At 48.1% G+C, this 108,329-nt stretch overlaps 1 protein-coding gene across 1 annotated transcript; it reads right to left on the reverse strand.

The window, feature by feature from the left end:
* Positions 1-13,548: 13,548 nt before the first annotated feature.
* Positions 13,549-89,931, reverse strand: LOC119440794 (uncharacterized). The gene is made up of 5 exons (XM_049662587.1): positions 89,565-89,931; positions 29,582-29,713; positions 28,000-28,120; positions 15,832-17,852; positions 13,549-14,242 (listed from the first exon to the last, which is right to left on the reverse strand). Exons 1-5 carry the CDS (start codon positions 89,654-89,656, stop codon positions 14,065-14,067), a joined length of 2,544 nt encoding a protein of 847 aa, XP_049518544.1. The 5' UTR covers positions 89,657-89,931; the 3' UTR covers positions 13,549-14,064.
* Between the last annotated feature and the right edge of the window lie 18,398 nt (positions 89,932-108,329).

Below are 108,329 nucleotides of genomic sequence, written 5' to 3' on the forward strand. Positions count from 1 at the left end.
ACGACGGCCGCCCTCGGCCTGAGCATTCAGAGCGTCGCGCGCAGAAGCAGACGGCGCTGAGGTCGTGGGCTTTCCACTCGTGTACGTCGACTGACCCTGAAGCTGCACATGGATCTCTCTCGTGGATTGTAGCTTACTGGGAGAGGCCCGCGTCTATAAATAATAGGTTCTGCTTCAGACACCTTCCCGCTGTTGGCCCGCAATTGTGTCAGGGCTACAGTGATCTGTATTTTCTGTATACGGGAGCGGCAGGCCGCGGTTTACTTCGCAGAGCTATGGCCAGCGGCTCCGAGTCTGCTTCGTCTGGCTTGATCTCTTTGTTCGTCTTCAATATACGCGTAACTCAGTGAGGTCGACTCCTAGGTGTCGATTTCTACGAAGTACATTGTGAAGATGTCAAAATTATCAATTTTGAACAATGCGATATGGCAACGTTTATGCGAATTTAGGCTGCGTTCACGGGGATACACGCAGGCTAATGACACAATTTCGGAACATCCCCGACGGTCGAAGCACCGGCCGTTGCACTTAGAATTTAAGTATAACCCTCCTCATAGTGAGAAGAGACGAGGACGTGCGACATTGCATCGTCGATTTTGTCTAATTATACATGACATATTGTTGCATTGTTTTTCCGGCTGATAATTTTCTCTTTGTGTCTAGAGAATATAAAAAAAAAATCGCGCAGCTCCTCGGTGCTATCGAGCCGCTTGCCGCAGCATTCAGATGCACATTCCAGACGTCCTTTCCGACACCCAGGTGGCAAAATATGGCCATTTGCAACGCATTACTAGCCCGTTCGCAGCCTACGGCACGTTATTTCTGCTGAATATTAAGAGCTAGAGCTTTTAAACAAGGATTGGGAATAGTGCCGAATTGGGTCCCGCTGGCGAACCATGCAGTGCGACCAATAGAGATCGCATACAGGCATCGTCACTCAGGCTAGCGCTTCACCTTTTAGCACTTTCCTGCTTATTCGCATCACACTTGCACATTTGTGACTAAGAAACGTACGCCGGCACGCTTCTCGGAATAAAGTCAGTCTCTGTGGCACCACACGCACAAAATCTGCGCAACTGGCACGTTGTAAACCTTCCATCGTCGCCGGCGCCCTCGCCTGGAGACGTCGAGCGCGGCAAATGTGCGGCTGCTGCTAGAGCATCTTGTCGCGCTCAGCGTCTCTTGCGTCGTCTGCCGATGCATGGCTGTTCCCGCTGAAAACTATAATCGCTTGTTGATAAGTAAAACAAGTATTACGTAGCCTCGGAACTTAATGAACCCTCGGCCTGGAAACTCTCGTAGATAACTTTTGCGCGTGAAGAATATCTAGAATATCGCGAAATGCTAGAATAGCATTGCCATGCTAGAATATCGCTAAAAATTCGCGACGACATATGTCGACATCATTTGTGCCGTAATTTGTGCGCGAAATTTAAGAGGTCGCCATTCTCTGGTAAGTTAGACAAAAAGAACGCGCATCGCATCATGAAACGTACGGTGGTCTTTCAGTATACCGTGTGGCCCAGATAACGCTAGCCAAGCTGTTAAACGAAAAAAAAAAGGTTTAAAAAACACGGTGCAAGATAGAATTATAAAGCCTACGGTGTTCGGTTGTCACAGGTCTGATGACCGAACACCGTAGGTCTGAAAAGGACACTAAAGCAAAACACTAAATCAGTTTAGTGTTTAGACGAATAAAGGGCTCATTGAAAACTCTGTTGTCGTTAATTTAGGAATAATAGGTTGATTATTAGAAGTTTCAGTTTTTGAACTCCGGGACGCCACTGTGTCATCACGGATTTCAAAGTATGTTTACGCCGCTTTCCAAGCCACTTTCTGGTGTAATTATGTTTATCTAATGGAACATAAGTACCCCAGAAAGTGGGTGGGAAACGGCGCCGTGGTAGCTTAGTTGGTAAGAGTATCGCACGCGTAATGCGAACACGTGGGTTCGTATCCCACCTGCGGTCAGTAGTTTTTTCATCCACTTTTATTTCCATTTATTTCTCATTTCCTTAATTCAATTAAGAGATGCAGATAATTAATTTCCCCTATCTTGTCCTTGGTGCCATTGTCTGTTGGCTTCTTCTTATGATATAATAAAATCGGTCCAAATCGGAGCAGAAAGGAAACCGAGGGGACCGATTTTATTATATCATAAGAAGAAGCCAACAGACAATGGCACCAAGGACAAGATAGGGGAAATTATCTGCATCTCTTAATTGAATATATATATATATATATATATATATATATATATATATATATATATATATATATATATATGCAGTGCAACTGACATAGGGCGCTCCTCGAAGTAGAGGCATGTCTGGCTGAGCATGTCACTCCAAAAGAAGGCGAGCTGCGCCAGACAAGCTTGAAATGCAGTGCTTCGAGAATGAATCTTTCGCAACTACGATATCGAAAGCGAATGCCAACGAGGAACCTCTCAAGTCGGCTGAATGCGTCATTATCAAGCGCCTTAGTTTACGCAAAGCGGAAGGACGCGGGCTTAGTCACCATGCTTGTTGCGCTTCGCCTGCATGCGCCTCGGAGTTGAGATGCATAGATGGTCGCCGACTCTGCAATATCACTTTACGTCACTGTGGCGAAACGATCGTCTCTTCTCTTTCTCGCGACATCCTTAATTCTCGTTCTTGGCCAGCCGTAAGCGTTTAATTTGCGCGTCTCCTTTCGCAAGTGCAAGTAATGAAAAGGTCTGCATCATACAGACGACGTGCTGCGTAGTATAGTTGTTGTTGGAAGGAAGTGGTCGAATTGCCCTACTATATACATTATCTAAACGTCGCGAAGTTGCTGTTTTGCCGTTACACTATCGAGTTGACTCCTCATAAGCAGTGTGATCCGACTTATGTATGATGTCTATACGATGCCCGTGTTTCACAGCTAAAATAATAAGCACACTCGTGCATTGCAGGAGGGTGCTAAACTGGACTTTGGGTGTGCATATTTAAGAGATTATAGAACAGCCCGAAAATATCCCTTGCGCTGATGCATGGCACTTGCGTGGTGGGCGCCCCGAATTAAAAATTAAACTCTGTGTCTTACGCGCCAAAAGCACGATACGATTATGAGGCACGCCATAGTGGGGGGCTCCGGATTAATGTTTACCACTGGGGGTTCTTTCCCCCAATGCACGGTACACGGGCGTTCTTGCATTTCAACCCGATTGAAACGCCGGCCGCATTTCGACCGGGTTTGATTGGATTCCGCGATCTCGGGCTTAGCAGTGCTACGCCAAAACCACGACGCCACCACGGCGAGTGAGCCCCGAATTCTATGAGCGCGCAACAGTGCAAAAGGCGCAGCGTCCCGCTCCGTGTGTCGCTCGCGCTGTCACAGACCCGGCGCGCGCCAGGTGTCGGCCCCGTGGCCCGAATTACCGCAGCCGACTGCGAAAGGCAGCAGCAGCAAGAGCCGCGCCTTGCGCGTGATCCGTCGTTAGATACACGAGGCATACAGTGGCGCGTCGGCGCCGGCGCTGACAGCGCTATAGGGCGGAGGCCGACACCATCGTGCCGTTGTTTCAGGGACGATGGATCGCTCTCAGCGCGCCGCATACGAGAGCACTCGTGGACGAGGGCTCCCTGATGGAGCGGTGGCAGCCCCGAAAGCGTCGTCCGGCAACGCGACTCCGCGCGGGGAGTGGGATCGCGTATGCAGGAATGTCGCGGGTCCTGTCTCGACCGCCCCGCCCACTTCGCGACGTTCCGTTTCGTCGAGACACATCCGCCCGGCGTCCACTCTCTCTTCTGGACGGGCGGTGCAGAGATTGTTGCGCTGTGCTCACGCTTACTGATGCTTACGGATGCCTCACTGCACCATATACTGAAAGCTCCACGTGCACCTCTAACGCCTGCGCGAAGACGAGCGCGTCCGTCGTTGCGCACCCAGAATCTCTGCCAGGGGGGGGGGGGGGGGGGGGGGGGGGTTGACAGTTTGTCAATACCATCTAAACAGCACTAATAACAATTTATTCAAGGAAAATTGTCAAAAAATTAGATTTTTGCGCAAGTTTGCGAGTGTGCAGACGATTGCGCGTCTTACATCTTAGTTGCAGTACTCAAAGACGCAAGGAAAGAAAAGGGTTAAACAAAAAGGGGGGGGGGGGGGTTAACTCGACCTCAGGGGGGTGGGGGCGGGTTACAACCCCCGAATAATTCTGGGGGTTACAACTCTGTTATTCTGGCGGTTACAACCCCCAGAATAAAATTATATAGGTGTAGCGAAGTAGACGTTTCATTTTGAATGGCATGCACAAAAGCCATCTGTGGTCAAGCTGCTAGAATTGGAAGGATGTAGAACGTGGACCCAACTAACTCAATGGGTGTAACACCGGCTGGTAAAGAGGAGCGGTGACTTCGCTGTTTTTACCCACAAATATTCTGATGTAAAATTATGCAGATCCCGCGCACTGTGAGAAATAACGGCATGCCAAGAATTTCGTAGGCAGCTAGCTATACAGCACCGTTTAGAGGTGTTGCACAAAGCGTTACCAGATGGACCAACGTTTTTGTCAAAGAATTGCTTTGCATTAACACTGGTAGAACGAGGAATATCGCCGAAGCCAACGTTTCGAAGAGTGGACCCACTCGTCTCCTCACCTGAAGAAGACAGGTCCCCTTTCCGAAACGTTTGCTTCAACGACATTCCTTGTTCTACCAGGGTTAATGACTTCGATCCACCATCTTCCTGTAAACCGTTCTCTTGGTTTGGAGCAATGGTGGGAATATGTGACGGGAACGTGTGCTTCACGACGTGAAGCATAAAAGACGGCGACGACGTCAATACGACGGCGATGGAATGACAACGGATTTTGCGCACTCCGGCGAAGAAATGTTAAGACCAGCCCTGTTTACTTTCATCTGTCCTGTTTACTCCTCTTATTTGCCTCACACCGGACTCCTCACACGAGGCCTTGCTTGCCTTTCTCTAAACCCCCGCGAATCCCCCCCCCCCCCCCCCCCCCCCCCCGAGCCGGACGCGAAACGCCGGGATGCGTAGTGCTTCTTCTTGCGCAACGCTGGCGAATTGACGGGATCGCGACACGCAAAAGCACACTGCCGCCTCGGCTGACTTGCGCAAGCACGCGCTACAAGAGAACACCGACATCGGCGCGTCGAAGCGGAGACAAATTTCGACGCCTCCGCCTGTCGTGGTGGTTGGGGCGGAAGAGAACGTGTTCTCTAATCGCTGCGGTGGTTCCTCTCCACTGGCCGGTCTGTTTAAAGACCGCAAATTGGCGAACTAGGTGGTATGAGGAGAGAGAAAATACGAAGGTTAAGCGGAAGAGCGTCGGTTGGTTACTCGACGTAGTGCAAGGGGGAGGAGGAAAGATGAGGGCAGAGAGAGAGAGAGAGAGATGGTTCCCTGAACGCATGCGCGTATTACGAATGAAGTCACGTGGTCAAATGCAATCGCACATGCTAGCCGATCTTAAAAAGAGAAAAGTTATACAGGCTGCAGGGTCTTGCCCCACAAATCACGATCGATTAGAGGAACTTCGTAACAGAGGGCTTCATAACACGTTAGTTTAGAGTGATCGTTCGCTGTTGATCATGAAACTGATTCCTAACGTTCCTTTTTTTTTTTTCTAGCTACCTGTTTGCTGCGATTGCATACATGATGATGATGATGATGCCTCAATCAATGGCACAACCCACTGTGGGGGATAGGCCACGAACCGGGTGGTATTATGATAGAAATTTAAAATAAATTAGTTTAGAAATAAATAAGTAATAAAAATTAAAGGAAAATAAATAAATAATTGAAGATGTGAAATGAACCGATAATAAAAGAATTAAGTAGTCTATACCAAGTTACTCAGCCTTACCTAGATAGGAATATTAATATGAATTTAATAATTAAATACAGTAAAGGATAGACGTAAATTTTGGATAATAATATTAACACTAATATAATTGTGATTTTGTGACATTACTTTTTTAATTTGCTAAATCTATAATTTATTGAAGAATAAATAAACCAATCATGGAAAGATAGGAAAATATTAATAAGGCAATCTTTTTGTGTCACAAAGAAAATTATAAATTGCTCGGCAAACATTCCCGTGGCCATACCCTAACACCGTGGCTCCAAGTGAGAGTATAACTGGACTGCTTAAAGGCAGTCCTAGATTGCGAAGTGGGATTTCCAAACATCGTTGTCGATGATTAGAAAAACGCCGACACGATAATAAAAATACATACAGTCTAATTGCATACATAATTACATACAGATTGCATACAGTCTAACCATGCCAAGTCATATTAGTAACGTCGTCGTCGTCGTCATCATCATCATCATCATCATCAACAACAACAACAACAACAACAACAACCTATTTATGTCCACTGCAGGACGAAGGCCTCTCCCTGTGATCTCCAATTTCCCTGTTCGAGAACAAGTTAAGGATCGCACAAAGAACGATGGAACGAAAAATGTTAGGTGTAACGTTAACAGACAGGAACCGAGCGGTGTGGATCAAAGAACAAACGGAAATAGCCGATATTCTAGTTGACATATGAGTGTAGTGACAGCTAAACATAGGAACGAGAAAGCTGAGTGGTGCTTCCTTCACCGCTTTGTTCCCGTCATGCTACATCGCTATCGGAAATTTCAGCTTTTATTTAAGGCCCGAGGGCACCGAGTCAGTCAGTTTCAAATAGCGGAGTGCAATAAAAAAATCGACAGAACTCATTTCACCATGAATGTCGTACGTTAATGCAATTATATAATCCAGTTCGGGTTTATTAAAAAATGTTCTGAGGAATCTGCATTACTTCTTCAAAACGAAATCATAGTGCCTGGAAAATAAACTTGATGTACTTGGAATATTTATTAACCATTCAAAAGGCCTTGATAGAATTAACCATACAACTAAGATAACTTGACTAAAGATACGTGAACACTGTATTTCATGAACCATTATTGAAACTTTTGCAAGGTTACCACAGTTACCATAGTCCGCAGCAAGTTGAAGTTCACCAATCAATGTTTAGACCTTCTCACGGTGGCGTGCCGCTCTGTAGCACTCTGGGGCCTCTGAATGTTAACGTATCACATAATAATAATAGATCAAAAGACAAAGTTTAATGTGTACCCTGATGACAAAAGATTATTTTCTTGCATGGTTCGAATTACTAGAACTTCAAAGTACGGCTATTAAGGTAAACTTTCTGCTAAACTATTGTAGTTTAAATAATTTGATATCTATAAATACTTTTAAGCAAAATCAGTTTTATTTCGTGCCAAAAACAATGACATCAATACTAACCTGTTCCTCTCTTTCCCTCAGCAATTCCAACATATAACTTGTGCCTGCTGTAAAATGTCTCGTAGTGCAGTTCCACAAAAACCTGTTGCATTGCCACATTGACTCAGTCTGTACAAGCCTTTCTCGTACTGTTGAAATGCGATCACGTGTACGTTTTCTTTTTGTTTTCTTCCCCCGAAAGTTAAATTACTACTCTGTAACTGACTTTTCCTTTCGGCAATGAGTTATTGCCATCTGGTGTGGTGGACAACTGGCAAATCCAACATTATAAAGATTATAATTTTACAAAAAGAGGCTATATTCGTTTAGTTATAAATGCTCGCTGCGATGAACACACAAGGCATATCTTTGAATAGCTCAATCAAACTTGTAGCAGACTCATGCAAATCGACATTAATTACCGGACACCATAAGAAATATAAAAGAAAATAATTTATTTTTGAAAGAACTTGCGGGTCTAACAGAACGGCCGATTTTTCATGATATACGTAATAATAATAATTGATCCGTATCACGCACAAACTATGCGTTGCAAATGATCAGATATACATTGCCAACTAATTTAAACGTATCGACTGCTTATTAGCGTTTGTTTATTAGCAACCATGTTTGTTTATTCATCTATTTAATTACGGAAACTGCACAGGAAAAGCATCCTGTAATGTCAGAACTTTTCTTTTTCTTATTTACAGCTAGATGCATCGTACACCATTATTATCAAGTGCTATGTGTTCTTTTGTTCTTTCTTTCAGTTTTTTATTGTTATTGCGTATAGGTGTTACGTGTATATTCACAGCACTTACTCGTTTACTTCATTAAAGTGTGACATGTCATTTTCATTTTACTTGATCTTGCGTATCAAGAAAGCTTCAAAGTCGCGCAACCAGGTTACACACCCCGTCAAGCCTTCGTGGCTTTTTGTCCGTGCTCCTAGCATATCTATGCGTTTTTGCATTTACGCAGAAAATAAATTTGAATTTGATTTGGCTAGCATTCAAACGATGTAGCGAGCCACCGTACTGCCACCGCGTCACGTGGGAGGCGCCAACTGCAGACGGGCTCCTCTCTGGGCGCGCTGCGCCATCCAGTGACGCCACCGCGAAATCTGTGCGAGTCTGAATGCACATATTCAGACGAGATTGTCGGAATATATATGACGCGGGATTCGATACCGCCCGGCACCGAAAAAATTTCAAAGGATTTTTTTAAAATCTCATTGTAGAGGCGACACATACCCACTATATAGCACAAACTTAGTGACCGAAGTTGGCGTGCAAGAGGCCAAATACAGAGCAGACAAACATAGCGCAAACTGGGTGAAGTTCCCAAAGAATGCCAAGGAATTCCCAAAGAATTGTTGGGCAGAATGGGAAACCAACTGCAAAGATGTGATTCTCACGTGATGAGCGGCGTTCAGAACGGTGGCGGTGAATGACAAAAGGTACGCTGAATTACACTTTTTTTTCTTCTCTTTTTTTTTTTTTCGTTTTTGTTTTCATTTCTCGCTGCATGCATCGGCGGCAGTTTGGCGTAGAAGCATAGTAGAAGAGACATAGTAAACGTTTCTCAACCAGTTGAACTATAGAGATCGCACGTTCAACAGCAGGTCATATCGAGCCGCTGAGTGACTGATCCAGGCCCTGCTGGCGCCTGTTCTGCAAAACATTGTAATGTTGTCCTACAACACGGCGTCTGGTGTCGGGGCTACTTACGAAAGCGGGCAAATTACAGGACACGAGGAGGCGACAAGCTGTGCTTAAGATCGCTATCGGAAAGGATACTTGAAGTTATTCTTCAGCGAACTCGGGTAAAAAAGAATAAGCATTTAGGAGACAAAGATTGTTGGAATCGACATAAACTTGTTTTTTAACATAGCATCATAACACAGTCAACGTTAGAAATTGTGGATGGATGATATAGATGAATTATGTGAGCATCCTGCCAGGGTATCCTTGAAAAAAAAATAAAACGTAGGCAGAAATCCCAATTTGGGGAATCGAAGTTATGCGAAGCATTTTGCTGATAGCAGGCTATGGCATCGACCATGCAGCGGCAAGACTCGAACGATTCTCTGACTCTCTCGATGACTCCGGGCAGGCGCTCATTGTGGAATTCGAACAAGCTGAGGGTTAGAAAGAGTGTGGAGTTGCCTTGGTTTTCAATCAATACGAACACGCCCCTCTTCTTCTGCGCCCAGTAGTATATATGCCCAAGTAGTACGCCATCCTCGAGCTTCTCATATAAATCTCTGACGAACACAATGTCCGAGTTGACGCACTTCTCGGCGAAACTGCGGTCTTCCAAGACCTTTGTGAGTTTCAGGCGCTGATTTGCCGTTCACGGGGTGGGAAACTTGCTTTTGAATCGCTGTTCGTACGGAGGCAACCACCACCCTGTGTTCCGCAGCCGAAATGCCCGGATCTTCTTTCGCGCGATACCTGGCTCGAGCGCAAGTAGCACGAAAGAATCAGAGGCGAGATTCGGATGCCGGAGCTCGAATGACGACGATGCTGCAAGCATGCCGGAAACGAGAACACGAGCATATACCCAGCGGCTCAAGTTGGTAGGCACCGCCAGCTCCGCGGCATAGATAGATAGATAGATAGATAGATAGATAGATAGATAGATAGATAGATAGATAGATAGATAGATAGATAGATAGATAGATAGATAGATAGATAGATAGATAGATAGATAGATAGATTTATTGTCCCCGAAGTTGGCAAAGACTGCTTCGCTTTAAAAAAATAAGTTACCAAAGTCATTTGATTTTTCTTCCAGGCCTGTCAATAGGACATCACGAGGATAAGCCTCTTGCACAGCTTGAAGATAATGTCAATGAATGACGTGCACACTTGTTTTACTTCAAGTGTCTAGGTGAGTAGAAACGTACGCTTGCTGAACTGCATGTGCTGTCCGCTTGCAATTGTCAGTTGAGGGTTCTGAAGAAGAAAAGTAAAAATAAATGGAAGTAAACAGCGTAAGGGGGACAAGCACTTTTATTGCGCTGCTGCATAGTGGTGCGATTAGCTTTTGCGAGCGAAGTTCCGCGGAACGTGGCACTTTATTTTGCAGCGGCTACAGAGTGCGTTGCTTAGATTGGGAACAGCGTTTTGGATTCACATGTGACGTCCTTCATGATTTCCGCCACTTGACGGCACGCCGCTCTGCTCGTCGACATGGCAGTCACAGCTTGCACGCAATCAGTATATGTCCCTTACGCGAGCTGATTTAATTCAAGAACTACGCAAGTAAGAAAGGGTACTTGTCGAACACGACCGCGTGAAACGTATCGAAAGGAAACGCGCCCACAATTTCAACAGCGCTTCGTTCACGTGCATCCGAACCTAAGTGTACACTAGCATTCTCCCATTCAGCCCCCACCGGAATGCTTTCGTCGGGGCTGAGTATCAGAACGCGCGACATCGTGCTCGGCAGCGTAATGCCATAGCCACTGGGGCTGGGGCCACCTCACTTGATACCCGTTAGATGACGCTCAAAAGAATTCATTCATTCATTGTTTATTTAGACAAAGCAGAGAAATTAAGAAAAAAAATCAAATGTTCACCTTGTCTAGGAGGATGTTTTTGTTTTTGTAACGTCGCAGATAGATCATAACGCAGTTATTTGCAGTGTTGCGACCTTTTCCATTCCTTGCGAAAACACTCACTGCATTTGGTATACTAGTGCACAGTATTATATAATTATTAAAGACGCAAAGAACAGCCGGCTTCATCGCAAGGCCGTCTACATGTATTCCTATTCCCATACGAAAGAAATTAAGGAAAATGGTACTACGTGTATAGTGCGAAAAAAAAAAGAAAATGTGTATTTAACAGAAAATTCCAATCTGTATTATTACAACTTTTTTCTTTCAAATAAAACTTGAATTTTGACACAAACACACACACACACACACACACACACACACACACACACACACACACACACACACACACACACACACACACACACACACACACACACACACACACACACACACACACACACACACACACACACACACACACACACACACACACACACACACACACACACACACACACACACACACACACACACACACACACACACACACACACACACACACACACGCTGAGACTATGACTGAGCATTGCAGATACACAGAAGAAATACGATGTCATGGTCTGATTCCACGCCTCGAATATAGATCCAATCGTTGTGACTTATTTGGAAACCATAAGGCGGCCGTTTTTTCTTTGTTTTTTTTTTAAACACAAGCTACAAATCTATTTATAGCTAGCCTGCAAATCCAGTCTGTCGCTTTACGGAGGAGGTGCGAAGCCAGCGTTTTCTTTACTCCAGGAAAAGCGGCGCGAAAGAGCGTCGGTGAATACTTTGTGAAAATTATTAGCATACCGCAAAAAGAAGAGAAATAGCCCGGACGCGACGCTACGTTTCAACTTTCGAGCTCTCCGCATATATGCAGTTAAGCTTGTTACGCATTTATGCGTAACCTTCCTACCTTTCCTCTCTTCTATTTCTCTGCCTCGCTTTCTATGCGTTTTACGGACCGGCACATTTGTATATGTACTCCTTGTAACACACCATAGCCCAACGTATCACTTTTAATACACCCAATTTGGCATCTTCACATGCAAATTTAAGGGCTGGAAAGCAATCGCAAAGCTCATAATGCAGCTGTATATATATATATATATATATATATATATATATGCATACATCCTGAAAGCTTTCAGGATGTAGGTAGTTCAGGAAACCAATTACTGAATAACTAATTTCTCAACAAACTTATTTTAGCTCAGAAATATTTCATACTTTCTATTTGAATGAATATATTTTCCATGACCAGAGTTCAAGGGAAACAGGTTGTTCTCTACAGTGGTCAAGCATCAGCTCATGCTGGAGCGTGCAGCTGTTGAAGTGTCTAAGTGACCAAGTGATCAAATCTATCAAACCGGCTCACACAAGTTCACTGGTGCTTTCTTTTCGCCCTCTGCTTCCTCGGCTTCTGACTGCCCGACCTGCGGAAATCAGAGTGGCTGAGGGGTCGAGGAAAATCCCGGCAGCATGATTGGCCGGGGTGGGCTTCAAGTAGTACATTGGCTGCCACGGATGCCTGTCCGGAGACCTATCTTATCTCTTTTCTTTACTTCACCTGTATACCGTAACTCGCAATCGCGCGTTGTGCGCGGCCTAGTTTCCTCAGTCATCTTTCATATAGCGCCTGCTGAGCTCAACTGAAAGGCATTGGAGTGTGTAGACGTCTGTGTATCTGCCGGCACTGGCGGCACCGATACGGCTGTCATGTTGGACCCCCAGACGTTTGAAGAAATTTGACGCCGGTGTTCGGAGATTCATGCTCACTCTTGTCCAAACCACCTCGCTTACAGGGGATCAATTTGGGACTTTAGTCTCGCTTCTTCATTCAAAATACGAAATGAACGCTGTGCAACATTTTAGCTTCCTTTTATCATTTCTTCTTCTTCTTGTTCTTGTTGTTCTTCTTCTTTTTATCATTATTATTATTATTATTATTATTATTATTATTATTATTATTATTAGTAGTAGTAGTAGTAGTAGTAGTAGTAGTAGTAGTAGTAGTAGTAGTAGTAGTAGTAGTAGTAGTAGTAGTATGTACACGGCTCTGAACTCGTTGACTACTGGTAGCGCACTTTATACTTTGGAAAGTGGAGTAATACTAACTGTTGACACTGACTGCCAGGTCTAACACCGCTACAAGTAACAATACTGTACTTCACGTTTATGCCAAGTGGTGCTAAAAGTTGAGTAGCGTGCAACTCCACCCCCCCCCCCCCCTTTTTTTTTTTTTCTACCATCCCCGTCTCCCAGAGTTCAAAGATCTTCGTGCTATCACTTCACCACCATAAGACGCATAAAAATAAAGATAAACCACGTCCAACGATTCTGCAGAATAAACACTTCTACACACGAGCTTATCTGTCAAATCCCAACTGTTGCGACAATGACAGGAAACAGGAACTGTATAGCCATATCTTTCGCGTGACGCCCCACAGGAGTGCATTGGGGGGAGTGGATTTCAGGAAATTAAATTGCGTGACGGGACTGGTAGAAATTACGCGATACTAGCAGACAAACAAAGCGTGCTCTCCTTATTTTTGTACGAGTACATATGCTAGAGTGTCGTTGTGAGTTAAAAACGTTGCCGCACAAACACAAGTATGGTGTGACACCCTATCAGCTAACTGGCACTTACCATTTTCGTAAACCACAGGCGTCCACTGGCGCGCGAGCGCTCCTACTGACAGAGGACATAGCGGACATTCCTCGCCGACTTTTCAGGAGCGATCGCTGCTGGAGTCTCTCAGTGGTGGTACCAAAATAGCATAGAAACACAGACACACGAAAGGATAAAGGGGCGTTAGTGACAAGTGCTAAATTGTTAATAGGCATCTTTAATTACAGGACTAATGTACATCATCATCGGGCTCACAGCCACGACCGAGTTCTCTCGCGAAAAAAAAAAAAAAAAAAAAAAAAAAACAAGAAAACGCCCGGCAAGCGGCGTGTGCACCTGGGCCCCGTCAAACCAGCGATACAGTCAAAACGCGCGCTCGGAGTCCCGTTTCGGATGGCCGCGTTGTTTTTCTCAGTTGGAGGTTGCCCACTTGGCAGAATGCCGCCGATGTGGGGAGGAGGAAAAAGTGAGTGTTGTTTAGAGGAAGAGAGCAAGGACCGGCTTCGGATGGATGACGTCATCAGAGACTCCACTGTCGGTGACGTCACTTGGCCGCCTGGGCATGGGCGCACTTGGTGCACCTACTGTGTCGCTGCTGCTGCCTGGCGGTGAGTTTGAGCAGCTGCGGCTGAGCGTTGGCTCCGTCCGCAGATGGAGGGGGCGGCGGCGGCGACGAGGCGGGCTTTTTGTCCTTGCCGTTCAGCACCGCGCTCGACTTGCACCTGCGAGAATAATATGCCGTACATGCGGTGAAATGCAGCTCGTCGACACAGCCTCCTCATTAAGTATCATCAGTCGTGACAACTGTCGAGTAAGATCGAGCGAGAGATTTGATAGGAAAGTGTCATTTCCTATCAAATTTTTAACTAGTGGGGGTTCTCGGGAAGCTTCTTCTGCGATAAAACTTACGATGTTCAGTGACGACAGTCTTACATAAGAGAGAGAGTTGGAGGAGAATGAAAGAAAGTTCAGAGATAAAACAGCTATAGCAAGGAAACACAAAAAAGGATTAATAACTGTGTAATAGTTATTTAATACGAATCGATACAAACGGCAAATGCACTCCACGGCAACACCTGCGTGTATGATACGCGTGCATATGTGTGGGTGCCATTTTCATTGACAATCAAGTTCTAAACATGTAGGTTCTGATCATGCGCTTTTTCGTAGCATCATTGTCTTGCTGACGTCCAAGATTCTGTATTTCCGAAGCAGAAGTTACTACATTTTGTTTCGAGAAAGGCTGCACCGAAAGCAAGAAAGAAAGAAAGCCAGAGTTTCTTCACACAGTGCGACTGCACGGATCGCATTGCACAGCTATCGCCGACAACCTTTAGAAACTTCCCAAAATTAATTTGTAGCGCCTAACTACAGGCATCACCAACGTCAGTTAAGATCGAGAACATCTAGGTCAATTATGATTGAATGAATTTAATTAATTAACTTATTTGCGCGTTTCTTACTTTTAATCTTTATTGCAGCTGGCCTGTGTTTTCAGTGCGCTCTGTGAGCCAATAAATAATCAAGCCATATGAAAGAAAAACAAAATGTCTCTAATAAATACATTTTTAAATATCATTTATTTATACAAGCGTTTGTGGTTGCAATGGTAACGGCCTTTATTTTCGCACTCAGATAAATGTTTCTAATCATATGGCTATCGTATAACATGAAGCCAAGAAAATGACAGAATCACCCTTCACCGCATATACACGTTATTTGCGGAGAAGCCAGCTTTAAAGACGCCAGTTACACACGAGTCCAAGCATTTGAGTGCGTCGTCGTTAGTACATACAGGCTATTGCTAAGGAGCTAGTTCATATAGGCCACTAAGGAGCTGCCTATCCCACAAAACTAAATAGTAAACTTAAGCTACTAATTAATATTAACAAAGAAGCAACAATACAGGCAATAAAAAAAGAAGAAACAGTTCACGCGTAGCCCACCAATCTGAGGTTAAAGGACCACACCCCATTATAGGAGGCGATCAGGCCAGGAACTTACATTCACAATGATATTTCGGCAAAATGCCACATTCACAGCGCACGAGCTATCGATACCGCAAATGAGCGCTTTTGGGAATTTGTATAAACGAATGGGAAGATACCTAAACTTTGCCTACCTAGATAATTACTTACCGGCTTGTTCTTTCAATACAACAAAATTTCAGGCAAGTCAGTTGAGCGGCTGCCGAACAAAACCACCTGCTCCATGTATTTAGGTAGGAAAGCCGCAGGCATAGCTTCGTGTTAAAAAAACATCGAAAGGGTCCCGTAAGGGCCGGCACACCCATGGGCGTCTGCACACGTACCTAGAGATGATCTTGCCGATGAGCTTCTCCGCCTCCCTGGTCGGAGACATGTTCCTCAGCTTGGTCAACTGGCCTTCTCTCCGGGGAGCCGCCGTGGTTCCGTTGGCGCACTGAACGCTCTCCAGGGGCACTCGGGCGGCGCTGCGGCCAAGCGCGTTCGGCTTGGTCACGGTGGACGAGATCTTCCCGGTGCGGACGTTGTATACGTTATAGCAGTCCGTAGAGACATCGCTGGCCGCCGGAGGCGGTTCGAACGTCTTCTTGACCACGGGGTTCGCCTTGGCATCTTTCGTTCCCTGCGGCGTCCTCGCAGTGTCCCTCGGTCCCGTTTTGGTGCCATTCACCTTCGCGACGGCTGGCGCTGCCTTCGTGCACCCGTTCAGCCTGCGTTGACACTGGGGCGACGGCTCCCTGACCTTCCCGACGACGGGCGAGTGAGTGCCGTTTGTTGCTCGATGGCACATGGGCGACGCCGCTCGGCCTTTTCCCACTATGGGTGACGGAGTCTTTGGGGGCGGACGTGTGAAGAAGCCGTCCTCTGGACAATCTCCAGTCGAAGGAGGCGGCTTCTCCGCGGAGGAAGGCCTGTCCTTGTGTTCCGAGTTCTCGTGGGTCGTGGGAAGGATGTGGAAGGTGACCCTCTTGAGCGTGGGCGAGGCGTTCTCCTCTGCCTGCCGCCTGGCCTCCTCCTTAGCCTTGCGCGGCGGAAGCGGCGGAGGCGAGAAGTCCTCCATCGTCCTGGACGCAGCAACGCCATCCGACAGCTCGGGCTTCCGATGACTTCGGAGACTGCGACTGCGACACAAACCTGAGCTCGATACCGCTGCGGTGTGGCCGTTCTCGATGACGGGGTCACCGTTGCTCGACGACGCGGCGCTTTGTGTCCGCCCGTTCCAGGGAAGGCCGTCGCGAACGTTGAAGTCCACGTGTATGGAGTTGCGAGATTCGGATTTGCGCCGGAAGCTCCCCGTTTCTGGCAGAGTTCGGAACGTTACTGTTAGCCTGGTGTTGTCCCTGTCGTGAATGGTTTCGTTCGGCGAGTAGCGACCGTTGACCACACCGACGACTTTGCTGTCTTCCGACTCCAAGCGACCATTGTGTGCACAGGCCACAGGCTTAAAGCTACCTGGCTTATTTTGGCTACTGATTTCGCTTTCAGCAATATCATTGGGGTGCTTCGTGTGCTGACTTGGGGAACTCACCTTTAAAGCTGTTCCCGTTGGGTTCTTCACTTCGTCACCTACATCCTGCGCACTTGCATCTTGCCTCTGCAAAACGCACGGCTTAGTAGCAGAGTAGAAGAAAGCTCTGGAGCATATGGGAGACGACACTTGCCGCCGAAGGCTGTCGTTATTCGTGACAATACCGTCCTGAGGCCTATTATCGGCGCTGGGGCTTACCGAATTGTCAACAGCATGGCTGCCCGTCCTCACTAGCGCTCTCGACACTTCCATCGGGCTGGAAAGATCGGCAAACTCTTTCAGCAGGCGCGTTTGCACTGGTGGCGACCGGAAATCGACTGCAGAGGTCGCATGCCTACGCAGATTGTCGTCCCTGCCGAAGCTGTCGACGCGATCCAGATGACTCGGTGAGTCGCCATCGCAATCTACGTACGTCGGCTGGCTCCCCGTCCTAAGCAGCGTTCTGGAGGATATCGTGTCGCTTTGGCACGTGAGAGCAGTCACGCGCGGTTGTTCGGCCGGGGGTATCGGCGTCGTCGCCTGAAGGATGGGGTCGAGGGGAACTGTGATAGGACGCCGGAAGGGCCGGTCCAGACGGTTGTCCGGCGAGTCCGGGATGCTCGCCGAGGTAGTGCCGCCATTAGCGGCGTTTCCGTTCATCATCAGTGCCCGTCGTCGTCGCTCGGGGCTCAGGTACCGCCTCCTCGGCGGGGGACTGACGGGATACTCGCGCGATGACGTCACGGAGCCCGTGGACGAGGAACGGGGTAGGCTTGGCGGGGGCCGTTTGGGCACCGGTGGTGGCGTAGTGTCGTCCGCTGCCCGTTCGCCTGGGTCCTCCTATAAAAAGCGCGAGGACACAGCGAGAATTTCAAAATTAGTGCCGACTCTCGGCGGCGCAGGCAAAGTTTGTTAGATTAAATCAGGGCTCTAACAATAATCTAAGGTAGTGAAGCGTTTGACGATAGCTCGTGTGGGTTGGATTAGTGACAACAAAATATAAAAGCGGACGCTGAGTTCAAACACGAATAATATAAAACACAAGGCGCACCAGCTTCTTACCAACGCCTTGCTCAGCGAATTGCTGATGATGCACTTGCCAATAGACGGCGAACCAGAGCTTATCAACGGAACTTTGCTGTTACTACTATTAAGAAGAAGTTACATCTCGGGGACAACTCCAATTTCCCTATTCAATTACATGTAAAACGCGGCAATGTTTCTTTTTTATGTAACAACCGCTGGACCGCCTTGAATAAAATTTGCTGCACTTGAGAAAGAAAGTCGTATTCTAGCAACGCTGTCGGAAGCAGAATTTTTATTCAGAACAAAAGATTTCGGGACAAAAGTTTAAGCATCACAAGCGGACAAGTTTGCCATATGAATTTACAGCTTGCGTGAAATTGTTTCTATTAAGAAGAAGCTTTAGCTCGGAAGCTCTTATCTCAAAACATGAAAATTATTTTTCTCGGCAACCACTGCACTTATTTCAAAAAGCAAATTTATGATCTAGTAACTATAAAAACTGGAATTTGAGTTTATGCCAGAAATTAAAAGAAAATTTTGAAAATTGGAAAACTTTATAAAATGCAAGTATCAAGTTTACGACTCTGTAACTAAGCAATGAAAAAAAAATGTGTTTGGCTCAAAGTCCTCAGCAGATGGTCGAGAGAGAAGCGAAACGGCACGTTGCGCGAAACTCGCACGAAACGGTTGCAGCGCGCAACCGTCGGACGATTTGTGGCCACTCCGTGCAGTTGCAGTATGTAGCTGAAATGCAGTTCCAATCCAACTCAAATCCAGCGCTTAATGTAGCTCCAATTCTGCTCAAATCCTGCGCTTGTGTAGTTCAAATCCAGCGCTAATGCAGCTACACTAACGTGAAACCCGGGGAAGTGCGAAGCAGTGATGCGCCGATGTGGAGTAACGTTGGAGGGTGGAGCAATCGAGCGGATGGATGGATGGATGAGGCTGAACCCTTTGAATCGGGCGGTGGCATACGCCACCTAGCCATGACTATGAACATATTTTGTACTTTGTGGTGGGTGAAATTTCACCCCTGCCTTGATTTTATCCACCAATCAGATAACCTCTGTTTGGTTATTTCTACCCGCCTAACGTCTATTTTGCCTTCACTGTCCCTAAACCCCAATGCTTTGAAAAAATCAGCCCTGTTGCTTTGCACTGTAGGGTTAAGTCCTTTACAGAAAAGTTTGAGGTGTTCAGCCGTTTCCTCTTCTTCTCCACACGCACAGCACAACGTGTCTATACCTTGGTACTTGACTCGGTACATCTTAGACCGCAATACTCCCGTCCTGGCTTCAAACAACAGATAGCTTCCCCTAGAATTGTCAGATATTTTCTTTGGTAATTTCTTGCTTGAAAGTGCTGTATGTTTCCAGTGCTGATTTTGTCTGCATCCCTGTTTTTCATAGACCCCTCTCTGTTTCTTTAACCTTTTTCTTAACCGCTGTTTCTTGGTTTGCACCCCTCCTGCAGTCCAAATATTTGATTGACAGTTTTCTGGTCAGCTTCCTCCATTTTGTGTCAACATTCCTCATGTACAAATAACTCTCCTTGCCCACCGCTTTTCTGCCATTTCTCTCAATCGCTCCTCAAATTCTATCGCTTGTGGGGTGGTGGCGTCCCCTCTTGCGCTGCGCTGGTACCAGTCTGGCGTTTCGGAACCGATGTTGATGAGTTTCTGCTAATTAATGCGCCTAATGCTTGATTATTCCGGTCTTTTAAATTATTCTGAATCATGTTAGTTTATTTTGAGCCGGTGTTGATCAATTTTGCACTTGTTTTGACCCTGTCTTTAGCGCTTGTTTTTGAGCGTGATCACGACAGATCACACGCGACGGACGCCGACGCCGATAGCCCGGGCCTCTAAAGTGCCTCGCACTCAGAACGATTTCACAATTCTGTAAACTGCACCTAATAATAAACCTAAAGTGTGACAATATTAACGCAGTAGCACTCTGAAATATGCCACTAATATGTAAGTAAGATTTTGGCGAGACCCTTGTAAACAATGTAACAAATTCACGTAAGCTGTAAATTTATATATCAAATTTGTCCGCTTTAGATGATTTAACGGATACAGTTTACAAAGCTGCGATATCTGTTCTTGACACGGAGTCAGGGATTTGTAAACTTCGTGCTTCTATATTTTAAGCTTACCGATTTTCGGCAATCTCATTTTTTTTTCGAAAATTTTGAGGTATGAAAACAAAGTTCTTGCTTGCTAGAGTTGCTAGAATTTCACATTCTTTCTCAAGTGCACCAAATTGCATTCAAGACGGACTAACGGTTGTTTCATTAAAAAAAAAAAAAAGGTTGTAGTTTCGCCCGAAATGCGGAGCATGGATTGCGATAGCAAAGTAGTGGGCAGCTATACGAATTAAGCATGGTATATTTATCGAACGTGTGAACTTGTAAGCATTCGCTTTACTAACTAAATTGACAAGCATGGTGCCCCGCGCGCACAAGCAAACATGAACGCATCTCACTCGATGAGATGCGATGAAATAACATGAACGCTGGGCTTAAGAAGAGCGCGGCAGCAGCAGCCAGCGAATTGACCTTCGTGCTGCCTCTCGCTTCAGCGCGAACTGAGTCGCGAGAGCACACGAGGCTATCAGCACTCTGCCCCCATCGCAGATCGCTTTCGAGATAGGGCCCTATCTTGAAAGAACACCTACAAATTTCGTAAAGAGCACTATAAAGAGAACAGAAAAAAAAAGAATGTAAAAGGTGATAGCATTTGTCCTAAGGTACATGGAATGACGAATATGGCGACATACTGGACATTGCTCTACGCACGCATACACACACAAGAGAAAACAGTTCGAAGGCAAGAAAAAGAAGAAAAAAAAAGCAAGAAATAACGCTGGCCGCGGCGGCGGCTGCTGCTACTGCTGCTGTTTGTTGTTGTTGTTGTTCTGGCGGCTGACTCTGTCCCTTACGGAATTATGCAGTGAATACAGACGGTACACCTAAATATCTTCACTGCAACAAACATACGCATTCAAGCGCATAATTCCATTATTAAGGTACGCTTTCTATGCTGCGCCGCGTGCAAGCTGTATATGTGCCCCCCTCCCCCGGTGTTTGGCGCATCTGTTGGCTCGGTTTCTCGCCGAATAAACGGGTCGATCCTGGAGATAGTGCAATACAGTGAAGTAGGCCGCCCCTGTAGGCAGTGCCATATAGCCAAGTGGGCCGATCCCGGAAAGAGGGTAGCGTGGCGGGGGTCTCCGCATCTTTCCGTATTGGCGAGCAGGCACGTAATCCCTATGCTGCAAAACGCTGTGCACAAGTGTAGCGTTTACTTAAGCGCTTCGCTTCAAACAAATTCCAATATGTGCGTTGGATGTGCAGGTATATATCTTTTTAAATAGACCCCACTTCTGTCTATGGATCTGGGACCTTCTTCTGTATTTAAGAAGCGGTAATGAAAACATGGCTGAATAAGATTTGGTTCTGGTTTTGAAATGTGAGTGTATGAGTTGCGTGTTTGCGTGATCATTATGCATGCCATGATTCCCAACCAGAACCTGGAGTCTATAGCACGCCGGCCAGGCCAACATCTCACTGACTTCAGTCAGCATTCCCGTGAGCAAGTTGGTACTGATTCATAATAGCAGCACGAAAAGACTGAGACAGTATTTGTTTAGCAACACTTTACATAGGAGTGTGCGAATAGTGATTTTTGAGACTGAATCGAACACGAATCGAACATTGCCAGAAGCGAATCTAACCGAATCGAATATCGAGTAATTTTCGAATAGTTTTCGAATCATGAATACCCATTATGACAACTAAATAAGACGGTGTTCGCGTCCTATTATTTCTAAAGTTAGCAAGTTTCTGACATTGCACAGTACGTTATGAAGCGTTGTTTATTAAAAGCACAAATGGAGCATTAGGAGCAAACAAGTCGTTTCTTCGCATGCGCGGGGCTCTTCAGAGAGTGCGTACGATCGCTGTACAGCTTGTAAAATACGACTACCTAAGCGACGTTGCCTGCTCTACTGTGCAAGTTCTCATGTTTTATGTGAAAATTAACAGTGCTTTTGCTCGAATATTATGTTTATTTGGGCTCAGTTGAGGTTTTGAGATATTCAAAATGTATTCGAAAAATATTCGCACTTACGAATATTGACTATTCGATTCGAAGATTGAATCGAACAGGACACTATTGGATTCGTTATTCGACAGTTTCGAATATTCGCTCGCGCCTAGCTTTAAGCAAATAACAGAGGAAGAAGGATGTAACACTACGCACGCCTAGCGCACCACGCTGCGTGCTGTCAATCTCGAAGGCCGTCTTTTTCGGCTATGAGAGTCCTATCAGTTTGCATAGATGGCAGCACCATAAGAAGACGTTTCGTTATTGCGTCGTCGAAGTAGAGCCACCGTAGCAGAAAACTCGCTCCGAGGACTCGCGGTACAGCACGCATGGAACAACAACCCCGTGACGACGCGGTACGGTTACAGTATGTTGCACTGCACTGTGGTACGAGAGTGGGCGTTGCCACCACGGTTGCCGCTCCCGCGGCGACGTAAATGATTACTACGATGATGATCTGCATCCATTTGAATCGGGGTTGCGACAAATATAATGTGAGCCGCTTACGCTTTACCATTCGGTAATCTAGCCCTCTGCCTGTGTCAGCTTTATCTCGTAAAGTTACGTATGCTTGTGACGCTCCCGCGCCCATCAATTCCCTGCTTTTTTCCACCAATACTCTAAAAGTATTTCATTACAAGCTGAATCGTACCCCGATTTCTTCTGTAGCAGACACGTGCCCAGCATGCTTGCTTCTGTAAATTTGCTCCGGTATGCTTTTGTTCTCGGGCAGCCAGCTTGGGCCTCAAAAAGGAAGGCACTGCCCTTTGTGACATCGCACAAACTTTCTCTCTTGGCTTCTCTACTGTCGTACTTGTAAATATCCACGGCATTTTCTTTTTTTCCATCTTTGGCACACAATTTACCATCTGCCTTTCTCTCACTTTCTTTTTGATGACTCCTAGTCACCCACTTGTACATCCAATTACTCTGTACTATATGGTTGCTTTCTTTGCCCACTGTTGCACCAGCCGCCCGTTATGTATCAGTAAATCAGGTAAAACAAGACCTAATTTAGTATTCTACAGTCGTCTGTCTATTCCCTTAACGCAAAGCGCAAACAAAAATGGAGACAGGAGGCATTCTAGCTTCAGTCCTCGGTGAACTTCCACATGTTCTGCGCATACCCAGCCTTATGATACGATTTGTATATATACTCGGAGCAGGTCCACAAAATCGGCTCTCGTGCTGGTGAATGTTCCATAGCAACGTCCTGTCAAGGTTATCGTAAGCTTCCATAATATTTATAAATGCTATCCCAAATGTGCTGCTCTGAAATCCCTGCTGAGTTAGCACAAAGATGTTGGCCTCTAAGCGTCAGCCTGCGCGTCAGCCTGCCTGAACCCATTGTGTAGATCTCTCAATATTCAAATTTTCCGCAGCCAACTTGACAGCTATAATTTTATGGCTTGTATTGTCATTCTATAGTATATCACCGACGTTACTGCAACTGTTACTGGCCTGTACGAGCTCGTCTTATACTTATCCCATTTGCCTTTACGGATAATGACTGGCTTGTCTGCGTGGTGCTATCCGAGCACCTGAACTCTTTCTCCCTCCTTTCTAATATCTCGTTCCTCTTCCCCAGCGCAATGTAGACCAGACGCTTTTCCGATTAACATCCCTGTCTTTCTTTTCTCTCTACCTCCAGAGCACTGGCAAACATTGGCTATCCCAACTAAGTGTCCCGGCGATGAATGAGTGCTGACGGCGTTCATCATTTCGATTTCTTTTTATTTTGCAAGAAATTGCTCCCCGGTGTACGGTGTAGACACTAAAGCGACATAGTTTCCTCCAGTAACTTTTGTCGGAAACTGTACGCTCCAGTCTGGCAGTGATCTATAGTACAACGACGCGCCATGGCTGTGCACATTGCGCACGTTGAAAGCCAGGACTTCGCCTTTGACAAGGACTAAACCGACGGCAGCACCGACGGCCCGAACGCGCCTCGAGTGTTCGTATAATTGCTATCGCAAGTAACACTCACGACTATATCATGCCGAACACTCATCAACGTACAGCAGTGACGGCCGTTCCCGTAAAGCCCCTCGCTGTCTTTCATTCTTGGCAACGCTTACTTCGGACAGCCGGTACATTACCGACGCTACTGGTCTGTACAAGCTAGTTTGAACCTTATCTCATTTGCCTATATAGATTAGATTCACTCCGCTTTCAGGCCACCCAATTAAAATTTTCACTGTTTGACTTAACCCGCCGTGGTGGCTTTGGCGTTGCGCTATTAAGCCCGAGACATCAAATCCCGGCCACGGCGGCTGCGTTTCGAAGGGGACGAAACGCAAAAACGCCCGTGCATTGGGTGCACGTTAAAGAATTCCCGGTAGTCAAAAATAATAGGCGTGCCTCATATTCATATCGTGATTTTGACGCATGAAACCCCAGAATTTAATTTTTGTTTTGTTTTCTGTTAATCACTTGTTCGATGCCGCTTGTCAGCTGCGTCTTGCTCTTTGGGCCCACGTCTTGATATGCTCTATTGAGACTTCACTGCTTCTATGCTGCCGTGTTATTCTGGACAATTTCTTCTGATTTTTACGAGTTGAAGTTTTCTACTGTATCTTTTGTACTCTGCGGCTTCTCTGGCTGTTGGATCTGTCTGAGCTGGGACTACTATTTCTGTTTTGCCGAATTCATCGTTAATAAAACCCCTAACGTGCAACAAACGTAAGCCTTTATACCGTATCAAGGTTTGCGCATTTTTTAGCTGGTGCTCCTGGTACCCGCACTTGGTTCCTGGAATCTTTCCGGCGCGCCTTTATCTCTTTTGCGAATGTCGTGCGCTCAACGTTCACTTGTACGTTTAATTTTTTCTTGCACTATAGTTTACTCGCCGCCCTTTTCTTTTCTCGGCGCTCGTTCCATCCGAGCAGCACTACTTCATGGTGCAATCTCAGCTTCGTGGCTTTTATGTGGTCCCTATATGCCCGTTTATCCCTATTATGCCTGTTTACGTACTTCTATAGCTTGTTTAATTTCCTTGTTCCAACACCTTCGTGGTTTCTTCTTTCTGCTTCAACGGTTTGTAAGCCGTGATTGTATAATTTCCTGTAGCGTGCTATCTGCCAGCTTCTTGGAATCCTGGCTTGGCTGGTCACACACTTGGCGGATGGTTGTGTGAGCTGTGGCTGCTTGCCATCGTTTAACAACGCAGCTACCCTGTTTCGGCGCAGTAGTAAGGTTACGCGAGAAGTTACGGAAGCATGCCATTTCTTCGAAATCTCGGATGATTGTGCTCGTCGTTCTTCGGTTCTAGATCTATCTTACACGCGCCAAAAGATTTATCTCAAAAGATCTCTTGGAAAGCACGCGAGAAGCGTTTCTGTCTGCACTTCATCCTTTCTGGTGTTTTATGTGCCTGTGTGACTACATTGTGTCAGCGGCTTTTGAAACTATTTATTTGTGTGGTTTCAATAAGTATTTCAGTTACGAGTACCGCCGTTGCCCATCCTCATTTCTTGTTAACTGCTTGGCGGCTAAGACACGACGACGAGTGGATATCAGCTAGCCCAAATTTCAGTTCTTAATCTTTATCCTCACTAAGACTCATCAGAAGTCAGTCCCTGCCAGTTTCTCTTGGACTCAGACTCATGCAGGTCCGCTTGTACTCGCAGCATAATGGGCTCAGATGACTACTTCAGACTGATGGAATCACGGACTCGCTATGGGAATCGGATATAGTCAAACTCACTCGATTTAGCTTCGCCGGGACTCGGAATAACCAGCTCACGGTAAGGATATTCACCGAAGTCAGGGCCCGTATTCACAAGAAGCCCATACGCTAGAATTGTTCGTAAGATAAAATTCCAGCCAATCCTCACGCTGGAAATATTAGCGAAGGAGACCGGCCAGTGGCAAAGAGCCCTTAACAACTAAAAAAGCTTTGCGAATTCGGCCCCAGATATATAGTGTAATGGCGTCACAATCGGCAAGTTGCATTCGCTGTCTGCAGGTGAAATGAATGTGCGCGCGCGTGCAGTGACCTGTGACGGTGCACGCTATTAAGCACCGTAATGGTCATATATTGCTTCAAAATGCTTTCCATGTGGCGTACTCGGCGACCTTCGCGCACCAAATCCATTACTTGTTTTACCGAATAACTTGGAATCTTGCATACGTAAAATTTGATTTATGGCCCTTTATTTACACGTCCTCACTCAGGCATATACTTGTGCCAATGGACCACTTTTTTTTTTCTTTCTTTCGTGCTTTTTCCATTTTTTTTTCATTCCACGCGGAATATGGTCGCTGTAGCAAGGACTCAAACCCGTGTAAAGAACACAAACCGCTGGACACAACCTTGTTGCAATATTGATTGGCCCGACAACCCGGCTTCTGGCGGCGTCATTCTAGAAAGGGACAATATTTCCTGACGTCCCTTCTGTTCAAGGCTTAACAATGGCATCGGTAAATTTAGCAAATGATTCTCACCAGACGTACTCACCTTCTTGCAAGATTCGTTATTCAGTGCGGAGTTTCTCATTGTATACAACAGTCATAACGTGTACAGAGCAAGAAGTATTAAACTTCAGTATACACTGCGTCGCTCGGCCTGTTGGTAAGCGATGTTAACTCAAGAATCTATGGATCTTCCATAAGAACTGAAATTTGGGAGAGTTTGTGAGACTGCATACTTGATTTGAAGCGCAAAAAAAAAAAAGAACGAAAACAAGGAGACAGAAGAAAGGAAGACCAGACAGAACGAGCGCGTTCGTGTTTCTTTCTTTCTTTTTTCCCCCTTTTTTTTTTCCGCTTCAAGTCAAGTATACGGATATTCTAGGCCGTAATAACGGCTGGCTTGAGAACTTTATTGGGTTAGCGCACGATTTAAGCGCCAGTTAATGTCCCGCTACGCAAATCTGTCATTTGCTATACTGTATGGATGTTTCAGAAGAGTTGACTTTTAATCTAGTATAATCTGTTCAAGTGTCTCGCAGGAACCACGCCTGCGTTCCTTGCGCAGCGCACGTCGCTACCTATACATAAGTCTATACTTGCGCTGCAGTGTGCGATCCTCGACCATTGCCTGTCCTATAATAACTGCGCTTCTCGACGCGACCAGGCTCATCGCACCCGGTTTACTTTCCTACAAAAAACTGGCTGGGATTCCCGTTTGTGAGAGACTTTGCGAGGGACGATAATTTTATTGCTAATTTTGTTTTTGTATGTTTTTAATTCTTTTGCAATTAGTGCGACTTGCGATTTGCTTTTTCTTTTATTATTAGTATTTTTTTCTTTGTTCCTAAATGCTATTCCTTATCGTTGCTTTATACTTTCGTCTTTGTAGCGTGTCATCTTGGCTGTTTCCCTTTCTCCTTGACTTCCCTTCTCCTTCAACTTCCTTTTCTGTCCCGCCTCCTTTCCACAAAGGGTATAGGCAGGCTTTGTGCCCCTCTCGGTGGCAGCTGCCCGCCTGCTCGTTCCCTATTTCCATCTCTGTGCATCGTATGTGTGTTTTCATATCAAATGATAATAATAATAATTTTAACCTGCGGCTATAAAGGTTCTGCCAGCTTTTTGTCCTTTCATGATTTCCCTTCATTCTTGGGTCGGGCTGTCTGGCAGAGCACCCCGCCAAGTAAAATTTAAAAAAGTAAAAAAAAAAAGACGAACAAGAGAAAGAGGAGAAACATTGATCGCACGAGCAGCACACATAATTCCCGTTGTTCGCGCAGCGATTGGATTACCGCGATAGACGGCATAATCCAAGCGTGTCTCGCGGAGTGAAGCAACCGCGCGTATACGGTCAATTTGCCTCGATCGTTCTGAAATGCCGTTTCTTCGGCGCATGCCAACGTATACGCAACGGTTCGCGGTCGCCATCGCCGGGTCACTAACCTTAACGACGTCGTTCACGATGACCAGGTTGATGGAGAAGCGTTCGTGCGCCGGCGGCGGTGGCGGCACGTCGGGCCTCTCGTCCGAGCCAGCAGCAGGAGGAGGGAGGTCGCCCGGTCGGCTGAAGCAGGCAGACGCACGACAATGACACACCAGCTCGGGACAAGGCACAGCCGAAAGTGAAATTGAGCATGAACGCGCGCAGTTTGCCGAGAAGCATGTACTTCCCGCGCACTTCGTGATCGTTTGCTTTCGCTCTCGTCCCCGCCGGACATTCTACGCGTATTACAGCGGTTAGGTTGTGGTTGACCCTGTCTGCTGCCTATGGAAAGGAAGATGGAGCGCAGAGAGTTCTTGTTGTTGATGATGATGGTGATGCCTTATTTACTGGCACAAACCTACTGTGGGGGATAGCTCTTAGTGCGAGACCACTGGCGCGTGCCATCATCAACTTCGTCATGATCAGTCTATCCCGTGCCCACTGCAGCACGAGGGCCTCTCCCAGATATCACCCACGTCTGGCGTAAGCCGGCACTTTAGTTGGTGCGATTATGTTGTAAATTTCGCAATATCATCGTACCAAGTAATCAACTAAATCTCAACCGCCCTCAACCACGTTTTTTTTTCTTTCTTCTTTTTTTTCTTTTTTTTTTTGCATTACGCGCCCAATTTCGCATCTTCTACTCGATCTCAAGAAGAATATATCAGCTACACCCACTTACTGTTTGGTACATGTCTCTTCCTGTCTCTTAATGTTACACCTATCATTTTCCGCTCTACCACTTGTTGCGTGAATTTTCGACGTAATCTTCCAAATCTAATTACCCTAAGTGAGTACACTGAACAGGCGCTGATTGCATATATTTCTTTCCAAGGACAGCAGTGAGGCACCGTTTTCAAGCACAACTCGAGAACGCTTCTTGCATGCGCTTGTTGTATATATATATAGCGTCCGGTGCCGCGCCTGATTCGATCGGCGGGCATTATGTCCGCTGCATGTCTCAGCCAATCATCGTTCACAGAAAGTGGTACACCCCCGAAAGAGAATTTCAGCCAGAGTGTACGGCGTCCCGATACGAACCCATGCAGCAAGGAAGTTCCGTTTTTTTCGTAGCTCTATCATTCAAGTTTATCGTGGGCAGCTGTTTTCTGAAGGAACTCGTTTACTGGCGAAGTTGTTTTAAGCTTCGGGAATAAATCGCAATCTGTTAAAGAGGGAACTCTCCACTGCGGTATTGATGTCTTGGTAATGATTACTTTCATCATCATCATCATTATTATTATTATTATTATTATTATTATTATTATTATTATTATTATTATTATTATTATTATTATTATTATTATTATTATTATTATTATTATCTTCATCGTTTTATGTAGAGCATATAAGCACGTGGAGTAGCCGAGGTGCTGTCTACCTCAGTCTCTCTAATTTATAAGAGAAAAGAACGGAAGGCATCAACCAGACGAACACAGCGTACAATATACGGGGCAGTTACACACCAAATGCCGTCTCGTCATCTGCACTGATGCGCGCTCATCTCATTTGCACTTTCCCCGGTCCTTCCTCCACACTCACCCCTTGGGCGGCTTGGCGACAACGGCGTCATTCTCGGGAGGAGTCGGCGTCACACCGTTCTCCGCGGCATTGCCGTTGTACTCGGCGATCACTTGGTCCAAGAAATCCAGGGACGCCCGGACATCGTCGGAGCTGCACCAACAGGAGGAAGGCAACACTCGTGAGAAAAAAATTGTAAAACAAAAGGAAATACACGTATACTTTATATTATTTTGGCATTCGCTTGTTTTCACTTACTGTGATAAGTTATGCACTCGTACATTCATACACCTCGGTATATAGTAGTTATCTGTTTAAATGTTGTCACGGCGCAGTGAATGTGAAAAAGCAGAAGCAGGGACAGAATGGTTAAATAAACCAACTTTTGTAGGGCCCGAACTTTGGCTCAAGAACCAACGAAAATCAAGACAAAAGAAAACAATTATCGTCTTTTCCCAACATTAACCCAGCGATCGAATACGGAGGAAGAAAGGCACAAGATAGGGACAAAAACCACTATCGGCCGTCTTTTTCTTTTTTTTTTTCGCAGAACTATGTTATTGTTTTTTATAAATAAACATATACAAAGCAAGGCCTCGCTTCTGGATATGCCAGTGCCTACCCCTCCCATTTCACAAAACCCCGCGAAACGTGTTTGCTGCTCACAGATCCCTTAATTGATTTTAAGATTGGGTGCGCAGCCATTAGCTTCAGGAGACGCCTTGTGGGAAAGCGGCGTTATCTCGGGCTCTACGATCTAAATACTTAATTGGGAGTGGATGAATGTATTGCTCCACATATTCGTATTGACCCGGTATTCATGAAGTTCCTTGCACGTAATGGATAATATTAAAATCTGCCGATGTTCGGAACCTAATTAAGTTCTTTCAAATTTACAAATATTGCCGGAAATCAGAAAGTTTCAAAAGAAAGAAGCAACTAGGTAGGGCTCTGCGGCTACGCAAATAAAAACCGATATCACAGTACTACGAATTGCGTCAATTAGAATGTCAGATGCAGACAAAAGCGAACTGTTATGTCCCAGTTGTATAAACACAATTTCCCGTTCAGAAGTGCTTTGCCCGTGCGTCTGCAGTGGATAACCGCCATCTACTTAGGACGCTTCATGCGACAAAGACCGTCCGAGAAAGTGTGCTTAGGGATGTGAATTTAAGAACTGACCAACCTAAACGCTATAAACGAGGGCCCATGGAAAATATATTTTATAAGTTGAGTTGCCGTATATGCATGAAACAGGCTTCCACGTTTACATGTAATTTCATTCCCACGTTATATGGCACGTGGCAACCCACGCGAGAGAAAAAAAAGATAAATTAATAATAGGACTTTTGTAAGACCTATGTAAGAATGCGAAAAATTTCACGTAAGTTGTAAACCAATATAGCATATTGGTCCACTTTAGACGGTTTAAGAGATACAGTTTACAGGTTAATGATATCTGTTCTTGCTGCACAGTTACGGAGCTGTTAACTACGTGCCTAAATTTTTCCTTTGAAATTTTCCGAGCTTTTGAAAATTTCCTACGAGGTATTGAGACCCATTCGGTAGAAAGTATTCGGTAGTATCTTTATCTGTTATTACGGCAATTTTCATTGAAATCGGTTCAGCAGTTATCTAATGCCATGCAATCCCTCAAGCATGAGGATCATCTAAGTACAAGAGGCAATATGCCACATGAATTGTAACTGCGCATGAATTTCGCCTGTTTCTTGTTCTGCATGCGAATGGCTTTTCTGCACACGGAAAACACGCAATAGTGGCATGATTGTGTTGTTTCTTTTTACTTTCTAATTATGTTTGCTGTTTTGGTCACATGTCTGAAAAATGTAGACCAACACAACGGTTAGTGAAATAAAATTCCGTTCAAGTCAGCGCTTGGTGTCCTGCTTTCCGGTCTTAACAAGGCGTGCTTTGTTGGGAAGTTGGTTATTATGCAAACTAAGTCAAAAGAGCCCAAGAAAAAAAAAAACAAGAAAGAACACAAGACAGCACAAGCTTGTGATCGTTCCTGCCTTGTCCGTGTTCCTTAATTTTTTTTTCGCGCTCTTTTTTAATTCCGTCCTTTCTGGTTCTGTGAGATTTTCGTTCTTTGCTCTGTCAGCTTCTGATAGCACTTTCTTCAGAACAGAACACCACGTGGTCTTCACGACACAGAGTGTCTATACACGGAGGAGTACGCGTATAGTTTTTGTACGTGACCTATAGTACGGACTTTTTTTGAAATCCTTTGACCTCAAGTTAAGTGACTTCAAAGGCCATAAGCTGGCCCTTGCGCCATTAAACACTACACATCATCAAGTGACTTTGAAATGTACTTGCGAAACGTCGAACCCCATAGTACAGGCATTCTGGTAAAACAGAAAGATGGAATCCGTCAAACTATAGCGTGATAAGCCAGAATTAAAACCCCCACGGGGTTCGTCCACATAGCGGTTTCCCGCGGTATTTATTCCGTCAAGAATTTCGACATTCACAATCAGCCTCTGTAACGTGAGCGAATGCCAAGAAATTCGCCACACCAGCCCGCGTCGGCGGTGCACTACGAGGCTTCCTCGATATCGTGTCTACTGGGCGCCGGTGTGACAGCGTGAGTGGCTGCAGGCATCGGATGCGGACCTCCGCCATCGTTACAATCCACGATAACGCGCTGGCAGTAAAGTCAATCCAGTATGCACGGCGGCAATGTTGGCGGCAATCGCCGGGTCCTCCAGACGGCTTGCATGTTGTACGAGACGGACGGGCGTCACCGCGCCCCGACTGACGCCGATCAGGGAGGGGTCGCGGTCCTCAGCCGGTGGGCGCGGTTGCGCGTGACACCGGTGCCTTTCTGGTGGGCGGTGCACCTTTGACGAGGGAACCCTTTCGCTCCGCTATCGCACTTCGCAGGGACGATATCGCGCGTCCTCACATACGAAAAGCGTTGGCCTTCGGAACGCTTGCAGAAAGACACACAGTTTGATTTGTTGTTCTAATTATGAGATTTAGCGTCGCAAACAACACAAGGGCTAGGAGATTAGTTTTCACCGTGCGATATTCTTTAACGAGAGCCCTAAACACTCGGGAATCGAACCCGAGACCTGCCGCGGTGGGTTGGTTAATTGGCGGTGGGTTGTCTCTTTTGCGTTCATCTAGTAATGTAATATCTGTTGAAGACGATGGCCGACAGACGGCGACGGAAAAAGAAATGAAAGAAGAACGGCACGAGCTGTAGAATTATTTTATACCTTGACCAATCCACTTTCGTGGGTACGTGCCATATGTTAGAGGCGACAACAACTACCACATAGACAGGAGCCATATATTAGGTCATAACAACAACAACAACGACGACAACCTCCTAAATCTACATGTAGGAGTTTCTTGCCTTTTTTTTTTTTTTGCACCATAGAGCATTTTAAAAAATCGCCTGCCGAGGATAGCCTAATTGTAGTCCTTGAAGCGGCGGAGCTTACTCGCACGAGAAATCGAAATGCATAATTAAGGAAAATTCACAGATTACCTATTTAATTATTTACTTTACGGCACGTGTTGTAATTTACGAATTGTCGCCGTTGAGTTTATAAGGCATATCTATACTTGGAACGAATTCTGAGGACGGCAAGGGTTTCCAGATATGGGCCGTGGAGGCTTTTGGTAAAATATACACGACTGTTCCAATTACTTCTTTCCACAAGCCGCCGTTTTAGGCAATAAAACACAAAAGTAACTAGAGCGTCCATTATATCCCAGCCCACTTTGTGAATGAATATCTCGAAACTGGTATCATCCTGATAATTCGTTCCAAGTGGATGCGCCTTGCGAACTTAATGGATACAATTCGTGAATTACAATATGCACCATAAAGTAATTAACTAAAACGTTAATTAGTAAGTTTTGTTAATTTAGATTTCTCTTGCAAAGTAATGTCCGTCTCTTTGAGTAGTCCAGAGCAATAACCACAATTATGCCATCTGTTACAGGCGATTTCGAAAAAATTTGTACGATCTAAAGGAGACACCCGGTAAATAAAAAGTTGGAGAGCTTGATCTCGGGCTAGGATCTTCATTACGCGACATTTCGTCTGGTGCCGAAATCCCCCGGTCCCGGCCCTTCCAAGTTTTCCAGCTTCGATGGCATCCGTCGAGCGTCTACGCAAAAACCGTGGCGCCGTCAGGGCGAGCGTCTCCAAAAATATTACGCTCCAGACTGACGAGCTGCAGGCGACCGTTCCCGATGGCTCCCAGTTCGACACACACGTTACCTACTTTATCCAGAAGAAGTTAGAGCCCGTCAAGCTCGACAAGCCAATGCCTCCTTTAGAGTAGATGCCTGCCGCGTCGCTCGTTTTCCCATTGGAGCGGAGGTTCCCGTAGTTCAGGGTAGTCGCGGAGAGACGGCGCTCGTTGCCGACCCTACTTCCTGTTGCGAAGGAAGTGACGATGACGAGGCTGGCACGCGCTCGACCAATGGCTTGACGAGAGACAGCTGGTCCTGCCTCCGGGATTGCAACAAACGCCGTTGTAATCACGGAGGCAGGGTCACGTGGTTCAGGTTTGGAGCGGCCGCCGCAGCTAGCGCTCGCAGCCGACACCGGTGTCATTAATAGTCATGGCTATAGGTGGCGTATGCCACCGCCCGATTTAAAGGGTTCATCCTCATCCATCCATCCATCCATCGGTGGAGGAGAGGAAAGAGGAGAGGGGCAGGAACCAGCTTCTCGGCTCACGCGGCAGGCATCTTCTAAAGGAGGCATTGGACAAGCACATCTTTGACGCTATTGACGACGATGTTCACGAGGAAGAACCGAGGCAACGCGGTGGAATATGACCGAAAGGTGTGCCGAGCGCGGTTCTTCGAGAGCTTGAGAAGCGAGCGACGGCGACGAGTAACTCAAGTCCGACCGCTATACCTCACCGAATGCCGACGCCGGCCATGACAAGTCCCCAGCGGAACCAGAGACAATAACTCCCAGTCGGGGGACCACGCTGCGTCATCGCACAGTGGCCCTGCCGAAAGTACAAATTCTTAAGTTTTCCGGCGCCCTTTGCGATTGGAAGAGAGAGAGATAGAGAGAGATAGAGAGAGAGAGAGAGTAAACTTTAATGGGAAAAGGCAAAAAAAAAAAGAAAAAAAAAAAAGAAGGAAGTCCTTCTGGAATCACTTTAGCGCACGATCCATCTGAACCCGGAGGTTTTGCCCATCGAAAAATTTAAATACCTGTTATCTTATTTGACTGGCAACGCGAAGAGCGCGCTTTAATCGAGGGCGTTCGACTGAGTGAAGAAAATTATAGCATCGCCATCAAAATTTTGGCCGAGCGATTTGGTCGACGCGACCTGCTCATCGACGAGCACGTTGACCACCTCCTCGCCTTGTCACCAGTCAAGTCTTCAGCAGAGGTCGAAACACTTGGGCAAGGTACAGGTTCGGGTCTCCGCATTGACAGGCTTGGGCGTCTCACCTGATCAATACACATCAGTCCTCAACTGCGTGCTGATGGAGTGCCTGCCTGATCTCCTATCGCCGGAAGTCTAAGGAATCGTCGCAGGTCACCACGGGTGACGCGACTCCTGAAGAGAGAGCGCGACAGGCTACACAGATGCCACGTTTTCTGCGCGGCCAGATTGAAATAAGAGAGGAGGGGCGCGCGTCCGCATGCTCACGTCCCCTACCCGAAGACGACGTTCTACTTCTCCCAACAACAATGGGACGGCGCCTGGCGTTGGCCTGCGCGCTTGCTACGGAGTCTGTTGCGGTTATGGAAGTGACTTGCCTATGCAACACTATCATTGCTGAATGCAGCATAAAACTTTCTGCAGGTAAATGGGTTCGGTATCAATACGCTATGTATAGATACAACTCGCTCTAAGAAATCAATGTCTTTTCGGATATTTTTGGTAGATTTAAGTTTCTGAAAGACACGTTTGCAGGCTATCTACAGAAAACCGTTGGCAAAAAAGAAAAAAAAAAAGTCAAAAGTGACAAGTCCGCATAGGTTCTCTACAGTTAGGTGGTAGACCTCATAAAAAGCCTCCTATAGACGAGCAAATTTCTGCAACGAAAAGTTTTCCAGGCTCGTGTACCGTGCTTTGGGTGCATGTTAAAGAACTCCAGGTGGTCAAAATTAATCAGGTGCCCTCCTCTACGGGGTGCACTTTAACCAACCGTGCCGCTTCGAGACGTTAAACTGGACAATTTAATTTTTTAATGAACGTAATGCCTGTGAGCGTTTTCTATGCCGTGCTGAGACCATATATATCGGCCATCGGTGCGCCACCAAATGGAGACGCTGTGATTGGCCAGAGGAACGGAGGCCGCTTGTACGCTGATAAGTTTTCCTCCTACCAATTAGGGTACATGACGCCTGCCGTTAATGTGCTTATATAAGCTTTTATGTCGCGGAAAAAATGTAAAGAGTGCGAATGTCTATATCGCGTTTAAGATCAATTCCGATTCCAATCGTCTCGCTTCCACGTTTCTCGGCCAATCAGTTCTTCGTGGTCCGCCGCTTCACTGGTCGATGTTCCCGGGTCAGCCTTGTGCTATAGAATACAGTGGTGATACCCCACCCCTATCGAACTTTTCATTTCCTCATTCCATTTTCTAATTTTGTGGTTTCGCGAACAAGGATAAAAAAAGTACGCTATAAGACAGACATAACCCCTATTTCGTTCTTTGGTTTAAATTTGTACGCGAAACCACGGAAACTTGATGGATCACCATACCAACTCGCCCAACAGGCAGACAAAGAACTTTATTCACAAGGTCCTGAGAAGCCCTGCCCTAGGGCAGAACTCACCCAAACATTTATTTTATTTGCTTAGACGCAATAACCACATAAAATCGAACAAGGTTATGGCTGACCTGAAGGTGTGACCTACAATGGCGTTCAGTAGAACCCGGGGCCGTAATATTGAAAGATCGCCAGAGGGGATACTTTATCAAATATAGCTGCAACAGGGAGACCAGAGAACTAGCTGGACGGAACAACACGAGTTCCAACACTCTTTCCTGTCTGTTGGCGCTATTTTATCCTTGACAATGCTACGACAAAACTGGTCTACGCTCTACACTTCTGAAGGCATACTTTGGCGCGTGACACAGCTCAGCGCCTCTCTGCACCTATGGACATCTTGTGTAAAGCTCATAAGAATATATATATATATATATATATATATATATATATATATATATATATATATATATGCCAGGAAATAATGGGTATGGGACGTGTGCCATATTATGTGCCTCGTTACACTTCCGATGGATTTAGTCAATCGGCACACACTGAAAGTGACACCGCCGAGAGTGATGGGATGAGAATGCGGCCTCTGACATTAGCAGCATTTTTTAAAAATCCTTTTGCACGCTGCACTGCACCTACCAATGTTCGTATAGACAGTGAGTGACGAATAAAGTATCTGAAGCGTTATCATGATAACGCAAAGGTGGCGCGATTTGTATTGTTACGTATTTTATTTCACAGGGCTGTTTTCATACGCGTCCTTCTGTGTCAAACAACAACAGCACCAGCAGCATGTTAGAGACGCGTACTTGCTCAAGAGCGGGTCCCAAAATGAGCTATGGGCGAACCAGGAAATGCGTGACGACCGAGTGTTTTTCAGAACCACTGCCTTCAGGGCACACCTATGCGAGGACTCGCCGAGGACTCTCCGCAGCGTCGTATAGGAACGCGTCTCGTGCACGTTCGAGGAAGAGACAGAAGAACAGGACGGGCGGCGTCATCGAACGTGCGCGCGCGCACATAATAATAACGGCTGTCGGAGAGAAGGGCTCACCCAGCCATATACGATCGTCTCGGGGAGTTCATGACCGACCACCGCGTGTGCAGCGCAGCTTTCAAGGCTGCACCTGAGAGGCGCGGGCGCCCATCGCCGCGAAGGAGGGCATCGCGCACTTGCCCACGTGACGCGTCCAGTGGGCGCGTGAAGCGGTGAAAGCAGTGATCGGTGCGCCCCGTAATCACCGGCCGCCGCAGCTTCGCCCGAAACGTGGCCCGTCGCTGCTGCGGATGGGAGCCGATCACGACTGCCCTGCACGGCGCAGCGCACGAGCATCGGAGATGCACGAACTTCTTTGCCCGGCGGTGATCGGGAAAAGGGGCACGGCATCGAGCAGTGGCACTTGTTGCGTGGTCGCTACGAACCGTCTTTCAATTGATGGCATCCTTCTGTGCGTGCTGCTTCTGCTGCTGCCTTATACCTGGTGCTTTAAGTCCAGGACAATTTGCTTTCTTTTTTATTTTATTTCGCGGTAGACGTGTACGGTGTAACAGGTACTCCTGCACCCTTACTCTCACGAACGTCTAATCAGCCTTGGTTGACAGTGGCCTTTGACTGAAGATTGTGCGCTACATGTGTTCTAAGTTCACTCACTTCATTCATGACGCATGCGTATAGTAGCAAGCACGCGCGGAAATCGTCGGCATGGGGTCTTCGGCATTAGCAAGAGCAGCTGCGTTTCGCATATAACTGGAAAAAAGGTACCCTGAACTATTAACCAATGAGAATTAAATAGGTAATTGACGTCATCAGACGTATATAAACGAGACTGCAGATCACTCTTTCTCTTAGTTGTGAACAGCGCCCTCTCGGAAGATTCAGACAGCTGCGGAACAAGAAGAAATGACCCGAAATAATGGACGCGTCGTAATCTGCAAAATAAAGGGACCAACCCATTATAGATACCATGTGCACCGTTCTGCAAAACTAAGAAAGTTTCGCTTACATAGACAGAAATACAAGGGATGTGTTTGCTGCTTAATTCTTTTCTGCTTCGGGCAGTATGCAAGCTATAGGCCTCCGTTATGACGAAAATGGTTCCTGAATGGGCTATCCGGACAAAAAAAAAAAAAAAAATACAATTAACAGTTACGGGGCACTGAATGAGTTCTGAAAGCGAGTATGCAGTAATGTTCCGCAGCTATAAATGTTTGCTTTTCTCAGGAACAAATAAAAATTACATGATATTTAGGCGTTATCAATTGCAGCCAATATATACGAGCATTTAATATACACAAAGCTTTAAAATACGGGCGTCCTTGCAATTTAGTTTTGTGGAAATACGAGCAGCGAGAAAAGGATAAAAGCAGTGGGACGCACAATCTCGCTGAAACGCAGGTTTTAATATACGCTGGCACTGCCGTACGTGCTTCGCCTAGCTCAATTAAGTACGCCAACTTTCTGCAACGTGCGTGCGCAGCTATCATTTCGCGCTTCTCTGGAATCTCGCGCGGGCACTGATGTTTAATCACAACGCAGGTATTTCCACGACCGTTCAATTAATGGTCTAAACGCTACTGAGTGATCTAATTTAATTGCACGAAGACCCGCATAAAAATAAACCTGATCACTCAAAGCAAACAGTAAGAAAGATAATACGTAATATGAACCTCTTTCAAATTGTTCTACATTCATCTGCAGGAGATGCAAGCTGGAGGGCGCGAGCACGAAAGGTTTATTTCATGGCGTTGCTCGGCTGGCTAGGTGTAGAACGTAATTAAGTAACCAAACTAAAAGAAGACAGCTTCCAGTGAACATAAAGCGTGGCTCGTGGCGCTCTCCTCACTTCAGAAAAGCGAGGACAGGAAGCGCAGAGTTCTCTAAAGGCATGTTTTCACCGTGCCTTCTTATGCGCGCTATCGTTATTTGGAGCGTTTTCTGACACACGATTTGCTCCCAGCGTCCCCGTGCGGTCCCCCGTAGCGGCGTTACCGCGTGAGGGATGGTCTGGCGGATCAGGAAGTGATCGCAGCCGACGAAGAAAAACGAGGAAGAGGTGCCACCGCCAAAGAAGCCGACGGAGCGGCGCATGCGTCAAACTTTCTTCTTGTTGTTTTCTTTCCTTTGCATTCACCGACGCGGTTTTCTTTTCTTTTCCCACGCAGCTGACACGAGTTTCTCGGCGGGCCCTCCCGGCGAGACGAGAGCTCGGCACCCCGTCGACCCCGTCAGCGGGCGTTCCTCGGGCGAAATTAAATATCCTGTCGGCCGGCGGCGTGCAGGTCGCGCACGCGATGCGCAGCGGCCAGAGAGGTCCTCCGACACCTCTTCTTGCAGCCCTTGTGCAGCGAATAATCTCTCGCCATCTCCTATCTATACAGCCGCGCATTTGCCTATACCGAGAAGAGGGTTCCCATTATTACGTGCAGTGCAGCGGAGTTCGGACCAGGTCTCTCTCTTACAGTGATGTAGCCTGTGACTTCGATTTGCATTGTATTAACGATATGAAGACTGATAATGGTGAAAAGGAAACGAGGTCAGCCCACGAGGACGTAGACGAGGTAAATAGAGGAATGGATTGGTAACTGGCCAGAAGTCGACAAACAGCTCGTTGATATATAGCAACGACCCTTATAGGTATATGTCGTCAGAAGGAGAAGAACTACAGAAGCCCATCGGTGTTCGCGTAATCTTACTGAGTAAGTGCAGGGTAGAAAATAAGTCAGGAGGAGGGATGAATGTGAGAAGTAGCGGTGCCAGAGTTTTGAAATTCCCGTGCGTAAACCATTTCGTGCTCTTTCCTCTGCAGCAGACTTTCAAAACAGCTTTGATGGAGCGCTCAAGGCTGGCATTGAAAGAAATCGGAATCCGCCTAAGCCCATGCATGGCGCAGCTGCACACGCAGCGTTCTATTGGAAAATGTTACAGATTGTCATCGTGTTTCTGAGTTTCCGCCAACAGGACTGCGAGCTCTTTATATTAGGTCGCTGCAGCTTAAGGCAGGGGAGGTGTTTGGTTCAGACAATGACTATGCGCAAGCCCCAGATACCATGCTCAAGCGATGACTGCAAGATGCTTCAGACATGCGTCCTCAGCTAACACGCAAAGTGGTCTCTGCGAAGATGTTCAAAAGCGAATGGGACGATTCCTTTCCACGCATTTTTTCGTAATGAGACAAAAGAAAACTGACTCTAGTTTGCATCACATCACCAATTTCATAAGACACATGTTAATACCGTTTGAGCTTGACGTGCACAGCACACGAAGAGCCTGAACGCATACATACTGACGGACGCTGCCCGGTTCCTAAAGCAACAGTAGCCATGAGTCATGCATGCGAAACGGCCACGTACTGTTATCTGGATTTCCCTGCCTATCCTAGATAAACTCCCGCTGGGTCAGAACCTTTTATTACACGCACATAAATGTTTCGCCTTACAAAATAGTGAAGCTACCGCAGAGCTTGACGGGAGAAACGTCAAGTGCATGCTGTGCTTCGGAATCAAGTTTGAGGTTTACCACGGGTCTGCCGGCAAGCGTTGCTTCGGGGCGTCGCTTGTTCCCTACGGAAAACAAGCGCTATAGAGAACGCTGCGTTCTCGTATCTTTTGGAGAGTTCAGTGGGTGGTGAGTGTCGTAGTATAGAAACACGCCGTTGATGCGCGAGCGGCACCAGCATAGGTCAATGTCTTGACACCCTTTCCACACTGCCCGTCTGAAGTATAGCTGCTCTTACGTATAGTTCCAGCGCCTAACGCAAACGCTGACACAGGAGTACAGCCGTTCTCGCTCCGCACGACACTGAACAGGCAGGTGCAGACCTCAAAGAAGAAGCCGCTGCCGTTCTCAGAGTGAAGCCAGTGAGAGGGCCGAGACAGGGAGGGATTTGCGGGAGGCAGCGAAAACACGCCAAGACGGTGGTGAGAACTTTGAAGTCGGCTTGTGGCTGGAGCGCCTCCGAAGCCAGCCGTTGTCGCCGCGGCACATGTCACGCTTGCTTAGGGAAGGCCACGGTCACGACGGCTCGATCAAATCGGATCGCAGGGGAACAGCGTCGAGCGCTTGAAGCGCTGCTGCATGGTATACACGAATTGATTGGCTTGTCGTGAGGTCCGCCGCCTGGTCGTGCGGACCTTGTCGCGATAGGACCGCTGTGGAACAGCAGCAACAACAGTAAGAAGGGTTCGGGTGATAGCCTTGTTTTAGATGGGTAGAAGACAGAACTTTGATGCCGAGTCAGCATTCACTGAAGGCTTACATAACTTCGGTCTGTTCCACATAGCATGATTGACCCGAAATGCTGCGGGCGCAAAACAAGGTTGGTGCGGCGTCAGTGGCAAAATTTCCATGTGGCAGCCTGATGTACGCACGTGTAGGCGAGCACAGATCAGCAGGAACAAGCGTCAGGCGTAACGGCTTTCAGTCGTAGTTTGTCGTAGCAAGTGATCGAGACTAAGAAGCACAGTATCAGAGTGTCCTCAATGCGTCGTTGCACTCACGTGAGCCCAGCTTAAGCAAATGATTTAGAGGCGCCACCGGAGAAATTTAGTAAAGGCGTCACAGGACAAAACATTCGCCATCGCTCTATCGGTGAGCGAGATGCTTAGGAGCGCAGGGAACTATCGCTCAGGCTGCGGCTCACGAAGTTCGTAACGAGAAAAAGAAAATAAATCTGTTGAGTAATCAACTCTGTGGTCACAATAAACCTATTTGATTATCTACACAGGGTATTGAGATCCTGTAGCAGGATATACGCACATGTATACTTGTCTACACTGCAGGCACGGCTGTCAAGCAGACAAGCAGCCGGCGAGTGTTCGCCAGCGACCGTTTACAACCGAGCGCCCTCTTATCACCGGCCTATAGAGACCAGGTTGCCGTGTCCGTATTTGCAAGCCACGAGCCGGCCAGCATCTCTGTGACGGCGAGAGGTCGGGAGCGGGAGACTCACGTAGAGCGGGAGTGTGATTTACGGCCGGGACGCGCAAAATACGCGGGCGCGCTGCGCTGGCCACACCGAAAGTAGCACGTCGCGAAGTCGCCGCAAGTTGCGCCGCATGGCAGACCTCCAACTGCGGGACGGCTTAGCAGAGAGTGGCGGTAAATGGCAGGTGGCATTCGGATCAGTTGTACCCTGGCGTAAAAAAAAAAAAAAAAAAAATATCCAGACGCTAGACGTCTAGCAGACGGTAAACTAACAATGGCTGCCCTCCTGAGGCTCGAAAGGTATTTTCTTATTTTGTGCACCGCCTTTCTGTATTCATTGCACTCTCCCGAGCGATTGCTTGTCGTAAGTTGATGGGCAGGCGCCTTTTGTGCCTTTTCAACCCTCCCCACTTGTCTTCGCATTTTTACAACGCCAGAAATGTCGTGGAAGACGAAATTGAACTACACCGACGCTGGCAGCACAAGGTCAGCCAGGCGAAAGAAACGGTAGGAGTCATCCCCGGCTATAAGGACCCACTCCGTACAAGCTTCTACCAAGCAGCTTCCAACACTGCATCGTTCGCTGAGCGCCACGATAACCGAGTGTGCAGGAGAAAACCACATTTCTCGATCTAGCTCCTCTATATACATGATGGCGGCTTATTTCATTATACCACGTCGTCTTTCTTTTCGTTTTTTATTTTACTTATTATTTTTTGTTCATACCCGCAGCGGTGGCTTAGCGGATATATGGTGTTGCGCTGCCAAGCACGAGGTCGCGGGATCAAATCCCGGCCGCGGCGACCGAATTTCGATGCAGAACAAAAAATGCAAGAACGCCCGTGTTTCGTGCATTGGGGGCACGTTAAATATCCGCTGATGGTCAAAATTAATCCGGAGTCCACCACTGCGGCGTGACTCATAATCAAATCGTTGTTTTGGCAAGTAAAACCCCAGAATTCAGTAACCACGTGGTTCATACGTTACTGAGGGGGCGACTTGTACACCTATACATGTTTGTCCGAAACTTCATCGCATCGGGAGCGCGTTCAGCGGTTAACGAAACTAGTGACTAGGAACGGTTATGAGTGTTGAAGAGAAAGACGCTATTCTCACGCCGCCATTCAAATACTACGTGTACGACGCAGAAACGCCCTTATTGGGTGACTGTCTAAACCAATTGAATGAATGTGTGATTTCGTGACAAGTCGTGTTTTGTTTGACAGTAGTGCTTTTCTTTCTAGGCACGTTTGGTAAGTTGCATTCATTATTATTCATTTCTCTGAGGATACTTTGGAAGAACTTTGAGTTTTAGGAACGTTCTGTTAGGCAGAGGGCAGTTTTGGTCTCTTCTGATGGTGGTAGAGGCAGATAAATTTTCGAGTTAATTTGATGTTTGCTTTCAGGAAAACGTGACAGCTGAACGCTCGGGAAAGGATAGCGTCAGTGGTTTTTCTTCCCAGAGATATGCAGATAGTTCGCGTGAGTTTTCGTTAAACTAAGACTTTCTTTTCAGATTTCGCGAGTTCTGAAAATAACGCTGTATCAGGTTAGATACTGGTTATTCTACAGTCTACTTCAGCTGATTTTAGAAATCACCGGATGGTTGTTCCCGCACGCACGTAGAGAGTACCGCGCCTTAGAAACGGGCTGCGCGGATCGCTTTTAGTAATGATATACTCTACAGATTTCTGTTCTCTTCGACGTATTATACGTAAGGGTATGTCTAAGGCTGTGCGTGTCTCGCACGAGTATTTAGAAGACGGCAGCATTTGAGTTTCATTTAGTGCGTGGAAGTACTTTTAAATAAGCGCGCGCATCTTCTTGTAGACTTGAACGCGTAACTTGCGCGTTTTTTAATGCTTGAGTCGCACGCAAGAGTTTTGACCGCAAGGTGAGAGTGAGTCTGATATTACATCCGTGCAGTCAACGAGGCTCTCAGTGTCACTATTACGTGCATTAATAACGGATGTAAAGTACGAGCAGACAGTTCATGGCGTTTGTGCCACATATTATAGTTCAATGACCATTTAATTAAGGTAATGTTCTGTTCAATTTTTTATAGTATAGTAATCTGAAGGTCATAAGTCCGAATTCTCCTCCAGTCCACTAAATCTTCAGGCATGGAGTGGCGCCTGACATCGTCAAAAGAAAAAAATATCGCTGAGAGCTTGTGGGGCTATATACTAGTCAAGGTGCAACCAAATTAGCAAGGCCCACTAAGCTTCAACAAAGTCACTCCCTCCCCAGAACAGGAATTGGCCTCCCTGGTGCAGTATTCGGCCGCTACCTCCAAAATGACTCCTCCAATTTACCCATGGCCCCCAGTCCCCAACAGCTGCGGAGCACCTGACCAAGGCGGCGGTCAGACCTGCTACGCGGGCAGAGGTTGCTAAGAATCTCTGAGTGCGGACAGGCCGCCAATGGAAACTGAACCTGGCAACGTTCAACACGCACACCCTATCCAGTGAGGCTAGCTTAGCAACGCTATTTGAAGAATTATCAGCTATTTCCTGGGATATTATTGGTCTTAGTGAGGTGAGAAGAACTGGTGAGGCTTATACAGTGCTGACTAACGGCCACGTCCTCTGCTACAGAGGTCTTCCAGATAGGAGAGAATTCGGAGTAGGATTTCTAGTCCATAAGGATATAGCGGGCAACATTGATGAATTCTACGGCATTAATGAGAGTGTAGCAGTCGTCGTAATAAAACTGAATAGGAGGTATAGAATGAAGGTTGTACAAGCCTACGCCCCAACCTCCAGTCACGATGGTGGGAAATAGAACAGTTTTATGAAGATGTTGAATTATCAATGAGAAAGGTACAAACTCAGTATACTGCAGTCATGGGCGACTTCAATGCAAAAAGTGGAGAAAGAGCAGGTTGGTGAGCAAGCAATTGGCAACTACGGTATCGATTCTAGGAACACTAGAGAGATAGATGTTGGTAGAATTCGTGGAAAGGAATAGGCTCCGAATAATGAATACCTTCTTCAGGAAGCACAGCAACAAGAAGTGGACCTGGAAAAGCCCTAATGGAAAAATAAGGATTGAAGTAGATTTCATACTCTCTGCCGATCCCAGCATAGTGCAGGATGTAGAAGTGTTAGGTAAGGTTAAGTGCAGTGACCATAGGTCAGTGAGGTCTAGGATTTCTCTCAATTTGAAGAGAGAAAGAATAAAGTAAGTCATGAAGAAACAGGCCAACCTAGACGCAGTAAGGGTAAAAACAGACCAATTCAGGCTGGTGCTCGCAAACAAACATACAGTTTTAGAACAGGAAGATAAAGACAACATGGAGGTAATGAATCAAACCGTAACTAGGTTGATCTCAGAAGCAGCAATTGAAGTGGGAGGTAAGGCACCAAGGCAACCAATAGATACGCTCTCCCAAGTAACAAAGGAGCTAATAAAGAAACGGCAAAACATGAAAGTGTCAAACTCGAGAGATCAGATAGAATTCGCTGAACTGTCGAAACTGATCAACAAGAAAGTAAGGGATATCCGAAATTATAACGTGGAAAAGATTCAGGAAGCAGTAAAATATGGACGCAGCGTGAAATCAGTAAGAAGAAAACTTGGCATAGGACAAGACAAAATATGTGCACTGAAAGATAAGCAGGTTAATATCATCAGCAATTTCGATGACATAGTAAAAGCAGCAGAAGAATTCTATACTGAGCTGTACAGTCCCCAGAGCAGCCAAGCTACTTCCATTCGAAGTAGTGATGAACAGGATACAGAGGCCCCTTCTATAACTAGCGATGAAGTTAGAAGGGCCTTGAAAGACATGACCAGGGGAAAAGCTGCTGCAGAAGATGGAATAACAGTCGATTTAATCAAGGATGGAGGAGATATCATACTTGAAAAGCTTGCGGCCCTTTATACGCAATGCCTCACGACTTCAAGTGTACCAGAAAGCTGGAAGAACGCCAACATTATACTCATCCATAAGAAGGGAGACGTTAAAGCATTGAAGAATTATAGACCCATTAGCTTGCTTTCAGTATTGTATAAAATATTCGCCAAGGTAATTTTAAATAGAATCAGGGCAACACTTGACTCCAGCCAACCAAGAGAACAGGCTGGCTTCAGGAAGGGATATTCTAGTATGGATCATATCCGTGTCATCAATCAGGTAATCGAGAAATTTGGGGAGTACAATCAACCTCCCCATATAGCTTTCATAGATTATGAAAAAGCATTTGATTCAGTAGAGATACCAACAGTCATAGAGGCATTACGCAACCAAGCAGTACAGGATGCATACGTGAATATATTGGCAAATATCTACAAGGACTGCACAGCAACATTGGTTCTCCACAAGAAAAGTAGAAAGTTACCTATTAAGAAAGGGTCAGGCAAGGAGACACAATCTCTCCAATGCTATTCACTGCATGCTTAAAAGAAATATTCAAGCTCTTAGACTGGGAAGGCTTAGGAGCGAGAATCAACGGGAGAATACCTCAACAACCTTCGGTTTGCAGATGACATTGTCCTATTCAGAAACAATGGAGACGAATTACAACAAATGATTGAGGACCTTAATCGAGAAAGTATAAGAGTGGGGTTGAAGATTAATATGCAGAAGACAAAAATAATGTTCAATAGCCTTGCAAGGGAACAAGAATTCAGGATCGCCAGCCAGCCTCTAGAGTCTGTAAAGGAGTACGCTTATCTAGGTCAATTACTCACAGGGGACCCTAATCATGAGAAAGAAATTTATAGAAGAATAAAATTGGGCTGGAGTGCATACGGCAGGCATTACCAAATCTTGACTGGGAGATTACCACTGTCGTTGAAATAAAAAGTGTACAATCATTGCGTTCTACCGGTGCTAACATATGGGGTAAAAACTTGGAGGTTAACAAAGAAGCTCGAGAACAAGTTAAGGACCGCACAAAGAGCGATGGAACGAAAAATCTTAGGCCTAACGTTAAGAGACCAAGAGGGCGGTGTGGATCAGGGAACAAACGGAGATGGCCGATATTCTAGTTGACATTGAGCGGAAAAAGCGGAGCTGGGCAGGCCATGTAATGCGTAGGATGGATAACCGGTGGACCATTAGGTTTACAGAATGGATACCAAGAGAAGGGAAGCACAGTCGATGACGGCAGAAAAGTAGGTGGAGTGATGAAGTTAGGAAATTCGCAGGCGCAAGTTGGAATCAGTTAGCGCAAGAGAGGGGTAATTGGATATCGCAGGGAGAGGCCTTCATCCTGCAGTGGACATAAATATAGGCTGATGATGATGAAGTAGGAAAACTTACAATTGAAGCATTAACTTTGCTACTTCGTAACGAAAGTAGATATTGCAATTATGTCAGGTATCTTCATTTCAAGCGGACAAAAGTGACAGAATAGTTTTGCTTCTATAATATGCAAACAGCCTGTGAACAGTACCTTAGCAAAAGTTATGAAAACAAAGAGATGATTTCATGTGCACTAGCTGCACAACTACATAATACAACTGACTTTCCCGCTTTAGACGCTATGTAGATGCAGTTTGCAGACTTGCATGGCTGTTTCTGGTATGCCGTTACTAGAGTGTACTAGAATGGGGGAGTGGGTCCAGCGGACGCCTTAGCAAGCGGCGAGGGTGAAGCAAAAAACACGGAAAATGTGGCGGCGCTGCCGTCGCCTTCTTCTGAATCTTCGGCCAATAAACGTTGGCTGCGGTTGTTCCGGCAGCGCTCATTGGCTGAGGCGAGCTCGCGTGTTGAGTAGTTGTCGTCTGCTCGACGCACCGTGGTTGTTGCGTCGTTTGCGTTCTTTCCGCCGCTCTTTTTCCATTTTATTTACAATAGATCAGTGGGGAATAATCTCAGTGTTACCGCCTCCGAGTATTCGCCTGTCAAAGCTCCATGCAGCTGCGGTAGGGTCTCCGACACGACAAGCGTCCGGCCGGCGAGCGGGGGCCGCTCATTCGGAAGAAAGTGACGGTGGCGCCACCTGGATTTTCCATAAAAAATGCCTCAGCGCCGAGCCCTCGTTGGACCCACTCCCCCTATCTAGTACACTCTACCGTTACGAAATCGCGGATTTAAAATTCCTCATCCTTTTTTTTTATCTGGCGACACTTTGCAAACCTTTGAGAATATAGAAGCCTTCAGTATTTAGTCCAGAAAATATTAGCCTTTATTTTAAACACAACATGATTTATTCAAATCTGCTGAAAGGTAACTTATAATGAGGGCGTTGCTGCCTCTTTAATTATTCGAACATATTATAAAAAGTTTGTCGCAGTTTCACCCGAAAGGCGAAGCACCAATTGCGATAGCAAATTAGTAGAGAGCTATACGGAGTACTTTCATCAGCTGTATAAACTTGGAGATGCAGCAGCACCAGCAACGCGCAGAACTGTTGTCGACGCCGTCGGCGTTTTGCCCGCGTTCGCACCGAACGCGCGCGGCGTTTTTATATAAATACGTGTTTGGTGCCGCAGCTAACCGTCGCCTCCTCTCCCTCCCTCCCGTCCCCCCACAGCCTTTCGCGCGACGGAAAAAGTTGCGTTTGCTCTTTATACATGGAAAGCAGGAAAGAGACGCTTAATTCTGCAGCCCTTCAGGGAGCACGGCGCAGAACGCGCGTTTGCTCTTCGACGTGCGTTCGCTCCCCGTGAAAGCGCGCGTCCCTCGCGTCATTTCACTCGCACATACAGCGTCCGGAGCGCGGCGACAATTTCATCGCCGTTGACGTCATACGGAACCTCACGGCGACGGCGACGGCGACGCCGACGGCAGAAATCTGCTTTGGAGTGTACATATAATTGCTATCGCAATAATACGTGGATATCGGAGTTGTAGTGCGCTCACAACGCGGCAGAGCTTGACGCACTTCGTGTCGCCGCCGACAGGTGGCGCGGTTCCCAGCGTCACCTGAAACTTTATTACGCGTCGCGGTAGAACAACTATCGGGTGTTGCTGTTTTCACCGTATAAAAGTAAAATGCACGACGTGCAGCGCACGAAAGTTCTTTTGGTGCACCTTCGCAGTTTGCAGTGAAATGAATTACTATTGTTGCGGCTGGTCTACAGAGGGTTGGCGTTGTTTTGAGCCGGAGGCACGGATGAACTAGCCTTGCTATTCATGCTGTTCTGTTAAAGGCTTGATACGGCCGCTGCAGTCACGGTAGCAAGGGGCACTCGAGTTTTTTCTGCAGCTGATCGATAAAATGGTCAGTGTGGTTTCGCCACAACGACCGCACATCGGCGTTTCCAGCACCACCGCGCCGAATTTAACCACCACTTCGTTTTTTTTCCCCCGCAGGTAAGGCGTGCAGCGCCTTAGACATTTTCACGTTGCCCCATCTATTCACGAAATATTTAGGTATCACTGCTGCACAAGTTAAGCTGGTTAGCTGGTTATTTATGTTTTACATCTTTCGTAACGTTAATGCGACATGAAATAGAAAGGATGAAAATACCAGGTACACCCGTGAGCAAAAGTATACGGACCACAAGGTCGCTGAAACAACTCAATTTCTTCGTAATTAACATGCATAAATTGAAACTGACGAGTACACTGGAAAGCTCGCAATGCCAAGATTGGACTGCAGTCCTAAATTTCAAGTTGCATTCGCAGGTAGTTGAAACAAACGGCTTTATCGCGCAATCTCTGGTCCGTATACTTTTGCTCACGGGTGTACATTTATGCAATACCAAAATTTATTTACAACGAAATAAAGAATGATCCCGGAAATGCCGAGAGCAGCCGGTGAAAACTCCGAATAGCTACTGTCTAGTGCGCTTCGGCTTTTCTTCGCGGGTGCTTCGTCCCTTTCACACCTTTTCCTTTTGTTCCTGGGCTTAGGTGTCGTCTTCATCAGGTACTGTGGTAAATTCGGAAGAATCGTGGGAACAGCGTTTTCTGATAGCAGTGGCAATTGTCACGAGGAATGCACACCTCTTTGCATTCTATAAGGTGCACAAGTTCCTAATTAATTATCGCGGTTTGAAGTGTAACTCACAGACCGCGCAAGATTCCTCCAGTGTCTTATCTGCACGATTGAGGTTCCTCTCCCATTCCTTTCGCCATTCTTCATCACGTGGAACGCTGAGCAAAGACGCCTTTGGTGCATCTTTCACGCGACTGTAGCCAGGTCTGCACTCGGGTGCAAAACAGTAATTTCGACGGCGGCTAGCCATTCTCACTCACTCAGAGTGCACATTGAGTAAAGCGTCAAGCACAGAGCAAGCACAGAGGATACTGCTGAAAACGCCGGCGGGACTTGCAGTCGAGAGCCGAAAACGTCGATATTAAGTGGTTCGTTTTCAGTAAAGAAAGGTTGACGCTATCTTCTGCAGCCCTTGAGGGAGAACGGTCGAAGTCGCGATCCAACAGAACGCACTCCATACCAAGCGAGGCAAGTTTTCAGGAGAAACTGGCGGCAGCGCCTCTGGCGGTCGCCGGAGCAGTCGACGCTGAGTGAGCCGCGGCATACTTTTTTTTCTCTCGAATAGGACGCATTTCTCTGGGAACATGTACGCATGAACCCTTATATTACTTTTATGGGTGACTATAGATATCATTCCAACTACGCATAGGCTGTTCCAATTACGAAAGAGGAAACATGCCGGCAGTGACCCGCGCTTGTAACAAACACGCACGTGAACAAACGTATTATCAGTGACCTCGCGTCTCCCGTTGTAACTGCAACGACCAAACTGCAACGCCGCACGTACATGCCATAAAAAGCAAGCGTGGTTCGCCATGGAAGCCGCACGTGTGGCTGCAATAGTTTCAAACAAGGCAAACTCGTGCTCAGTATACCATATTATTCGACATCATCGCTTGCTACGGCAATGGCAGCATTTCTTGTGCCTTTCTGGCCTTCGCAATGCCAGCCGAAAGGTGGACGACTGCACAACAGAGAACTAAGAGGCATCTCGAATGGCCTCCTTGAGCATAGGTTGACCCGCGCGTCCTTCTCGTAAAAATCCTTCTTCCTCGGTGATGGACATCGAGCGTGAGCGTTGTAAGGGACTGCAATAAAGGCGAGCAAACAGTACACGAGCGCCCCCCGTCGAATTGGCGGCACTTGATCTTGGCACGCGCACACAACCTTATATTACTTTTATGGGGGCGCAAGAGACCTAATAAAGGCAACTTCGCGGCGATCGGTATACGGCCACCGCCGCCTGAAAGCCGAAACTGTCTTTGATGGTACCGTCGCTCTTCCGCGATGATGGCTGGCAAGGAGAAAAGAAAACGCGATACGCTCGTGCCTATAAATTGCCGAAGTTCAATTTGTCACGCGCTACTGAGCGTGACAAGTAGACGCACTGCGACAGACAGCTATCCTGTACAGGGAAACATTCTCAGCGCCCCGGCAAAATACGCCCCAGGGCATTATGTCGTCGCCGAGATCCGTAGCACGGCTCACGTAACCCGAACGATTATCGTTGCTTGGACGCCCGGAGAGAAGCGTTATATACGTGGATGCCACACGACAGCCGTCCCCCCCGGAACTGTCTGGCGGAAAAGCGGCGCGATCGTATCGTCGTCGTCGTCGTCGCGGTGCAAGACTGCTTCAATGGCCCGTCGTCCGCATCGCACTCCAATCTCGAGCGGCCTCAATGCGGCCGGTTGCAGTGCCTTTCCGCGTATACAGAGAGGGGAGGAGTGCTATCGCGCTTGCCGGCCGGTACGACGCGGCGGAGATGGTTGTGGGGAGGGCTTCAGGCAGAACCGATGTCGAGATGGCCTCGCCTGACCTTGATTGCAGCTCGCGTCGTCGGAGACGAACGCGTGAGCGCGCGCGAGGAGACGGCACGCTGCATGCTGCTAAAGAGAAGATTGTAGCAGTTATTCTCTGATGCATTACACGCACACGGGACAACGAAATGGGACACACGGGTCTAAACTTAGTCCACGCATGGCGTGTAACATGTGTAATTCTGGAGGCTCCTGCATGCAGCCGGCGCCTCAGAACGAATATTTATTGTTGTCATCCTTCCTTTGTTTACTCTAGTTTTCGTTGTTTTGTCGATGGCAACGTTTTTTCGAGGCGCACGCACGTCTCGGTATGAATACTGACTGTCTATAGTGAAGCGATATCACTTCGAGTGGCGGGACGCTTCGCCGTTCCAAGACAAGATAGCAAAATTCCGGTGATTTACTTGCCAAGAACACAATCTCTTTATGAGGCGCGCCGTAGTGGCAGGCTCCGTATTCATTTTGACCATCTGAATTGAATCGAATTGAATTCCGGTGTTTTACGCGCCAAAACCCCGATTTGATTATGAGGCACGCCGAAGTGGAGGACTCCGGGTTATTTTTGAACACCAGCGGATATTTAACGTGCCCCCAATGCAAGGGACAAGGGGGCACGTTAAATATCCGCTGGTGTTCAAAAATGGGGGCCCGATGTCGCCCCCATCGAAATGCGGCTGCCGCAGCCGGCATTTGACCTCGTGCTTAGCAGCGCAACAATCCGCTAAGCCCCCGCGGCGGGTATTGACCACCTGGGGTTCTTTAACGAACACCCAATGAAGACGAGATAGACTAAATCTCATGAAAGAGAAGCAAATCAGACCTCCAAGGTTCGTTGCCATTCGAACTTCTACGTGTCATTATCGCTTCTACTATATTGTCACCTGGTAGTAACGGTCAAAAACACAGTAGAAACTGTGAATGACGAAGCTAACTCTTTATTGGGCGAACCTGTGCCCACAAAAGCAAGTTACAATCAAAACCCAATGATAGCGGCGAAGAGAGTCGGCGATATCGTCGAAAAATCAGATCAGCGGGTCATGCGTCGGCTTTTATACATGAGTGATCGAAAGTTTTTTTTTATATGGTATAAGGAGATATTGACGCACAAATAATTGGCACCGGCTATATTTTAGCTCTTGAATTCGTATAACCTACAGCAAACAGGGTTCAAGATTACATGTCAAACAACCTTCTCAAACAAGCACTAGAACATATATATATATATATATATATATATATATATATATATATATATATATATATTGTCAAGCAACGTTTTCACAGTAACACTACAACGTAAAAATACGTTGTACATACAATAAAGAAGTTAAATAACTCCACGGCACTGCAGAAGAAAGTCTCAAGAATACAAATAATACTGTCACCTAACAATTAATACAGTCTCTAGTCAGCGCGCGTGATGCATACATTGTGTAAATGCATTATCACATATAGTCAGAGCAGAATAGTCAACATAACATAATCCACAAACACATACACATATACGGCGACGTTGAAGTAAAAGGAACATTATAAGCGTTAATAACGGCCAACAATGCCGCTGTCTTCGCGAAAAGTTTTTAACGCTTTTAAAGCGCGCTCTTCTGCAAGGCCGTTGTTGACCAAGGACCCTTAAGTTCCCTTAAACTGAGAGGTCTGCGGTCTAATCTGATTAGAGTTGATTTAAGTCGGCGTCTTGGCGTGTCGTGATGTGGGCAATCTAGAAGGAGGCGATGTATATCTTCATCTACAAATCCACAATCACATTCGGGGGTTCCGAAACGGCCAATTCTATGTAAGAAATGTTTTGTGTAGAAAGTGCCTAGTCTTAATCGATGAATAAGGGTTTCCATATTTCTATCTAATGACAATAGAAAGTTGAATTCAATAAGCGGATCGACATGGTACAAATCATAGCTCTTAGAATTCTGGTCAGACTACGTATTTCTACACATATTGAAAGACATTGCCCTTATAATGCAGCGTAATTCATTTTTTGACATTGGGAGCGAAACTACATCTTTGAGGTGTGCTTGTCGTGCTGCTTCATCGGCTGCTGTGTTGCCAGGAATGTTGCAATGTCCAGGTATCCACTGGAATGGTATTTCATGCTTCGCTTGGCTTGCCTTTGTGAGGTGTTTAAGTGTTTCATATATTATACTATCCCTGATTGTTTTTTGCTTTTGTGCTGCAGAGTGATATTAGTGCCGCCTGTGAATTGCTGAAAATTACCCATTTTTGCGCATCTCTTACTGAAGTTATCAATTTTACCGCACATAGGATTGCGAATAGTTCAGCCGCTATGGACGAAGTCGCACGAGATACCCTAAATGATTCTTGTTTATTGAGGTGTGGTATTTAGAATGCTGAATTTGACGAGGTTGCTGCACTGGAGCCATCTGTATAGACGTGTATGTATCCTGAATACCGCATATATATCTGGTAAAATGCTAGTTGTTGAGCAGCTTGAATGCACATGTCTCTTTTTGCTGAATATGCCATCTACTGACAATTCGATTTTTGGAAGAGTAAGCAGGCATGAAGGATATTCGACATCTGAGTTACGAAATTCATTTCTTGGCAATGTATGACGATTTTCTTAAATTTATTTATGAACATAACTTCTACCTCGTTTCATTATGTCTAGAGCCTATGGGTGGCTTTTATGCTGTGTTGGAAGACGAAAATAATGTCCGCATGTTTCTGTAGTTCTCATAACTGGAAACGGTGCTTGGCGAGCCTCAGGTATTACAAGACAGCTAGAAGTCGCTCGTGGAACTCCTAGACATATGCAGAGTCCTCTATAGCTAAAAGTCTTTGAAGTCGCTCTTCTGACGCGTGGGAAAGTCTGTGTAATATGGGCGCAGAATACGCAATCCTTTGTCCTATTAATGCATTGTAAGCAGTCAGCATGGTCGATACTGAACCATCCCATAATGTGCCAGCAAGTCTGCGAAGTACAGTCACTATCGCATTGACCTCATTTTCAAGTTTTTTTTTTTATGTGGGGTGCCCAGGATAACTGCCGATCAAGTATTATTCCAAGAAATCGATGCTGTGTGGCTATCATTAGAGGTTCGCCTTCTAGATTAAGAGTGACATTTTTTTAACTGCCTCCGAGTGAAGGGCAATACAGCTGTCTTTGCATGTTATAGAACCATTCCTCTCTTTCTCTCAAAAAGCGGTTAATAATATTTATGCCATCTGAAGTAATTGAACATTAGTCCCAGATGTCCAAATTCACACATCATCTGCATACAGTGAGAATCTTAACTGTGACGGGAGTCTTCTTGGTAAATCAGCCATGACGCAGTTAAAAAGAAAAGGGCTGAGTACGCTTCCCTGTGGTACTCCCTGCTTTACAGCATGTTCAGCGCTCTTTCCTTCGCTCGTCTGAACAAATATTTTGCGACCTGATAAAAATTATGAAATCCATCGCAAGGACCTGCCGGACATTCCGAGTTCTAACATACTTAGGAGAACACAAACATGAACATGAGCTTTCTGGAAAACACGCCGGCAACAGCGATTAGTCATCGAAGGTTCCAGAGTAATCGCTGGTGCCGGCGTGTTTTCCAGAAAGTACTACACAATTCGCGTCGCGCATATACATACAATCCGATTACACAAGTTTCGGTGACAACAGACAGCGGATAGAACCATCGATAACATTAGAGAAACGTCCGATACATGCAGGCGCGTCCTGTTCTGAGCGATAACACTGATTAGACGGTGAAACGCGGTCATCCGAGAAAGATAAACAAGTACACGTGTCAATATAAATGTTACACAGCTTTTATATCGTGTTTCCTAGTAATAAAACTGCATTTAGTGAAGAGAGACGAATACGATCGCAGTATATTTGATTTTATCTGAAGAGCAATAGCTCGCGTTGTACGAAGAGGACACGGATGCAATACTGCCTGGCTGAGACTCCTACGAAACCGGTCACTTGCGCATCCTAAGTTCCTAAAATCTATGTGGTACTATCGACCTTCTTTTACGCGAGGCGTAAACGTGTGTCTCCCGGCCCGTACATCCTTTCGGTCATTCGGGAAAGCTAGACACGTGCAGTCGTTGGAGCTGCCGTGTTCGATTCGATTCGTTTGCCTGCAGCAGCGCCTGGAGAGGACTAAGCACCGACAGCGTGGTAGCAGGACTCGCAGTTCCCAGTCTCGCGACTACCGGCAGGTCTGTGGAGCCTATCTCTGGTCTAAACCCAAGTGGAGGCCGTGTTCTCAATCGGTTTGCATGGAACTATAGATACGTTTCGTGCATAACAAATTTAAGGACATATCATGCTGCAATAAAAGTGGAGAAGGAGGCCGAAGCGAGGCTTAGCAGCAGTCAGAGACTGATGTCTAAGGTTTATAGAATAGTAGCCTGAGTGTTCTTGTAACCGTTTTTTATGTCCTTATTATCAGTGTGTAGGTCGATAATCCCGTTATGTTATTTTAGTGTTATGCGTGCAGGAGAGACAAGACCATATAAGGGTCTCTTCGATTTGTCTTTCCGGATTGTCCAAGACGCTGCGTATGCCTGCGCTCATTAGATGAAATATAGCGCCTCAATCGGGCAATCCGGGACGGCAAATAGAAGAGACTTCGGGTCGGAAATTGGCGCCGTAAATTACAACTATATCCGCTTCATTTTAAATCCATCTTGCTCATGCATCGTCAATAGCGCACACGAAGCTGCGTCCACGCTGTGGCCAGAATCGGCCAGTGTGCCCAGCGCGTGATAATAAATGAGCAGAATCGAAGGAAAAGAATCCTTACAGAGAGTGTCTCCTAGGGAATTACATGGCCAGCTGAGATAGCTCGCCATACAATAGCCGACGTACAGATCAATCGCGAATGGGTATCACGTATACTAACCGCTTTTATTAATCCTACCAGAGGCCCTCGTGGCAGCTCCATACATATCTTCCACAGCAGTGCACAGATGTAGCGAGGAGCGACCAAACGGCAGCGCGCCGCATATAGTATACAGCGTTTAGTGAACAGACGCGCGGGAACGTATAAGAGCGCGGGGCACACGTGGAACCACCGCCTGTCATTCATCAGTGCATGCTTGAACGCCGAGCGACCAGGAAGATCGTAGACGCGGCGCACTCCCCGACGAACACTCGGCGTGCGCTTAATGAAAGGCGTGGGTTCCGCTTCCTTGAACGGCGGCCCCCCCTTCACCCGCTAGATGCAGCCGGTCAACAAAGGGCGCTCTTCGTCTTCTTCGCCAGGAGAGTCGTTTTGTTTCGGCCCCCTCTGATTTGGGCGCCGCATCGCGGAGCATGCTCGCTGCCCCCTAATTCGCGCGCGCGCGAGGGCTCCGTGGGCCATTGATAGGGTCGTTAACCCGCCTGTCCGCCACAACTCTCCAAACCCACTTTCATAGCGGACATTCATTCGCGCCCATTGGCCGCAGTTATGGCTCACCTCGGGTCCACATAAGGCGCACACTGACTTCTTAAAAGCAGTATCCCCTATACGGCTTTTAATGCTAAGTATCCAGCATACGTCTGTCGGCTCGTTGCAACCTGAGAGTCAACTGAACGTGCTTGAACAGAAAAAAAAAAAAAACTTCAATTTTTTAATTTTTATGTGGTAACTCACAAAAACTGGTACTCCACCTCCCAATTGTCTTTTCAAATGCTTTATCCTAAAATTCATCCTCGCTTTCTAGTCCAGTAGTTTTGATGAGTTGGCGCAGGGATGTCCAGCTGAAAGGTTCCCCTCTCCCGTGCCACGCTAACCGTTCTTCTCTTCCGTCGGACATTCTTTTTTCCCCTCCTGGGACGTGCAAAGTGCTTGACACATTGAGCGGAGGTGGCTAGAGGCAACGGCCATTTTCCCGCAGCCGCACAATCCCGGCGTAGTGTCTCCAAAGCCAGTCATTCCGAAGGGGCCTATACTTATTAGCTCCTTCCTACTCCATAAGGAAACGTCTCTTCTAGATGCGCTCCTACATTACCTCCATCCTGCTTTTCATGCCGAGGTCTCATTGAGGTGTGTTCCTAAAAAGCGGAGAAAGAAGTATTTCGTGCGCGTAATGAGATACATTCAAACATCCCCAGCAGCTATCATACTGTTCGTTTCCCTTCGCAGTGAGCCTCATTCTCCGACAAACACGGCGAAGGTACAACTCCTGAAACTCCAGTTCCCCCCTCCCCCCTTTCCAACCGGAGCAGCAGCAAAGAGCGTAGTACAGAACGTGCATGCAAAATGAAAGCAAACGGAGGAGAAAGGAGCTCCACGGAAGGCGGCAGCAGCCGGCTATCTCACAGCGGCTGTGGCAGCGAGTGACCGGCAATGCTGGGCCGATGTTGGTGCTTACAGAATGGAGCAGCGCAGCAGATAGAAAAAGATGCCGGGGCTGCACGTGAGCGTCGGCGGACTCCCGCCGCGGAGCTCGCGACCGGGGAGGCCGAGCGAACCCGGTCACACCGGTTCCTGCGAGGCAGCGCCTGGCCCAGCGCCGTGCCTGCTGCTGCTGCTGCTGCTGCTGCTGCTGCTGCGCTGATGCGAGCGGTGGCCAGCGGACGGTCCTGTTCTGCGCACTGCACGACGTGTGGTCGAGCACACTGCACGCTTTCCTGCCCGTGGTCAAAAGTGGCTGCAGTTGATGCAAGTGCCACTTGGCTTTCGCATATCGCTCAATCACGTGGCAACACCACTTCTCACATGGCTCGGCTGAGTAGCGAAGGCACGCGGCGTGTCCGGTTGTTATTAGTGCCAGCCACAATGAAACTCTCCGTGGCCCCGGGAGCAAACGCGAAGCCTGATAATACATTGGTGCGAGATGACAGCCTTCATGCACAGCAGCTCTGATAAGGAAGCCGTGGTATCACGACACTTTGACCCCTAGTATTTTAGATTTTGGTATGTTATATTATGCAGGGTACGCTAAGATCCAGGTTATATGGTTTTGATACCTGGAGATCTCTGGTAAGACGGTCTTTATGCACATAAACCCGCTGGGATGTCGGTTGCTCTAGCGAGCTACTCTGCCCTGGGCGAGTAGGGAGAGAAATGTAGCGATGCTACATTTTAGGAAACGCCTAAACGATAGACGACGTCGAGTCAATGACCTTACTACAAAGAAATGTAGAGCAAGCTGGAAGTAACGCAAGGCCACCGTTATATGCGTCGAGCTCGCCAGCGACAAACGCGTTCAGAAAATTCAATACATTGAGCACGTTAGGCGGCGGCCAGTACATTGCAACAGCTGTCGCAGTGCTGACAAGGATGCTGCCAGTGGTTCCACTTTCGTTGTCAGAAGTCGTCAGTGAATGGGCCGCATATAAATACGATGTATGCTCCAAACGATTGTGTTCCTCGAAAGAAACTATATGTGCACCTCTGGCACGAATACTTTATGACCTGCACAGTATCATCGCATACGCGATAATATAAGTGTTATTCAAACGTCATATAAATGTCGGGGTGTTATAGTGATAAGTCGGCAAATTTGTATCATACACCATCTTGTCGAAGTAACTATGTAGGCAATCGATCTGTATCTATAGCGCTTAAACAGCATGAAATAATGCTCGGTGCAGTTAAATATATAACCGCATAAATTATGTAAAGTTCGCTTCATCCGGAAATCATAGTCGAGCTTAATCTGCCTTACCAAGGAAAGGCACAGCATTATTTTCTTTGCGACGTGCACTCTGCGGGACAAATATTACGACTAGGGCGTAGAGAATCCGCCATGCGAGTGAAGAGGGTGAGGCGCAGCTGCACAGGGGAACGGGGAAAAAGGTGCCGTAACTTTCTGGGCTCTCTTCCGCGTTACTAATGTAATAAGAAAGTAAATAAAGAAAACAACAACACAGGAAAAGCAAACTAGCAGCGAGAGAAGGAGGAAGCACCGAATGCGAGGAAACCATCGAGGGGAAAAAAATAATCTATAGCGAGTACGCGTGCTCGCGCTTTTGCGCGTAAGACGGATGATTGCATAACACCGCACCGACAAAAGAACCCCGAACACTGCACTTAACGGAGCGATTCGACGGAGAACGGGCCGGTAAAAGTGACCGCTGCGGCCACCGATCGACACGGGCGGCGAGAATGACCGTTCTTCGACGCGCATCCCACGACTTCCCCGAGGCGGCGGGGAGACCGACCGCGCAGTCGTCGAGCCGGTCTGCGGACTTTTGCCGCCACAACTCGCATTTGCTAATTTCCGAAAGCGCGTGACACAGGAAAGCGACCGAACACCTTCAGTTTATCGCACTGAATCTGGGCAGCGTGGTGGTGGCGATTGGTTAGCGTGACATATAATCAGAGAAAGAATTTTCAAGCTGCTGGCGAGCAGGGTCCGTGGCTGTACGGAGCCCTGACTGCTGTGTCATGGCTGTTAAACGTGCCCCTAAAGAGAAAAATGATTTCTTCTGTATCAATTGGTTGCCCTTCTACAATATCAAAAACACCACTCTTACCACGGTAAGATAGATAGATAGATAGATAGATAGATAGATAGATAGATAGATAGATAGATAGATAGATAGATAGATAGATAGATAGATAGATAGATAGATAGATAGATAGATAGATAGTCTGGTTAAACGTATCTTTCCAGTATGAACGTTAAAAGTGTTTTGGTAGTTTAGACACCGCGCGCTATTGAGAATTGCCGCAGTACGGGCGCCAGCCAGTAACGAACCGTGATTAGGTTACGTTACTTCATACATTATAGCACAGCGGCGCATGGGAACGGCAAGGAGACGACGGCGCAGAGCACCGAAGAGTCAGTTCTAACTTTAAAGGCGAGACAACGAAGCCTTTCTAGAACATGGCGAACAGCACAGACGCGAGAGGACAAGAGATACACGAAGAGGACAGATGCGCTGGCCACCGAGAGTGCGAACTCTCGTGCAGTTAACGACTGTTCTTTCGCACTGCGTCAATGCTGTGTTTCTGAAACATTGCAATACTATAATGTATATCGCAAACAAGACGAGGACGCGAGAAGAGCCGTGTCCGTGTGTCGATCCTTATCTCGTTCGCATTAACCTCCAAGACGACATATACAAACTTGCAAGCGCTCCTGGGCCCCGCAGGTTGTGTAATAGCTACCGCGACGCTGCACATTATACAAGAGAGACCGGGTGCGTCTCGATCGAGACAGCCGGGATGCGTCGACCGCGCCGAGTTCGTCCCGGGGTGGTCGCGATCGGTGCGCGCCGATTCTGGTGGCCGGCATGCGTGACAGCGCCACAGTGCGCACCGAGGGAACAAACATACGCACGTGCACGCTTCGTGCGCATCGGATAGGAACGCGAACGTAGCGCACTCCGTTTATGCATGCGTCTGGATCGGCGGACATGGGAAGTTTCGCACGGATCTCTGCGGGGAACGCAGCGATGGGAAACCAATGTGGGCGAGCTGCACAGCACGGGATGGAAGAGCGCAGCAGTCCACGTTTAGAATCATATAGCAGACGATAGGCAACCACCGTGACCGCGTTCTCGCACGTCTTCGGACAAAATGTCAAGCCGAAGCTATAACTGGGTCCCCTTTGTATATACGCAGCCCGGATGGCGGGGTCAGCGTGAGAACAGCAACGTGTATAGTCTAAGCTTTATCTTGTGCTTAATGTTCCTTGAGTATTCCCTCACATAGTAGTCGTCGTTTCGGCTTGTTATATGATGATATATGGGAAAACTGGCTACTTCATAGCTAGCTGTGCCAGACTCATCACCGCTGGTATAAAACAGCATTATGCTAACAAACAAACGAACAAATAGAGAGATGAATCCTCACAGTAAACTAAATAAGGATGGAAAAATAAATGTAAAAATGACATTGTGCATGCAAATCTACGCCACGCTATAGGCGCTTCAGTATGCTATCTAGTATACACGGGAGACAACAGAAATGTGCTAAGGAGTCCTTGAGCAAGCCAAGCCCTGTCAGGAAAGAAACTGTCAGACATCGCATTCAGCATCGTGCAGAAACTGAACAAAAGCACAATGCTACAGCGGCATGGTGTCAGACTCGAAATGCAGTCGAACGCCTTTATATCTATGAGCTCGGGACCTCCTTGATTTTTCGTTATACATGTCACTTCGTTGTAAAGGTCGCGAACCGTACCGCTCACACTAGAGCAGGCAAGTACGTTCAACAAAACAAAGCGTTTATTTAACATGAATTCAAGAGAGATTGCAGTACAGCAGTACTACTAGTGACTCAAGTGCGTCGCTAGCGCTGCCATCAGCGTTATAGCGCAGAGCGCATTTTAGTCACGTGTGCAGGGGGCAGTGTCGGCACCGCTACGTAGTACGTGTTCGTTGCAAAGCAACAAATCAGCCGTCGGGGTCGTCTAAATTTTCTCGTTGTACAGGGAAATTCGTTGAAGAGGTCTTTGTTGTAAAGGCGTTAAGAACACACATGAAAGAAAGAAATCCGGCCGGGACACGACGAATCATTCGTTATACAGGTTCGACTGTAGTTGAAAGCGATATAGGACTGGCACGGCCAAGCTTGTGCAGCCTTATTTGTGTACAATCCGCCGTCGGCTCTTCCATATGTCATTTCGTTTTCAGAAACGTTTTCGAACGAGGTCTCAGTGATTACAGGCCCCTAAGTAAAAAATAGTGACGCCTCACCTTTTTTCCAGAGGAAGCATAACATAAACATCACTGTGCTTAGGGACTAAAGCCCGCACGACTGGTGCTTTAACGGGACAGAACATGTGCATCGCGTTATGATGAGAATATCTTCGAAAGAGGCGTTTTGCGCACCGGCGTAGAGTATAACGTACAGTAGCTGTAGAACCAGCTAGAGGGAAGACATTTCTCTTCTTCTTCCTGCTTTGTCCTTTTTATTTCATTAATACGAGCGACTGCACCTAAGGCATTTTCATCCTGAACAAAGCCGCCTGAGAACAAGCGTTCTCGGAGCGCCAGAGAGCCGTTAAGTTTTCGGGAAGCGCTCGTTCGACGGCCGCCTACTTTTTTTGTTTTTGTTTCAGAGACGCGTTTCCTCAGAGCCATGCCTGTTGCCTCCTAAGAAGACAACTGCCCTGGGGCGCCCATGAAACGCCGCTGTGTGTTTTCTGAGAGATCGTAACAGCAAGACGTATAGCAAAGGAAGAACTAAAAAAATGAACGCGGTGTTTCGCGGCCACCTTGCATTCGGTTTGCGGCCGTTTCTGCGCTGCCGCTCACGGGCGTGTCTTCGCATCCTTTGGACGGTGGGAAAAGCGGCGCGCCCGTTGGTTTAAACATTTGTCGGCGCTTGCGTACACGAGAATGAAGAGAAACGCAAGAACCAAGGAAAGCCATTCTTCGGGCCGCCACGTGTGCGAACCTATATTACATGCCCGGTCCTTTTAAGTAGCGTACGACTTTCCTTGAACACATCGCCGGTACTGAAAGTGCAGAGCTTTTGTTCTAGATTTGTTCGTAGTTGGCGTTCCCATTCTGCAGCGTAGTTCAAAGTGAAGATCTGTGAGCCGCTTTACATTTCTACATGGGGTCGCAGTTTCCGATTAACTTATTATACCACTTGCTACGCCCTTTAGAGCGCTAGGTCGTCTGACATTTCCTGCGCACCACATCTTAAGTCGACCTCGCTTCTTCGTGCCACCAGATTCATTGACGTCTGCAGTTGAAAGGGTACGTGTTCCACGAACTTCCATCGTTTTGGCCTTGAGTGGCCCTGGCTAACACTCCCAAGACTTAATATATAGCACGCATACAAAAAAAAAAAAAAGAGGAAGTGAGAAGGGAGACGGTGTAGCTACAACGTCCGATTCTTCCGCATTACACCGATTAATACACCTGTAGCTACACCGCCCTCCAGTAGACGCCGTTACTGCACAGTTGAGATGATGTGAACCACGTGGGTTCGGCTTGCACCGGTGGCAAGTTGTCTTTTCTCCCGCTTTCATTTTTCTTGTTGTTTCAACATTTAAATTTAAAGAGCAGTTTATTTCCCCTATGATTTCATTGGATTTAATTCATTGTCCATTAGCTTCGTGTGGTTGTAACTGCATATATAACAAATAATCGAGCACCTCCTTCCCCACATTCTTCTAGAGTCGATGAGTTACAAGTTTATGTAAAACAGAGGTTGAAGCGATCAACACAGATTAAGCGGTCAACAGGCCTCGTCTTCGTCAGGGCAACGACAAAGTCTCTTTGTACAAACATGGCGCCAGCGACGCCACGAGTTATGGCAGGCCGCGCACGCCTGCCTTGATAATGTTACCTTTGTGCGTACGTTATGAGCTCACGTCGCTATACTTTCGAATGAATACAGCGTGTTCAACCAGGGAGTACATTATTTGGCAGCAGTATATATGTTACGAGGCACGAGATATGCGCAACAGTTTTGCATCAGCCATGACACGGAAACACCGAACACACGTCCACGAACACCGAAAGCGTCCCGTATATCTTTGCTGCTACTGCAGTTTCCTTTTTTAACATGCTTTCTTAGCTCCAGTTGCAACTAAGAAAAGGTACGGTTAACGGAGTGTTGTCGTTACCGATGGCTGGCGCAGAGAGTGCATCGGGGCCAGCAAGAACACCGTGAAGTTCAACCATGCGGAGATGCTATCATCTGATGGCTCTGCCCCAAGGCGCAAACAAACAGCAGCTACAATATCAGAACAAGGAGGATGCACAATCAATGAAAGCGAGAGGACAGCCGTGTTTGAATAACACGAGTGAGTTTAGTTGAAGGCATATATTTTAACTTATACCTTTGGGAAGGCGTCAGGCGTACTTTGTCCCACATATTATTTAGTCGTTGAACCGGCCGATGCGCTGCTGCCGATAAGCCCGGATGTTCTCTCGCGTGCCACCTGGCTTGAGCGCTGGGAACATTCGGCGGCGCAACTTCGTCGTCATCAACTTGGCGGTGACGACTCGCCATAGGGCCCCACCTCGACCGAGGAAGCATCGGGGTGCAATAAAGCGTTGGTGTGGGATAGTTGGTTCATTATATTTCTGTGTAGGCAAAGGCGTGGTGCTGAAGTCACCTGTATGAATCTGATCACCCTGACGACGTCTCATTCTCAAATTTTGTCCTCTTTGTGAAGAAGAAACTGGTACCCCTGCAAGTTCAAGTCAGTACCCGTCCTGTTTTACGTATCCCTTCTCTGTCCGTGTTTTTTGCGCACTGCCCTGCCACAAGGTGAACGAGCGATCCGCAGGAGCAGCTAGGAAGGCGGCCGCTGCGGCCAAACTGATGCTCCGGGTGGTCGAACGAGCGGCAGTTCTGTACGCCAAACCAAGCCCGTTAAGGCACAACAGCTGACTACTCTGAGCGAAATGGCTAGAGTACTTTTTGAACCGGGCAGGCTTCGTACAGTATATAGAAGACTGTCGGCCATATAGGCTCAATATTTTAGGTAGTTTTAGCAAGTAGCGCGGTCACTTGTGCCATTGTTCTCGTTATAATAACCCGCTGGGAAAACGAATACAGACATTTTTATCAAGCAGATTATATTCACTCTACAACTTGGTCTACCATATAAGACATCTCCCAGCCCTCTTAAATTCTCTGTGTCAAGCACGCTCGTCCTATAGAAATGGTAATTCCCTAATCCCTTCTCATTCCTTCTTTTTACAGCATTTGCGCAAAATGGTTGGACTCGTAATGAGAGGCTATAGTTGAGTATCAATCACGATGATGCATTCCAGGTAATAAAGGATAAGAATAAAGAAAAAGTTAAAGAACGTGTTGACACAGATACGCATATGTTTCAACTAAGCAAATACATTAACTTAATCAGGGGATATAAAAAAAATCACAATGTGAGTTATTGTTGCTCCGGACACATGTATTTGTTTCCGCTTGTAAGTGCATCGCGATTTGTATGTAATGTAGCCCGTACGAAAAAAGCCGGTTTGCTCGACTGTGAACATAAGAAAGGCAGATAGTGGTGGGGACATGGCGCGACACCCGTTGCGCACCGAGCACGAGAATGCGTGGATATAGAAAAAGCGCATAGAACCCACAATGATTGAGAAAAGATAATGCGCTCATGCTTACACTAGGACGCACTACAATATCACAAATGTCCCCGAAGACCGCCCGAAACAAAGGGTACCGCAGAAGCGCGCCTGTCACCTTGAGCGCCGATTAAAGGCGAGGCCAAGGTTCCAAGCTCTTTGTTTAAGAGAATGGATAGCCACCGCGGACGGAGTGGTCGTCAAAGCGGGGACAGCGATGATGCTCAATACGTCTCCCCCGCGTCTACAGACAGCCGTGGCGCGTAGCTCAGTATGCAGGACGTCCCAATGAGAGGCCACGCGAAAGTCACGCCGACGAACTATAAGGGGGCTCCCACCGCGCGGGCCGTGCAGAAGTATACAGGGTGGCATAACACGAGAAGACTGCGTAATGTGTGTACACTAGCTTTCGTTTTCGACGCACTCCATCGGACGACGACATCGGGGCGGCCGATGTAAGCGCGTAACAATGGGCCATCGCGGTCGACCTCGGCCGGCCTTCCTGCTTGTATCATGCGCGTGGGCAGAAGCCGCAGACAATGCTCGGGCGTCGCTGCCCACTCCTCCCGCAGTTCTCAGCGTTCGCTTCCGAGAAAGGAGTCCCGTTGCCGCCACGTCGCGCGGGCGGAGAAACGCGGCTGGAAAATGCCTCGGAATGAGCCGCTGTGGACCAAGCTCTCGTCCTCCTCCGCCCTCTCCTCACACGAGGGCAGTCGCTGAGAATAGAACTAGAGCAAGTGTTTGCGGTAGATATACCGAAGAATCGGCTATATCTGCTTCGAAAGCCACCGGGTCCTCTAATGACCGACGTTCCGGGGGACAATCACGGCTCACGATTGCGAGACAGCCTCGCGCTTGCACGGACATTACGTAAGGATTCTTTTCCACCGAGCAGGTATAGTCTTTTCTTATCACCCATCGTAACGAGTGGCCGATACCGGCGATAACGCAGGCGTGGCGTCCTGAGCCAACGACGAAGGCCAAAAAGAAGGAAAAATGAAAATAACCGTTACATATTACGGCCCAGTTCTTTCTAGGCTTCTTGCCGTTATATTTAACGAGGAACACCGTCTTCTTCTTCTTCTTTCTGGGGTTTTACGTGCCAAAACCAGTTCTGATTATGAGGCACGCCGTAGGGGAGGGCTCCAGATTAATTTTGACCACCTGGGGTTCTTTAACGTGCACTACAACGCAAGCACGCGGGCGTTTTTGCATTTAGCCTCCATCGAAATGCGGCCGCAACGGCCGGGTTTCGATCCCGCGATCACGCGTGCTCAGCAGCGCAACGCCTTAGCTGACTAAGCCACCGCGGCAGGTTAACGAGGAACACCGTGAACAGAGACTGTCCCAATTATTTTTGTCAAATGAGTCTGTGCGAACGCTACGTATTGCAGATACATATGTCGTCTATGCAACATTTTCCAGGCTGCTATGCGTGTAGCCCCATCCGGTTCAAGGACGCGATGTATGTAACATTTACACAGCTCGCCGGATATAAAGAAATTCTTTCACCTCTATGCAACATTTTCCAGGCTGCTATGCGTGTAGCCCCATCCGGTTCAAGGACGCGATGTATGTAACATTTACACAGCTCGCCGGATATAAAGAAATTCTTTCACCACACACCTGTGGAGCTTCGGGAGCGCCGCCAGAGCGCCACCGCAAGACACCACGTGTTGCTGAGACCCTGAGCTGTGCTTGAGCTTTAGATACAAACGGTCAGTTGGTGTCCACTTTTCCGGTCTGGAAGGACCACGTTTACGGTGTTGAATTGTGTTTCTGGCTGTTGTTAAGGACTGAATTCTCAAATATAATAAGAATAATTGCTATTTAACGAAACCACCAGCAACGTTATCATTCGCCGCGTGAAATAATTTTTAAAGAGTGATTCGCTGAACGAATTGCGCACCAAGGCGTCTCGCGAAGCGAATAAGGATAGGGAGAGGATGGGGGCAGGGCAAATTAGTGAGCTCGAACGAGCAGTCTGCTCAAACAAAAGCAGTGACACAGAACGAGAACGGTGTAGTAACGAAACCAACAGAAAATAATGACCCGACCGCGGAAAGGTCGCCATTTCGGCGGTGAACTCGGCGACGGTGCCAAGGCCCTTCAGCTGACCCATTCGCTTAACAGGTAACGGCGACCCAGTTACAGGAGAGGAATTAGCATTTCCGCCTTTTTGCTCCTCATATCACCCCCGGCCTGCCGACAGATAGCACTCGCCGTTCGGTCGCACTCTCTCCAAGAGCAGCACCACTCGTCTCCGAAAGCAAAAGCACCCAGCGCTGTGTTGGCTGCGCTGCTGCGGAAACGCCCACAAGAGCGCCTGACTGTTGTAGCAGAACATTTCTAAGCGCGAGCTATGCGTGCTCCATGTGTCCCTTGCCTTCGATTACCATCTGCTTTGGTCAGTGCGCAGTGGATCTATCGAAACTTCCGAGAGCTGATCCTGTGCTTCCGCTTCAGCAGCCTCCATCAGTCACGGTTTCGCGCTGTTTACAGAAGCAAGCCAGGTAGCCGAGCTAACGTCCTTAGCTATCTAGCTCTCTCTCCCTTCCAAAAATCTGCATGTGCAAGTCTCGCTTCGCGATATGGGGACAGGACTTGACAGGTGCGAATAAGGATGGCGTTGCGTAGTGCGTGTATATATATGAATACATTCCGTAGCACTATAGCCAGATTATCCCATTACATATCTATCATTATGCGCTATTGACTACGTGGGATAGCATCCCAGATAGCCTTTTTGATATTTCTGTCTAAGCTTACCTTAGCTGTATGCTCGAGCACAGAATTATGCGTTTGAACCTAAATGTAGCATGCCAGATTCGCGGATAAATAAAATTTTCCACTTTCCATATATCCCCGTCAATAGTTGGCTGCCTGCATGCAGCAGCAATTGGTTGGAAATATATGCAGTTTGCCGCTGAAGTGCTGTATTTCATGACGGTGAAGTTAGCGACGGAAAGCCTTCTGACAAGATGTCACAGCGGGTCGGTTCAACCAGATGTTCAAAGAAAGAAAGAAAGAAAGAAAGAAAGAAAGAAAGAAAGAAAGAAAGAAAGAAAGAAAGAAAGAAAGAAAGAAAGAAAGCGAGAAAGAAAAACACTTTAAACACTGGACAAGGCGAACATAAAGCGCTTGAATAGACGAGAACTAAGGAGAGAGAGAGAGTTTATTAAAATAAAGGAGAACAGCAGGGTCCTTCGACGGGCCCTGGGCGTGGGTGGAGACCTCAGTCCAGAACCCCATGAGCCAATGGCCGCCCGGCGTGCATGCTCTCCCGACCAGAGGACACAACATTAGCGTTATGCGTATACGTGCATGCCATGTTTGAAGGAACAACGACAACAACAACGTACAACTATCGCTTGTGTTGTGACCTCCTTTCTTCGCCCTCGTCCTTTCAAGCGCTCTTCATGAAACTATAGTGAGGGGGCCCTCCACTACAGCCCTAACACTATGATGACGGAGTAACAGCCGCCGATGTAGGACTTGTGTCATACGGACCCTTCCGGTTGGTTTTATGGCATCGCGGAAAAGCGTTGGGTTCATGGTTGTATATCGTCCTGGATTCGAATTGCGCTGACAATTTTTTTTGACGTTTATGCATTATTATTAGTTTTCTAGTTTCACATCTACCGTACTTGTTCTTTTGTCTTATGCTTAACCATACACGGAGGGCTCCTGCCAAGGGGCGCGAAGAAGCGGCCCGTTGTGTAGCCCAGAGGGCTCTCCTTAGGTAGATGCCGCTTCAGCGGCCACAGACCAATGAATTGCTGCGTTGTTACTGTGCGCCCCGATGAGACGGGCCAACCAGTAGCAAAACTTTGGGCACATAACATGCGACGTAGTAAAAAGGGGCCCCCTCACATTATCAACTATACGGTAAGGGGGCCCGTTATAATAGTGTACAGACTATTATGACGAGCCCCCTCACTGTACTAATGAGTACCGTGCTTTATACCTGTTACTATGCTACATCAACAAGGCCGAACAACAGCCCTTGCAGAAGAGGACAAACTTATTAAATGTGAAGCTCCACTGCCAATACAAGCGCACAGAGGAAAACCAACCACCAATCAACATGCGCACCGAAAGATGAAGCACGTCGCCAGTACACCTGAAAGTGCGACCGACCTTAGAACAGCGACATGGCACCCCAACAGTGCTTTCGCATTCCGGAGGGCAAATGCCTCGGAAAAGACGCAACATGTGCACGGCTATCTCTTCAGCCTTTATTACGGTATACGGCAATCTGGGCGCGCAATCAGACGTGCCTCAACGTCAGACCCAAGGCCGGCGCGCTTTAGCCGTAGCGAAAACGGGCTAGATTGCAGAGGGAAAGCACCACGGAGTTGAGCACAAGTGGTTTCGAGAAACGGCGGCGCCGGGGCTGACCCCAAAGTCGGGGACGTACCAGGCACGTTTCCTAACGTATACATGGCGATGCGCGCCCTCTCGTTTCATACAGTCGAGGCAGGTCGTAATTTGGTCGTGGGCAGCGGTGGAGAGCGCGGCTGGGCGAAATGCGCGATCGCGCTAAAGTGTTTCCACGCATACGTGACGGCAGCCGCGAACGTGCACGCCCACGCAGCATTGGCCATGCACGTGTAGCCTGCAGATGGTGGAACTAATGAATGGTCGCTCAAACAAGATAAAGCGGTCTATACGCAAGGGAGCCCGCGAGCCAAGGCCTGTCATCGAGGGCGGCCCCGTGTTGTCGTGTTGTACGACAGCTGAAGCAACTCCTGCGTAAACTCGCATGTTGCTAGGAGCTGTGGTTGACAAACTGAGCAGACAACATGAACAGGCCTCGTGATGAATGACTGATTGCGTTTGTTGTCGTCAACCGGACATTGACAACAGTCGCAGACGAGCAGAGCTACGGTGGCTAGCAGAGCTGCCACAAGAGACGTCGAATTAAGGATGATGACAACAAAGCGAATGATTGTGTGTTTCTATATGCATAATTTCCACGTCCGCTCACACCTCGACGGTATCTGTACATAAAAGGCGAGTGTGGAAGGTTGAGATAACTTGTGGTTTACTTGTGTGGGACCACATGCGTACGGCGCTATTATTTAAGGCGGACACGCAACATGAAGCTAAGACACGAGTAAACGCCAGTTCTCTATTAGTACTCCACGTTGCGTGACCGTCATTAGCATTGCAAATATGACACCCAAGACCACCTCGACTTATGCTCTTCGGCAAAAAAGATTACGGACCACCGAGAAGAAAAAACAAAGAAGCATATCCCGGCTGCTGATGCTCGGAGAGCGCGCAGGAGCATCGTGTTCGCCGTACTGACAAGCACTGAGGCCACGTTTGATACCAGGCTGGAAATCATGGATTGAAAGACAATCTTTCTTTTGCGGTGACTGTGGTTTCAACAGGTTTGCCCACAACAAATATGTACACAGCGTGTGGAAACGAAACGAAACCAGACAATGAGATTTCAGTGCCGTCCCTCGCACGCCTCCTCCGCGACGTCCTACGCATTTTGGCGGTTGTTCTCTCCTTACGTAACAAACGCTCTTTCCAGTCGGCTAAGTTGCTCGAAGGGCCTTTCGCCGTCGCCGATGTATCGTGGTCGGATGGCGCGCGCCTCTGCAATTTTTCTTTCAAGCTAGTAGGTTCTCGCGGGAAGCGCTTCACCTTCATGAACATCTGGCGTCCAAGCGTCACGCGCGGCCGTGCAGCCGCCTTGACGGCAGCCCACACCTCCTGGCAGCGCACGCGGCGATCGAGACGAGTGATGGCGACGACAACAATGGGCCGCCAAATAGCCGTGCGCATAGCGAGCACGGAGGCGTCCGCTCACGGACCCTGTTCCGCCTAATCAGCGCCGACGAGCACGCGAAGCCGCCTATGCATACGCTGCCGGTCCTCTCCGCGCCGAGGCCAGGAATCGAAGGCGCGCATGTCCCGTGGCCTAACTAGTACAATGAGAGAATGTCCTGGGACGTCCCACTTCTTCTATCGGATGCCGCTTGACGAAGGCGCGAAAGAAACGTCCACCTCGTAAACATCGAGTTAAGTATGCCGCGCCGGCGACATCTGAAGAAGAGCTTCCCGCTCAGATAGGTCGCTTTGCAGCACGAGCCTTGGCGACACACTCAGCTATCCCACCACCAGGATAGTTTTCTCTTGAAGTGTAATCTCATATTGGTCATCAGTGCACAAATTCGTTGGCTCTGCTTATTTAGGCCAAAGGCAGACTTGTATAGCGTTCGCCGTGCCGGAGAAGTCAGCTCGGCTCGCGGTCTTCTGATTTTGGGGGTATTTCTACACTACAGAAGCAAGACTTGCCAGCACACCGGTCCGTACGCCAAGTCGTCAGAGCGTAACCCGACGGGTCAACTCCTCCCAGAGGCATCGGCGTCCGAATGGCGTGAACCGGAATCACGGACTCCACGTCCTTTCATTACCCATTTTAGTTGCGTAGCGGGTGGTGTACGTACACCCGGCCGGCCTTTAAACATATCCTATACTTCCATTGCTTCCACCCGATAATGAACATGAACAATACAGAGACATAGAAGTGCGCATTCGAATTGACAAACTTTCTTATCCTCAACCTCACAATTTTCTTGCTAGCTCTAGGTGCACAAAGCCGGCTTGCATTTAGAAACCTGCTGCTTCTCAAGCCGACAGTACACCTCGTCAACCAGTTTCGTAGCGTCAAAACTGTAAGAGCCGTGATGAGGAGAGAAGGAAATATCTATCCGCCTGTTCACCCAGTTGTACCGCGAACTGCTGAAGCCCGTCGCTTCGCGCTCCCCTTCTCCGTGAGCAGCGCTGCAACTCGGGAGGGAAGAGGTCGGTGCTCGATCTGCCCCGCAGCAGCAGCAGCAGCATGACAGGACCAGTCCGGACGCAGTGCGGTCCATCGAGGTCGTGGGAAAGGACGCTCTCTCATCGGCAAACAATCGGTCCGCTCCGAGTGATCCTGTAGTGAGAGGGGTTCATTACGGAGGGACTCGTGGCCCGGCGGCAGATCCCGTTACGGGCACATACAGCGTCCACCGAGGCCAACCAGATGATTTCGCGAGCTCGCCTTCCCCCAGAGGAGCACACTGGTGTCAAGGTTCCTGTTTTGGGAACCCGCGTTTCCGGTCGCCTCATATCATACTCTTAAATTACATTCCTTGGCCTCTCGAGCGGTTCCGAGCTTCTCGATGTCGCAGCGAAAGCGTTTGTCTCCTTGTGCTGTTTCAAAACCCTTTTGTTTCAAGTGCGCAATAGCCACTGTTGATGCGCGCCAGCCATCGCGCATTCCTACAGCCTACATTCTTTGCCCTTCTGCACTCCGCACAGAGTCCCTTCTCTGGCCTTCCGCACAATGCTGACAGATGTAGCCGCGCGCTATAGACCATGTGGTCTAGCATGTGGCCGCTTACCATGCGGTCAGCAAGCGTTCCTCTTCTCTGTCAATCAATATACCTTTGTCTACAGCCTCCGTTCAAACAGCATGTACTATGGAGCAAATGCGGTCCGCATATTGTAAACACTTTGCTCACGATGGACATGTTGGGTGTAGAAAAATAAAGAAAAGAAGCGGAGACCGTCTTCGCCAAAAGGCGCGAGAAGTCCTGGAACGAAGAAGGGTCCGAAGAAAGAGAACCTCAAGCGAGGAAAAAACTCTCTCCACCTCGAACGGAGAGACGGCGGCTCGGACCGACGGCCAGATAGGATCGACCAAGGGACTGAACTGAGTAAAGAAGGCGTTTTTATATTGATATCCGCCGTGGTTGCTTAGTGGCTATGGTGTTGGGCTGCTAAGCACGAGGTTGCGGGACCGAATCCCGGCCACGGCGGCCGCATTTCGTTGAAGGCGAATTGCGAAAACACCCGTGTACTTAGATTTAGGTGCACGGTAAAGAACCCCAGATGGTCGAAATTATTCCGGAGTCCCCCACTACGGCATGCCTCATAATCAGAGCGTGGTTCTGGCGCGTAAAATCCCATAAGTTTTTGTTTTTGTATTGATGCTTTGAATATAGTTAATTGCTTCTTTTGTTACCAAAGAGAGGGAGGAAAGACGCCGTGAGCTCGCGCAATCACCACTATACTGGAGGTGATTTCGTTTTCAGCAAAAGAAACCCACCGCACTTATCTGCGCGCTATATCGCATTTACGTGTTCAGATATCATTGCGCGGTGTCGGTTAAAGCTATAGGGTTTGTGGGCTCTAAATACGAGCTGAGCTACATGCTTATGAAGGCTGGTAATCTTCTTCCTGTGTACTCTCTTTCAATATGTGTGTCGCTGAAGCTGCAGACATCGTCAGCCAATAAATATAGCGGTCGTGCGAATGCGAAATACCCTTTGACGCATGTTCGATCCTGCGAGTCAAAGCTCCGTCCGTGCATTCTCGCGCGTCACAACACACCTCGCAGCTTTCATTTCGGCGCCACATTAGTTCTTGTCTGCGTCTGTTGCTAGCAGCACCTCCTCGTGCTTAAAACAGCGCAACGAGTTCTACCGACATTAGAAGCCAGGCCACCACGAAAGTAAAGCAGCGGACACCAATACGACGCGCCGTCCTGTGAGTAGCACGATTATGTATCCGGATATACCGGCACAACATCCAGCAAGCGTTCAATAAATTTCCGACAGGTCGCAACGTTCGCAGTGTCCGAGGCGTCGTCTGACGGAACGGATGGTTTCGACAAAGCTGGCTGTCTGCTTGGAAGATGCCGCGCGTGATAGTCGCGAGAAAATAGAGACTATAGTCTAGGTACTGGCGGCCGGAAATCTGCAGCGGGTTGCGAAAAGACCGACAGAGTTCGAGAACACGATGAGTTGCAACTCTGTTCGTACTGACTAAATCTGCCTTGGTCGTGCTGAGCATGGTGTTTTAACTCAATGACAACACCGTTATAAGCGCTTCTAGCTTCTCGTGTATTATCGACATTACTCATATGACGCAACGGCGCCTAAAGGTGACTCCGCTCTTTACTGGCGTGCGATCAACGCCGCACGAAGTAACCCGCTCCTTCCTCGCCAACTGGCCTACAGGTGCCGCGGGCCTTCTCCACCCGCGAACAAGTCGCAGATAAAGGGCAGTGTCGTTCGTATTGTGTCATTTACTACCTCTGAATCTACGTGCTTTGAAAACGATCATTTGTACAAATGTTATAACGTGTCGTGAATGAAGACGCCGCCGACGGGTTTGCGTAATTCTGGGCACTGTCAACCAATGCTATCAGCAGTCGCGACGCTACGCACGACCTCCAAACGCGGGGTTTTCAGAACACGAAGCTGTCGTCACCAGGGCGCGGAGACAGACGCATCGTTTCTAAGCGAGCGGCGTTGTCAAGAAGCGAACGGGACGCAAATGAATAACGGGCTAAAACCGGAGCACGGTTCGCGAAACCCAGAATGGCCTGCACTTGCGTCGGAATGGCCCTCACTTCCGGCCGACTCTGACACGCTCGGTTTTCTCGCGGTTTCTCGAAGAAGCTCAGTGCCCGGTTCAGGATCGGGTCGGGTTTCGGCAGCGGCGAGACTTTGGTTCTCACGATGGTGGACGGAGGCTTAAAACTCCTAACGGCTCCAAGACCGAGACAGAAACGATAAACAAATGCACACGGTACGATGTGAAAAAAGAGGCAATAGAGAGAGAACGCGCTCATTTGCGAGCAATCTAAATAAGTTGCGGGTTACATGACGGCGTTGATGAAATACTGTTGTCTACAGTGATCTCGGAGGCTATACAAGTGGTACAATGCAGTTTCAGGAGCGATTATGAGGCTAACTTGAGACATGACGATAATGACTAAAAATAGGAGGAAATGCGTGCGCCAGACGAAAGAAAGACAAAAAAAAAAAAAAGCACACTGAGTGATATATATACCGGGTGTTTCATTTTAGCTGCACCACATTTTTAAAAATTGCCTGTGGCAGATAGCACAACCATAACCCTTGATCTAAACTACGCGATGAGGCGGCCATTACTTCCACGAGAAATCCCAATGCCTATTTGAATACTTAACATAATTACGCTAATTAACTTTTTAATTAATTAATTTACGGCACATCTTTCAATCTACGAATTATAGCCGCTGAGTTCACAAGGCGTATCCACTTGGAACGAATTCTCAGGACTGAACCAGTTTCGAGATATTAATTTTCAAAGTCCGACGAAATGCATGGGCGTTCCAGTTAACTTTTTGAGGAAAACGCTGTTTTATGCATTGAAGCACACTTCACCGTGCCGGTGCCCGATAATCTCCAGTACAATCACTCCCTGCACAGCAAGGAGCCATCCTGGCGACCTGGAGAAAAGACAGCATCGGCGGGTCGTAGCATGGTTTCAGTCGTGCGACATGCACTATTTTGCGCCCTCGGCAGCGGTGATCAGAAGATAGTTAACGGGTGATGTTTGCTGCAATATGCGGTAGGGGGCCATAGTAGTTTGATAGAATCAGTGGATTGGCCGGGAGGAGTGGCCGGGACGGGAAGCGAAACAAGCATTCCGGGGGAATAGCGCGTACTAGGAGCGGATGCGTCATGACGAGATTTTTGGCGCCACTGATCTTGGGTGGTGAACGAGCGAGCGAGTTGGCGACATTATTCAGCATATAAGCAGCAGCTTCTGAAACGGGTGTCACTGCCAAAGACCTCAAAGATCACTCATTGGCCTGGTTCCATGCGCACCTTGGAAAAATTGAAGGTGCCTCGCTCAACCCCAACGAGGAGGCACACTCGGCTGCACGAGGTTTGACTGACCGTGCGCCGGGTAATGCGTCCTCTCTAGGGCGACCCGAGAGTCTCTGCTCATACAACGAGATATGCAAACACAATTACCTATCAAGAAGACTTCTGCCTCTGCCGCACTCCTCACTGTGCAGGGCCCAGGCAGTGACTCTCAGACTTCTACAAACCAGCACTTACCCAAGCCCTGCAGCACTGCACACAATGTACCCCGAACGGTTCCCAAGCCCGGACTGCCCCCTGTGTGGTGGTTATGCGGACTTCGAGCATGTCCTGTGGGGCTGCGCATCTGCCGGTCCCCCTTTCACCCAAGAGGAAATGATGATGCTTATTAAGGCGCCGGATCAGACCTCTCAAATCCTGGCAGTCCAGAGGGCCTGCGAGAGGGCCATCAGGTTTGACCTGATGGTCCCCGAGTGGGCCTAGCCAGGTGACGTCGAGTTTACTCGCGTCTATTGTGGACCCAATAAAGTTCACTCACTCACTCACTCACTCACTCACTCACTCACTCACTCACTCACTCACTCACTCACTCACTCACTCACTCACTCACTCACTCACTCACTCACTCACTCACTCACTCACTCACTCACTCACTCACTCACTCACTCACTCACTCACTCACTCACTCACTCACTCACTCACTCACTCACTCACTCACTCACTCACTCACTCACTCACTCACTCACTCACTCACTCACTCACTCACTCACTCACTCACTCACTTCAGAAGCGTCGGGGCGGTAGGTGTCCATGAAGCAGGAAGGTTCTCGCCCACAGAGAAGAAAGAAAGGAGAGGAGCAGGTGGTAGTTTGCGGGGCAGAGTTATAAGCGTAGGAGGAGGAGGAAAGAGAAAGGCAGAAGGCAGGGAGGTTAACCAGAATAACGTCCGGTTTGCTACCCTACACCGGGGGAATGGGAAGAGGGAACACAAAGATGACAGGGAGAGAGAGAGAGGAGGGAAAGAAAGAAGGGTTATAAGCGTAAGTGACAAAAGGAAGAACCCGGTCCCAATTGGAGTGATCGCTGGACACGTACATGACAAGCATGTCGCCGAGTGTACTATTGAAACGTTCCGTCTATGCCTTTGATTATACGCCTAATCTTATCCGCTTCGGTGATGGACGCATTCACGCGCTTACAGAGGTCGATGACGTCCTCAATGTAGCTCGTGAAGGTCTCACCGTTTTGTTGAGCTCGACCACGCAAACGGTGTTCAGCGCGGAGTCGGCGCACAGCGGGACGGCCGAAGAACGAAGTGAGCGTCTCTGTGAAAGCTTACCAGGTTGCAAAATCGGCTTCGTGGTTTCTGAACCACAGATTAGCCACATCGGTCAGGTGAAAGATGACGTTGGACAGCTTGGTGCGGTCATCCAGCTTGTTATACGCGCTAGCGCATTCATACTCTGCAAGCCAGTCCTCCACGTCGTGATCATCGGTGCCACTGAAGATCACAGGGTCGCGCTGATGTACCGCACCAGAACACACGACAGCCGTGGGGACGGTAGCAGCTTGCGAGGGGCCGGCGTCTTCCGTCATTGTGGAGGCAGGTGGTAACGTACGGATTCGGAGCTCCAGGGTAGGGAAGACAGGTACCCCGCACCTCCACCAAATGCCACGGGATGTTCTTCTAAGTCAAGACAACAGGGCGCCTGACAGAAGACCAGTAAAACGGGGCAGTCTGAGCTGGACACCGATCGAGCGCGCACTACTAGTTCGTCGTCTTTCTCTTCCACACGTCACCATGCCGGTGCCGATAATCTCCAGTACAATATATATATATAGCCGGTGATCATGAAGATATCGATAGCGAGAGAAAGGTGGCAGTGATGGTGATGGGCACGTAATAGACTACAAGGGAGCAGGATGTGACGGCAATGCGCCGCGCTGCCCTCTGCAAATGTTCGCCCCTGCAAGATCAACATGGAGCTTGTCACGCTGGCTGGCGGAGAGATCAGTCAAAGACGGAAATACGGGCCAAGGTGGATTTAGCTTTCTGTTGTAAATACAACCAATCTCATCCAAATAGACTCAGCGATTTTTTTAGCAGAGTATGCCTGCGTGTCGCATTTATTTGAGTAGAGAAATCGGAGTTTGCCCCGAACTAAAGCTTCCTTTTCGTATATATACGACAGAGGAAGTGCATATAATGTTGTATAGGGTATTCGCATCTGCCTAACAAAACACTGCATTGATCACGGCAATACGAAACGTGCCGCTCCGGAGGGATAAACAAGGTCATGTACGTTGTGCAGATTCCGCTTATACGGCGCCGGATGCGGGAGGTGTCGCGGTCATGTGTTGTTTGCTGTGTGACGCATTGCGTGGCGCGGTGCGACTACACTGCGAGCTGGCACCGCAATCGATAAACTGTGTCGGAAAGGAAGCTTTCGTTGATACTAAAAGGCGCTGTTCAAAGCAAAACTGTGTACGCTGCGGCCAACCACACATGGAACGCATTTCCGGCGTATATTCGCAGCATCTCGCCGTTCGGTGACCTCGCTACGTAATGATGATGAGATGTGTTACGAGTACTATAGAAATATCATCACGCAATCACATGGGACACATTGCAGACGCGTGACTGTATGTATAGCTTCGGCAGCATCGCGCAGCAGGAAATCGATGTGGCAGCTTCGCGGTGAAAGTACACCGGAAATGCACCTCATTAATTAACATGTGATGAAACATCCGACGACACTAATTTTCGACAGAAATTGTCCCAGAGCTAACATCCCCGTAGCGTGCGACTTCACAGCAGACGGCATTTCGATAACGGCACAATTGGTTCTTCTTTGAGGATGTACTTGTATACGTTGCTCGTTTATATCCTTTTTGAAGAGAATATCTTCTTTAATGAGTTACCCCCACTGTTCCGTATATCGGGTATCTGGATTTCTAGCCTTTTTCGTGGGCCGATCACGCTCATAGTGCAGTCCAAAAATTTAAGTAGTCACACGCTTCTTCTCACTCTCCTCACACGAAGGATGAGTATCGGCTCCGCCCCATTCTCACAACCCACTCGCTCACAAAAATGTTTTCGATCTATTTCAGCTAGAGGTTGAATCGCCTTCCAACTTTTTGAAATTATGGTGGCTTGATGGCTTGATAACCCCTAGATGGCTTATAAGCTTTCCTGTCCGTCCACTTAATCACTTCTGCTTTGTTTATATAGTGTTGGTGTCCTTGCTGCAGGCGCAGTTAGCCTGGAGTAAAACTATGTAAAGGCAAATGCCACCTAACCACGGTGCCGGAAATATTAGCGAACGCGGCCCTTACGAACTAAATGTTAGCGAATTCGGCCCTAGGCGTCCATCGAATGGCGAGACAGCTACAGTACGCGCGCTGTCTGTCCCTTTCCCAATGAAAACAGCTCAAAACTACATTCCATCGACACTGCTTCGACCTGCACCGCGCAGAAACATGGGTTACGCGCTCCTGTGTCTCGCGTTTACTGGGACAATGAACCTAAGCGCTGTGCATTTTTTCTATGGTCACCCGAACTCGTCCTCCGTAGCCAACCAGCGGACACTTGTTATTTGAAGTGAAACCGCTGCGATGGACGTTACCGTTCTATTCGCGCGAATTGGCTGCCACCTCCAGAGCTTGTGAAGCGTTTATCATCCTATATAACTCACTATCCACGCGGCTGCCGGACGTGAAATTTCCATGAAGGCTTGTTCGTCGTGTTTGCCTCCTAATGCCACCGTATTTTTCTTAATTTCCGCCTCGTTCCCCTAAGGCTGATAAGCTGGATAGAACGCACCGATTCAGGCCAACCTCAGCTTTTTCCTTATCAAAAATATATCTCTCACCTTACCGTTTATTGCTGCATTTATCGCATACCAGCTTTATTGTTCGCTTGCTGCTTTCTTAAGACGGTATATGCCGCAGAAGTTGGTTCACAGTGGTTCTATTCATTCAGGACTCGATGACCGTCCACAGCATGCTCGCAGAGAAAACGCACGGGCTGCGGTTGATGACGACACGCGACGCCTCGGCGCACGGGAGCCAAGCTGTGCCCCCAGGAGGATCCTCGGACGCAGGAATTCGTCGCCCGAAGCTAAAGCGGCGCTGCCGTGTTGCGAGGGCCCTCGCACTTTGACCCTTGCCCATTACGCCGCTCTGGCATCCGAGTCATCCGCCTACGGAAGAAGCCGGGCCACGTGGATAAAGCCGAGCGCCGTGCGAAGCCAAAGGACCTCTCGCGTGTTGCGTCGTGTATAACGGCGCCGAAAAGGCGGGCGATTACGCGCGCCATCGATTTCATTGACTTGGAGATTCGCTCGCGTGGGTGCCGCGCGGTTTCGCGATTGCCGGGTCGTTATCGAGCTGAACGGCGCTCCCTCGCTCTTGCGGTGTCGTTTGCTGAGCGATGCCGTCCAGTGCGAAGACATCATCACAGCGGAAGCCGACGACAGGACGGCTGTCTTTTTTGTTCAGAAAAGCGCCAGGACGATCCGAAATTCGCGCGAGTTAGGAGCGGCATAAGAATCAAGGAAAGGAAAGTGTTCAGTACACCGAAAAATGTTATTCTAAACTACCAATGGCGAAGAAATCTGTCGGGGGAACGACGACCGAAATTATACTGCCTGTCACTCTGTACTGTTTTTCACGCTGATCTCTACCCTGAACACGTTCACACTCCAACGGCATAGAATCTACGCTCGTGTCTTTTCAATTTGAGATAAATGAAACAATAATAAGCTGATCTTTGCCAGACTTTATGCACGAAACAAACTTGTTAGTATACGTGTTACGCCCTTTTGTATTTCTGTCGTAAACAGCATTATGCCTAAGGGGAAAAAAAGAAAAAGAAGAAAAGGACGGAAATCAGATACCGCGGCCAGCAGCATCTCAGTGCGAAGAGACACGTGCGCACATTTTTGGAAGCCACGAGGCGTGCTCTGGCATTCGAGACTGTGCTCGAGGTAAAGAGAAAGACGTTACGACGCGAAGATACACACGGCGCAGGGACATTCGCATGGTCGCGGCCTCGACTGACCGGTGCCGACTGCAGTGCCTACACTCCGGTAGCTGACACTACGGCGCCGCATTATAGTTCGACAGTACTGCCATTCGAAAGGATTTGCGGGCGCACGCCCGAATGTAGTAGTGCTCGCTAAGATTTAATTTTCTTTTTTTCGGAAAGCAGAAGCGAGTGAGAAGGCAAGGTAGGCGGATCAGTCTGACGCATGGGCAATCGTAAGCACAAGTGCAACACATTAAAAACATGAGAGAGGCGTTGTGAAAGCCCGGACTATTCAAGCTGGGGCGCTAAAGTGACTAAGATTAATCTATAACTGTATTTATACTTTTAAAGAATACTATAGGCACGCGCAAAGTGACGGCCATGTAACGTGAAAGAATAAGGCAGAACTAAATTGTCATCGTGCGAGGATCGTCGTTCCAGCATTTTTTTTTCTTTTCCGAGAACGCTGTATGATGCAGGAAAAATTAGTTGTCGAAAAAGAGGTACCGTGAAGGATGATAAAACGAGATGGTCTTGCGCTTGATTCGAAAGCCGACCGCGCAGCGAAGCTTTATCTTATTACACGAACAAACGCTCTTTCAGCGAAGTTACATTATTTTTTTTTCCTTTTGGTAGTTATCCCCAGACCTCAATCACTGCCACTTATCCTCAGGCCTCGATCGTGCCGCTTTTGCGCAAGGAAGGCATCGACAAATGCGTCCACGACATCGGACAGCGATACCGGTAAACCCGGATGTTCGCGCGGTGTAAAAGCAAACTACCAGGCCAGCGCTGCCAAAGGCACCGGCGGCAGGTTCCAGCACGCGCACACACACACATACAGGCGGCCTGAATACGTGCTTCGCGCGGGTGATTACCGATGGCGATCTGTTGGCTCCTCTCGGGAGGCGCGCAAGCGGGAGCTGGGGTGGTTGGGGTGTGTTTGAGGGCTCGGGGGAGGGCGGACGCGTCAGCAGGATCCGTACCTTACGCGCAGTGTGCCGGCGGTGCGAGAGGAGAGAAGCGCCGGCTCCTCCTTCTTCTCTCGGAGAATGCGAGACGAAGACGTGCAGCGGACGAGCGGCGGGCAACGTGCCGTCCGGAGGCGCCAGACCACCGAGCGGCTGACCGTCCTCGATCCGGACTGGGACGCGCCAACTTGCTGCCGGGACTCGCACCTTCCTTTCGAACGACTGAAATCGGCGCGAAGCCCTCTCCAAGGAGACCCGCCGCGGTGGGTCAGTGGCTCATGCGTTCCGCCTCAGAGCGCGAAGTCGCGGGCGCGATTCCCGGCCGTGGTGTAGCTAGGCGCGCTCTGGTGGGGACAGAATGCGAAACACAGTGGTGCGTGAACGTCAAAGAACCGCGGGTGGTACAAATTCTTCCAGAGCCCCACAAGAGGCTCGCCCGTGTGTATCTTTGGAAAGTTAAAACCCAGAATCTATACTATCTATACAGCTAGGCTGAACCTCACTCCTGTACCGTCCTCGCCAAAGAAATACACTAACAGAATAGGTCACACGAGGAGAGTGAGTGAGTGAAATAACTTATTGGAGGTCCGGCGAGGACGCGAACTCGTCGCGCACCCGGCTAGTCCCACGTCGGGACCGGCAGGTCTATAGAGTCAAACAAGGTTATTGTGACAAAGGTAAGCCAAATAACAGTGCCATTGATTTAATTTCTGGCTTGTGCTGAACACTGTGCATAAATCAAAGCGTAAGCCAGCCGGTATGCGGTCGTCATGCGAAGGGGGGCCCGCAGCTGTTGCACACACATCCAGCCATACCACGTGCAAACCTCACACCTGCCTCGTGGAGTTGCTCGAAGGCACTCACCCGGATGGCTCAGAGAAATGAAAACCTCCTGCCGAACTTTTATTTGCAGCTCTTCAGAAGCCGAGGGTATTATTTTCCTTCCTTTTGTTGTGTGCGTGCTTTCCTTGCGCGTATTTGGTTTCTCCGAAGTGCAGATCGTGTTAAGACGAGACCACGGCGAACGTACGTGCTCGTCCACCGGCGCCACGTTGTCGGACGCATGGCTCTCTCTCGGCCTCGACGTCGAGAAGTGAGAGCTCAAATTTCGACGTGTAAACATAGCTTTTCGGCAAGCGCGTGCGCGCGGTGGCGACTAAACGAACACCAATACGTGAACGTAGGAGGACAACTGCACGAACTCAGCGCTACTATAATATACTATGCGCACCATTAAATAGTGTTGTTTAAGAATGACTTTAAAAATTCACTCCCTCCTTAGGATGATCGCAATCAAGTTTCCTAGCGATGCTGCGGATTTCGCCAAGCGTCATAATGCGAGAATTCCGGTCACACGATTGTTTTTAGACCGACATAGGAGCGCCTTGTTGCGCGCGTGACCGTCGCCTGTACATGCAGGTACTAAACGGCCCAACTTCGTTCGCTGCGCTTATTTAACGTATAAATGTTGTGTGAACGACCAAAATACAAACAACGCAGCCGTCACCAAACAACTCCCTGGATTTCGCCTCTTCATTTCACTAAGCGCATAGCTGAAGGTACAAGAAATCTAAGCCAAACACAATCGATCTGTCCGTCTTCGCGCAAGCTTGACTGCGCAAGAAGCGACGCTGAGCACCGCCGCTCTGCTGGGGCTCCTATATCGAAATACGTCGAAACGGAGATATCGCTTTTCTCGGCAACCACTGTACAGAATTTGATGAGGTTTGTTGTAGTTGAAAGAAAATAGTTAGAATCTAGTGACCGTAGGAAGCAAATGTTTTATTTAGGCAGATGGTGCTTAATAATGTTTCAAGAAACGAAACTACGAAGTTTACAGTTCTGTAACTCGGCAATGAAACACGATATCACTATTCTGTAAACTGCACCTAATAAAACATCTAAAGCGAACCAAATCGATATACTATACACCCACTCCAAAATATATAATCTAAATATGAGATGGACCTTTGCAAAACCGTTGTAGATATTATAACAAATTCACGTAAGCTATATATCAAATTTGTGCGCTTTAGATGCGCTAACGGATGCAGTTTACAGAAGTACGATATCTGTTTTTGGTGCGGAGTAACATACTTTTAAGCTTTGTGCTTCTATATAGTTATCTTAAAACTGCCCAATTTTCGGCAATTTTCGCAAAAAAAAAATCAAGGCCCTAAATAAAAATTCTGCTTGCTACAGTCGCTTGAATTTACCGTTCTCTCTGAGATGCAACAAATTTCATTCAATTCAGTGAAGGGTGTGTCTCAGAAAAGCATTTCTGCGTTTTATGTGTATTTGAATAGGCGACATGACAGTTGACCTCGAGCTAAATCTCGCTCTGTAAGTTCGTGGCAGGTGTGTGACCCTGGACTTACTTCTACATAATTCATTATTAAAACGTGAGCGCCAAATACTCGCATCGGAGCACGAGGAAGGTCGTGCCAAAAATTTACTTGTGGCTGTATGAACAAAGAGGCGCGGGTCCAGTAACGCGTCTACTCTCGCAGACGCTAGCATCTAAAGGCCACAACACACACAAGATGTTTTTATACAGCAGTAATACTGTCGAAGAACATTTGGTTCAGTTACCTTTAATCATTCGACCAGCTAATTGTAATCTTGGCAAAATCCACAAGAAAAAAAGAAGAAGCAAAAACGCACACTCAATGTGGTCTCTAGCTCCTTAAGAGGTTCACATTCCTTGAAGGTGCCATCGCTCGCGTGCACCTAAGCATTTAGCAACATTCACTCCGTTTAAGTGTACGAGTGCACATCTACAAGGAATAATCCTCTTATAGAACTTCAACGACCACGAAATCACAGGAGGCTAGCAGGCTGAGCATTCAACGCCGCATTATTTGCCCCTGCTTTTCTAGTCCGCCTTAAAATACGAGGACGCGTTGCTTACTATCAGAAAAAAAGTGGGAAGAATAAGAAGAAAAGAAAGTAAAACGAGAACTACAAAGAAAAAGATTACCAAAAAGAAATCAAAAAGAACAATTCACGCGTCCCGAGGTTATAATTGAGAGTGCGACGATGCGCCACTGCGTCGTCGGTGTTGAGTATAACCGCAGACTCTATACGCTCCGTCAGAGCCAGCATATCTCGCCTGCGCAATGTCCGATTTTGTGGCGACACTAAAAGTTCGGACACCGCTGCGTGCAACATACTCACGTGTGACACGGAATGATTCGCTACAACAACCATCGGTCGTAACGCGGAGGAAAGTACGGTCAGACCTATGGCATCAGCCAACGCGGTGTGCAGGCTGGAGACAGGTGGCAGGGGAATGCATTACTGCGAATTATCGAAGCATTCCGACAGGCGCTTCTCGCGGCCGCACAGAGTGGCGAATAATTATCGGCGGTAGCCAGCGACCGGCTGTGGACTCCCCTGCAGACGTGGGTGTGCACGGAGAGGCCGACACGAGACCGCCGTGCACTCGGTCGTGGATTCCCGCCTTTCGCGCGTCCGGCGGTCGAACACGCGATGAGTCAATTGTTCGGAGCCAGTGAACAAGCACGCTCACACGCCCTGTTCCACTCCTCGCGGGATACCTCGCGCCGCCTGTGTTCACAAAAACGAGGTTACGGTCGCCCCCCTTTCTGTTTTGTTTCTCCTTACCTCTTCTTGCCGAATTTTCCGTCTTTCTCGCGCTTTTTCCTCGTCAAGTGCACGCTCGCAAACAAGACCAAAAAGTCGCAGAACTGGGTTGGGCAGCGACACACTAAGCCGCGAAGATAACAGTCACAAGTCCTCCTGTGTGCCCGAAGAAGGATCGAAGACCTTGTGAAACGGACAGATCGGAGTAAGCGTTACGAGGAACCGTGGGAAATGATTATTTAAACCAAGAAAATGAGCAGAAATATATAGGTGTATGCACTTTGAAATTTCCGTGGCTTTTCCGTTTTTTGTTTTGTTTTAAATCATAATACGAAATTTGTTATGGGATCTTTACTTAAACGAAATACGCGTATAACACGCTGTCATTTGGATGTAACTGCTGCAACGAGTACCCCGTTTCACTCGAAGTCTCTCTACCGAACCAAGAACACCTACGCTAAAACTCCGCTCCTATTAAATTAAACTGTCGATAAACGAAACCCTTCGTGACGGCAGCCGATTCGTACATTGGCAGACCGCGAAGGGAGCAGAGAACGGAAGACATTGCTTTACAATGACGAGATCTTAGTGAGGCTCGTAAAAATAACAGACCCTCGAGTATACATTCAAGCTACGTGCTTCATTATACGCCTTCTTTTATTGTCGTGTCTAACTAAGTAAAATAGAAACCTGCTTAGCTCCGATGTGTTCAAGGGTTGCTGAGTGCGACAGCGCACAGCGCCAACCCCGGACGCTGTGACTTATCAATCTCAACTAGATAGTGCAGGAAGACTGAGCGGATTTCTCGCAACAATCTCGACGCTGCAGTCACGAAACTCTTGAAAGATGCGCGATGTATGCACTATATTATTGCGCCAAAAACTGAAAGTCTTAAGTTGAGACTAAAGGTATTTGATCTGTGTTACGATGCGAGAAGAAAGCAAATCTTACCGCGACAGAAGGCTTGGTAAGTGAGAGAAGAGGCCAAAACAAAAGACTGCAGGCGATGCCGCCTTGGAATTTGACGGCGTCTGCACCTAGTGAGTTAACTTTCTTTTTTGGTAAATTTTGACTACATTATATTCTAAAAGAGCCAAAGACGTAAATTAGGAGATATCATGAACTCTCGCTGTACTAGAACAGTGTAAATGCAAAAAAAAAAAAAATTCTTTGATATCTGCGACGTCACACTGGCTAGCCTATATACACCGGCACCTGGGGTTTCGTCGCGAAATGTGAAAAATGGAACTTTGACCTCCCTTTTATAATGATCAACCCACTACCTCGAAATAGACTAAAATAGAGTTCTCCAGGAATACTTTATTAATATAAACTGATTAAGTGTCTCTTTAAAGGGCAACGCGTGCCCGCGACTCGTATAATTCTAGTTATAGCAGCAATACTGGCTTAACGTCCTTATTACAAAAAAGATGTCGAACACAGTTTTAAAAATTCACGGACATTCCCGAAACAGTTGCCGTCACAGCCAGCTGTGAAAGGGGGAGAGCGAGATAACATTCCCTCATATTGCGGGTCAATCCATGGTACCCCGCAAGCGGCTCTGTATTCGTCACAGACAACGCCCAAGTAACACGGACCAATCATTAATGCCGCGCACGTGTATTAGCTTCCGAGGTATTGTGGACCTCAAGTAGGATGTGGTAGACAAGCAGCTAACGGATAATCGCTTTAGTGGGGCAATACACGACAGTGGAGGGTTCCAGTTTAATTTTGGTCCACTGCGGTTTTTTAACACGCACCGAAATTTATTCGGCGCACAATCACTCTTGTATTGACGCCCGTCGGAACGCGGCGTCTGCAAACGGGAGGACCTATACAGCGACGTAAGATTTTACAGTGGCTAATGCAGCCACCCTGACTCTCTAAGCTATTGGACCTAATGATCAATTACGGTTTCCCGATCGATTAACGCCCGCCGTGATTGGGATGCCTGTCTGCCAGTTAAATAAGGAGCCCAACAATGCGCAACGATCGCCGACGGGCTAAAAGAATCGACGGAGAGCCACGACCTCGACCCTGGTGTCGCGCGGTAATGTGAAGACGGCCACCATCCGGATGCGCGAGACGACAGCGCGGCCTCCTTCGCATATAGACTCGCATCTGGAGCATCGTCGTCCCGCCGAGCTTCCAAGGGCAAGCCAGAGGAAACGAGCCCGTGCCGCCTCCGGACGGGCGACATCAATTATTTCCAGCGCAGAAGAGCGGCTCCCCCAGATTTGCATTCGGGGCAAGCCCGCGCTCTCGCTATAAAGCCGCGCCGACTCCTCGGCGAATCGTCTCCTACGCGCGAATGCAGCGAAGGTTAATAAAGCGTGCGAGCGAGCGTTATTTCACATGCGAAAGCAGAGCGCCGCTGAGTACACGCCTCCCTCCGCGCGCCCTCAGCACGTCGCGTACACGCGGGCGTACAACAACGCCCACCGCGTTCTTCTGACAGGACTGGGACGCGCGCGCAGTGAAGGGAGCGTGGGGAGCCAAGCTGACGTACGCTGCCTGAATGCGCTTAATTTCGGCGGGTGATTGCCTTCCTCATTCAAGGGACGCGAGCAACTTTCATGCGGTATGCCAAACGGCGGCGGTGGTGGTGGCTCGCTCTTCACCGTAGCTACACCATTATAATTTGTTCTTGAGAACGGAGAGAGGCGCGGATACTGCTGGCTTTGTTTGTAGGTGCCATAGAAGGAAAGAACGCAATACGGACCGTGTGCGAAAAATTATGTTTTGAAGTACGCCAGATAAGGTTCTGTTTATTGCCCACAATGTGGTCAAGACGCGTACGTCCGCGCTTACCGTAATGAAGGCTTTATTGGCAGATAGTTTCAAAATGCTAGAGCTGTTCTCTCTTTTTTGAGAGCCCCGACAGTTGCCCAGCTATCTTCTTGGAATTTTATTTAGTGGTAAGCGGAGTGAATCATCGCATTAGGCGAGAGAAATAAAAAGATCCGGTACGCAATAAAAAGAAACGAAAACAAGATAGGCGAAGTGGCCTGCACTGAGACATCTTTTGCAGAGAGAAAGCTAAAGAGTTTTCAACTCCTTCTTGCTTTCATAACTTTCCTAATCGCCATACTCTTCATTGCCAACCAATGTAGACAGCGTAAGCTTTCTGACGCGATGTGCACACAGAACACTGCACGAACCTGAAGTGTCAGCTCACGAAGGAAAGTGGGAGTTCGCGCAGCGACCTAAACAAGAGCATGCGGGCCGAGCTCGCAAAGTTAAAGTACGCTTCGACAAAATTGCGAACGTAGCTAAAGTACGGCAAGTGACCGTCCGCAACCTCGACGCACGTGAAGAAACGAGCAGACGAAAGTTAGAAGGGAATGCTTTCCGAGGATCGCCATCATACGCCACTCACTCTTCAGCGTTGGCGCGCTTGGCTGATCGGATTCCGATGCTCTTCCTCGTGGAGCAGCCCCCTGGCTTGCCCTGCACTCTCCACTTCATCATCTTGGCGGTCGACGCACAACCATGCTCGCGACAGAAGCAGACGACAACACTGTCGATGAGAACCACGGCAGGACGGAACCTATCCGGCAGCACTGCCTCTCCCGTGCAGCTGCACCAACGAAAGCCAGGTCGCACGCACCGCAGGGCATCCAGAGAGCGTGCAGCACACACAGACCGCTTTCTCCGGCAACCTACCGCAACGACGCATCCACCGGCGGCCACTGCCGCACAAGAATGCCGAGCGGCCGGCGGGCGCCAAAAAAACGCACGCGGGATTCCGGCGTTCCTCCTCCGCGCGCTGTTGAGAAGCGCTTCCTCTCACCTTTTCGCCAAAACAGGGAGAGCGGATCGTCACGTGACCCCTCTCACCGCGCCTTCATTGGGCGGTGAGAGAACTGGTTGCAGAAGGTGCGGGCCCGCTCTCTCGCTAGAATGAAAATAAACACACACGCGCTTCACACTCACAGTGGTACGGCAGCGGCGCAGTTGTGGCGGGTGGTTAGAGAGCAGCGTGCGTGCCGGTTGCCGAGTGAAGTGCCTGCCTTTTGACGGAACACTGTGAGCGGTTCTTTGTGCGGGTCCGTCCCTCCTACCCTCTCTCGTTCACGACTTGTTTGATCACTGGGCTTGAGGCAGCCCGTCTCATCCCCCTCCACTCCGTCGCAACTTCCCCGTCCTTTCATGCCATTTCGTTCTCCCCGTTTGAATCTCCTTGTCGGTTTATGATTACGTCTTTCGAATATATACGGCCTGCATCGAGCCTTCCTCCAAGATTTCATTTTCTCCCCCTCCACCTCGTTATTGAACTTGAAACCAGTTTGCTGCCTCCAAAGACGTGTCTACGTGGACATGTATCCCATTTCTCCTGGAGAAAGCACAAGGCTGATTGCTCTAAAGCAGTGTTGTACGGAACGGCGTTCCTAGAACTAGCTCCTTTTGGGAGGAACGGAGGTCCGCCACCGTTCCGTTAAGGGTCGGTGGAACTGTAACTGTAAATATTAGGTTTACGAAGGAACGGCAGAGGGAACGGCGTTCCTTCTGTAAACGTTCCAAGCATTGAACAGGGTTTTCGCCGGGATCGAAAAGAGGTAAGGGATGTCAGCATCTGAGTTTGAATATGTTGCTTTTATAATGAATTCTTCGGGATTGCAGGTTTGGACATCTCAAAGGAAAGCGCGAGCTGGTTGTCGCCGGTTGCTTAATCCTAAGGTTTAAGCAATCATGGATCCCAGACAGTTCTATGCGAGACCAGGCGACCATCAATATAAAGATAGAGCTGGCTGCGGTGACCAAACCAGCCAGCGCAGATGTTGCCACCTCGTCCGCGCCCGAAGATTTCTTCTGGTTCAGGCAACAAACCCTTCCAGCCAAGGCACAGGATGAGCTGTCGCGGTACCTGCTGCTATCAGTTGACTACCCGCTGTCGCAGATGAAGAACTTCGAGGGACTGAACCAACTTTTCCTCAAGTACAACACGGCAGTACCCTTAAGCGCTTCGGTGGAACTGCTCTTCAACATTGCCAACGAAGTGCCGACGAAAAAACGGGTTCCTCTGTCGGACACCAACATTGAGATGCAACTCTTGCTGAGCTCAAAACAAGCGAATATGTATTCTGGACATTTCTTTCCCCACTCATACTGCAACATTGAACCAGCATTTATTAAAAGCCTATGTATTGTTCCTTTCGATGCGGTATCTTGTGCAAGAAATTTAATTATATTGGTGCATGTGAGTAACTTTCTATTTGCACATCTGAAGCGCAGTATCCTGACTGCGCATTTGAAGACCAATGTGGGAAGTGCCATATGTGTTGCACTTTTAATAGACGAGCACCAAAGTTGCAGTTAGACATGCCTGGAGTATGTCCAGTGCTCTCTGAACAAATCGTCTAAGAGCGTTTGTTTAGATTCTTTTTATCTCCAGATAATCGGCTGCCCGCGATGTTCAACTTCGTATAATATACGTAGTTCGATGTGAGTTTTAGATTGCTTACTTAATTTCGCCTCAGGATTATCTGACACTACATTTTAATTTTTAAAAATAAAATGTAACGTTAATGTAACGATACGTTCCAATGTTCGAAGTGTAACTGGAACGCGTTCCCTTCGCATTAAATGAACTTGTAACGGGAACTCGTTTCAAGACTGGGAAGGAACGAGGAACGAGCTTTCGTTCCTGTCTTCGAGGAACGTGTACAACACTGCTCTAAAAGCCTGACACTTACGGTTAACGCAATGCCAGCTAGATATTACAAAACTAAATAGACGAGATCATGGACGTGGCTAAATAATACAGAAAGAATTCTAATCTCAAAAATATTTGGTCGCCGAGAAAGTGTTCAATGTGCTCAAAAGGTACGCAGATAAAACCAGCAAATAGGTTATTGGTGCGTATTCGATCAACGCCCGAAGTGGAGATTATGTATACTGTAGTACTCCGATAGCGTCAGTACACTACCACAGCACTGACTACAGCGGTCATTGCACATGCTTTGTCATACAAAACCATAAAAGAAGCTTATAACGGCTCAGTCTCGGTGATAAATGGAAAAGTTTGGATAACATGATGCAGGTAACGTTCGCAAAACGAGCGTGGTAATGTGGTAAAGCTTTAAAACTAAGAAGCTCGGTTGGCATCTGATGCTGCAAACGATTCACTTTTCCTACATTGTTAATGCAAAGCAATGTGAGTTTTTTTTGTTTTTGTTGTTGTTTTAGATAGGGAAAACAAATTGCCGTTCAGTGTGAGTTTTCATATGACGACGCGCTAAATTTAGTTGTATGTGGCGATGATTATTTTTGATGGGAACCTTATCGACCTTGATTGTATCCGACGAGTGAGACGATTGACTGCTGAAATTAATGACACGTGTGCTCTGACTGTGGCTAAACTTTAATGAAGAGAAAAACAAAAACTATCACGTACTTTTTATTAATAGGGGAACACGCAATAGAATCACACTTGCGATCCCATATGCCTCTGTAAAACTCGTGTAGTTAGGCGAGCTTTGAGATGGAAACTCACGTGCCCAAGGAGACAAATAAAGTTGTCCTCTGCAAAAAAAGTATGAATGTCTGTTTCTAATTCAATCAAGGTATTTACGAAGTCATCATAGACGACAAAGGTTGCAACTACGACATACAGCGTCCGAATGGAATTCACAGCACGGGATAAAATCTCGAAGAGCGTTGATGACCATAGTCTTCTGACCATGCCCATCAGAGTATATATAGCTTCGGATAAAATTTCTGCTTGAAGCACAAGCAATGCCTATGTTTTTCATTGCAGTCGCTTCAACGTTGCCAAAGGCGAGCGCGTTTTGCGTGGACGTACATATACTTACATGCGCATAGCACGTGTACAGTACAGATACTGCGCATCGGACATTCTGTGTGCATATAGTTGATAGTATTGCTGCATATCGTTACCTGGTCATCTTCCTCTGGATTTCACTGTCGTTTCCCTTTTTTGTTTCCCCGGCGAAGTGCACCAGATCCACAACACGATCTTTCGGCCTACCTCTTCTCCTTTCCATTCATTAACCCTCCTTTCAAGCACAAAGAGAGATCATAGCTTGATTAACACGGAACACCACAATATAAGGCAAACAACCAATACGCTCTGATATGTAGCGCTGCAGACGTGAAATGCACTCTGTCTCCTTCGCTCTGTTGTATGTATACATGGAGATAATCCGCTGACTGCAAGGAAAAGGATTGACGCATGAGAAGTGCGTGCGTACGCGGCGGGAGCAATCCAGTCTCACACTCAAGGCGTGCAAGCAGAGCATGGCTGACACATCGCTTCGGTATAAACGAGCTGTGTGCATCACAGGCGCCGTCGTATAATTCATGTGGATATGTTTAATATCACGAAGTGTTGCGCACACGCTAACGTTTACGCCAGCTTTTGAAGAATTCCATACACTGCATTTACGTATGTCATATTTCGACAGTATACTCGCAGACCTACACGTTGCCAGCTTGCCACAGGTTGCCACTCCCAAATTAGTATAAATCAGTCAAACAACTGACCAAGAAATTCTGCGTTCATTTCGTCCGGAAAGAGCATTTGCCTAAACAGTGCTAAAACAATCACTCTAGTAAGGCTTGAAGTGCACACAGCTGTAGTGAGAATAACCTAAGTTTGCTTAAGCTGAATATAAATGTCCATTTATGTGCAATTTTTTTCACTCGTAGCAAGTTGAGAAACGTCTGTCAAAAAACCTATAAAATAAACATTACAGCTTATTTCCGTACCAACGGGCGAGAGCATCTGGTCCTCCGCTAGCTCTAACACTAGTCCAGTGCACTTCGATTTATTGACACGGAGAGTCCTGGTAAATAAGCAATGCTGTTTTTTAACTCCAACCCGGTTTTACACTGTACGCTTTCAGTTCTCCGACGTGAATGAGACGAACAGATGACGTAAGAAATTGGCAAACTTCACCACGATGTCAAACAAAAAGGCCACGTAATTATTTTCCACTGGTTGCCTGGCGATTGCGGCAACAGTGGAAATAATCACGTAGACAAAGCTGCTCGACGCCATCAAGCCTTCCCATTCCTTTTTCCAGGACAGACGCTGCCAGGTAGCTTGGTCACCTGGCACGCGCAAGCTCCCTTTAGCAGAGTGGAACACCATAAATGTAAGGCGCACCAGGTCACACGAACTAAACCCTTCGCTGCAGCTCCGACCTCCACCCGGGTTTCATCGATGTGAGGCATCGCTTCGGTGCCAGCGATGGTGGGGGTGGCGCTCACGAAGGCTTACACTACACTGATTGGCATGACCGACAGTGTTGCGCGCGGCGTCTGCTGCAGCGAAGAGAACATCGAGCATTCATTGTGCCACTGTCGTCGATCCAGACAAACACCCTCAATCACATTGAGACGACTGGACAATCGGCCGCAGTGCGTGCAGGCGCTACTCGAATACCGTCCTCATCGCTCGTCGGCCCACAAGTCACACATGGCGAGTCGCCCTCCCTGAGGGCGACTGGCCATGTGTGAACGTCTTTGACTCAGCGGTACCCTCCGCGCGCGTGCGCGAATTCACCGCGTGTTTCTTCTCTCTCTTTCTCTCTCTCATATTTCAATCCCCCCCCCCCCCCCCCCGCGCAGGGCAACCAGACACTTTTATGGTATCCTTGCCTTCTCCCTTTCTTTCCGTCTCCTCCTTAAAAGTAGCCGAGGGAGGCAAGTGTTCAAGATCCAAATCAGCGCCCCTCGATGGCACCAGTGCAAGGTGGCAGCGCGAGTGAAGAGTCGTTTTCCGATCAAGAGACGCTTTATTCCTCCGCGTCTGTCCGGGACCGAGCCCGAACCTCCGCTCTAGAAGAAACTACATTAAGATGGTCGTCCCACTCCGGCGGTACGAGCCCCCCGTTTTCAGTACTTTTGGAGCAACCGTGGCGGCTCTTCTACTTAGGATATAAAGTTGTCGTATATACCATAAAAAAGCTTAATTCTTGTAGATTCCAACTATGTATAATATAAAGAAATTGATTAATGTGAGTTAGAAATATATGTTCAAGAACAAGCATGAGATAAATGGTTGGGTGAACTGTGTCTCAGTTGTGACCATATTTAGAAGAAACTACCGCATTTACTGCATTGCGGCTTGCTCTGTAGCTTTAGGACATATTTATCTATTTCCTAAACGCAGCAAACTAATGTTTAATTTTTACTTTTTGGATAACTTGCTTTTGAAGATTGCCAAATACCGCAACTTATGTTGTAAACATCCGGGCAACTACACGCTCAACGAAGCTAAATTTCGGATAAATTAGAGTTCATGAGGAATTTCCATTTAGGACGTAAAATATCATTCATGAACCTGTATTAGTGTTCCTAATAATGCGACCGAAATTAACCACTATTTAGAATTCTGGTCCTACATTTGCCCATTCTTGCGGGAAGGTAATAAAGCTACGAAGCTGCGGTTTAAAACTAATAAAGGTACATGAATGAAATTTTGCGTCCCAAATGGAAATTACTTGAGCTCTAATTTATGCAAAATTTAGCTTCCTTGAGTGTGTAGTTGCCCGGCTGTTTACAACAGAAGTTGGGATATTTGGCAAATGTTCAAAAGCAAATTATCCAAAAAGTAAATTTCAACATTATTTTGCTGCGTCTAGGAAATAGATAAATATATCCTGAAGCTACAGAGCAAGCCGCAATGCAGTGAATGCGGTAGTTTCTTCTAAATATGGTCACAACTGAGACACAGTTCGCAAAACCATGTATCTCATGCTTGTTCTTGAGCATTTATTTCTAAATCACATCAAACAATTTCTTTATATTATATATAGTTGGAATTTACAAGAATTAAGCTTTTTTATGGTACATACGACAACTTTATATCATAAGTAGAAGAGCCGCCACGGTTGCTCCAAAAGTACTGAAAACGGGGGGCTCGTGCCGCCGGAGTGGGACCGCCATCTTAAGAAATTCGCGTGACCTTAACTATGTCGTCAAAATATCAGTGCGCACGCTCGCTCAAACTTGTGCTTAAAGCCCAACCTCCATGGAGCGAAAATGCGGCGAACTTTCGGCGGCGGCCGCTCGGCGACGGCCGCCCGCCGCCCGACGTCAGAAAAATGACTGTTCGCCGCCGATCCACTCTCTCCAGATATTCGCCGCCCAGCGAACCGCCGTCACCGGAAGTCGTCGCGCGCGGCGGATAGCGTGAACCAATCGGACCGCAGCGCAGAGGTTGACTTCCGTCGGTCGCCCGTCGACGGGAGTTTCGGTTGTTGACGCTTGGCTACTGCTCGCCTATTTCCTACCTTCGTTTCAAACGCTTGTTTTCCAGCGCTGTTTCACCTCCTTGCTGGTTGTTCTGCCTCAATGTTCTAGTTAATAATATGCGGTCACTGCTTATTTTGTGTAGTCTATGTAGTTAGAGGCTTCGCTTCCCGATGATGCTCTGCCCATGCATACCCGCAACATGATGCCTTGCGTACCGCCGTGTTTTGGAAAGACGTTTGATTGAAGTTTGCAGGGCGTATAGTTCACTGGCACATCTGAGAAAGACGCGAGCTGAAGCATCGTGTAGGTGCGGCATGTGGGCGGCTCGCTACTTTAAGCGACAAAAGAGCCTTCTCGCAAGTCACGTACGTAAAACATGGCTATACTGTAACATGGCGGCGGGCCCCACTGCCCGCTTCGAATTGAATTTGGCGTCGCTTTTGTAGAATTCGCTTCGTTCGTAGCAAATGACTGCGTAAACGGCTTTCGCTTAGTCTCAGGCCGCTTCGACGACAGTACATTACGGATAACCTTGCGGAGTTTTCGAGGTCGTTTCTCGTTTCCAACGAAACGAAGCCTAACGAGGGAAACCTTCGATATGTCAGCGTCACATCGGTGAAATCGAGAGATACGCGTGACGATGGCATATGGCCTTTGAGATCGAAAGATGTCGCAGGTAAGTGAGTGAAATAACTTTATTTCGGTCCAGAGAAGACGCAGGGGAGACCCTGCACCACCCGGCTAGTCCCACGTAGGGACCGCCAAGCCGAGCTTGACGGCCCGATCGCGGGCACTCTGGACGGCCAGGGTTTGGTCATTGAGTTCGGGGCTGCCCAAAAGCGCAGCCCACCTATCCTCGCTGAAGGCGGAGCCGATGGCTTCACACTCCCACAACACATGGTTAAATGTTGCCGTTAGTCCACAGGCAGGGCAGTCCGCACTGGGATACCTTTCACTGTATATAGCGTGAAGAACCGCAAGGTTAGGATACGCACGAGCTTGTAAAAGTCGAAGGGTCATCGCCTGCGCCCTGCATAAGGCAGGGTGCGGGAGGGGGAATACCCGTCTTGACAGATAGTAATGCTTGGTGATCTCATTATACGTCATCAATGGTTCCCCGCGGGGTAGGGGGACTGCGGAGGCGGCGCGGTCAGGGAGTCCTCGCGCGGCCTCGTGCGCGCTCTCGTTAGGGTTAGAGGGAGAACCCTCAGTCGACCCTAAGTGAGCGGGAAACCAAATGAGAGAATGCGGAGAGATACTTTTCAAGCTTTGGAGAATGCGAAGGGCCTGAGGGGAGACCATCCCGATTTAGTAGGCCTTAATGGCCGCCTTGGAATCGCTATATATTGCCTCTCTGCGACCATCAAGCACAGCCAGCGCGATTGCAACCTATTCGGCTACCAAGGGCTTCGAAGTGCGTACTGTAGCGCAGCAAGTGATCCTGGAATTAGAGTCGACGATAGAGACAGCGAATGCCTCGTTGTTGGACATATGCCGCGGCATCCACGTAGCTTGCCTCAATGTGGTTGTTACGGACATGTTCGAGTAGATCGAACTATATATACCCCTGGCCCGACGTCTGCCGACGTTGTGTGCGGGATGCATATTGCGGGAAATGGGCGCGATGTGCAGTTGAGATCTGATGTCGCTGGGAATCCGCACGGCGTCGGGGCACTGGTCGACAGAGTAGAGGCCCATCTCTTCGAGTATCTTGCGGCCCGCCGGGGTACCGGACAGCCTGAGCAGCTGTGAACGCTCTTGCGCCTCTATTATTTCTTCGATCGTGTTGTGCACTCCGAGCTTTAACAGGTTTTCGGTGTGAGTGCTGACAGGTAAGCCGTGGGCGAGCTTGAAGACCTTTCTGATGAGGGAATTTAACTTGTTCCTCTCTGCAACATGCCAATTATGCATGGCTGCCGAGTATGAAAGGTCAACTAAAACTGTAATAAACATGCGCTGCTTAGCGTACGCTGTACTATAGCGTATAGCGTACGCTATTAGTTGCGTACGCTATACTAAAACTGTCTAATAACTTTCCGTGTTTCCTCGACAGCAGGGCAGGCTCGAAGGCGGAAGCTGACGGGAGAAAAACTCAGCTGCGCGCGAGCGGAGAGAGCTGTAAACAAACGCAGGGTGACAGACGAGGGATAAGTATTGTCGAAATACCGACGTGCCACGTATTCACACACACACACACACAAAAAAAAAAAAATAGTCTAAATAGATTCCAGCTAACAGCGAACACTTACTGTACGCACTTTTTCAGGTCAGGTGCCTTACTTTACGTGTAAAAACATTGATTTAGGCGCTGTTTTGCCTTCTGCTTTCATTCGCCAACGTCGCTTTCGTAGCCTATCTCGTCTGGCCGCAATGATTCCTCGCGGGCTGCGTCGACCGCATGGTTGGCGGCGTTCGCCGGTTCTTGGTTGCATGGAGTGTGGTGTGACGAATTCGCGACGGCGCTTCGCGCTGGATTTTTCGTCACGTGAAATTCGTCGCGAAAGTTCGCTGCATGGAGGTTGGCCTTAAGACAAAAATCGCATCAGCGATGCAAGGTTATCAATAACTTCATCGAAATCATTGCCGTCAGTCAATGTCATTTCTTAAGCGATCACGCACGATTAATACAGCGCGGCAGGACAGCCTTGATTGTCCCACGGTACGTCGTCAATTGTTATTCGTGAGTTTTAGTTATTTAAGCCGCAACTCGCGTAGGCAGAGGGGAAGCCACGGGAACGCAAACCGTAACAGAGAGAAATAATTGCAGGCTTGGTGAAACGGTATATATGAGAAAGAAAGAGAATCGTAAAGCACTCAATTATTAGAGGCGGGGCGGTCTGTGCAAGGCCAGGTACGATGTTATCACAAATGGCGTGCTGAAATATGATCCAAGGACTTGCTCGTGTGCATTGTCAAGTAAAATAAATATCCGGAGCGGAGCATGGGCATTCTTTACTTGGCGACATTTACTACGACTACACACATGAACAATGAAGTGATCTACACAGTGACATGTTGCAGATACACAACATACAAATAAAACGCACCACAACCTACGATCTCATTGAAAGCAGTGCCTCTAAGGTGCCTTCGCTGCGCCAGAATCACGCGCACTCCACGGGCAAGTGTTGCAGCTCAAGGAATGGTGAGCTCATCTTCGGACAATTGGTTGCACGCATTGCTTATTTCAGACAAAAAGAGACAAAAAAATTAAGCAACTGTTACACGTTTGTAAAACTTTAAGGCGAAAGCCCGATTGCACACTTGGCCCAGTTTTTGTCACGATTAAGATGCGTTTATGAAGATTTGTGGCGACTGTCCATCGGTTAGACACATCGGTTAGACGCATCGTTTTAGACCCAGGTGGCCGTTAAACCGCGCGGGTGTTGTTGGCTCTTTCACTCTCACTTTTTCATCATCATCATCAGCCTATTTTTATGTCCACTGCTGGACGAAGGCCACTCCCTGCGACCTCCAATTACCCCTGTCTTGCGCTAAAACTCACTTTTTATGGTAGAGCTTTTCGGCACGGACGCCATAAAATCCCGGATCATAGCCACAGACAGCTTTGCTGTAAAAATACACACAGGTATAACGCAGCGTCGAAATGTGTATGACGCGATGCTTGTTTGAGCTAGGGAGGTAGCAGCGCTAGCGAACGACACGAGCCCTGCCTTATCGCCTGCAGTAGTTAGCTGTCTACGCGTAGACCCATGCCACCCACGTGTCCGTCCATGTGTCTTCGTCCACATGGCGCGTGGACGAAAGCGATGTGTGATGCTTGTCTATGGAAGAACGTTGATGAGAGATGAGATATGTACACACAGAAGAACGAAACATATCTAATACTTTTAAGGCTTCATACCTCAAGCCGCAGTGTCAAAGCGGTTCATGCATTATTGGCCAAGAATGGGCCCATACCCCGTGCCGAAGTAGGCTATTCAGGCACGCATCCAGTGGCTCAACTTGTCTACTCGGCAAGACAGCATCGAACACATACCCAGTGAGCCAAGTTGTCTATATGTATGCATATCCACAAATAAATGCGGCGAGGAAATGTCGACGATACCCCAAACCCCGGGGCCAAGAGGCAATGAAAGCTTCGCTTTAAGACGAAAGAAAGAAAGAGAGAAAAAAAGAAGGAAAGAAAGAAGCTTGGCCTCTTCCATAAACGTATAACGTGTAATAAGCAGAACTGTTACGAGTTGTTCATCGTGTTCTCTCTTCGTTACGTCTTCCTTCGGTATCCGCGGACGTTGTACGTTTTCCCGACGTTATCCGGCGAAGTGCAATGAAGTGGTTCGAGGGCACAGGAGAAAAGGAAGCGCTGTCGGTGTGCGCACGTGCACACACGTCGCCGGCCGTACGCACCCGATCATTCTACACTTGAGTGGACGCACGCGTTTTCGAAACGCGGTCGAGCGCGAACTCCGCGCGAGAGCACACTGCAGCAGCAGGCATCGGAACGGCCGCGACTCGCTTCCCTCGTCGAACCAGCGGCAAACATTCACTCGCCCGCTCCAGCCGACGCGCATGCACGCATGGCTTCTGGTCTTGGTGGCGTGGTCGCTACGCAGGCGTCGAATCGGTGCGCACCAAATCTGTCGCTGCCCGGCGGCACCTTCGATGCCCCGCTCGGAGACTGCACCCTCGTGAGCGCCGCAGCAGCTCCTCGGAGAAAGGAGAGCAGCTGAGCGGCGTGAGCTGCGGGCGTACCGTTCACGTCTGGCCCTCCTCCGCTGCTCTAATCGACGCATTGTTCGGACCGGACTCTCTTCGTATTTTGCTCCCGCTGTCGTGGTCACGACGGCTATAACGATCGAGTCGTCTCGATAGTACGGTGCAGCGGTGGCGGAAGCGGAGCTGTACACGCTGGAGTCGGCGGTTTCGGAGGGCGCTTCAGTAGGACCTCGGTCGGCCAGCTCTATCCCTTATCAGCTTCGAATCTTTCCAACGAAATTCCTGACGCGGCAGGCCGACCTATGCTCGCTGTTCGGACCGGTCGTATCTTCGCGGCGAGCTGGCAGGCTTCGTTCTTTGAAAAAGCAGCCTCGTTTGAGATGCCCCGAGAGCGCCGGACCTCTTTTAAAGGCCTACTGACATGATATTTTTGACTATTCAGGTCTTCATTGTTGTTTTTCTTTCTTTCTTTTTTTCTTTTATTGCGTTAAATGAAGTTTATAAACCTCTAAACACCAGAAAAAAAAATAGTGGCAAACCTCAAAGTGCCGCAAATAATCTTTTTATAACAGCTTTTCTTCCGCCAGTTTCTGTATCGTGACGAGTGTGATCACGTGCTGCTGGTTAGTCACCTGCATGGCTCAGATGGTAGACTCAGACGGGACCACCGCCCCGGAAAGGCGGTGGTCCCGGACCAGGACGAATTTTTCTTCAGCTGCAAGGCTTTTCTTTCGAGGAACTCGTATGTGTTCCCTTTGTAGCAATTGATATACATTTGGGTGGATGTCTCATTTTCCCTTTAAGGTCATTGCGATGTTTTGACACACGCTACGCCTCGCTGGGTTCGCCTGGTATGCTGCTACTCGTTGTGAGGGCCGATGTAGCAGCATAGCGGACGACCGCGTGAGCCGGAGCAAGTGTCAAATCGTCGCAATATCCTGCTCTCACGTGACCACATACGTCACGGCTAAGTAGACACAAAACAGAAACTGGCGGTAGAAAAGCTAGATTAAATTGGGAGTCGCACTCGACGCCGGCGCTCGCGCCGCTCATGAGACGAATCGGTTTATATGTATAACCACCTATAGACTACCGCAACGGATGTGCTGATTAACGCCTCTGTTATCTACGGAATTACGCAATGAAACAACAAACACTACCTATAAATACCCTCACTGTCACAAATATAAGCCTTCAAGACCGTCATTCTAATAATCAAGCAAATGGCTTACTGGAAGCGTTCGACTATTCGCTCGCACTGACAATTTTCGTCAATGCAGACGTGTAAATGCGCCTAAGAGAGGAGGACAAAAGGGAAGGACAAGACACGCATGCGCTGCGTGTGTCTTTCATGCTTGTCTCTTAAGCGCATTTACACGCCTGCAATGCTGAACCAACTCCTCCAACTAGCTGTGTTTATCGGCAATGGTTTCTGCGCAGTTGCTTCACATTTTGTGAGTTTTATTAGCAGCCAGTAAAAAGTGCGCAAGAGGAACGCCATGGAAACAAGTATATAGAGTACTTTCGGACGCGGCCTGCAACTTTCCAAGTAAACGTTGTATCACTGGATGCATAATTAAGTATTGCGTAACTGATCTTAACTGATGCAGGTAACGAAGTAGTTGCAAAGACGAAAATGAAAACCTTATCATCACCTGATTATGATAGATTCCCATCCGAAAGCCGGTATGTACATATCACACACCTTACAAGAGACAGAAAGAAGAAGAAATAAAGAGATAGAGAATAAAATGTAGGAACCCACTGAAAGCGATGACGAAGGTAACTGCGCCAAATACGATGAGGACGCAACGACGATGAGGAAGGCGACGAAAATAACGATGACAAAAACCACGGCGGCACGTCGAACGACGACGATTCGAAGACGGCTACAAAGGCGACTCGATAACTCGCACGTTGCAGTCCGGGGATCAAACTTAGAGCGGGGCAAATAAAGTTTTCTAGCTGCTTCTGGCCCGATGGGAATATGGCAGTGATAAGCATAGTGATGGTGACTATGATGGTGTCACCTGCCGCAAGTTTTCACCAGGCTCCAACAGTCGGAGCAGTGATATTTCAAGCGCGCTCCACGACGCACTGGATAAGGCGTCGTATATTGTGCTTTTTGGAGTCGTACGCTGGGACTTTTTCGGGTGTATCACTTTCTCTCTTCTTTTACAGCGGAGGTGTTAGAACCTCGCTATAATTATCATTCCGTCGTCCGCAGCTAGCTTCGCCGAGCTGGGGGGGGGGGGGGGGGGGGGGGAGATCTGAGAGAGAGTGAGAGCAGAGCATAAAAATAGCATCGCGCAGCATAGCGGATGCGAGATGGAGAGGAGGAGTGAGGCAGGTGGTAGTGGGATGCGTAGAATTGCTGCCGACGCCGACCGCGTTTCCCCGCGTTCGCGCCGACCGCGCGCGGTGTCCGTGACTGCAGCCGATGCCTTTGGCGGCGGCTCGGCAGGTTTCGACCAGAGAACTCGACACTCGTCACTTCCGAAAAACTTAATGCGAGAGATTCCTAATCTTAGCATTGTCAATCTGCACTGGCGTCTGAAAAAAAAAAAAAAAAAAAAAACACCGCATATTCACGGGGTGAATGATGATGAGTGGGTGAAGCTCCGGAGGGAATCATCGGTAAACCGTGAATCTTCCGTGTAATTCGCCCAGTCTCGCCGCACTTAATCGAACGATTGACTTCCACCAATGACACGCGCCATATGTGACGTCATTCCTATTTTATAACAGCGCCCTTCATTATAATTACACCATCTCCCGCTTAAGGGGACGCTAGCACAAACGCGTTAGAAACGTGCAGTACTCTCTAATAAGGGGGAGAGGCCACAGCGTCTTACGCAGCCGTTTACACATGCCGGAACGACACTGCGTTTACCGACCCCATCACATGACTGCTGAGAGAGTATAACCCCCGTATTCATAAACGCTCCTCGACTTGAACTTGACTTGCCACCGCCTTCAACGCGTTTCGAACGCGCTGCCCAAGGCGGTGGCAAGTCAAGTTCAAGTCGAGGAGCGTTTATGAATACGGGGGTAAGGCGGAGAGGCCACAGCGTCTTACACCAGCTGCTTACACTGGCCGTAACACGCTAGCACAAACGCGTTAGAAACGCGCAGTCTTTCGTTAATGTTGGGTATTTATTGTCATCGTGGTGCGTGTGTCCATGTGCCTTTCGTGGCGTAGTGGTTAGCGCCGCGCGTTCGGAAGCGAGGGGTCCCTGGTTCGATTCCGCACTAACTTTCGGAATTTTTTTCTCATAAAAGTAGACATGGCTACCTACTACGACGACTACTACCACTACTACAGAGGAGGGACAGACCCACACCCTAAGGAGCTTCGCCCCTAAAAAATCATGCGTGGCTCTGCTATCGCAAACACCAGAGACCAGCGGAGATGGGGGAAGCCCAGCATAAGTTAGACTAAGTGTGTGGTTTGCCACTACTTTACTAGGCTTTCCCCTGCTCCGCTGGTCTCTGGTGTTTGCGATAGCAGAGTCACGCAAAATGTTTCTTTAATTCTAAAGTATGCCCGAAAGTAAAACGTGTGAAACATGCATGTCATATGTACATGTGTAATTTATTGTGTCCGATGAAGACCAACAGGAATCTACGGTGCGGGTGATATATTCACAGATGGTAGTCACTTTCAGCGGTTGCTGATTGGCTCAGCCAGCAGGCAGAAACCCCGACGCTCCAGTGATGCGTCGCGCCATATACGCCAGACGCACAAGTGAAAGCATCCCCACTGAAGGTCGAGAAGACCTTCAGTGTTTGACACTGTTTGACAGCGTTACTTCGCGTTTCAGCAATGCGCCAACAGATATAGTCATCCTATTATGATGACGGCTACTCTTCTTCGCATAATAGTAACATTAATATTTTAATATATTATAAGATAAGAAGCGACGTCATAAGGTCGAACAATCTAGAGCATACATACAGTCCTATACACGCACGAACATAAAAGGCGAGCTAGGACGAGTTGCACCACACTAAATCCATAGATATATACGCGTATGCAGAGTTCCCGACACATACATAAGGTCGCGATGCAGTATGAGATGATCAAGTGCACAGATGAGTAAGATGCACGTATGACTATATAATGCACGTACCGAGAGATACGACAGCCAAACGCAAGTTTAATCACAGAAAAAGAAAAATGAGTATGACGCGCAGATAAGCCCAAATAATGGAAGCGTGTACTCTTTAGCACTTCACCCCCCGCAGTTTTCGTAACGCTGCACGGATTTAGAGAAATAATGCAGACCTTGGTTGCTAAGCTGCGGCCAGCAGGGCATAATAACGAAGGAAAACGAAAATGGGAGATTCGGTTTCACGAGCTACTTGTTTCTTCCGACGCCCACGGGGGAACACCTTTCGTGGCGCGGCGTGCGGCTCCATCCGAGAAAGAAAGGCGCGTGGAGAAATCCATCACGACACACATTTGCGTATCCGCCTCGGCCGTAATGCGTGGGGCTTCCACCCCGGCGAACGGCCGGCAGCGCCCGATCGTGCATTGTTGCGTGCGCCATTGCCTCCACTCTGCATCGGAATATAGAGGCGGTGAAAGTGAGTGAGCCGAGCGTATACGCGATCGCGTTGAGCGAGCTCACGAGCCAATTTTTCGGCTCGTTCTGCTTTCACCCCCCGCGCCGACCTCCACACCCCCCACTAATAGCCCTTTCCCACTCTTGTTTTGCTTGCATTCAAACGCGTGGCCGGAAAACGGCTCGGGCGGATCGCGCGCCGGGTATGTTGTTTCCGGCAGAGACAGGAAGTGCGATCCCACTGGCAATGGCTGGAATATTATAGCCAGTGCAGTTGAATGGGAGGAGGCGCAACCGCGTTTTGGGAGCGCGACGATAATGCGCCATACAGTTGATTCGCACAGTTGAAATGGATTCGTGTAATATGTAATAAAGCAATTCATTTGTTTGACGCGGCCTTGGTTCAAGCCACAAGTGCATGGAGGAACACGCGCCACTTCTGATGACGAGGGTAGATGGGCGTGTTGGTAATAAAGCGCCGTGTGTGTCTTTCCACCTTGTCGCCGTATTTTGCGCAGGGCTGGTGTTAAGTACCACTTGTGATGTATCTGCCTTAAGCCTATCTTCCATGCAAATTAAACTGAATTGAATGGTTTCCTTAGGTGTTGCGATGCATCATGAAGGCATCGTACTGAGTTGGGTGCTTAGGTGTTACGTTGCATCATGAAAGTATCGTACCGAGTTGGATGCAAGTATGGTTCCGTATACGAAAAACAACATAGTTTGCCTCCGCTACGACTACCATCAAAAATATAATTCTCATTGCATCGCTTGTCAGTCAGACGCACGTTCATGTTATATTACTTTGTGGAAGAGGATTTCGGGAAGCGCTTATCTATTGGAATATTCCCCTTGATTCAACTGTCTGCAAGCTGCACAGTTTCAGTGAGAGATCCATAAAAATTTAATTACTCCTGAGCGTAAAACGTTCAATTGCGCTGTAGTGGACAGTTCGCCTACCAGCGCCTCCCGAATTCTCTTCGTTGTCTAATAAACGATATTCGCCTTCGACCTTGTGTTCCAACAGCGCTATAGGTAGTTGAGAGTCAGACAACTTAACCTCAGAGAATAGTAAGACGGCGAACTGAGTCCTCAACGACGCCGTATAGATATAACTCGAAAGAAAATCCATGTGCTACCTTGGATTCACATTGTGGTTGAGCGATTTTAGCTCGGTATATATAGTTACCACTGCATGAACCTGTCATAAAAATAAAAGAACGTGATCCGCAATGTCGTCACGACGATTCACGCGGTCGTTTCCTCCATCGCATGCGTGATGGTGCGTTACCAAACAGAAGTTGATGACGCACACGGCAGGTGTCTTCTACGTAATAGCTGGCGCGCAACCATTTGAGACCACAGGCCCCACAGGTGCGTTTCCTCACTAAGCATGCCAAGCCTCGGAACCACGATTAAGACTGAAGCCTGTTGCTATACCGAAAACCTCGAGCCTCTCTTGGGCGTACGCAAAAAGAAGGATGTGCACTCTGCCAGTCACTTCCAAAACACAAGCATCGCTTAAGCTTACTCGCTAATCGTCGATTAAAAGTACGATACACGCCGAGAAACATCGTTCGTGTCGTTGCACGGTTTGCTGCGTGAAAGCAGTTCGAGCTGCTCGTTTAGGTTCTTGTTCTGTAAGGACGCACGAAAGGGGACGCAGCAAATGACTCAAGTGACGCAAGAGCGAATAACTGCGTCGCCCACTCACGCGATAATGGGAACTTCTAACGGTTTCTCCAGTCACTGAGCATTCGACACGAAGGTGCATAAAGTATAAGGAAAAAGCTCCAAAAGAGTGTAACGGTCGCGACAGAGGCACTCCGCGCAGCCCGCCTCCGAGTGAAGCGAATAAGGCTCTTCAAGCGACTTCATGCGTGGGCGCGTATAGGCGTATATGCTGCAGAGGAAACGGGAAATCTCTGGCGATGAGCAGCCAAGCCGTGCTTTCGCCGACTCTTTCCGCACTTCAAGTACGTTCGTTTTCTCGCCCAACGCTTCGCTCGGTGGGTGTCGTTCGCAAGTTGCCAGCGGGTAAAGAACGCTGCGCCGACTGCGTTGGTAGAGCCCAGACATGCCGTCTGTTCGCCGGGCGCGCGACGACCGCGGCGTCCTTGACTGCGTCTTCGTTTGTGTTTCCGCAGCCGCCTCCTCCTCGACACCAACGTTCGCAATTGCGTGATTCGAGAGCGAGTCACATGTTTGGTGTCGGGCTCCTCCGCCGACTTCAAAACGAGGCCACAGCATCTTGACACGCCTGACGTATAGAGCCCTTTGAGCGTGTTAGTTACGAACACTCCTGTACGCATCGTGTCTCACTGGAGGCCGGACACAGAAGTCGAAACTGGGCTTCATCAGACAAGGCGCACAGAGATGACCGTGATACACCCATTAGGCCACAGCCGCACATAAATACAAACGAAGTGCATGCATATAAGTGTAAATGATGGAAGTGGGATGCGTTCACATAACTCTGCCCAATGGGTCACTTAGTACAGGTTTAATATTTCTGTTTCTCCATAGAAATGTTCAAGCGCATTCAGTGCTTTCCGCTATGCTGTTTTTGATAACCGAAGAACGAGCCCTTTAACTAGTTTGAAAGGTCGGTGGGGATAAATTGCGTCTAGTTTTCTTTTGCTTCTTCTTCTTTTAATTGTCGTCTAGCGTAG

Source organism: Dermacentor silvarum, chromosome 2, assembly GCF_013339745.2.
Source record: "Dermacentor silvarum isolate Dsil-2018 chromosome 2, BIME_Dsil_1.4, whole genome shotgun sequence".
Classification (NCBI taxonomy): domain Eukaryota; kingdom Metazoa; phylum Arthropoda; class Arachnida; order Ixodida; family Ixodidae; genus Dermacentor; species Dermacentor silvarum.

Coding starts and splice junctions, on each gene's coding strand:
- LOC119440794 (XM_049662587.1), bottom strand. CDS start 89,656: ATGATGAAGTGGAGAGTGCAGGGCAAGCCAGGGGGCTGCTCCACGAGG. Junction 28,121..29,581: donor GTCGCCAAGCCGCCCAAGGG/GTGAGTGTGGAG, acceptor TGCCTGCTTCAG/CCGACCGGGCGACCTCCCTC. Junction 14,243..15,831: donor ATCGGCAAGATCATCTCTAG/GTACGTGTGCAG, acceptor TTATTCTCGCAG/GTGCAAGTCGAGCGCGGTGC.